Source organism: Mercenaria mercenaria, chromosome 7 (assembly GCF_021730395.1).
Source record: "Mercenaria mercenaria strain notata chromosome 7, MADL_Memer_1, whole genome shotgun sequence".
NCBI lineage: Eukaryota > Metazoa > Mollusca > Bivalvia > Venerida > Veneridae > Mercenaria > Mercenaria mercenaria.
Genome location: NC_069367.1, coordinates 4055001 through 4175348, shown reverse-complemented (window position 1 = coordinate 4175348; position 120348 = coordinate 4055001). Strand labels below are relative to the sequence as shown.

Below are 120348 nucleotides of genomic sequence, written 5' to 3'. Positions count from 1 at the left end.
ATTCGTAGTAAATAACTGCGCTATTATTTTGTATTCAAAGAATGTCCAACTATTTCTTACTAGGCATGAGTACTTGTAAGTTTGTGATCAAGTCATCGGCAGCCTCAAAGGTGGTAATAGAGTATGCTAGATATTCCGGTCTGCAGCGATAATGACGTCAGAGGTGGTAAATTATTCCTCATTGAACTACATTGTACAGCGGTTAGATACGAAATAGATGTGGGACAGTCTACTCCTGCTTAAATTCAACACGGTTATATAGAGAAGGTGATTTTGATAAACCAACTTCCGAAAAGCATGCCAATATATCACATGAACCTATAAAGGGTGGTTATCATCAACAATGGATTTTAAAAAAAACAAATTTCCAGAATATTTAAACTTTTGGTAAATATTTCATAAACACAGTTCTAAGAAAAATTAAACACAGTGTGTATGTTGACAACACACGTGGCACCCACATTGTAAACAAAAATTTTGAACCTATAATGCGGGATAATCACTCCATCTGCCACAATACAGCTAAAATGAAGCTGACACAGGGGCGACAATCACTTGATGAACACTGATCACTTCATGAGGCATTGATCGGCACTTCGTGTGCAATACTGCAATGTGTATAATCATGAGAATATAATTTTACATGTTTTACATGTACAAGAAACATGGCAGGTATATGAATATATTTTGTCCTACTTTCTTGCGAAATAAAGGGCAAAATCAAGGGGTATAATGAATTTTAATTTATTAGGTTAGCGGCTTAATCACATTTTACCAGACATCTCTCTTTTTTTTCTTTGCTTTTTTAGAGGTAACGGCTCTAGGCTTGAAGACCAGTGACATAGCTTATTTCCTTAAGCGATCTGACTCAAGTAACTATTATAGTCAGGCAGTTGCAAAATTATACATCCCTACCATTTGCGATTCGAACTTCTTCCATAGTTTTGAAGTTATTTCGATCAAACTTCATAGGAATGATTTACTGTAAGTATAGATGCGAATGACTTATTCTCTGAGGTGGACGAGAGTTTGGACACCCATGCCTCTATATCCATTAAATTTACGGACACTACTCTATCCTTCCCTTTTGTACTGTTGGTGTTGTTGAACTTTAAAATACTTAACGAAACAAACAACAAAATCTCGATGGGATGGATCTTTCTCTTTCATCAAACGAGGATAAAGGTTATATGTAAACACAAACCGTAGGAATAAGGAAATGTGGTACTATATGATAAAAGAAATGTGGTATTTTAGAGTATACAAAGTTAGGGTGTGACGATTTGATAAAAGACATTGTGTCTGACATCATTCGTCCTCTACCTCTGATAATTCATGTGGGGAAGTTGGCAGTTACTTGCGGAGAACAGGTTTGTAATGGTACAGAATCCAGGAACACTGGTTAGGTTAACTGCCCGCCGTTACATGACGGGAATACTGTTAAAAAAGCGGCGTTAAACCCAAAACAAAGAAAAAAAGAAAACACAAAACAAAAAAAAATACAAAGTTATGGAACTTATGTCGGAAGGACGCAGCACATTGTCATTAAAAGTTGTGAAAGAATATTAACATTCAGAATAAGAAGAAAATTAATGGTAAAGCATACTTTATCAATAATTAATTTTATGGTAAATGTAAAACGGTATAACTGAAGTAATATTTTGCATTCTGATCGACAAGGCATTTAATAAGTATATGAGATATCATGATAATCAGTTCTTCGATCTTTGTTTGTGAAATCAGTGAGTGAGTGAGTTGGGTTTTACGGCGAATCGACACAAAACGGTCATATATCGCCGAGTTGAACTACGGTATTTGTTGTTAGTTGTATGCAAACGGTATTGGCATGAGTATGTCAATTTGTAGTTTTAACGTCAAGGGTTTAGGAAACATATCAAAAAATGAAAAAAGAAAATGAGTTTCCAGCGCTGCAAAACAATGGCATATACACACTTAAACTGAAATGAATATCCCATATTGCAACTGGACATACCTTTCTGTTATTTACTATGTGCCGTCGACGTCAGAACGCATGGACATTCCGCCAGGGACCGGAAATTTGTTAATAAAATGTTATTTTGGAAAATTGTAACAATATCATTTTAGCGAGAATACATAAGTTTGTTACTAGTTATGTAAAGTATATAAGGAGAAAGCTGCAGTCAGCCTTCACTAGAAATATCCCTGCTTCCCTGTATACATTTTTGGTCACTTTAGCAACAGATAAATTTGACTTAATTGTGGCGCTTAGTGAAAAATATCCCCTCCTATTCTCACGTGGTGCATTCAGTTTTTTGGTGGCTGCTGCCACCAGTGTTAAAAAGAATACTCTGTTTGAGAAATCTTGTCAGTTCTTAAGACCATCCTAACAACACAACCAAAAATAGTTCCAGGCTTTCCAGGGAAATAATTATCTACACAACGTGCAGAATATGCAATGCTACAATATATGCCTTATTACCATTTTTAATGTAAATTCGGCAACTAAAATCAATACAAACTGAAGCCAACGTTTTAATTAAAACAACCACGTGTATGAATACAAATATGCAAATTTATGATCACGTGAATAAACATTGACCTTATGTCACCTGAACTGAGCGATGACATTGATTAGCTATTGCATAGTACTGCCCTAGAGGTCACGTAGCTTATAACGTAGAAAAGGTAGAAATCTAGCCGGGAATCCAGACTGACAATTCAAACATGTTTCCTAACCGCATTGTCACATGTATAACTTTCGAAATATAAGACTGTATTTGATAAAGAACGATGACTTCTAATAGCAATATCTACAGATTATATACATCGGCTAAAAATAGAAACGGAATTTCAACGGAAAAGTTTCCGAACATTTCCGGTCCATAGACAATACCAGTTTGTACCTACTAGAGCTTTTCCAGCAAGTTGTAACAATTTTCAAATTTGTCAGAATAAACTTAAATGTTCGTCAATCATAGCTATCAAATTATAAGATATTATATTAAAGCAACCCTAATGATCTAAGAATGTTACCGAATTTTTGACAGTATTGTCTCGTTGTCGTTTGAAACACTCAAAAATATGACCACATGTTAATTAGGCTATTTATAGAAAATCGATAATCAGCAGTGATACGGATTTTCTCAGGCGTTGCTACTGCCAATTAACACTAATTAGCGCTCTAATTTAGTAAGATGATTTATGAACAGAACAGAACAGAACAGAACAGGACAGTAATTTATTGATATAACTTGAATATGTACAGTTCATCGTTATATTAAAAACAAAATATAATTAAACATGCTTTGCAATACGAGAGTGAACAAAACAAAAGAATATTCAGATAAAATTCATTCAATATTTTTTGCAATGTGACCTGCCATGAGAATCAAAGACATGTATGTTTTCTAAATAATATTCCCTCACGGATAATCTTCCTTCAGCAAATGTACAACATAAGATACTATATTAATGCATAGATACACATGTATTCGGTACAATTTCGTCTAACAAAACACGAATTATCAACGGGCGCAGCGATGATATTAATACTCGCCTTTTTGAAACGACAATATGTCAGACTGTATCAAGCCATCGGATAACAGATTTGACCAACTTAAAAATTGAATTGTTTTAAGACAGATTCTGCTCACTTCAGTCGCACCAACAGTAAACCAACATAGTGCATTTGTGACCAGCTTGGACCTGCGGATCCGCACAGTCTGGTCAGAATCCATGCTGTTCGCTAACGGTTTCTCTAGTTGCAATAGGCTTTGAAAGCGAACAGCATGGATCCTGACCAGACTGCACGGATGCACAGGCTGGCCTGGACACATGCTGGTCGCAAACGCACTATGTTGGATTTCTCATGGTGCGGCTCAAAATATCTGGATTGATACAAATATGTATAAAAATTAAAACGGTTTCGTTTCGCCAGTTACATAATTTATTTTTCGATTTTTTTCACGGTCTGACTAAAGTTGTAAGTTTGTCTAACTTAAATGTCCAACATTTTTGCGAAGCCTGCTGTTATGTCTAGCGGGCTTTTGAGTACGGTATAACAGATGGAGTAATAATTAATGCGCCTCTTAAATACACTGGCTGCAGAACTGAAATTCTGAGGGGCATTTGTGGTGCATGTTTTGTGCTGTTTTCTTCCACAAAATATTTCATGAAAACCAAAGTTATTTGATAAGGACTAAATCAGTGTGTATATAATTAATGACAGGCACTGTCCGAAGGCTTTAGAAAGAAATCTTAAAAGCTGAAGTTCTTCTGGTTGATATTAAGAATTCCTCAAAGGTCACTTTCTTTGTAATATTTTACACATTGATTAGCAGCCACCATCAGCGCTTTGAGCGCTTTGATTTATAATAGAATTCTGCTTATGTTGGTGCTGGGGCCGTGAGAACAGTTGTACATTTCACCACCTCTAAAGAACAGAATCAGTCAACCGAGTCTTCTGTAATGTTGCTTGGTGGCGTTCTATGCTTCCAAAGGATCTTTTGGTAATATACAGATCTTTACGTTTTTATCTCTAAACAGATAAAACAAGCAGAATTTTGATGCAGGGCATCAAGTCGCCAGAGAACAGTCGGATAATATTTTGAAGATTGAATTGAAAACAGTCTAATACAGCAATAACTGCTTTAGCGGTGCATTGCATGGCGTTGAAATACTGAAAAACGTCGCATCCTCGATGAAAGGTATGAAGAAATCATATTAGTGAACCATCTTACGGCGTATATTTTTCACATTTCCAAACAATAAACGCAAAAGATTTCTTGTAACCGAAACGTTTCGACAAATTATACTAGTATTATATATCTTCTAATGAAAGGCCCATAGTTTGACAATAAAGTAAATAAAATTACGGAATTTAATTATATGCATATATACACAATAGACAGTCACATAATTTGCCCTTGGACTGTGCTACTTCCCCTGTCTTACACACAACAGACAGTAACAGAATTTGCCCTTGGACTATGTTACTTCCCCTATCTTACACACAATAGAATGTCACATAATTTGCACTTGAACTGTGCTACTTCCCTTGTCTTACATGCGCTCATATTGATCTTTCTTCTTTTGTCTGCAGTAGTATATTCTTGCATAAAAATATTCACTAGATCCGCCCATGTATTATCGGGAGAAAAATCGTATGCATACAAGGCATTTCACGTGCTGTTAATACAAAGTTTTTATTTTTGAAATGCTTTGCCAGGGACGTATGTATGTATTTCTGCACAGACTAATGTTTGGCAACTGCGTCTTGTTTCTTCCATAATAATCTCTTTTTGTAGCATTAAAGATACAATGTAATCCGTAGTATGTTTTGCTGCATCAGTTTCCAACCCCAAACGTGCCGCCCCAACAATGTACGCACTCGCTTCTCTTAGAGTTTACTCCGTTTACAATGCGTTCGGTCTCGGTCACAAAAATTCCCGTGGGCTTCTGCAGACGTTAATACACAGAAAAAAAACGTGTATTATCCCTACATTCTAAATATACGCAGCGTGACGTAGACACAGGTAAAGACTCGGCCAATTTGTTTACGGCTGAATAGGATAGGGATAAGTGCTTTATACATTTTTCCTATTTTCCTAAAAACCTATCTTTTGAAATAATAAAAAATCTTATGCAATTTTCAGCTCCTAATTCTTTTATGTCACAGCGTTCATTAACTGCCTTATTTTTCTTTTATTTACAATAATATTTTTCATTGTCACACTTTCATAACTTCTTCTGCAAGCTGAAGAATCCTAAGGTGTATCAAATATAGTCGCCGGTTTCTACTGGCGACAAATACAGCTTATTTTGACGCAATAAAACCATTATAGTCACTAAATATAAACATCTCACACATTATCAATTTTTGACAAAACCGTTTTGTATTCCCATCTTACAGGAACTGTGTCACAGAAATGTTGGTATGTATTCAAATTAAATTTATTATCCTTCAAATGCAGTTAGTGGTGGGGTGGGTTCATCCCACGGTATACAAAAATATGAAAAAAAGCATTTCTTCAAAATATATATGATGGTTCCTCAGTAAAGGATTAGTGGCCAAAAGGTAGTAAATCTTTCTCGGTATAGAGGATTAGCCAATGCTTAGCTAATCGGTTTCGGTTTATATGTTTGGAATCAGATTAACCTTAAATGAATTTGTTTGTTTGTTGGTTTAACGTTGTTTTTCAACAGTATTTCAGTTATGTAACGGCGGACAAGCAGTCTAACCAATGTTCCTGGATCCTGTGCCAGTACAAATCTGTTCTCCGCAAGTAACTGCCAACTTCCCAACACCAGTCAGACGTGGAGGACAAATGATTTCCGACACACTTTCTTTTATCAAATCAACAGGGAGAAAATTGCCCAAGAATCGATCTCACGACCTCGCGAACCATAGATCTGCGCTTTCATTATTGAGCTAAGCGGGCGGGCTAGTTTTGAGTGAAAGAAATATATTAAATGGCGTTCTTTAAAAAGGAGTTATGAAATAGTAGGTATATATTTGATAGAATTAGAATGCCATAATATGCATAATATACCTGTTTGATTGGGCCAGTTTGGCCATTTACAGACAGTTCTTCATATACGTGTAATTTGGCCGGATGGTGCAAGACGGTGAAAAACAAGAACCGAATCCTAATCTTTACTTTAACTTGATTTTTTTCTCTTAGATAGTTGTGTCTAATGCAATAAGCATTTTTGTTTGAAGGCTGGCAATATTACAAAAGTTAATAGTGTCTGTATTGAGCATATCATTATAGTATCAGAGGAAAGGTGCACACTCCGCGTGATATTTGACATACCCGACATTTTGAACAACACTGGATGGTTCGATGGTCGTCAAGAGTGGCCTGGGATGGGGGTGGGGGAAGAAGAATGGGGATGAGGACGACAACCTCTGAATTTCTTATCATATTATCTTTGTATTGGTAAATCGTCAACAACATTTGATATGACGATGCTTTAGCCCAATTCAATCTATTTTTTTTCCCACCACAACTTGTTTCTTAATTCCGTCAGATGTTTATTTTGATACCTGATGTGGTCAGTTTGAAGAATCCGTCGTAACATGTCGCGTTTTTAAATGGTGCCTTCGGGAGAAAGTTGATTATATTTATTTAACAGCTTAGAAACTATGTATCTTTATTATTGTAAAAAAATAGGAAATGGCTTCCTTCCCCCAATACTTACTCATAGAAGAAATCCTCAGGTGACCTACTAATAGAATTCAAATGTGGCCACTTTTGTCTATATGTAGATTGTGGATACTTGTAATAATTTCGGGAGGCATTTAGCGATCTCTTAAAGCATCTTTATTTGACACTTAGACTAGATGAATGTTTTTGAACGAACTTCAACTTTTATTTGCTGTTACAGACCTTTTTACAGAGAGCTTGTTTTTAGCAACGGGGAAAAACTATTCGTGCATGTTCATTCTACGAAGGGCAAAAAGACATGACTGCACAATATAAATTACGTTTGAGTTATATAGTATTTCAGTCTATTCGATCAATAATGAGATTGTTTTGTAGTAAATATCCACCGAAAGACGAAGGAAAATACATGTAGGTCTTTGCAAACCCACAGCTTTTACTTATGCGCATTATCATTGATGATTTTGGATTAAAAAAAAACTTTTTTTTTCAACAATTTTGATCTCAAACAAACTTCATAAGATTCTATCCCAATTGTATATGGAAACATAATTAAACGTTCAAGAGTCCATAATAGAAGAGTGACGCTTAAAGCCGGTGCTTGGACTGAGGACTTGAGAGGTGTTGCACACATTTCATTTACCTGACTTCGACTGACTCGGATCGAGTTTGGTGTTGTTATTATTATGTTTGGTTGTATTCTAAGTTTCCGGAGGATCTTCTTATATAATTCGTGGTTAGAAATGATAACTACCTGTCTATTTTCAAACAAAACGCATGTTTGATGTAAGGTCTTAAACAGTTGCACGTTGCACATTGTTATTTCCTTTGTTTTTGTTTTGTTTGTTTTTTTGTTTCTGACGAAATAGATGAAAAACTCCAGGATAGGTGCTACAGACAATCCACAACAGACAAAACTGCTTTTAATTTAGAAAATGTAAGTTTTGTTTATACAATGGCCATATTCCGATTACACAATTGACGCATATTTTGACCGAATTACTGCCTTTATGCTTTATGTCTTACGTTCAAAGTATACCAAATATTGCCTAACGACTTAAATATAGATCTACAACATGTATAAGAAAATGTATGATTTATTTACTACTACAACACAGACGCACATTTCTGGCCGAATCATTACGTTCAATGTATGCCGAATATTGCCTGACGAAATTACGTTATCACATAGAAATTGCTGAGTGTCTAAGCGGGACTATTAACATCGTACTTTCCTGAATTTTGAGTTTGCTTGTCCTGAAAAAAAGCTATGAATAACGACTCTTATAAAGGGGTAAATGACAATCATTACGAAACAGGCAAAACTAAATGCCTTCATTTGCCAGGCACTTCTCATCTTTAACGTTTTTTGTTATTTGTTGTTTTTTTTATCGGTGAAACTTATCGTTTTTTACGTCAGTTTCATTCTTGGCCGATACTTATCAATCTGGAAGCGATACCATTTCAAGTAGATATAGATCTAAATCACTCAGCACTGAACACTTGTTGGAATATCAGCTGCGACCGGGAATCGAACCCAGACCGCTGGCGTTGTAGTTCACCCTGCGCCCACTGTGCCTCCCTACTAAAATCAGCATCTGTTAGTATCTTTCTAAAGCAACACAGTCAGAAAAGCACGCTGCTCCGTGAACCAAATCACGTGATGTCCTGTGCTCCAATTCATCAATAACCTGTGAGTCAGATTGACGTAATATATTCGCATTAACATTTTAAGATTATTGTACTGAATTTGCACGATAAACAACAGTGACAATAAGTGATTTTGTCAAATGAAAATAGAGATAAGACATGTTTCAATTTATGTCCAGATAGATCTATAAGAATCTTGAATTAACTATGATTTATTTGATTTAAAGTTGTGCTTAAGAAATAATAAATCTGTTCTATATTTTATCAGTTAATAAAATATGGGCAGGAGTTTGGATGCGTAATAATTAAATCACGAGTGCGTAGCACGAGTGATTTAATTATTCGCATCCAAACGACTGCCCATGTTTTATTAATTGATAAAATTATTGGAACATATTTATTATTTCGATTCTAACAACGCAAATAATTCGCATTTTACAGTACTACATTTTCAGCGTAATACGTCATTCGGGTCATATGCCGTTACAATTTACCCCCTATGGTTAGAAAGTGTTGCATAGCCGATGAAACGTATAGATATTTGTTTCTTTTTTATCAGAATTTTGAGAAGTATTCATAAATTAGTAATCTAACAGCTCTCAAACTAATTATGAACAGAATCATCAAGTTAGGCGAGTTGACCCTGTGTTACGAGTGACTAGCTTAACTTTTATATGACGTCACATAATTATGACGTCATACTTTATGTCATACATTTATGACGTCACCGCTGAATCATAATTAAGCTAATTGAATCCGCTCGTAGAGATCAGAACGTGTTTTACGGGCCTACACATAAGTCAGTATGACTTTTTATTATATTTATGTTTTTGAAATGCTGTTTTCAAACGTTTTGCCCTGAAATAATTCGTATGTAATGGAACTGAAGTTGAATCTCTTATGTTACAATCATAGGGGGGTGAAATGTAACAGCCAACCATATTTTATCGTAAATTCATGTATAGGCGATTTCGCTATATATTTATATAGCAATTGCTGCGGATCGTGTTAGAATTAAAAATAATAAGTTCTTATCGTTTTGAAATACAAATAATACATTTTTTTACTGTAAATACAGACTGTTACGGTGGCATAGAGGGGACATAGGAAATATTTCATTTATCACGTGCGCAAGTGTTAGCTAACACGAGCGAACGTGTTAATTAGCACGTGCGCACGTGATAACTATCACGTTCGCACGTGGTAGCTAACACGTACGCACGTGGTAGCTAACACGTGCGCACTTGATAAATAAATATTTCCTATGCGAATGTGATAGCTATCACGTGCGAACGTGATAGTTATCACGTGCGCACGTGTTAATTAACACGTTCGCACGTGTGCTAACACGTGATAAATAAAATATTCCCTATGTCCCCTCTATGCCACCGTAGACTGTAAACATGTCATGTTGCATAGAATCAAAGGCTTGAAGTACATCCAATAAAGTTCATAGTGAGCAACCTACTTTTTGTTACCGATCAGAGCGAGTTATTTTTCAAAAAATGTGGTTTCTTATTCGTTAAGACCAATGTGACTGTAGCAATAATTTTCGAAGAGCAGCTCTACACACTGAAGAGCGTCGACTGCATACGCATGCGTACCAATGACCGCCCCTTCATCGTATTTCAAAGGAAGCCGACACACTTTTGTTAGTCAAAGATAGGTGGAGAATCCGACACGACTGACTCTGCAATTCTATCGTCAAACGTAGATTTCACACTATGTCAGATAGAGTCCATGAGGAGAATTCCTCGAGGAAAAGAAAACTAGGTCGGTCACTCCGCTACGCTCCGTTTCCCTCTCTATCAGTTTCTTTTTCACGAAGAATTCTCTTCATAAACTCTATATATAATATGGTGCCACATATCAACGACGTCTTGTTAAATATTGTACGTTCTATATATAGAAACCTTATCAATCTCAGTTGACAAGAGACACTTATCACTTATCATTTCGTGAAATTGACTTGTTAATTTGACTTTGTAAATTGGCAAAAATGACTGTAAAATCGCGGATTATCGTATTCACCGCTGTCGTCTGCCTGACATACGCAGCTGCTCAAAATGATGACTTACTGGCTGCGCTAACTGAGAAAATAGAAACTTTAGAGAAACAAGCGCGAGACGATCGACATACGTTTCAGACCCAATTAGCAAAACAAGCAGCTAGGATTTCCCAGCTTGAACTGCAGCTTTCGGCATATCAAAAGAACTTCGACGAGGAACAAGTGCCCGTGGAAAGAAAGGAACCTAAGCAATCAACACAGAATGGTAAATAATACTTTTATAAACACATGGTGGAAATTATGTCAGCACTTGATAAGATATTTTAACTGTACTGTACATGTAAGGACAAAAAGAGAGAATTCACATAGAAAAACAGTTCAGATCTCAAATATCTTCTTAACAATAATATAGTTGATACTATCATTATCAGGAACCATGAAACAGTAAACATTCGTTATTCGTTATTCTAACACTATCTGCAGCAATTGCTTAAGAAATAATAAATCTGTTCCTATATTTTATCAGTTAATAAAATATGGGCAGGAGTTTGGATGCGTAATAATTAAATCACGAGTGCGTAGCACGAGTGATGTAATTATTCGCCTCCAAACGACTGCCCATGTTTTATTTACTGATAAAATTATTGGAACATATTTATTATTTCGATTCTAACAACGCAAATAATTCGCATTTTACAATACTACATTTTCAGCGTAATACGTCATTCGGATCATATGCTGTTACAATTTACCCCCTATGGTTAGAAAGTGTTGCCTAGCCAATGGAACATATATATATTTGTTTCTTTTTAATCAGAATTTTGAGAAGTATTCATAAATTAGTAATCTAACAGCTCGCAAACTAATTATGAACAGAATCATCAAATTAGGCGAGTTGACCCTGCGTTAAGAGTGAAGAGCTTAACTTTTATATGACGTCACATCATTATGACGTCCTACTTTATGTCATACATTTATGACGTCACCGCTGAATCATAATTAAGCTAATTGAATTCGCTCGTAGAGATCAGAACGTGTTTTACGGAACTACACATAAGTCTGTATGACTTTTTATTATATTTATGTTTTTGAAATGCTGTTTGCAACCGTTTGGCCCTGAAATAATTCGTACATAATGAAACTGAAGTAGAATCTCTCATGTTACAATCATAGGGGGGTGAAATGTAACAGCCAACCATATTTTATCGTAGATTCATGTATAGGCGATTGCGCTATATGTTTATATAGCAAATGCTGCGGATCGTGTTAGAATATATATACACATAGCGAAATAGCCTATACATGAATCTACGATAAAATATGGCTGGCTGTTACATTCCCCTCCCCCCCCCCCCCCCCCCCCCCCCCCCCGCCCCTATGATTGTGGCATATGAGATTCTACTTCAGTTCCATTACATACAAATTATTTCAGGGCCAAACGGTTGAAAACAGCATTTCAAAAACATAAATATGATAAAATGTCATACTGACTTATGTGTAGGACCGTAAAACGCGTTTCGATCTCTATGAGCGAATTCAGTTAGCTTAATTAAGATTCAACGGTGACGTCATAAATGTATGACATAAAGTATGACGTCATAATGATGTGACGTCATATAAAGTTAAGCTCGTAACTTGTAACACAGGGTCAACTCGCCTAATTTGATGACTCTCTTCATAATTAGTTTGCGAGCTGTTAGATTATTAAATCATAAATACTTCCGAAAATTCTGATAAAAAGAAACAAATATCTATACGTTCTATGCAACACTTTCTAACCATAGGGAGTAAATTGTAACAGCATATGACTCGAATGACGTATTACGCTGAAAATGTAGTACTGTAAAATGCGAATTATTTGCGTTGTTAGAATCGAAATAATAAATCTGTTCCGATAATTTTATCAATTAATAAAACATGGGCAGTCGTTTGATTGCGAATGATTTAATTATTACGCATCCAAACTCCTGCCCATATTTTATTAACTGATAAAATATAGGAACAGATTTATTATTTCTTAATTCTTGCATATAAGTTTTTGTTTGTTTTGGGTTTAACGCCGTTTTTCAACAGTATTTCAGTCATGTAACGGCGCGCAGTTAACCTAACTAGTGTTCCTGGATTCTGTACCAGTACAAACCTGTTCTCCGCAAGTAACTGCCAACTTCCCCACATGAATCAGAGGTGGAGGACTAATGATTTCAGACACAATGTCGTTTATCAAATAGTCACGGAGAACATACGCCCCGCCCGAGGATCGAACTCGCCACCCTGAGATCCGTAGATCAACGCTCTTGCCTACTGAGCTAAGCGGGCGGACTTCTTGCATATAAGTGTCATCAACATAAATACTGATACAACTTTTAAAGTAAACTATTTTCTATGATTTGTGAAAAGTTTGTGACAACTATGCGGGTATGAAAATTTGTGTTTAAATCAAATACAAGAAAAAAATGACGGGTAGAAGACAATATAGATACCGTGAGAAGCTTTTATTTTTGTTCAACGATTTCTTTTATTTCTGTGATTAAATTTATTTGATCTTCAGATTCAATAATATCAATAGCTTTTTCTAAGATAAAACAACGATTGAGCCGCACCATGAGAAAATTGACATAGTGGCTTTGCGACCAGCATGGATCCAGACCAGCCTGTGCATCCGTTAAGTCTGGTCAGGATCCACGCTGTTCGCTTTCTTAGCCTATTGCAGTTAGAGGAATCGTTAGCGAACACCATGGATCCTGACCAGACTGTGCGGAAGTTGCGCAGATTGGTCTGGATCCATGATGGTCGCAAAACCACTATGTTGTTTTGTTTTCTCATGGCGCGACTCAGTTTTCAAATGCAGAAACTGTGGTATTAACCTGTAAATATTTCTTGTAGAAACAACAAATTACCTCCAGGAGAGCGGTGGTCTAGTGGTTAAAGCATGGGCGTTTAAAATCGGTGGTCTTGAGTTCGAGCCCACTATGTCACGACCATACCTTCTCATATGACTCCAGTACCTTTTTATAGGAAACAGACATGAGAGTGATTGAAATAAACATCAAGTTTTAACACAGTTAGGCTAAAATGAATTGGTATAAAGTGACCCTTTTATATCATTACAGGTCAATTGAAAAGTTCACTTTCACATAAAGGTATCAGGCGTCAAATTGGTGGAGGTTATGGGGTCGCCTTCACCGCCTACATGTCCAAGCACGCTTCCGGGTTAGGACATCAAGATACCATCCCTTTCGACAGTCTCATTCTGAACGAAGGTCAAGGTTTCAATACCAACAGTCACACATTCACCTGTCCTGTGTCAGGAGTTTACACATTCCAAACCGCTTTGTTATCCCAGCTGCGGACTATCGCTATAACCGAAATAGTGAAAGAGGGGGTTTCGCTAGTCCAGGCTCATGCAGAGCCCGGATCCACAGATGGATATGACCAAGGCTTCAACTCAGTAGTCACCACTTGCAATAAGGGTGAAAATGTCTGGGTTCGAAACTATAAACATTTTGGAACTGCTGTTTACAGTGCCCGATACACAACATTCACTGGTTTCCTTCTGTGGGAAGTTGAAAATGTTAACTCGGGTATAGTTGGTTAAATATTAATAGTGTACAGGCAGCTGTAATACAAGAAAATAAAGCATGATAAAATATATTACTGCACGCTTACTTATATTTATATGTCCTATAAGCTGTTACGCCGAGTGAAATACGAGGTGCTAACTTTTCGTCCACACTGTATCCGTACCAGCCTAAATATCTCGAAAAATTATAATGAACGGTTAAAATGTACGCTAAAATGTATACTTATGCAATAATTAGTTTGTAAGTGTTCGAACACAAAATACTGCATTTTATCTTCCTTCAAATATCCGTTCATAATCTAAGTTTAAATTTGATAAATAGACGGTCGAAGACATTTTAATGTTTCATGTACCTAAATTTCTGCAATGAGTTTTTCCGTGAATAACCCCGCATTTAGCGAGGATTTGATTGAAAAAATCACGGTTCTATTAGCATATAAAGGGACATAATTAAATGTGCAAATAAATAGAGTTAGTTAAATAAACAGTTATCTACACAGACTGCTTATTTAATAAATTGAGACATGGTATCTCAATGTGAAAAGGAAGAACTGGAACCAATGTCCATCATCACTTTTACTGCCGCTAGCTTCACTAGCACCGGACCAGAAAGGAAACTAAAACATTGTTCATATAATACCGTACACCTATGTATACCATAAGGTTCTTACAGAATACCTAGTGGCAGAGTATGACACGTACAGTGGCATTTTCTTTCTGGTCTGGTACCAGTGGCTAGCATATAGTACAAAAGTATGTAGCTTTTTTTTCTTTAAAAACAATCTGATGTGTAAATGACCATAATGCTACCGTGTGCCAGACAGGTCATTCGTCGCTGGAACAGTTTAGAACGAAAACGTTACCGGCGAGACGCACAACGCCGAACGTGGGAAGAAGGTACGGGAGGGGACCAGACCTCCGCTCGTGTTAGTGGAATCAGAGTCTCTCGTGTTAATGGAATCAGAGTCTCTCGTGTTAGTGGAATCAGAGTCTCTCGTGTTAGTGGAATCAGAGTCTCTCGTGTTAGTGGAATCAGAGTCTCTCGTGTTAGTGGAATCAGAGTCTCTCGTGTTAATGGAATCAGAGTCTCTCGTGTTAGTGGAATCAGAGTCTCTCGTGTTAATGGAATCAGAGAGTCTCCCCTAGGAAAAGTGTAAAATATAGGTATGAAATGGCGGCCTCTGGTGCATTTATGGTCAAAAGTTTTAGGTACGGGAGGGAATACTCCCCTCATTATAGCTGGGTCAAAGGGGTCTTCCCCTGGAAGATTTTGAAATATAGATATGAAAACGTGGCCTCTGGTGCACATTTATGGTCAAAAGTTTGAGGTACAGTGGGGAATACTCCAATCATTATAGTTGGGTCAGGGGGTCTCCCCTAGGAAAAACTTGAAATATAGGTATGAAGTGGTGGCCTCTGGTGCATGCTTTGCCTTTTTATTCCATTTTTGAGGTATGTGAGGGGTACCGCTATCAGTTTAGGGGTGTTAGGGGGATCTCCCCGTAGATAATTTTGAAATATAGGTATAAAATGTTGGCCTCTTGTCCTTTTTGGGGTCTGAATTTTGAGAAAATATTAAAAATCTGTTCCTTTCCCAAAATAGTTGGGTTCAACTTTGGGGTGTACAGGTCCCTCCTCAGCCAACTGGGGGTAAGGAGGGGGAGGGTGGAAGGGATACGGGTCTGGGTCCGGCCCTGGATCATTTTAGGCATAACATGTTTTTCTCAAAAATCCATAAGAAGTGAGTACTCTGATAATAACTCATTGACATAAGGGTTTTTGCGAGATATCTTAAAAATAAGTAAGCAAACATATTTTTACAGAAGATTGTAAACCGTTGCAACGCTTTTGAAATAATGCATAAAATTTACATTGTTCTTGCATTCTTACCAATATCTAACTTTTTTTCACCCACTGTATCATTTTTTAAGTGTCACATATACATTCTATGCCTATTTGGTGGAAATGAACATATTATAGGCTGTAAAAATGTATGACTTGTGTATATGTAAACTATAAACTTAATATTCATATTGTAAGGAAGGCAAAATGTTAACCTACTCTCACATATCAACCTTATCAAGTGAAGCCTTTGTACATGTACAACGTGTTATGATTAAATGACACAACTAGTGCTTTCGTTAAGTCCTACGTTTGGTGTAATTTAAATAAAATGTCTTCGGAGCTGTGGATAATTTCTCTTGTCGCTAGCGTTTGCATGTTACAAGCCACCGCGGCAAATATCTCTCTCGGTACTTTACAGGACGTTTTGAGTGAATTAAAGAATCTTAGGACTTCTAATGAACTTCGTGATCAGAAAATAGAAGATTTAGAGCGTCAGGTTTTGGAAGATCGACGTCAATATGAACACCAATTTGCGAGACAAGCTGGCAGAATCGCCGAGCTCGAGCTCCAACTATCTGAAACTCAAAGGGCAGATAATCCAGATCAGTCACCGAAAAAAAGTGAAGAGCAAAATACAGCATATGGTAAGCCTTAAAATATTTTTCTGTTCGCAAACTTTAGAAGATATAGAACAAATTGAGAAATTATAATATTTCAGTAAGAACTATTTCTTAGATAATTACCATACACGATAGAAATTACAAATTCCCTATATTTATTTTTTTCTCAGCAACAATTGGAATTAAATCCTGTCCTTAGTTTCGTCATTCAGTTTTCATATCAGCCTATATTTTATATACAAGCTGTTGCAGCTTAATGGTTAAGGCGCCTTTGCTGCCATCGAATGGTCGACAGTTCGAGTCCTGTCACAGGCGGGTCTTGTTTGAGGTTTCCAGCTAGGTAAATATTGACTACTGATTCGTGAATTATCGCCTGCTTGATTACTGGTAAAAAAACAGGAATAAGGAATCAATACTGAGGATATCTCACGCGCAAACCATTTTTCGTTCTTTCAGTGGAGAATAATTATTTTATATCAGAAAAGTACTTTCATATACGTAAAAGGATTTTAAGGGGACGCATACTTTGAAATTAGAAAAAAGTGGGTGGGGTATTATAAAATTTACCTGCAAAAAAGTACAAGGTTTTGGTAAATGAAATGAATACTGTTTCAACTGTTATAAGTACACAAAGGATTGCTCACTAAAATAAAAATGAGAAAAACTGAAACAAGAAAGTTATTGTTGAATTACATAAGACTTCTTGTGTACATTCAAAGTCAAATATTAAGACTTTTTGGTGCGAAAATAATAGTGCTTCACTTTGTCCAAACATTTATCAATGTCCTACAGATTCTAATTTAAAGAAAGAATGTGAAATGAGTTCACTGTCTTGCTTTTCATTTCGCATATGTGAGCTAAAACACATTATTTAGTTTGTTTACAAAGTAGTGCATAAGAAAAGATACGGTGGTCAAGGAATGCCACATTCCAAAACTAAAAGAGTATATTCCCCTTAATACATAAAACATTTATCGTTACAGAAGTCTAGTGGCTTACAATAAAGGCCTAGAAATGTTGCCATTATTGATTTTTAACTTGGTATTCATGAACTACAATGCACTTAAATATCAAAACACATTCAACAAACTTTTGAAAATATACTGTCTTAAAAATTCCTAAAATAAGGTATGAAATTTGGTTGAGAGGTCCAATCAATGTGTGTAAGTGCAAAAGCAACATTCTAATCTTGTTCACACAAGTTACTAATACACAGCAGGAATGTCAATGATCAAAACTGAACAAATATACAGTTATCCTCACTTTAATGTCATTTATAATTTGTCCTTGAATTCTCCACCATACTTTTCATAACTCTGTTTGCACGAGTTGCACGAGAATGCTGTCATTCACGTAAAAAAAACGGGGTCAAATAAGTTGTAAATGCAATATCATCTAAACGTAATTAATGGATTATGCAGTTCAAGATAAACTTTATCTCATAACGTAACGAACATGTATAATGTTGTAACAACAACTTTACTTACACTGATTTAAGTAGCAGTCGGTTTATAAGTGACTTTATTGATTCATTTTGTGTTTTGTTATTGTTGTCAAAAAGTATAACGGAAGTGCCTCACAACTGAAGCGGAAACCAGTTTGATGCGCAAAGTAGTCCACTGTAAGTAATATTTTTTGACAAATGTCCACAGAAATGAATAATTTTGTAATATTAAAGACGAATATCTGAATAGGATTCATTATTTGATAAGAAATTATAATCATCGACACGTTTTTTTTAAAAATCGTACACGTGCTGACACCTAAGTTGTCTCCCGTTGTTTATTAGAGTTACCTTTCGTCCGGCGCAGTAATACATTTGCAGTGAATCGCCGAGAAGTCGTGGGAAAATTAAAAACCATGTAAACAAACTAAAATTAACCACCTTTTCAAGATGAATTTCAAGTGATCGACATTATGCATTTAACCCGCCTGACCTGTGTAGCATCTTAGATATCTGTTCTAAGGTATTCATTGTGTAGAATGTCATGTTATGCCCTTGCAATGCTAATCCCACTCTGATTTTTTTGTTTACATTTTTTATCAATGAGAAATATGGCGTCCATCCCGAGATGAACTGATGTGGCGTTAAATTTTTACATGTTTAAGCAAACCTGGTGTGTTAGAAAGAAAATCTCATCCCTTCAACATTATTTGGCACACTGTTATTGTAAAAAACCTGTTTTTTCCTTATACAAAAGCTTAATATTTTGTGTTGAATGTACTTTCACAAAGACCTCTGTTTTCCTATTACATTCATAGTACCACATCCTTATCCACAAAATACTGAATATTACAGGTGTCCATCAGTATTATATCAGTTTAGGAATATGTTTTTTATTTTCCCACCATCGATTTCTTGAATATGCACCCCTTCCGCATTGCTGTATGAACTGTGAATGTAGCAATATGCGTCCCCTTAAGTATGCGCATTATTCCGTGTCATTTCAGGTTTGGGAGTTCCGTCAGAGAAGCGGATAAGACAAATCGGATTTAGTCCTGGTGTTGCGTTTACGGCTTATATTTCGAAGAATGTCTCAAACCTTGGACACGAGTTCATCATTCCATTCGATAGTGTCATCCTCAACGCAGGTAAAGCTTTCAGCACCAATACACATCAGTTTACATGCCCTGTGACTGGCGTGTACACATTTCAGACAGCCTTGTTATCGCAGTCTGAAGGTCTTTCAATAACTGAAATCGTTAAAGAGGGGAACCAACTTGTCCAAGCTCATGCAGAGTCTAGAACCACTGGTCCCCGAACGTATGACCAAGGATTCAACTCTGTGGTATCGAAATGCAACAAGGGCGAACGTGTTTGGGTGCGAAACTTCCAACATTTCGGCTCCGGTGTTTACAGCGAGAGATATACTACATTCACCGGCTACCTGCTCTGGGAAGCTGAAGACGCATATCTCCTTGGTTAGCCACATTTCACACGTGTAAAGCTGTACCTGTGAAGTTGTACTGAAATAAAGTATATTTCAATGTTCCACTGATTTAGGCCTACCCATTTCAACAGTTATACACAGTGTTTTTTTTTTATGTTTAAAGACAATGCTCATTTTTTATCTAAAAAAAGATGAAAACACAACTAGAAAATATTCATTAAAACACGAATATCACAGGAACAGAGTTATGCCTCCATTTCGAGAAAACGGACAGAGAAACTATATGGCTTCCTTACATGAAGAATATAACACCTCGAGTGAGACTCGAGCCAAAATCCGTGAGGGAAAAGTTGAACTTAGTCAGCGGCCTTAATCACTCGGCCTTGGAGCCCCCTCCCCATAACCCCCAATCGAGCTGACTTGTTCTCATTTGTTGTCAAACTTTGCAGATAAGAAACGTTCAGGTTCCCTTCTATCCTTGACCTTGAATTCTTGTGATTCGGGCCAACTCGCACTCTAGGTAGGGTTGAAAACGATAATCAAGTAGCCATTCTATATCTGGAGCTTTCAAAGAACATATTTAAGAAGAATAATGGTATCAACTGTAGAGAAACACACGATAGAAGGGACAGATATACTTTAAAACGAAGCAGAGTTATCGAATATTTGGTCCACTGGTCCCTGGACGTATGATCATACAAACGGACCTTTTAATGGGTATTTCTTTTTTATAAAGTACCAAACAAGCGACACCGTTAGGCCTAAAAAAAATACTTTGTTTCCGGTAACATGCTGAAAAAAATTAGGGTAGGTAGGTCGGATTTTTTTTTTTTTTGGGAATTTTTTTTTATTAAGGGGGACTTTTCGGAAATTATTTTTTGTCAAAAAATGATTACAAATAAGGGGGATATGCCTTTAGAGCATCAGTAAGTTGATTTCTAACATCACTGGCTATGTTTAAAGCATAAAAAGTGCATCATCCGGTAACATGCTGAAAAAAATTAGGGTAGGTAGGTCGGATTTTTTTTTTTTTTTGGAAATTTTTTTTATTAAGGGGGACTTTTCGGAAATTATTTTTTTGTCAAAAAATGATTACAAATAAGGGGGTTATGCCTTTAGAGCATCAGTAAGTTGATTTCTAACATCACTGGCTATGTTTAAAGCATAAAAAGTGCAGTTTTGCATCTTTTTGTTAAAAAGTTGAAAAAAATATTCTCCAAGGCCATAAAAACATTTAGGGTCGGGCCAAAAATTTAGGGTAGGTCGGGATACCGGAAACAAACAATTTTTTTACGCCTTACCTACTGTCCTCAGTACCTAACAAATGTTCGGCTATCGAAAAATTCTTAAAGTTTACTTATTTCGGGCCAGTGTTTCGAAACAAGAGCTGTCTGTTGACAGTGCGCTCGACTATTCGAAGAACTGATGAAAGTATGGGGTCAAAAAATATTAACAGAGATTTTCCGACAAAAGAAAAAAAATAGATTATGACAAACAATGTACCTGTATTTATGGAACTGGATGACTCTTGCACTTAATGGCAGTGTGACAATGATGGTAAGCAAGTCTTCCAGTTTCCAGTCTAAGTGTTCAAAGTTTCAAAGCCACATGTCAAATAGTTTCGACAAAACACTGACTAGTACGAAAACTGAACCAATTTCCAAGTGTAAAAAGGGTCATAATTCAGCCAAAATACTCGACAGAGTTATGCTGTCTTCCCAACTGATAGAGAACATGATCAAAATGTGGGCTGGTACGAAAACCTTAACAAAAGTGTGGCGCCAACGCCTTGGTAGGAAAGCTCTTATTCTTCGAAAAGTCGGTCTAATAATGTTTCTTTAAAGTCTCTCACATCAATGCTACACCGTTAAAAAGACTAGAGAAACCCTCATCAACTTCAAATTTTTCGGGTACTTTTCCGGTTACCTCCGTGATATGATCATGTAATACCAGATGGGTGGAAACAGATGACTGACATTTAAAGAAGGAAAGTTCCGTAAAATAGACAACTGCTCTTGTTTTCAGTATTTAATTGCTCAAAATCATTACAACAACTACAACAAATATAAACAAACAACTATACTGGTTGGGAACCACTTTCCGGACACATTTTCATATTTCGGCTCCATTATTCCCTAAAAAAAATATTTGACATAAATGAAGCCCACACTGCACAAACTTCAGCTCCTTCCACATCCGATGTTGTAATCAGCATCGTGTTGTGACGAAAAATATAGGTTCCATTGGGCCTCAAATGGGGTCACTAAAATAAGTTATTTTCCCCGTCAGGTAAACCAGTATCCGGACAAATATTTTGACGGTGTTTTGTTGTTAATTTGATATCGAAATAAGTAATTAAACTATTTCTACACATTTCTTTATCATTCATCTCTTCAAATTTCACATGAAACATAACCCGACGTTCAATAGCAGCTACGAAAGCAAACCGAGGTTGACTATAAGAAACTCGAATTTCGTCTTATACGAATTCTTGATAATTCCAATAGATATAGAATAAAATTAGTGCAAAAATCGACATCCCTGCATCTTACGTAACTTTTAGCGTGAAATTAAAAGTAGAACATGTTATCAGCAGACAATCATTATGTAGTTCGATTATTTCTTCCCCACTTGATACCTCGGCATGTGTAAACTACTGCGCATGCGCAATGCTATCTTCATGCCCCGTTAAGACGGAAAGTTGTTTTGTGGCCTCTAAAGTGTTAACATCAAAAACCAAAACATTATACAGCCTTATAAAATAGTGTTTTTTTGTAGACATGAAGAACAAACATCTAAATGATCTAGATGAAACAAATACATGAATAACAACGAAACAAAGTGGATATTACATGTGTCCGGAAACTGGTCCTGTCCGGAAAATGGTTCCCAACCAGTATATAAGAATTAAAACAATTATGCAACTTCACAACCATTGGGTGTAAATAAATACTGATTAATGATAAATATAATTTAGGCCTGAAAATTGTAGGTGAGGATGAACTCAGAGAGTATGGATTTTTTATATTCTTCATTTTAATAAGCAGATTCGAGTGGTTCAAAGAACAAAAATCATAAGTATTAACGCATTAATTAAGAACCATGCCAATAATAACAACTGTGTGTAAAAAAAATATCAGCCGCACTATGAAAACATCAGAGTGTGTTTGCGACCAGCATGGATCCAGACCAGCCTGCACGTCCGTGCAGTCTGATCATGTCAGGATCCATGCTGTTTGCTAAAGATTTCTCTCACTGCAATAGGTTTTGAAAGCAAACAGCATAGATCCACGGATGCGCAGGCTGGTCTGGACCCATGATGGTCACAAAGACACTATGGTTTTCTCATGGTACTGCTCAAATGTAAAATGTCTTATGTTATAACTGTCTTAAATAAACATAAAATATATATACATGTGTTAAAAAAAATTTCTATTACATATTCCTAGTTGCCTTAATTACACATTTCTTGTAAAATAGAACAGATGACTACAAATGTACTTACAAAAAAGAATGGCAAAACAAATATGCTCCCATAATGGCAAGGCGATGGTAACTTTGTATGTAGATATCTTAAATACAATAACTGTCTCATAATACCTTGTAATCTGTAAGTCATTACTAGTCATTTGACGAGGCAAATAAATGGGGTCACCTTTTAGTAGGGCCCGAAAAAAAAACAGAAAAAAAACAGTAACTGTCTCATGACAGAAAGCTCGACCTTTCAAAAGACTGTCAGTAAGAAAAATTGTCAGTAGGATGGATTTTCTACCTTAGAATATATTTAGGTACATTGTATAGCTGTGACCTTGGTCAACTGCACCCAACAATTATCTTAAGTTTCAAACAAGTAGCTGCATTAGTTTTGAAGATTAATTTCAATGCAAAACTTTAAAAGGCGTAACAGTTGAAAAGGGGGCAAAACTTTTCCAAAATACAATATAACTTTATAGGACATTCACTTTTCACCATGTTTTATCTACCTCAATAATTTGTATAAAGTTTCAATTCAATGGCTGCACTGACTTCGGAAAGAGCCATTTTGCATTTATATTTTCTACTTCAAAGAAGGGGGACAACTTTGTTAAAATTCATGTCAACAGTTCTGAGGCTAAAAACAGTAACCTTGTGTTATTACATGAAAGACAATTGTGAAGTTTTAATGTAGTATCTAAAATGGACAAAATATGGCATTGTACTTTTTGAAAAACTAAAACCAAAATTTCGAAGTTAAAAAGGGGAATAATTCCGGAAATATCGCAGGGAGAGTTGTGCATCTTGTCAATCTAATGAACATGGTCGATATGTGCAAGAACAACAAGTTCAAATTGGATACCTTAAGTAATAAGGAGCTATTGGACTTTATAAAACTTAAAACAAATATTTTAGGTTAAAAAGGGGCATAACTCTAGAAATATTGCAGGTACAGTTACACAGCATGTCACAACAATAAACACTGCCACCGTGAGTAAGTACAGCAAGTTTCAAATGAATATCTTAAGAAAGATAGTGAACTTTCTATAAAACTTTTACCAAGCAGACACAGGTATCAGGTCAAGTGCAATGGCCCTCTTTATTCTTTGAATAATGGAGCTTAACCCTTAACATGCTGGACACGATTGATTCTGCCTTTGCAACCAGTGTAGATCATGATCACCCTACATATCCCTGCAGTCTGAGCACGATCTGCACTGTTCGCTATTCAGTCAGCTTCTTTTTGGAAGGCACCTCTTTAACAGTTAATGGTACTGTCCAAAATGAAAGATGGACAAGTTCATTATAGAAATTTAGCAGGGTAAGGTTTAAAATGAATTTATGCTGACCCTCTGAAACACGAAGCATCTACAAAGAAAAATACAATGTGCAAAAAATAGTTTCAGTTATTGTTATAATTAGTCCATTTTTCTAATTTAAGAAATCTTTCTTTATATGAGCTGCACCTTGAGAAAACTAACAGTAACTAGTAGCCTTGCGACCAGCATGGATCCAGACCAGCCTGCACAGTCTAGTCAGGACCAATGCTGTTCGCTTTCAAAGCCTTTTCCAATTCAAAAAGCTGTTAGTGAACAGCATGGATCCTCAGACCAGATTGCGCAGGCTGTTCTGGATCGATGCTTGTCGCAAGCCACTATGTTGGTTTTCTCATGGCGCATCTCATATAGATATATACATTGAAAGACAACCACAACTTATTTCTACTTAACTTACATAACCTAATTAACAATGTAATGAGTATTCTGATATTATCATCTAACAGCTACTGGATAAAATAACAAAAAATTCTTAAGTAACAAAATTAAAAAAAAAAACCACTAATGCTCATCAATATTCAGATCTTATGCTCAGCTAATTTTTGTCACTTCATTGCCTGACTACAATAACGTATTCATTAAAAGAAATATACAACAGTCTCACAGAAACTGGTTTTTCTATAAGTATGCATTCATACGACTATTTCAGTCATAAGTCTGGTTATATATTTAATAAGAATGAAGTCTTACACTGATAAGACTATTCCAGTCTTAAGTCAGGTTAATATATTTGATACAGATGAGATCTCTCATCACACAAATATCCAATCATTTAACTTATAAGACACATTAACCATAAATACTTAGTTGTTCAAATACAATTCTCTATATCTGAGTCTACATCTACCTGCCGGAAAATTCTAATTTTAGAAATACATTCAAAAACATACATATGGCCCTATCCTAAGCTCAAGAGGAATTCAAGACTTTCTAAATTTGCTGTTCTCAAGGGGACGTGAAATTGTTTCACTTTCTTCACAGTTACCAGTTCTTTTGAATGAATGGTTATTTTTTGCAGAAATAGTGAAATTTAATAACTTCTGATAACAAATCTCATTTCAAAAAAGTGACATTTCAACACAGTATATTAATATAGACGTAAATACATATTCTAGCAAAGCCTTGCACACCCAACAACTGCTATCCACCATTCATGTTTGACTAATGAAGTAAAGGTATATCAAGAATACTTTTAAACTGCTATAAAAAAGTAGATAACCTTTTACTGCTAGTACTATATGTTCTACGATTGGTGCTAGCTTCATGTCACTATCTCCTTCTACATTAACAAGACTTTAATACTAATGAACATATGGCAAAATAAATAAATATAACATAAAATGAAATGATAATTGACGAAGATGTAGCTAAATGTTCTTGAGAAGAAGTTGTTTAATGGTATTTCGACTTTTTAGCTCCAGCAGCTCTGTAAAGGGAGTCTTGGATATGGTCAAATGTATGTTTTTGAATGTATTTCTAAAATTTTCCGGAAGGTAGATGTTGACTCAGATGTAGAGGATTGTACTTGAACAACTGTGTATTTATGGTTAATGTGTCTTATTAGTTAATGATCGGATATTTGTATCTCGAGAGGAAGTTGTTTAATGGTATTTTGAACTTTTAGATCTAGCAGCTCTTAAAAGGGAACTAGCGCCCCCATTTGAACAAATATGGACGAGGACCTTACAATAAAGCTAAGACCAACTTTACTGAATATCCATCCATGAAAAGTAATTGTTTAAAGGTATTTCTATTTTCAGCTCTAAGAGCCCTTGAAAGGGCATTATCCCTCTTTAAAAAGTTGGGACAGGACTTTATGATAATGCTACAGACCAAGTTTGATAAAGATCCATTAAGCAATTCATGAAACGAAGTTGTTTAAAGGCATTTCTAGTTTTAGGCCAAGCATTCCCATAAAAGCAATTTGGTAGAGAACCAAATGATAATTATTCAGACAAAGTTTGATGTAGATCTTTGAAGCAATTCATGAGGAGTCCTTTAAAGGTATTTCTATTGTACCTCAAGTGACCCTTTTTAGGGGCCAATCTGAAAAATTTGAGAGAGTACCTTACAATAATGCTACAAGCTAAGTTTGATAAAGATCCATCTAGTGGTTCACGAGAAATAGTCGTTATAGTTTTTTTCCATTATCAACTGAAGCAGCCCCTAAAAGGGGCCAAGTTGAACCACTTGAACAAGCTTGAAGGCTGTTCATGCCAGGATGATATAAACCAAGTAATTCTGCCAAGTAGTTTCAGAGGAAAAATGTTTAAGTTTAAGTGTTATGTCAGGACACATAACGATTGACGCTAGACCATCCACCTATACTAATAGTTAACCCTGAACTAAGTTCAGATGAGATAAAATGACACAAATAAGTAAATATACAATGCTGACATATGATATATTGTATTAACTGAAATCTTAACAAAAAATAAGTAGCTGCATTCAATAAACGCTTGATGCCCCCCGGTGGTATCCTTGTCGATACAAAGCAATCTAAGTCCAAAACGAGGTCAAATTCAAGGTCAAGGTCAAACTGAGGTCAGGTGATGTCTGAAGATGAGGAATGGTAACAGGTTACATCTGCATTAGTATCAAGTCATTCTAGTTAGGGGTATTGATGCTAGACGAAACGGTCCCATTTGGTTAACCTTGTACGGAAGAACGGACAGACAAACGAACGGACGGACGAACAGGACAATTACTATATGCCTCCCGCATCAGTAGATGCTGGGGGCATAAAAACACTGGCATAATAAAAATATTTTTTAACATATAGGTAAAACTATTGTATTGCACAGACGTTTAGATGGCATTAATATGGCAATTAATAAACTGATTTTTTACTTTGGTATAAAAATTACTATGTGCAACATATACTAAAACATGGTATATTTTAAAATACATGTATGTGAGATGTGTCGAGTCAAAAAGGACCATTTTATATCTCTGAGACATGTCAAGTAAAACAGGACCATTTTATATATTGATGTTTCTGAATTTTTATTGATTATAGTTTTATATCTTTTGAAAGGTCCAGCCATTCATCTTATGTGACATCTCTGCCTTCAACAAATGAGCCACGCCATGAGAAAACCAACATAGTGGTTTTCGACCAGCATGGATCTAGACCAGCCTGCGCATCTGTGCAGTCTGGTCAGGATCTATGCTGTTTGCTTTCAAATGCGCGGATGCACAGGCTGGTCTGGATCCATGCTGGTCGCAAAGCCACTATGTTGGTTTTCTCATGGCGCGGCTCAAATTTACATCCAAAATCCTGTATAGGCATCAGAAAGGAAGGAAATTATTAACTGTTATTTAACCAGCTAGCAGCCGTATCAGCTGATCACACATGAACCATTCAATGGCCTTCATACATTCAACCTTCCATAGCTAAAGCTGGCACCTTAACCATTACGCCATAAATTGCAAGTCTGAGCGGATGATTGTTCTCAAATTATCAGAGTTCCAGCATAAAAAGTCTTCACAGTCTGAGGTATAAATTTCCAAAATTAAAGTTCACCAGCGAGGTCCCTAAATACTTTCCATGACTATTATAAATTTCATCAGATGTCCCTTTTGAACTCGACAATTAACATTTTAAATGAAGTAAAAATTAGACAAAATATTTTTAAAAAATGCACTTGCAAAAGTGAATGCATACCATGTTTCATTTGAATAGGATGAAAATAATTGTAGAAGATGTGTACTAGTACAAAAGAAAGGGAGACAGACAGAATGGCAGACAAAAAAACACCATATGTCTCCTGTGTTTTCAACACTTTGGAGAGGGTGGGGTGGCGGGGTCAAAAATAGTTTGAACTACAGCATAACTACGAATGAACACCATAACACAAGAATTGTATCTATAAATACATAACAATACTAACAGAAGATTATTTTTGGTAATTTAACACAAAATTTCTATATTTATTACTAAAATGTTTACACAACTCCTCAAAGGGCTTTCATCTAAATGAAAAGTACTGGGTATATATTGTTATGTATAGAGTTCAATGCTTACAGCTGCATACCTCCAGATTTAAGATTAATTTTATGAAATGAGCCGCACCATGAGACAACCATCGTAGTGCATTTGCACCCAGCATGGATCCAGACCAGCCTGCGCATACATCTGTCTGGATCCATACTGTATACTTTTGAACCCTATTGCGATTAGATAAACCATTATTTATTAGTATGGATCCTGACTAGATTTTGCGGACGCGCGGGCTTGTCTGGATCCATGCTGGTCACAAATGCACTATGTTGGTTTTCACATGGTGTGGCCCATTTATTCAGAAATACTTTCTGTAGTTGGTATTATTGCAATAGAAAGACTAAAAAAATCTTTTGTAAATTTTCATCAAGAAACATGACACTTAAAATATTCTTTGCAAAATCAATAAATTACAGTAAAAGAATAACATGTACAGAGTTTGTGGTCAGAAGTTAACACTCAGATGTCTGACAATCACAGAGTAATATTCAAGTTACAAAATTCACTACAACATTTCTAACAGAAATTATATTTTTTCATGTACACCATACAGAGTCTTCTACAGTAAAATCATTAAAATTTGTGGACATGAAATTTTGTGCTTTTGGCAAGAAACCATTATTTCATGGAAATATAAATTTATAGATTTTACCTTTTTCCCCTTTTGGAGATATGGGGATTCAATATGTCCAATGAGTTTTGACCAATCACGAAAACCAAGAAATTTAGTCTCCCATGAATGTAAATGATTCCATTGTATTTCCTGCAAATTTTGAGAGTCTGTATTTCATGTTCATATTCTAAAAAATGTAAAAAATGTAAAATTACTGAAATACTTTTTTGGGGCAATTTCCATCATTGTTTAAACAAAATGAACAGTGTGCTTCAAAAGTGCTCGTGTTGTTAAACCATGAAATTCCCATGCAAATACTCTTAAATCCTTTAATTTCATGGGCATGAAATTTCGTGGTTTCAGCAAAATTTGCCGTTTTGCGGTGCATCAATTCATGCATTTCAAATTTTAGAGATACAATAATTGGAAATTTTGTTTAGATCATTGGGACAAACTTTCGAGGACTGACGCAACTTACCACAAAATCCACGAAAATTAATCGACCACAATATCAATGATTGCACACTATGGCATTTAATAATTTTACCCCTTTTTATAAGGAAAGCGTGTAATATTACCACCTAAGGATTTCAGAAATTGCTAATCAAAATCTACATGTTGCATTTGTTTCAGTTCAAACATACATACCGTAAACGCCGCAATGACTCTGATCAGTTATTACATTTTCTTACATATTCGCGCAATATATGTTAAAGTATAAAAAAAACCTTTACCATCAAAAATCCTTATAAACAACAATTAAACTCTATACAACTTTGTTTATAGAAAAAGTCAATAGATTTGTCAAGAACAGCCAACTCCTACTACTTTGATTAATTCTGACCAAACTTTCTAGAGTGCTCTCCCCTTACAGTAAGTAAGAGGACAAACTTTTAGATGCTGCTCTAGGCTATTTTCCTTCAAACAACCATACTTTTCCTTGCACAACATTTCCTAAATATATAAATACAACAAATCAAGGCCTACTATTAGACCTACCTCTTTCTTAACAAGGCTTTTTTCTTTAATTTCTCTTTAAATATAAGACAGCTTGATATTGATATTATATGAACTGCGCCATGAGAAAACCAAAAATTCTAAGCAAAAAAGGTGCATAACTTTGTCAAATTTCAAAGCAGAGTTACATAGATTGTTTCTCCTGGTGTAGACTTTGATCATAGTAAATAACCATTTAAAGCTTCAAGTCAAAAGCTTTGATAGTAATCGAGATATTTGACTTCATCATAAACTTTCAACAAAAAATTCTAAGTTAAAAAGGGGCACAAATTTGTCAAAATTCAATTTTGAGTTATGGGGACTGTTTCTCTTGATGTAGACTACGATAGAAAATAATATTTTAAGTTTCAAGTCAACAACTCTGATAGTAACAATGATATTTGACTTAATCAAAAACTTTAACCAACTGCGATGCCAACACCAAGCTGACGCAGACGATTGGGCGATTGCAACAGCTCTACATTTTCTTCCAAAAGTCAAGCTAAAAATAGATTTTTTGGCCATAAAATTTGGCATTCTTAAGGTATCAGCCCCATAATAAACGACACAATTTGTCTAAAAGCACTGAAACAGATCAGGTGGATAAAAACCACAATTTGCCTAAAAACCCTGTAACAGATCAGATGGATAAAAACCGCAATTTGTCTAAAAACCCTGTAACAGATCAGATGGATAAAAACCGCAATTTGTCTAAAAACCCTGTAACAGATCAGATGGATAAAAACCGCAATTTGCCTAAAAACCCTGTAACAGATCAGATGGATAAAAACCGCAATTTGTCTAAAAAGCCTGTAACAGATATTAACTAAGGTGGATAAAAACAACAATTTGCCAAAAAAAAACCTGTAACAGGTAAGGTGGATAAAAACCACAATTTGCCTAAAAACCCTGTAACAGATCAGATGGATAAAAACCGCAATTTGTCTAAAAACCCTGTAACAGATCAGATGGATAAAAACTGTCTGATGACAGCGCACTCGACTATTCGAAGAATTGATTGAAGAATGGGGTCAAAATATTTCCACGGATATTCAGACTAAAGAAATAAATAGATTAGACAAACAATGTTCCTGTATTACTTTGATTTCGATAAGTTTTGCACTAAATGACAATATATGAGGCAATTTCAAAGTCCAAAAAGGACAATAATTCAGCCAAAATAGACGACAGAGTTATTTCCTACAGATAGAGACTATTATACTAAACAAGTGATAAAAGTTTCAAAGCCATATGTCAAACACTTTATAAAAATATGAACTGGTACGAAAAACTTAACAAAGATTTCTAAGTCAAAAGGGGCTATAATTCAGCCAAAATCCTTGATGGAGTTATGTACTCTTGCCTATAACTGGACATGGTGATGGTAAACAGGTGTTGAAAGTTTCAAAGCTTTGTCTGAAAAGACTTTGTCAAAATATGAACTGGTACGAAATATTAACCAAGATTTCTAAGTCAAAAGGGGCCATAATTCAGCCAAAATCCCTGATGGAGTTATGTACTCTTGCCTATAACTGGCCATGGTGATGGTAAACAAGTGTTGAAAGTTTCAAAGCTTTATCTTAAAAGACTTTGTCAAAATATGAACTGGTACGAAAAACTTAACCATGAATTCTAAGTCAAAAGGGGCCATAATTCAGCCAAAATCATTGAATGAGTTATGTGCTCTTGCCTATAACTGGCCATGATGATGGTAAACAAGTGTTGAAAGTTTCAAAGCTTTATCTTAAAAGACTTTGTCAAAATATGAACTGGTACGAAAAACTTAACCATGATTTCTAAGTCAAAAGGGGCCATAATTCAGCCAAAATCCCTGATGGAGTTATGTACTCTTGCCTATAACTGGCCATGATGATGGTAAACAAGTGTTGAAAGTTTCAAAGCTTTATCTTAAAAGACTTTGTCAAAATATGAACTGGTACGAAAAACTTAACCATGATTTCTAAGTCAAAAGGGGCCATAATTCAGCCAAAATCATTGATGGAGTTATGTGCTCTTGCCTATAACTGGCCATGATGATGGTAAACAAGTGTTGAAAGTTTCAAAGCTTTATCTCAAAAGACTTTGTTAAAATGTGGACTGGTACGAAAAACTTAACCAAGGTGTGACGCCGACGCCGACGCGGACACTGACGCCGACGCTGACGCCGTGGTGAGTAGGACAGCTCTACTTATTCTTCGAATAGTCGAGCTAAAAACCGCAATTTGCCTAAAAACCCTGTAACAGATCAGATGGATAAAAACTGCAATTTGTCTAAAAAGCCTGTAACAGATATTAACTAAGGTGGATAAAAACAACAATTTGCCAAAAAACCCTGTAACAGGTAAGGTGGATAAAAACCGCAATTTGTCTAAAACGCCTGTAACAGATTAGGTGGATAAAAACTACAATTTGCCTAAAACCTTGTAACAGATAAAGTGGATAAAAGCCCCATTTTGCATAAATGCCTTAAAACCCTGCAACAGATTAGGTCGATAAAAGCCCCATTTTGACTAAAAACCTTGTTACAAAATAAAGTGAATTTATGCCAAAATTTGCCTAGTAAAAACCCTGTTACAGATTACATGTAAGTGGATTAAAGCCACAGTTTGCATAAAAATCCTGTTACAGATAAAGTAAGTCCAACTGTAGGAGAATAACACAATCTGACTATTAATATTGGTCCTATTTTACAAGCAAATAGCGTTTTATTAATTGGTCCCAGAATTTTTTAAACATGTCATTTAATCTGTAATTTTCATTATGTAAAGTCTTTTCTTAACTTTTTATAAAAATTTTTTTTTTTTTAAGTTTTGTCATGTAAAGTCTCATATCAAACTGAAATGTGAATGAGACATTTCAGTAAAAAATATTTCAAAAATGACAAATGCCAGTTTATATATAGATCACTTCAGCATTGCAGAAATATACAAATTCAAGTATTAGCCAAGTCATTCCATATCGGATATAGAACAACCCACCATTTTTCTGATTGTCTGGCATTCTTTAATCTCGGATTCTTTTCAAACTTAAAACATTGTCACAACCTTTTTACATGTTCAAAATACAACTTTCAAATTTCTCTTTTTTTTTAAAAGAAAATTAAAATATAAACTCTGTATAAATATATGAGAAATTACTTTTGTCTGTGTCTTTTTTTAAGCTGACAATAGACATATAGTAAAACATAGTCTGCTCAAAGACGCACGAGGATAAATAAAATGCTCAAGAATATTTGGGATCTTGAACAATGTACAGGATGTGGCCGGGGACCAACATTCATTGCTTACATCAGCCCTTGTGCATGTGCCAATCAATGCTTGAGCAAATGATGTTTTACTGTACATATAGAATGGTGAAATTATCAACTTGAAATTAGATATGAATTCTTTCTGCTTTAGATTCAACTAAAACACGTACATCAGTGTAATTAGATATGAATTGTTTCTGCTTCTGATTCATATGAAACTTGTGCATCGGTGAAGAGTCTGTAGGACTTGTGACGCCCCCGCAGGTATCCTTTCTTTGACGCCCAACAAATAATTGCAACTGTCCCGCAGATACCTAGAAATGCTATACTGGTAGGTATGATGATAACTATGGCTGTCCTCGTACCAGCTGTCTCACCAGTCTCTATTGCACCAAGCCCTGTCACATACACAAAACCGGAAATGTAAGACTTGTGTGTGTGTGTGTTCGGGTTTAACGTCTTTTTCAACAATTTTTCAGTCATATAAACGACGGTGTCTACTTGTAGCAGTGAGCACAATGCCCAACTTTATAGTGCTGCCTCACTGGAATATCACGCCGTAGACACGTGACATGATACCCCACCCAGTCACATTATACTGACACCGGGCTGACCAGTCCTAGCACTATCCCCTTAATGCTGAGCGCCAAGCGAGGAAGCTGCTAGTACCATTTTTTTACGTCTTTGGTATGACGCGGCCGGGAATCGAACCCACGACCTCCCGCACTCGGGAGATGTAAGACAGCAATGTAAAGAAGTTAATGGTTATATGACATATTTGTTTTGCAATACATTGGAATTTGCATCAGTTCCCTCCAATTATTAGGAATTAGCATTAACTGCCAGCAATACACTGCAATAAGCATCAAGCCTCTGTAACATATAACAATTAGCATCAACATACATTGGAATTTGCATCAATTTGAATAAGCTTCAAATTTGCAGTGCAATCAATGCTAGAAAATACAGCCAATCCATCAGGAAAATCATCCTTGGAAAAGGATAGCAGTGGTTTTTGCTAACAAGTGGTATTAAAACAAAGGTAAACTTATTTATGGTTTAACAGGAAGAGAAAATACTGGCCTTTAAATGCAGGTTTTATAGAAAAAGCCATTATTTGGAGGTGGTCTTTAGAAAAGGTCTGACTGTAGAATAAAGATATCAGCATCAGACCCACTTGCAAAAACACAGCAAACATTTAACTGTGGAAATAGTCTGTTGAGACTTATCACTACACAGGTATATGACAAATTAACAAAATGCAGACATACCTTTATTCATGTGGAACCATGAAAATGAAGAATTGATGGGTTTGGTGAAATTTCCTGTGAAGTATGGTTGGTCAGTCCTTGGAAAAGACCCTGTAACCTCCAATGGCTCCTGTAGAGGAAACCTCACACCTGGCGTGTAGATCTTTGACAATGTAAATACTATCACATGACCATCAGCTGATGTACCTTTAATACACAGAAAATTGTCACAACTGAACAAGAGCTGTCGTAGGACAGCAACACTCGACTATTCAACAGCCTTGTCAATTAAATGAATACAAAAGTCGAAAAAGGGGAATAATTTTGTAACAAGAGGGCCATGAAGGCCCTGTAATGCTCACCTGACCTATTGACCTAAACATCATCATGATTAACATTCTGACCAAGTTTTATTAAGATATGGTCATAAATGTGGTCTCTAAAGTGTAAACTAGCTTTTCTTTTAATTTGACCTAGTTTTTGACCTGACATGATCCAGATTCAAACTGGACCATGAGATCATCAAGACTACCATTCTGACCAAGCTTCATGAAGATACAGTCACAAATGTGGCCTCAACAGTGTTAACAAGCTTTTCCTTTGATTTGACCTAGTGACCTAGTTTTTGACCCCCCTGACCTAGATTTGAACTTGACCTAAAGATCATCAAGATTAACATTCTGACCAAGTTACATTAAGATATGGTCATAAATGTGGCCTCTACAGTGTAAACTAGCTTTTCCTTTGATTTGGCCTGGTGACCTAGTTTTTGATCCTACATGACCCAGATTCAAATTGGATCTTGAGATCATCAAGATTACCATTCTGGCCAAGTTTCATGAAGATACAGTCATAAATGTGGCCTCTACAGTGTTAACAAGCTTTACCTTTGATTTGACCTGGTGACCTAGTTTTTGATCTGAGATGATCCAGGTTCCAATCTAACCTAAAGATCATCAAGATTAACATTCTGACTAAGTTTCATGGAGATACAGTCATAAATGTGGCCTCTAGTGTGTTAACAAGCTTTTCCTTTGATTTGACCCGGTGACCTAGTTTTTCACCCAGATGACCCAATATCGAACTCGTCCAAGATTTTATTGAGGGTTACATTTTGACCAAGTCTCATTAAGATTGGGCCAAAAATGTGACCTCTAGAGTGTTAACAAGCTTTTCCTTTGATTTGACCTGGTGACCTAGTTTTTGACCCCAGATGACCCAATATCGAACTTGTCCAAGAATTTATTGAGGGTTACATTTTGACCAAGTTTCATTAAGATTGGGCCAAAAATGTGACCTCTAGAGTGTTAACAAGCTTTTCCTTTGATTTGACTTGGTGACCTAGTTTTTGACCCCAGATGACCCAATACTGAACTCGTCCAAGATTTGACTGAGGGTAACATTCTGACCAAGTTTCATTAAGATTGGCTCAAATTTGTGACCTCTAGTGTTAACAGTCAAATTGTTGACGACGACGACGGACACAGGGCGATCACAAAAGCTCACCTTTGAGCACTTCGTGCTCAGGTGATCTAAAAATGGGAAACAGGTTTATGGAACCTGCACAGCTCATGACAGTGGACAAGTGTGTGAAGTTTCAATCCATTCCCATTAGTGGATACTGAGATACCAGCTTACATACAAAAACTTAACCAAAACCTGCTAAGTCGAAAAAGGGGCATAATTTTGAAAAAAATCAAAGTAGAGACATGGGACCTGCTGCACAGTGCATGTCAGATCATGACAGTGAACAAGTGTGTGAAACCACAGACAACAATCCATTCTCCTAAGTGGGTACTGATATAACAGCTTACATACAAAACCTTAACCAAAAATTTCTTAAGTCGAAAAAGGGGCATAATTTTGTAAAACAAAATAGAGTTATGGAACCTGTGCAATCTAAGTCAGTTTATCACAGTGAACATGTGTGAAGTTTCAATCCATTCCCATAAGTGGTTACTGAGATACCAGCTTACATACAAAAACTTAACCAAATCGGGACGCCGACGCATAGGTGAGTCCAACAGCTCTACTATTTTCTGAATAGTCGAGCTAAGAAATGGAAGATGTGGAAATTTCATGACAATGATTTTTTTTCAAACATTTTGTATTTTAAGAACACTGACCTTGACCTGATAGTGGCCTTGACTTTACTGGTTATTAAGCAAAACTGTCTGTAAGACCACGACTTTTCTCAGTGCTCGACTCTGAATTAGAACTCTGCCAGAAAAAACTTAATAAAACTAACTCAAAAATTCTAAATCAAAAAGGGGCATAACTTTGTGAAAATTTGCAAAAATAGTTATTTTTCTCATACCTAACATTTGGGACAGAACATTTCTTGAAAATATTGTTTCTGTTCATATAGTTTAAGACAGCATGGTAAATACCTAAAGTACTATACAGCCAACACTTAATGCAATACTTAACAAAATTTGAATGTTTATATATATACCATTGAACTCTAGAACAGCTCCATCAGCATCGTAGAAATTAGTAACCAAGGTCCTCGGATCACTCGGATGCTTGTATCGTATAACAAAATCAAACAAGTATCTCACACCATTGAACGTATATTGACCCTCAAAATGATGTGTGTGAATAAAAGTGTCCATCCATCTAGTGTCAAAGGTCACGGGCATAAACTGGGTTGTTACATCAGACCCTGTGTTTGTCTTATTTTTCTTATCCTGCTTTGTATCAGAGGTTGTTGTATCTACTTGTGATGGAGTCTCACCACTTTTATTGCCTGTGTCATTTGAATTTGATTGTGGAATTTTGTTGTCTGTGGTTTCAGATTTGCTTTCCGTTATGTCTTTGTGCAGATTTGGATTTTGTGTAGTGTCTATGGCTTCCTTTTGTGTAGAGGCTTTACTGGAATTCTGTTGGACAGATGGATTTTGTGTGACAGTATCAGGGTCATTCTTGCTTGGTTCTGTAGCAGTGCTGGCTTCTTCTTGACTGTCAGGTTTGGTTGACTGTGTAGTAGAATCGTCAGGTGAATGTTTAGGTTCAGATATGTTTGACTTCACTGTCGGAGTAGGTTCTGACGTGACTTCCTTGCCATCACTGCTCTCTGTGGGCAATGGTAGTGCTTGTTCAGCAAGAATTACTCCTATATCATAAAAATGCAAAAACATTAAAGTTAAAGGCATATTTAACCCTAATTCCATATTTGAGCAATGTCATGAGAAAACCAAAATAGTAAGTTTTCAACCAGCATGGATCCAGACAAGACCAGACTGCGCATCTGCGCAGTCTTGTCAGGATCCATCACGCAGTCTGGTCAGAATCCATGCTTTTAGTTAACGGTTTCTCTAATTGCAATAGGCTTTAAAAGCAAACAGCATGGATCCTGACCAGACTGCGGATATGCAGGCTGGTCTGGATCCATGCTGGTCAGAAAGCCATTATGTTGGTTTTCTCATGGCACGACTCATTTAAGAATATGTATAATTACAGTAGTACACACTAACATTTGTTTAGCTTCACACAATATTTATAAACGTGTGCTACCACTAAAAGACTGGAAGTTTTTTTAACAACTGCCTCTTACTGCATGACATTTAATCAAGAATGAAGCTCTACAATTAATTTATATATTGAGCTGTGTCCTGCGAAAACCAGCCTTTTGGCGATTGCGACCAGAATGGATCCAGATCAGTGTGCACATCTGTGTAGTCTGATCAGAACCTATACTGTTCTCTGAACTTCTTATATAACCTATACTGACTTCATAGCGAACAATATGGATACTGATCAGACTGCATGGATGTTCATGCTGATCTGGATCCATACTGGTCGCAATCACCATGAGGCTGCTTTTCGCTTGAGTTAACACGGTTCAATTAATTAGTAATGTTAATTTAAAATATATCTGATTACGATTTTCTACATCTGAAATAAATATCTATTAGCATTGGATATCTTTTAATAAGTTTCATTATCTGCAAAAAAAACAACAAAAAACAAAGACATATATCTATATATAATACAGACAAATCTTATATATATATTTATATAATACTAGAAAACTTGATGCCTTTTCTTGCATATCATATTTGTGGCAGGTGAGTTTCACTTTAAGTTTTGTGAAAACAAAATAGCCAAGTAGAAAATGTAGTATAACTTTACATAGGGCATTAAATGAAGAAAATCTGAAAATCTTAGGTTATGGCTCCATACAAAAAATGACACTAAGTTTGGATGAGAACCCAAAACCTTGTCTTATACGTGAGTAAATTATTTTGTCTGTTTTGGGTTTAACGCCGTTCTTAAACAGTATTTATGTTATGTAACGACGGGCAGTTAACCTAACCTGTGTTCCTGGATTCTGTACCAGTATAAATCTGTTCTCCGCAAGTAACTGTCAACTTCTCAACAAGAATCAGAAGTGGAGGACAAATTATTTCAGACACAATGTCTTTTATCAAATCGTCACGGAGAACATACACCATGCCCAGGGCTCGAACTCCCAACCCAGAGATCTGTAGCTCTGCGTTCTTCCTATTGAGCTAAGTGGGCATGCTAGATGAGCAGTCAGGGGTGTAACTGTTTCAAGTTATCACAGTTTATAACCAATTTGAGTTATTGCTTATACTTCCATTTATAACTTGTTTCAGTTATCATAAAATATTACAAAGCCCTCCTGTGCCAATTCCTTATTTTGAATGAGACTAATGCAATTATTTCCTGAATCCTTGACCTTTCATCTTTCCAGCTATGCAGTAAAAAATTTTTAGGCAAGGCTGATAAAGTTTTACACAAAAGTTATAGCTATAAAACTCTTAACATCCCATTATTCTTATCACGTCATGATCAGAATAGAAGAGAATTTGATTAACCACCGTTTGCCACTAATTTCACTTTAAAGGTCACTTTGTGAGAACAGCAAAAGACTTTTATTGAATAACTTGCCTGAGTTAACATTATTTTAAAAGTAATACAGGTTATAAAATGCTTGAAAAAGTAACTAAAAATAGGTTACATAACTTAAAAACAGTTACACCCCTGACTGATGAGATAAGGTAGATAGGAAGATTACCACTGCTGACGAATAAGATCAGTATAATAACAGCTCCATCAAATTGGTAACTCAGCGCCATTGTCCAGAGTGTATACTTTATCTACATATTGGTCCCTGTCCCTGGCTAGTCATATGTACAACACATATGCTGAAAAAAAAAGTTACAAATATATCAAATAGAATTAAAAAATTGAACTATGAGAATTCAAACTGTTTTGATATACTTTAAAGGCAATGGTGACTGGTCACCAGATTTGGACTAAAAATAATCCTTTTTTTTAAAACTGAAGTTTGGTCCAACTATGAATATTAGAACATGAGTTTTTGCTCCTAATCTATCTTAACCCTTATCATGCTGGACAAGGTTGCTCACTGCAACCAGTGCAGATCATGATCAGCCTACACATCTGTGCAGTCTGATCAAGATCTGCACTGTTCGTCATTCAATCTGTATTATTTTTTGATAAGCACTCCTTTTAACAGATAATGGTACCATCCAAACTGAAAGATGGACAAGTTCATTATAGAAATTTAGCAGGGTAAGGGTTAACAAGAGCGCTGCAATGTGGTGCAATATACACCAGAAGGTATGACCACTGACCCTTAAGTGTGATCCTAACCATGTAGTTTGTCATTCAGAACATGCTCTCTGCACATCATGCTGAACTTAATTTGGTGAACATCCAAGTCAAGTTTCTTTGAAATCCTTTTACAGTGTTTAAGGAGTTCAAGTAAGGGTGTAACAATATATCGAAATTCATTGTATCACAATACATTAGTCTGGTGATAGCGTATCGTATCATAGGCCTCTTTCACGATGCAGAAACGATACAGTGAAAAGTAACTATCATTGAATGAAAACGAAAACTTTCATAAAAGATATTAACCTTTAGCCTGCTGGCAGCAAGTGATTCTGCCTTTGTGACCAGTGCAGACCAAAATTAGCCTGCACATCCGGGCAGGCTGATCATGGTCTGCACTGTTAGCTATTCAGTCAGTAAAATTTCAATAAACACCCCTTCGAATGATAAATGGTACTGTCCAAATTGAATGATGGACCAGTCCATTTTAGAAATTTAGCAGGGTAAGGCTTAACTAAACAAATGTACCATTTATAACAGTTTCTTTAATGCAAAATTTCAACTACTTTCCATGTATAGGAACACTGATTTTTTTATATGCCTACTTATGGTACTCAATGTGTATCACAACACATACTGTATCGTTGCATCTGTATCCCGATATGTATTGTATCGTGAGACTAGCGTATTGTTACACCCTTAGGTTCAAGTTACAGAGTGATGACATTTGACCCCTAAGTGTGACCTTGACCTTGTAGCTAGCCATTCAGAACATGCCCTATGCACATCGTGTTGAACTTGATGTGATGAACTTTTGTGTCAAGTTTTTTCGAAATCCTTCAAGGGGTTCAAGAGTTACAGAGTGATGACATTTGACCCTGAGTGTGACCTTGACCTTGAAGTGAGACATCCAGAACATGCGTTCTGCATGTCGTCTCGTATGGTGAACCTTTGTGCCAAGTTTCTTTACAATCCTTCAAGCAGTTCAAGAGTTACAGAGCAGACAAGAAACACACTTATTTAAGTATGACTACTGACCCCAAAGTGTGACCTAGAACTTGAAGCCAGCCATCTAGAACTTGTGCTCTGCATGTTGTCTTGATGTGGCAAACATTTGTGTCAAGTTTCTTTGAAATCCTTTAAGGGTGTCAATAGTTACAGAGCGGATATGAAACACACTCATATGACCTTTGAGCCCTAAGTGTGACCTTGACCTTGAAGCGAGCCACTAGAACATCCGCTCTGCATGCCATCCCGATTTAGTGAACATTTGTGTAAAGTTCCTTTGAAATGCTTCAAGGGGTTCAACAGTTAAAGAGCAGACAAAAAAATTACTAACGAACGGACGGGCACTGGGGGTATAATATAGTATCATATGTCATTTCGGGCATATAAAATTGCAGAGTTGTGGCAGCAATAAAAATTTTCCTTTGGTCTTGACCAATATACCACAGAGGAATACATACTTAACAAACATTAAATATAAAGCTTTATAATCAAGGCAGCTTATCTCATGTACCTCATCACAAACCCTTTTTCAATTCTGAATAGAAAAATTGTGTAAACACAAACAGCAAACTCTTACGTGTTTTCATAACATACAATGTATAATCTATCAGTAACTAAGTTCCAAAGCCTTCTTAAGAAATATAACATTCAATAATCTCAGAGCTCCAGATAAGCTTTTGGTACAATTGGGTATTTACCCATCACTTTTTGTCTGAACGGGTGGGCTCAGATCAGGGTAGGACAGCATGTTGCACTTGTGTCAAAAAATAAAGTCTAATGTATTGTTAAAATTTTTACTGGGTTTAATTGTATGGACTTCCGGCGACTTTTCCTCCAAACGGCGTTAAGATACCATGATGTATAAAGAATTGGGCCCATTTTCATTACACCTAGGTGTAAGAGTCTACGGACTATACATCATTAACAAAAACAAATTGATAACGAAGAAAATTTTATTGTCTAAGAACTGTAAACTGCTCAAAAGTTTGGAACATGATAATACAAAACTAATAAAACGAATCTTGTTGACAAATATTGACTAATGTAAAAAGATTGACAGGTGGAAGTTGTCCTCTTGTTTCTATGAAACTGAACAGAATCTTGCAAATACAGGTACAAGTTGCATAACATAGCTGACATGAAGAAACATACAAAGACACATGTATTTTGAATCATGGAACAAAATACACACAGCCTTTTCCTGTCAAAGAGTACTGTATACTCATAATAGAAGCTGTTATTTAAACAGTCAAAAGTCTACGGACTCTACATATATCATACAGTTATTATATTCACATACTGCAGTGAGTAATATCAATTGAATTCAACTGAAATGCAATTTTAGCATGGATAATGATCATATTTTATAAAAAGGTGCCTTCTAGTACTAAAATATTAAACAGCCTTTGGGAAAGGTTTACAAAGTGTTTTATGTTTCATTAACGTTGTGTCTATATGGGTGTACAAAAATTATCAAATGCAGCAATAACTGGGGTACCATGATGTTTTTTGCACAATAGAACAGAAAACTGTCAACTGACACACAAGAAAAAACTATTGTAGTATTTTATACAGTTATTTGAACCAAATACATGTGAAACTAACTTGGTATACGGACTATACATAAATGGAACAAAATCATTATAATAAAGTTAATCTATCTTAACGGCAATCTGTGAACATTTAAGCAATGTTCAGTTTGAACAATGATTGAAATATGCAAATATATTTACAATATCTCATTTATGTACCCAATTTTTTCATGTTTCTTCAGTACAATAGCCGAAGACAAAACTTTGTAAATGAACTGTAAAAAAAATATCATTTTCACATATGTTTTAACGTCAAAACTGGGAAAAAACTGGAAAGAACTGGAAAAACTGACTTAGAAACTAGTTTTCTTTAACAGGTAACAGGTAACATTATACAATTATTGACTTTTTCATAGGTTGATATCGGGATTTATCAACCCGAAAAGAGTTATATTCACCGAGCCGAGGGTTGATAAATCTTGATATCAACCTATGTAAAAGTCAATAATTGTTTTATTACATGAATAAATGTATAGTCAGTCTTGTTATTACAATTGTATCTTTAATAAAGAAATAAGGAATACATTTAGACCAAATCAGGTTGATATTAGTTTTCCAAGCACCTACTTTGATCTATTTTTATCATCGTACTATCTATAACCCAAGGTAAGTTGATATGATATGTACTCATTACTTTTCGAACCGTTTTCAGCCAATCAGAGAAACAATAGAATACAGTCATGTAATAAACAGCAAAAACTGTAACACCTAACAGCACAAGTGGAAGTCTATGAACTATACACGTTAGAAAAGAAACTTCAAACATGTCACGTTTATCAAAATAAGCACTTAATCCGCTTCACAGAGCATTATAACTGTCAATGTCTCCCCCTTACAATATCCTCAGTTTCCAAATGAGAATAAAACTCTCCTATTTGTACTTTTTTTTGCTAACAACCGGTTGTCCAAGTTTATGAGTAATTGATGACAGGAGTTCCCAAGACACATCTGCTTTGTCCGGCCAGAAATACGAAATAATTTTCCTGGACTATATATATCGACTTTCAAATATAATACGTCATATGCGGAACGTGCATCAATCTTAGTTGATTACACAGACTAATAATACCTATTCAACACTTTAATCAATTTTATCATTAGACATGGATTGGGTCAAGGACATAACAAGAATACTTCTTAGTAATAAGGTGTACCATTCTTATGATCACATGGATATAAGGATGGATAGATTGCTTGTTGACTCAGAAGATGTTTTTTGGCTGGCAAACAGCAGCCGTTTTGATCTGAAACAAATGCAAGTAACCAATGACACACAGAAAAAATTTTTGGGAACAGAAGGCAGATTGGATGATCGTCACAATTACTACAAACACTTTTGTCTTATCATCTATGATATTCAAAGTGATTGCACGGTTAAACTGGTAGCCTCCTTCAATAAGGATCTAGCTAGGTTCTTACACAAAATGAATAAATGGTGTACAAAAATCTCCATAATCAATTTTTCATGGAAGATATTAACTTCGAAGAAGACATGTGAACAGTTTTGCTTAGGGGTTTTCTTCGGATTCGGGCTGGATAGGCAAGGAGCGTTGCGCGCGCGTAAAGGCCTTAACTTGCCATTAATTCTTCGCAAGGGAATTTATCTGGTGGTGTTTCCGGGGAATTCGTCGGGCTACTATTGTACATGTCGGGATGTGTTGATACATAATATTTGGAAGTGATTATAATTTTATGTTTGATTAATCAAAATTAACCAAACTGTTTTTAAACAGTTGGACACGGCAGGTTGTGTTTGCATTTTCATATGGAATATTTGAATGGCACTTTTCTGCATGTCAGTTCATTCATTTCATTATTACAACTTGATGTTGCATGACTCATGGGTACAGTGGTGAAGAGCACATACTTTATGTGTCAAGCCGTCCAATACATATACAGAAATGTCAGTTTTGTGTCTAGTTCTCATTTTGGTAGAATTTCCTGCAAAGAAACGCCATAATTCATTGTTTAAACTGCAAAATAAAGTTTCCTGTAGAGTCCGTAGACTTTTAAAGTATCAATTATTACACTGGTTCCTTTATTTAAATACTGAAAACTACCTTGCTAGTTAAACTTGTGTTGATTATGTGTGCTATAACAAGTACAAAATTAAGATATTTGGGGAAAACACTAACATTTTATTGATTTATGAAATGAATTATTTGTAAATAATAGCCTGAAGACTGGCAAATTGCTTAATAGTTTGATATCTTATTTAATCAATCAAGTTCATACATTAAAAACATAATATATTATTGGAAATCCAACATTTTCAATAAAAAAAGCAATCTTAAATGCGTTATTTTAGAAATTATTAGCTCTTAAATGTTAGGTCTACGGACTCTACGGTCTACGGACAAATTTTGAGAGGCCATTATTTTTTCTGGACTGCATGCACTTGAAATATATTTCTGCTGCTCTTCATTTCCATCACTCTGCACTAGAAAACAACAATCTAATTGGACAGTATTGAAAACTGTAGTAATTGTTCCTTGTGAAAACTTGGTCTACGGACTATACAAAAAAATAAGCATTTTTCAGCTGTATGATGTTTGAGTGACCCAATGTTTGAACGATGCCAGTGTAATATTTGCATAAGCAGACACCTGAATTTTCATTTACAGCTCAAAATACATTGCCTTTGCTTATGTTTGATAGCAATTACACTGCCCAATTCAAACTGGTCAAAATAAAGCTTTTGGTAACGATGGTGTACCTTTACAAATTTCTTAATATCTTCTTCATTTTATGAGGGATTTGAAATCGGTAAAAAATGTTATATTCTATGATGTTTCTTTTATTGGGAAATAGCAAAATTGAATCAGTTGCTTCACTCAATTTTAAAATAATTACTTTCCATAAACAGAAAAATTCAAGTGCAACATGAAAATGCCTACAAAGTGCTACTTTTTAGGAACATAATGTCATTCTGTGATCATACTTTTCGGCAGAACCATACCTTATCATATATGCAGTGAAAGCTTAAAGACTCACCATTATGAAACTTTTAAAATACTGCATATTTGACATATCATATTTTCTATCTGATCTGGTAACAAAGCAATGGTAGTGATTCCTACCCTGATCTGAGCCCACCCGTGAACTGGGTATTGAAAATCTGAATTGGGTTTAAAATAATATCATTACCCAGCCTTTTCTGAAGTTATTGGGTATTTGCTAAAACCTATTGGGTATTTAACCAATCTTGCACAAACAATTGAGTATTTTTTGCTTACAGTATACATGGTGTATATCATTTACCAGGACTGACTAACTGCATAAAAGTACATTAATAGCACCCTCAATGTTTAATATAAAAATGTATTTAAAATTGTAATGAAATGTGATTAATTAAAACAGTACTGTCTTTTTAAATATCTACATCGTCACAAAGAGATACTGTGAAATCATTTTTATTAGCGTAGAACGAATTTTCGCGTATTTCGCGCTAGAACTGACGCGCGAATTTAAGACCGCGCTATTTATTATTTTTTATTCATTTTTTCATTTATAAATTGAAAATGTGCGAATAAAGCCCGTGCGAAACAGCCCTTTTTCACGTTTGCGCGAAATTTCATGCCAGCGAATTTAAATGATTTCACAGTAACTGTCATTTTTTCATTTTTGAACAGCAAAATATCCCACTAATTTGTTTGTGCTGCAACAATGTTTTTCCTGACCTCTTTTGCATTTTATCGGCATAAAGAAAATTGTTTAGAAAGTGTCCAAATAACACCAATCAGCCGCTTGAATGGTCCTGTGATTTTTCCGATAAACTGCAACCTCTTTTGCAGTAACGTATAACCAGTCAGTTGTCTAGCGTTAAAGTCTCGATCCCATTCTGGTTATAAGGAAAATGCGATACGCAAGCGGTTTTCTACGTATTGGGTATTAGGAATTTTAATTGCGTTTTAGTACGCACACTGTATGAATTCAATTGAGTTTTCTGCAATTTTAATTGCGTAAATACGCAGTTTATCTGGAGCTCTGATAATCTTCTGATAATTTTATATTTTCTCCTTTTGGCATTCATTTTCAAAGGGAGACAACTTTTTCTCGACGGATACTTAAAATATTAGGAAAAGGTTGTCTCCCTTTGAAAATGAATGCCATTTGTACTTAAAATATTCGGAAAAAGTTGTCTCCCTTTGATAATGAATGCTATTTGTAAAGAAATAAAGATAAACAATTGCTGAAAACAGTGTTCCACCTTGTTATGCGAAATTTCACCAATCGCACGCTATTGCAAATGCATCAAAATGAACATGTGTAACAGTTCTTTGAAAATGCTGAGTTTTTAAAAGGCGTTTGACAGTCTGGAAGTGGGGCCCCTTTAGGCAGTCCTTTTCCGGAATTCAACTTTTATATAAGTATACTGACACTTGTTTCGTAAAGTAATATACATGTTTCACATGCTTAGCCTATCTAATTTTCATGTTAAACAACTCTTTCTTTCTATGATTTGGTGTCGTTTGATTTTTGTTTCTCAAAGTGTAATTGTAAGCCTTAATGAAATTTTTATGTACTTTCAAACTGTACCAGTATCTTTTCAAAAAAATTCACGGGCTATTCGTACGGCTCTCACTTATGAATAGTGAAATAGCCAGCAGGAGGTTATTCGTACGACAGTTTTGTACAAATGTATTACAATACATTGTACTGAAGTCAATCAACTGATATATTTTCAATCAATTTCAGAAACGACATGTAATCACATTTTGTCATCGTGTTACAAATAAAATGTAAGGTCTGAATTTATGCAAACATGTCAAGCTCATGTGTGACAAACGTCAAGTATGAAACTAAATTAAACGGCAATAAATATATTAAGTGTGGTAAGAGATTTGTACTGTTGTGAATAATTCGCACGTACATGTATATACACAAAACATAGATCTATAATTCTCTAACTGGTTTAGTTGAAAATACCTGGTCAGTATTTTTTCAGTGTTTCAATATTAATAACGCATGTCATTACTGAACAAATTTCAGTTAAATATTAACAATGATTAAAGTATTTAACACCTACGATAAATTCCTTGTATTAAAATTGTTTGTTTATGATGTAACAAATGGAAGTAATAAAATGCATTATAATTTATAGTAGCGGAAATAGGGGCGCGTATCGGTCAAAATGATCATTACGATATTTGTATCAGGGATTACCCGGACGCGTGTTTTCTGCGTCCCTGACTCATATTTTGGGCCAAGGACTCACATTTGTGAACTGGCGTGCGTCCGCTGGACCCGCTTTTTCGCCGATCCAATTTTCAGTACTTTGGTTCATTTCAGTATTTAAGCTTCTTTTCGGTAGTTACTGTCATCTGCGCTTGCACATTTCAAGCGTCTAGCTGACACACAATTATGGCTACCAGGGACTACCTTAGCCTGGAAATTTAGGGAGAAGTGACTTCTCCCTCCTGGGGAAACAGGGAGAAGTTTTGAAATTTTGGGAGAAGTTCGGCAAAGTGAGACAGGACATTGCTTACATGCATTAAATAACAATAATAATGTTTATTCAGTTCCATTTGTAGTATTATCTTGCTATGACTTAAATAAAAATTGTGCAATGTTTCAACAATACAGTACATATTTGTACTGTTTTACTGCAAAATGTTTAACAACTTGACACAACAAATCTTTCCTCATATAATCAGTACTTAATATTTCTTGGATTATCTTTTTTCCTTCCTAGAGCAGCTTTTTCAGGTATGTGAGCATTCTGAGTTTAAATTTTTTTATGTTCCTTCAATTTGACAAACTACAGAGTTTAAAAACCTCTCAATCTTACAATGAAATGTTATTTGTATTGATCAGTAGATAAAATACTTAAAAATCAGGGGCAATATTTTTTAAAACTACATATTTTGACATAAAAAATCTGAAAATTGGTTAAATGTATTACCTCCCTTTAACACATTTCAGAATTAACTAAAAGAGTTGTCTGCTATTTTTATCAAACAACAAATTTAATAGTTTGTCAGGGGCCATATATTTAACTTATATCTGTTTTAATGAAAGAGAAATGCAGATTAAAATGAATAGTAAGCAGATTCCAATTGAAAAATAAACGGGAGTAACGGGTAGTCTACACTGTGATGGCAATAAAAATTTCGAAACGATTTTTATCTAAAAACAAGAATAACTGGGTAAGACAAGTACCGAGGGCGTTCGGTTGACCCGAGGTTCCGTGTCTTGACCCGCGAAAATCAAGAAAAACTCGTAGTTGACCCGCACAAAAAAAGTGCACCGTGCGTCGGCTCGATTCGCGAAATGCGTCTCGAGTTCGAAGTTCTGCATTGTGAATCAAAATCTCGGTGAATTTCAATTGTTCGCCGCCACACAGTAGGCGGAGCGTCGTATGTTAATTAGCTACTGACAGATGTCAATCACTCCACGCGCCGACTGACACGTAATTAGGTTTGTAATTCGGAAGTTAATTATCGCCGTTTTACGAAGTTTTCGGGCTCTCTGATCTCAGATGTCGGTCAGCTTTAATTATAACTCTTTCATTCTTTAATTATCGTTTACTGCAATCACATTAAATGCAAACAATTAGCAGCTTATCATGCGGCGTCAATCTGAAATCGAGTGATCATCTTTTGTTGTCATGGACACGTTTCGCCGCGCGTGCCTCCCGGTGACATCCTGTGTATTGCGTATTGTGTTTACAGACTTTACATAACCGAGATGTATAATATCGGCGCACTTTATTGCCGATTATGTTTTACTTTCATCCAATTTTAGGGCGACTTGAACTTCGCTTTTCTGGGCGGGAAGGGCGAAGTGAAATATTTTAAAGCGAAGTTTTCGCTCAACTTCGCCTAAAACGCAGTCCCTGGGCTACCGCTTCTTTCTTTATTTTTTGGAAATAAATTTTCCACAGACGTAAATATTAAGGCAGGGAACGATCCAAATAATATTAGCCTAGGCAGTCTGATAGAGTTGAAACTAATACCAAGAGAAACTTGAAAGAAAGAAAGTTTTTACACGAGTGAGTCACTCAGTGGACAGATAATTTTGTATGGCTTTGCTACTGAAATAACGTTATGTACTGCAGATTGAACAAAATTGCTGCTGCAGACAGACCACAGTCATAGTATCATAAGTTTTATCAAAACACTCAATTACAAAATCTAGTAAATGGCTACTACAGCTTGGAAAAATTAGCAGAAATGTATCATAAAAAAATTAAAAAGGTAATTATCAGGTTTACCAGTAGGATGAATAAAAATGAATACAGGTCAACTTATAAATATAATATTGTATCATTTAGGTTAATAGATATTTGCTATACAATTCATGAAAATCTAATTAAATATAATTGGGGACCCCCCAAAAGTCACCCAGGACTCCCATATTGACAAGTGTGGGAGTCAGGGGACCCCCATCCAGAAAAGCCAAGGGAAATCCCTGTTTGTATAGATACAAAATGATCAATATTCGATATATCATACGATATGTTCTAAAGGAATAATAATAGAGCAGAACACCATATAGTAGGGCAATATATGAACTTTATTACTAGTATTGATTAATAACTGTTAAGGTTGGTCTATTCTGCAAACAAAATCGCATGACTTGGATGCATTGTTTTAGGAAAATCATGCAGTCTAATGCATTTGCATCCACCTTTCTGAGACAGTGTATAGATCTCCAGAGGTGGAGAAAACTCGCTCTGCAGTCTGCACCTCCAATAGTTTTTTTTCGAAGTCTGAGACTCTGACCAGACTTTACTTTTTGGTGGCAGCTTGCTAATGATAGAGATAAATTTACAATGTATTCTTAATTTGTTTAGTACACTTAGAATTTGCAGACCAAAAATCAATACCAGTACGCACCCCTAAGCTGAAATCATTTTCAGTTTTTGTCTTATCTGGATTTCCTTACCAGGTAAATTTTATTTACCATCGCTTTGTGAAACAATTAACATGATTAACGTAAACTCTATAGAAAAGTATAAAGAAATTGGGTGAAATTATATCAGTCAAATGAACTCAGTACAATGTGTAACACAAAACAGCCGTAGGAATAACCTCCTGCGGGCTTTTCACTCTTTGTATGGGAGAGACGTACGAATAGCCTGCGAGGCTATTCTTTCTGGACCATACGAATAGCCACTTCCTTACATAATAATCAGATTCTAGAGGTACCCACTACCCAAAGAGGCATACTTCAGTACAACAGTACATATAAAAGGAAATAAGTTATGCTTATACTCAAATATATGTAATACTAGATGTATATAATTCATAACCAATATGTCAAAATTATGGCTTCTTGTTTTTTCAGAAAAATCTTGTCGCGAAAACTGAAAATTTAAAGAATTACGTAATCAATGCAACGCTGTCCTAGACCAAATTGTTCATATGATTAGATTACGTAACGTGTGTAAAAGATTATTAATTCAGCATTACCATGAACTCATTTTTTGTTGTAAATTAGTTTTAAAAATAATTCATCGATTTTTATCACCCGGTGCTACGTGTAAAATATATCTTATGACTATAGAGGTCATACTCCGCTATGGGAGGGTCTTTTCACCCCAAGACACCCAAAACACCCAAAGACACCCCAAGACACCTAAAAATAGTAATTATCCTATTGTTTAGTATCAAAATGTCAAAATAATAACATATTTTAATGTTTTAGGTGATAGTTTTCTTTTTTTCTGAATCACAAAAAAGGTAACTTTAGAAAAAAAAATAATTCAAGGGGAATAATCCAAAAAGCTTAACTATGATAAAGTCTAAAGGAGATCCAGTTATTTCCCTTTCATTCAGAAGTTATTTGTGTTTTTAAAATATGTTTGTAAATTTGAGTAAAAAATAAAAATGTTTTACTGTAAGGGTGTCCGGGATCTGCAGAATGACTATATCCAAGGGAAATAAATAAATATGTAATTAACATAGTAATGTTGGCTTTACCTCCCTTTCACATTAATAACAAGTTCATTTCAGCTGATGTTCTTAGATGTATTTCCTTGAAAAAATCTACTCTAAGGTTATCTTAACTGTTACAGTCTGTATTAGCATGTCTTTAAGATATATATTTTTAATAAATGATACAAATAAATTAATATTCTAGGTGTCTTTTGGTGTTTTGGGGCGTCTTTGGGTGTCTTGGGGTGAAAAGACCTTCCGCTCCGCTATTGATTTTATCAACACGCTACAAAGTAAGTTAAGTAACCGTGTATGACTCCCTAAAACGTTCGTTTATCCATGAGGTGACCTTTTCCATATCAAACAGTATTCCAAAAAGTCCACTTTTTATTTGGACATGACAGATCTCTTTTTTTTGTTCTTTGCTATTTCCATTCAAAGGCATCACCAGCTGATGCTAATACTCTACAGTCGGATTTAGACAAGCTGGGAAGAAGATAGATGTCATTGCTCCAGAGACAAGTTAGCAATCTGGAAATCCAAATGGAAAGTGTAATGTTATCTCTGTTAATCGTAAAAGTAAACCGATTATTCACCAGTAGGTTCTAGGTGGTAATATATTGGACCATCTGTTGAATAGGCAAGCACAGTATGGGATCCATATTTGATCAAAGATATTAACAGATTTGAAAGGGTCCAAAAGCGTGCTGCAAGATATACGTAACAAATAGGCATGGCAACAGATCTCGATCTAGTGTTGGTGACATGTTAGAACATCTACAGTGGCGTTCACTGCAGGATCGCAGACGTGACGCGAGGCTAACACTCCTATATAAAATAGACAGAGAATTAATTAGTCTTCGTTAGCAATAAAGATTCACGCCTCATGAAAACCCAATTATCAACACGGGCATGAGATGTCATTCAGCATTCCATCATGCAGAACGACTATATAGATAAGATAAGGTTTATTTAAAGTCGGCAAGATATCAAGCAAGTACAACATAAGCTCATGTGCGCTTTTGAACCGACTACAGAATAGTTATATATAGTGTATATTAAAACAATTGTATAAAAGCTGCAATTATAATGTGGATATTAATGTTAGGAGTTAAATAGCATTTAGCACATAATACAAATAAAATATCTAAAACATCTAAAACTATGATATATTTGCCTATCTAGGATGTCACTTAACATGGAAGAGAATAAATCACAGACAGATTTAATAAAAGACTCTTATATAAAAGTATTACAGTAAGTGTAACTGTTATTGTTGTCTAGCATGAAGACCCATGAGTGATTTTGTAAAAGACTGGCAGATATCATAGCTTGCAACACAGAAAGTACAGGAGCAAACAAAATATATAAGCAGGTGTAATAAAAGCAAAAAAAACAAACCAGGCAGAATGGCCATTGACTGCAACTGAAATAATGAAAAAAATTATACATTTGAAAAAACACAAGCACATATACAGCTCGATTATAATTATTGAAAACATTATAAACTGAGTAGTAGGCAAAGCAGAATTACAGTACTCATAGTTAATACAAACACAAAAAGTAGATACAAAATCATAATTATATGAATATAATATTGACACTACTAAGCTTAATAGCAACAGGCTTAAAACTAACATAAGCGGGGAAAAACAACATGCAAGACAGACAAAAATGAACAACAAGAAATAATAAGCTAAAATACATACACAACTGAACTCTAAGTAGGCGCCACCAATGCTGTAGGAGCTCACTAACCTGTTTACAAGCGATACACTTACAGTCCCTGCCACTCCATATAGATATGAGGCTTCTGAATTGGTTGAAGCTGAAACAGGTCCTAAAAGGAGTCATTCTTCCCACGCACTATCTGACAGTGGAATCAGCTACCACACGACTAGAACTCAAAAATTAGCTAGCGTCTAAGATGAGAAAAGAAAGAAATAACACTAAATAAATATACTTGACAATGTTACCTCACAACCAAATCTGATTTTGGAGCTTTTAATATAAGCTTTTAGCTTACTCCTCATTCCTATTCATTCATCTATGATTGTATTATACATATTTGGAAAATATATATTGGTTAAACCAACCAAATCTGATTAACTACGTTGCTTTAGTTATTTTTCATCTATGTAGATAAACAAAAAGAAGACTACTGTCCCACAGGTGACCGTCCAGTCTTGGTGCCCATATGGATGCCCGCCCTCCCCCACTCCCCCCTAAAAAAAGAGTTAAAAAGCCACTGTTTTAATCCTAAAACGAAAAAAAATGTTTTCCTATATACTCTTAGATGGAAAAGTTGCTTATGTTGCCGTAACGCTATGGAGATTTACTAGGACACACTGTGGAACAACCAAAATTAACCAGAATTAAAACGATGGTTTTCACTCTTTTTTGATGGGGCGGCACCCATATGGGCACCAAGACTGGACGGGAACCTGCGCACTGTCCCCATATATATATATATGTGTATTGTATTTTAAATATTGTATAACACCTTTGTCTGTCCGAATATTTTTGAAGTTGTAATACACTCCCACAGTCTGAGGAATCTTTTAAATCATGTTGTTACTATTATATATCCTGATTGCAAATAAAAGTAATTGTTGTTGTTGTTGTTGTTGTTGGAATCAGCTTTTCCGTAATCGGTCGGAAATTCTTCGGGATCACGTGATTTTAAAATTGTTTCAAACGAATATCCGTTTAAAGACGCGCGACAAAATAACTGTATTTCCATGATGGTAATTATACACGACTTGCACGAAAAATATGAAATGTACAACATTTATGTTTAAAATTGACAGTGACATATATTAGGCCAAGACAATGTGTTTAATGTCTAAAATCTTATTAAATTAATGTAGCCATATGTACATAAATCAGTGTATTTAGGTAAATTTCAATCACATTTTGTTTCGGCAGTGTAAGACAGTTATTCATTTATATTCTTAAAACTATACTGAAAAGAGATTAACTGAAAAAGTTTGCAGACGAAGTTGTAAAAACACTTTTATTCGGGAAGGGCCTGAATTGTCCTCCCGCAAACTTGTAGTATAGCTGTTTATTACCTGTATTATAAGAATGATTTTCATGAAGGTTTTGTGAGTTACAAAATTGTTGAATTCCATGTGCTAAGTTTGTAAAAATCACGTTATCGTTTGGGCATATAATATATTTTGCATCTATTTATAAATTATAGCCTCGTTTCGGAGGATTCTTCGGAACAAAATCCGAAGATGCTCGACGGGTTCGTAAGCAGTCGGAAAACATACTTTCGGTTTGACATAGGCAACATTTTTTGTTTATTTGTTAGTTATTCTTGAACATATTCATGACTATTTGGTCAGATCTGATGAAGTGGGCCATATTTTCAGTAAATAGGACGTCTCAGCTACAAACTCTGGTTTTCATATAATACTCGTTCGGGTTTTAGTAATGGACTTTTAAAACGGGGCGGAGACAGGAGCTTGATTAAGGTGATGTCACTTTTTGAATTTCCGGTGAATAACAAAAAACCAAAGAATATTCAGTTCTTTCCAAAAACTGTTATATTATGATTTAACCAAATAGTTTCCATTGTCTACCAGAAAGGAACAATTCTTATATCTTAATATTGAGATTTGATACCTTTATAACAGACAGTAAACTAAAACAATAGACATTCATATGTGACGTCGGTGAGCTCAACAAAGCAATTTCAAGCACAAATATTAATGTGGAATGTAAAGTAAGTTACACACTACAATATCCGTCCAAGATACTTTCAAAAACAATGCATTTGCAGAACAGAGAGATAAAAGTAATTTTGACAGCTCGTGAAAACTAATGACAAATTTTGACAGGTATATGATGACTCATGACCTAATTATTTTTTTTCTGTTATTTCTAACTTCCAGTTTGATTTTCATAAAATGGGTATTCGTTATTGTAGCTTACAACTCATACATTAAAACAATAAAAGAATATATTGTTACCTCACTGACGTTTTGTCTATCCATCTCTCGTACGAATTCCTATTGTTTCAGTCATTTGTCAGTAATTAGAGCAACTCACAGTGTTGCAGTCATACAAAACACATCCCTTATTTTCACATAGATATTGAGGATTTATCTAATGAGCACATGTATTGGAAACACAATTTCAATACCGACTGTGTATTGTAATAATACTAAACTATCTCAGCCGTGACATCTCCTTAAATGTTGATTGAATGCTACAACGGATTCAAGACCATTTGTTTCCAATCAGTTATGGCAGATTATCTCAATGATGTAAGCACGAATTGAAGAATGTTTCATTAAAGGCACTAATCTCCAGGTTGTGCAACAACAAGAAAGAAAATTTTTAGATATCAGAAAATTACTGTCATACTTCTTCAGAAGGCTTTGAAACTTTCTTTCAGATTATATGCTACCGAAACACGTATGAATAAGTTACGTTTTATAATTTTTCCATCGTTTGTAACAGGTTACTGGAGAAAAAATGCCTTAGTAAAAAAGCTTCACATAAATGTTTACGACCGGTTAGTAGGTACATGTACCTCCATTGTGTATTGGTTAAGACCGCAGGAAAAAAATCTTATTGCAGAGACATCACGGGATTGATTTCCTGCTTTTGCATGTTTCCATGATTGGGTATTTTCAAGACAGTTTAGAAACAAGAACTCATGTCCTAATGTTCATCGTATGACCAAACTTCAATATCAGAGACAGCAGGTTTGTAGCAAAAATCTGGAGGTCAAAGCCTTTAAGGATCTTCGACTCAAACCATTTTCAGTGCACATTATTATATTGAAGAACTATACTTTATTTTTATTCGCTAAAATTGCAAAAGGGTCGCGTCTTTCTTTTGATTTTTTCTCTTTTTTCTTTCTTTTTCTTTCTTTTTATGCCATTTCTTGCATTATTTCAAGGGCGGGCACTTGAGTAGAACAACCGACGTTTCGTGCGCCAGCTAGATGGCTTCATCATTTGAAGAATTAAACGCCCTGAATGAGGATTGAACCCACATCGATGAAAGACAAGACAAGAGATTCGAAGTCATCGATCATAACCGCATCGCAACAGAGACCCCGCAGATAAAATGGTTTTAAGCATTCTGTTTAATATCGTTTTATAAAACGCTACGCATACCTAAATAATATATGGACTATTGGGTGTTAAAAGGCTATAAAATATTTTATTTCCAATAAATAAGAGGTAAATCTGTTCGACATCCTTCATAGATAGAGGCTCTTATTTTATTTACTAATGCTCAAATTTGATATTTTAAAATGTGATTTTGTCTTTGAGATTGATCACGAATTTCTTCAAATGCTTATGCAATGAACCTTTTCTAGGTTTTGGGGGTAGATATTGGATGCCCCTAATGCAGATGTCAATTATTTTTTAAAAATGATTTTTGGTGGGCAATACAAAATTACACCACAGACGCATTCACTGTATTTGTTTCGAAGCAACATGTTAGAAACAACAACAGCATTTTGATATGTTTATTTGTTGTCATACAGATGCAGTTGTATACAAAATAGTACACTTTTCAAGTTCCGGCTATTGTTCAATTATATTTGGGTGCAATAGAATCAATATTATAACGCTTAATATTTATTATGTTAGGTCATGTATATTGTGTGCATTCGTACAGATATCAAAGTGCATCAAATAATGAACAACGCATACTCTTTTAATTTAAAAATAGATCACTAATGCATCGATTCAGGTTCGGGTGGATATGGGATTGGAGTTGAGGGCATTACTGTACAATTCTTAAATCGAGAGAAGAAATACACAACTCTTTTCATGCTACATGTATTTTGAAAACGTCAGTAATATAGAATATATTTATCACAACAAAGTCTGAGAATTAGCATTCACTAAACAAATACTTACTAAAACAAAAGAAAATAAGAGTATATAAGAAAAGAGAAACTGATACTACAATAATAAAAACAAATCATACAAACAATCTAGAACATGTAAAATGCATTCAGTGATAGTACTTCTGAAAAAGATTTTGCAGGAAATTAATAATACCTTAACAAAAAACACGTAAGATTGTCATTATCAATAAAATCTGTAAAAAGATCCATTTAAAGCAAAAAAACAATGCAACCAAGAAGAATAATAGCAGACTCGGTTTGATTGAATCTGGTTATGAAATATGCAACACCTTTTACGCCCAAAGAGCCAGCTGAAGCGGAACTCTTATTAATAACACATAATTATGTTGAATGGACTCCATGATCCCAAACGAACCAGAAAATATAACAATACTGAATCCACGTACGGGGAGACATTTTCAGCCGCCACACTCACTTAAAGACTGCTCTTGTGATAGTTAATAAACAATGATATCGTTTATTAAAATAAACAATAAGTCTTTTACTAAGTAATTATCAAATAAGATATTTTGTGTTTTGGCATGTATTTACATACTGGAATAAAATACCAAAGTAAATATAACACACACTGATACATATATATAAAAAAAACAAGCAAGCGGGACAAAAAATTTACAGGTACATACTTACCAATTACAAATAAAAATAATAAGGGAACGACCGCTAAATGATTATATAATGCAAAGCCAGGTATGAAAGTTATTTTCAAAGCTGATAATTTGAAAGTATTTAATACTGTAGACTTCTACAGTTGTCGTATAATGTGCAATATCTCATTATAGGGTATATTAATTGGACACAACACCTGCTGATACAAAGCAAAGATTAAGTGTTTGCTGATGAAAATGAAAAAGTACTGATGGTTATGGTAGAGTTAAAAGTCAAATACTGTACACTTCTACAGGTGAAGCATAAAGTATCATAGTTCGTATAAGTCTATATGGATTAAATTTTCAGGAAAAATCTGTACATAGTAGTTGAAACATTTTCTTAAATAATAACACTTAGACGTGACTGGCGCTGGAACAAAATAGCGTCCAGATCATAACTTAGGAATGAGATATTGAGTTGTATCTTAATGTTCCTAGTGCGTTTTAAATTCTTGTTGATTTAAGATGTTTAATTCTTTTTCGAAGTTCATGCGAATTGAATGAAAAATTTGATCGACAAATCTATGGTTTATTTTAATATTCATTTGCAGATTATAATCTGTATTTCATATATATTTCCTTTCCGTTTGTTAACACTTTTTTTAAATTGCAAATATTGCATTGTATTTAATCCCCGTCATGTAGATCATCTAGTAGGTCATTTAAGAATTGTTCTCCTTGATCACAAGCGGGCGTCATTAGAACGGCGTCATGTTATAACAAAGCGGCTTTATTTAACTTTTTAACCCTTTTCTTCAAATTATTAAGCAAAATGAACCCTTTAAATTTCAACGGAACAAACGTAGAAAAGAGGCGAACACACATATATATATATATATATATATATATATATATATGCATGCTTCTGATATTTTCTTATAAATATATATCAGACCAAAGTGTAAAAACAGTATAAAGTTAGTGTGGTATACTTTTGCACATTTACTGAGAATGGAAATGTTTCAACTTCACGACATAACGTAGGTTCCGTGCATGTCTGTAACAATACTAGCGACAGCCAGTGCAATGAAGGTCACTACATATCCTTGTAGGATCATCAAGTGAAGCACAAGCTCCTTTAGCACATTCATGGTCGTATAAACGTTCTCCGACACACCTGACGTATCGCTGACAGATGAACGGATGTAGTTCATACTCTCTATTATCTTCAGCGAGACAAACATCTGCAGAGAAAATAACAAAATGAATAACAATATAGTAATGCATATATCAAAAACAAATCTATTTTTTTAAAAATCGGCAAAGAATAATAAACTCATTGACAAATAAGTAATGTAGATATCAAATACAAATATAAATTCTAAACATTTTCCATTAGAAAAGTGATTATAACAATAAGCAATGCTAAAAAGTTATGAGATAAGTTTCGTAAACTCCTTTAAAATTTGATTGTTGGATTTACTTTCAAGACCAGAAGAATGCTTTATAGACAGTGTTCCCAGAAACCACCAAATGGAGGTTTTCACCTCCAAAATGATACTTTGCATCCCCAGTTTTGGAGGAGTTATATATCTCTTAGTGAGGGGGTGCAAAAGTGCATGAACTCAGTCACGGGTGGTAAACGCGCAATCCAATTCCCACTGGGAATACGCTAAAAATGGGTTGCGCGACTTCCGGTGCTGGTGTTGCGCATCAATATATACAAAATCGAGGTAAGTGGGTTTTTGTAAATAATGACACATTTACGAGTGTTTTCGAAAAAAGCAAAATGCTATTCGACATAAAAATGAATAAAGATCATATGTGTGAAATACCAACTTATTAATTTAAGAATCAGCTCTGTTATCACGAAAACTCTGCTGGCTCGAGCTGTCAAAAAAGCATGGAATCATACATTTGAATGAAATGTTGCTTTTGGAGGAAAGATTGGCAAAAAAATAATCGGGGATGGGGTTGCGCCCCGGGAATGGAGTTGCTCGTATACATTATATACATTATGAGTATACGAGCAACTCCATTCCCGGTGCGCAACCTCATTCCCGATGGTTTTTTTGTCAATCATGTTCCCGTAAGCAGGATTTGAAGCAAATAATTTTGGTATTTGTTATTTCAAAACAATTGAGTTATCATAAAAAGCATCAGATGTCCTCAGATTTGGCATATGAGGTCAGAAACCAGAAAATTCCATTTTTGTTGATTTCATACTTTTTTCACCCTTCTTTTCGCAAATAAGTTTTCGTAATAATAGAGCCGAATCATAAATTAGAAACCAGATATTTTACACATATGATGTATTATCACATTTGTGTCGAATAGCATTTTGCTTTTTTCGAGAAAATTTATTCTTGTTTCATACTAAGCAAAAACATAACTTCACATACCTCAATTTCGACTTTTCTTACACGCAACACCAGCACCGGACGTTGCGCAACCCATTTTAAGCGTATTCCCGGCGAGAATTGGATTGTGCGTTTACCACCCGTGTCAGTTTTCACTCCCAAATTTAAATGTCTGATGGAACACTGATAGAATTTATTAGTGTGACACGGAAAGACGTTTACTGGCAATCGAAATAATCTTATCACACATGTGACGTTGGAATGAAATACAGCCGCTACATATACATGTATTTGATAACACAACAATTTAATAAAACTTTGACGTTGACGTCGTTTCAAGTATAGGAGAGAGACGTTGGCCAAATTAACTTGGTCTTCAATGGGTAAAGTAAAAGGGAAAAGATGACGTTTCAGCAGGAATGGTATACATTTGATAAAAAGAATATTACATTTGTGTCTTTCCATATTGAAATTATTACACTCTTTAAATAAAATTGACAAAATGCTTGACATAGCCTCGATCTTTTATTTATTTTTTCAAATCGTTTAATATATTTAATGTAAAACAACACACTCATGTAATATCCTCTGTCCCTTTCTTTTATGATATTCAATAAAACGTTTCCTAATGTGTTGCGTAAAAAGTCATTTATAGAATAGAATAACGTGATTGTTGTTACAATTTGGATTTTTGAATCTAAATAATTAAAGCTTATTAATTTTTCTAAATAATTGTCAGAAGTACAGAAAGTAATACAAATTTCAGGAACGCAGCTGTTCATACAATACTCCAAATACACAGAAATACAGGAATAGGTAAAAATACAGGAGTAGGTAAATGTATGCGTTTGTGTACACAACAAAAATTAAAGCCCATAATTTTAAAGGCCTTTGCAAAAGAAAACATGCAATAAGTAATATCAAATCGCCGATTTGTGTTCGAGCTGGTTCTACCCAGAAGCCCCCTCCCCCAACCCCCTTGATGAAATAAAGCACGGAAGGGGACATGTGGTCTTCCTCCACCATCAAGGCCGGGAATTTGCCATATGAACTATATTTGTGTTGGTGCGACGTTAAAACAATTTGTAATACGTATGGTAAAATTGCGTATGTATATCAAGCCATTATATGTGACAGCATATACATATATATTATAAGCGTTTATTATTCTACTAAACAATCGAGTTCACACAATATATAATAACGACTCAGTCGAGTTCAAATTATATTGACCACTTGGTTAACTTGTCATATTTTTTAATCAGATAAGTCTCAAAAGGTACCTACTTTTTAACAACTTTATTTCCCTCTCACTGCTGCTTGCGATTACTTTATCGTCTTTATCAAGAATAGCGCATCTAATTAACGAGCCGTTGTGTTCTTTACTAAACACTGCCTGCCTTAGATAGAAAGATGCATTTTGCCTGCAGCCTCCACGTTCTCTTATTGATGTTTCGTATTCTTCAAAAGAGTTTAAGACGTTTGATCTTATTTGAACCTCTAGTCGTCTACCATTTTCGGGATAGCCTAACTCGGCAGTACAGTTGAGCTGATCTTCCCATTCCGCTTTCTGGTCTTCCACAAGCGTCGTTGGTAGGCGTAGTTCCGGTTTAGTTGCTATCGCTGTAAAATAAGCATACACATTTACACCTCGATATGATACGAAAAATTATTCATTATATTTATAATTTTGATCTGTCTACTTCCCAAACTACCCGCCCGCTTAGCTCAGTAGGGATAGCGTTGGTCTACAGATCGCGGGGCCGCGAGTTCGATCCTCGGGCGGGGCGTATGTTCTCCGTGACGATATGATGTAAAACATTGTGTCTGAAATCATTCGTCCTCCACCTCTGATAATTCATGTGGGGAAGTTGGCAGTTACTTGCGGAGAACAGGTTTGTACTGGTACAGAATCTAGGAGCACTGGTAAGGTAAACTGCCTGCCGTTACATGACTGAAATACTGTAAAACGGCGTTAAACACAAAACAAGCAAACAAAACTTCTCAAACTGCATGATAGTAGTAGTATGGCACAGACTATGATAAAAATATTTTCAACTGCATCAACATACAGATAAAAAAGGTGGTCATTAGGGAAGATTCCTCACATTTTACTTGGAATTCCATAGAAGTTTTGAGAGTTTTAATGCCAACAGCTACGCATACATAAGGGCCTTCGTGTTCACAGGCTACATTCTGCAATGTCACCGTCATGGTAAACATAGTACCATCGTTAGAATAATTGCCATGTGCTGAAAACCTTGATGCTTTACAAATTCCGACACTAGCGCTACTGACCGCACATATTTCACTGTCAAATTTACTGATAACAATATCTGTCATGTTCATTGTTGAAGTAAGAACACACTGTATAACCTTGCTGCTTCCAACAATTGCCGTCTTGCTTCCATCAGAGAAATATAATACTGAAACATTTGAGAAAAAAAATATGCATTCAATAAAACATAAAAGGTAGACAGAGTATTTTTTCCAAGTTATTTGATTAGTGATAAAAGTAATATGTTATTAACAATATCTTAACTTTTTGTCTGAATACTTCACATTTATACTTGATTAGTGATAAAAGTAATATATGTTTTTAAAAATATCTGAACTTTTTGTCTGAATACTTCACATTTATACAAGAGAACAATTTGTGGCTTTTTGTCACTAAATTCTATATAGCAGGATACACAATGCTGATTACAGGTACGTTGGTACTGAATTTGAAAAGACGTAAATTATAGCTAAGAAAGACGGAATACGTACTTGGATCTGCCACATTAACAGTTTCAACATTTGACCGTTTTGATCCGTTATCATAGCTTGTTTCACATTGGTACAAAAAGCCATCCATGTCATCTGTAACTGTAAATGTATATGTAATAGTCTGAACATTTGCACACGTGTTATTGTCGAAAATTACTTCTGAATCCAACAAGCGTGTTGGCAGTTCGGTCGAATTTTCTTTCATATTCATATTTTGTGTAGGCATACCGACATTTCCGGTGCATTTAATAACCGCTTCCTGTCCACGGTAAAACTTGTCTTGCTCTGTTGAAATTACTGGCATTGAAGGCGTCGCTGAAAAAAATTTAAATAAACTAGAAGCATAGTAATATGTCTTTATGTACATAATGTAAAACAATTACTTGAATAATAAAGTTTTAAATGCAAATCTTAAGTAACTTCGGGACCATTCTCGTTCTTCATTGTAACAGTTATCAGTTGGATTATTTTTTTTTTTAATTTAGTATGAAGCACTTACAATAAAAGCAACACAGGCGTTTGCGTTTGTGTATTATCAGGTTTTTTGTTTTTCAAAAATGCATAAAATAACACAAACTAAATGTTAAACAAACTTTGAAATTCTAGTTTCGCAGAATCTGTCACCCAACTGTCTCCAATTTTCACTGCACACATGTATTCAATTTCACCACCTTGACCACAAGCATCGCTGCACGTAATGTTCTCGAAATGTAAGGTTAGTTTAGCCCAAGACGCAGTAGAATCATTTTCTGACAGAACAATATGTTTTTCTATTGTGAAATTCGATTCACTCCGGTTATTTGTAAAGAGGCAATAGTGACGACCTCCGTGTTACTACAGTTTTTACGGATCTCTATGCTACTCCAACCACGAATATGGTTGAATTCGCAAGTCATGTTGGCCGTACTGCCTATGTTAAATGTAGGCGATGATGTCGATACTTTCACTGGAAGTATTAAAGTGAATAAATAAGTTATTCTCTGAAAAAGAAATATGTAAGAAAAAATTCTAGCTAACAGTACCAAAAAGAAAACTAAGTATCTATCATTACGAAATAAAACAACAAATGCGTAATGCTTATACCCAATAAAACTGTTTGATTTAAAAGGTGTCTAAACATAAATTGTACTCTCTAGTTTCAGTTTTATTTGGAAAATAGGTACACATGGCGCCTTAGACAAATTTAACAAATTTATAGACATCAAACCTTATACTCAAATTTAAAATGACCATTCTGTAATAGATAATATTTATACAATTTATTGTTTATCAACTATACATATGCAAAATGAATGTTTCAATAATACCTGTTTGGTTTCTCCAAACTACCTGTTTCCTGTTTTCACTTAGCCTGATCTCCAGTGATTATACACTTAATTTCTACCAATAAAGGGTTTTGACCATTATTTTACTAAAGTTAGGTACATTGTGATATATACAAGCTACTACCTCCATTGAGTTTAGAAGAATATATATTAAAGAATACTTAAAAATTATCGGGAAAGTGAAATTTATTTTTCTTTTGTTTTACTTATCTTAGCATTATGGCCTACCAGTTGTCGTCTTTACATTCAAAATACTGCTTTTCTTCTGCATCTTTCCATTATCTTCATCCATCAAACATTGCAACTCAGCTCCGTTCATATCATTTGTAATCAAAATTGTTGAGTTAATAGTTTCATGGGTTTGACAGTCTTCAGTTTGTGACGATTCAATGACAAATGGCACATTTTCCACCGTATTCTCGCTCTATAAGTTTCAGAAAATGTAATGTGATAAGTAAACAAAGAATATTGGGAAAAACGCCATTTACAATAATTTCGATATTTAGAAGCACCATTGTCTGATAAACAAACACATTGAAAACGTCAAAACACAACAAACAATATCAAACAAGCACGGAATATGGACAGTGCTCAGAAGAATACACCGATACATAAGATAGAAAAAAGGCCGTCCAACACGACAAAAGTAAAAATGCTGCAGGCTCGATCCAGTTCAGTCTTTTCATGAGCTGTAGCGGAAATGCAAGTTACCGTCCACGCCCTCTAGCTGGTTCACAACCTAAAATAATTATTAAGTGTGTTGTATTGGTTCTTGCATGTGTTACAGTAAATGTGATATCGCGTTTATTGAATTCTTAGATCCTGCTTTCAAAGGATCTTAATTCTTACGGATTTAATCTACCATTTTATCAAACTGCAGTGCGTTTGGATAAATGTTTTGTTCAACCGATAAGTATATAGATCTGGATTGATATTAAATGCTTTTTATTGCAAAGTGAGATAATTTTTATATTTCAAAATTTGAAAAATAATGACGCATTTCGATGTGAGATATATTTTACATTCACGAAAACATATTTTATGCTTACAAGCATTGAAATACACATTTTGTAATATGTATTAGCCTGACATTTCGTTCAGTTAGAAAGATACAAATGACATAGAGTTCCATTTCATTTTATAGATTACATATAACTTAATAGAGTTCTCGCCAAATAATGTTATTTTAATCGAGCTGACACTATAAAAAACGCGACCTCAATTTTCTTGTTTCATGCTAACAATTACAAATGGATGCCCAATTTACGAGTAGACAATTCTATATCATTAACGATGTACGATATATATATAGAGTTATATCTTACTTATAAAACAGAATATTTTATCAATTAGGTTTAAATAAAGTCGTAGAATATGTAGAGCAAATCACCAAAGTAACATGACATTTTATTAAAGCATATATGAAGTCTTCCTGATTGGTAATAGATATAGTTTTGATAGAATCACTTTCATGACAATATAAGCAAAATCAGCAAAACGTGGTGTTCCACTTGTACCCAAAGATTGACAAGAGTAAACTACAGTGCCAAAAATTGACAACAATATTGCCGATATGAAAGCACAGAGCGTTTCAGATTTCACCACAGACGGATAGTAATTTTGTTGACAAATGACTTGTGAAATAGCTTTAATATCAATATATTAAAGGCACTCAAAGAGTTAAACTTACTAGTGTGCGATAATGTCGACAGGGAACAAGATATTCTTTGATCATACGCTGGATCGTAAATAACATTCATGTGTTTAACAGCACAATTGACATTCATTGTTCGCATTATATCGTGTATCATAAAAGAAGTCCCTTTTTAAATCATGAATTTAACTTCCTATGAGACTTTAAACTTGCTTTACACTTAATTTCGTTTTTCTATAATCAAAAACGATATGGGTCATTTATGGTTTTGTTAATAACATAATGTATTACAATTGATATTTTCAAGTAGGAAGTTTGAAATATAACAATTTAGCTGATATTCATCAACAACTGTAAATGATTAAAAGGTCCAAACAAGCTTTTAGGTGTAAAAAATAGTTTTTGTTTTTCTTTCGGTATCCCGACCTACCCTAAATTTTTGGCCCGACCCTAAATGTGTTTATGGCCTTGGAGGATATTTTTTAAAAACTTCACTTTTTATGCTTTAAACATGGTCAATGATGTTAGATTGTTTTGTTTTCGTTTGGGTTTAAAGCCGTTTTTCAACAGTACTTCAGTACCGTACAAACCTGTTCTCCGCAAGTAACTGCCATCTTCCTCACATGAATCAGAGGTGGAGGACTAATGATTTCAGACACGATGTCGTTTATTAAATAGACACGGAAAACATACGCCCAGCCCGAGAATCGAACACACGACCCGCGATCCGCAGACCAACGCTCTACCTACCGAGCTAAGCAGGCGGACTCAGTGATGTTTGAAATCAACTTACTGATGCACTAAAGGCATAATCCCCTTATTTTTATTCATTTCTTTACATAAAAATAATTTCCGAAAAGTCTCACTGAAATTGTTTAGGCCATAGACCAATTCCTTTACGATGAATCACATATCCAGATATTCATTTTGTATAAATGCACGATCTCCAAAGAATCGCAATAATTATACATAATAAAATAGAAACTTAGAAACTTATTTTATACATTTCTTATATATTGCAGGTCAGATAACAAATCAAAATATTAGAACGAACAATAGTTACTTGTAAGCTAAATCAGGATTTTAAACCAAACGACATTGTTTACACAGCGTATAGTATCAAATGAAAAAATCATATAAACAAGATATCTACTGCATAATTGCTCTTCACCCTTACCTTGTATATGCTGATGAACATCTCCCTTAACTTAGTCCCATTTTCATCTTGCCCAATACTCCCAATGCATTTGACTTCAATTTCGTCACCCTGGACCGCAGATGTCGGGGCTATTATACCGATCATTTCTGAGCTCGTATCTGAGAAGAAACAAAACGATCAAATATGGCGTTATAAAACATGCAAGTATTTAATTTTCTATTCAATTTTTGCATATTTTATAGCACATTTTAAAGTAAGATGCACTGTTTCAAATATCCATTTTTACCTTCAGCCAAAACAATTCCATACAGATACAGGTACGGCAAACGAAAGATGTGTGCCGATGTTTTCCGACATTGAAAAATTGGTACTAGCTAAATTACAATAATATAGATTATTATCTAAATGTCACTGTATCATTTGAGGCCTCCTGGTTCATATGGTAATGTTTGCTTTAACCGAGCTAATTTCCAATCATTTAATTTTGGTAGTTCCACTTATTCAAAGGGGTGTTCACTTAAAATGTATAGACTAAATAGCGAAACGTTCAGACCATGATCAGCCTGCATGGATGTGCTGGCTGATCTTGGTCTGCACTGTTCGCAAAGGCTGAATCACTTGCCGCCAACAGGCTACTAAAGGTTAAAGAAAACTAGTGTCTAGACAATGTTCCTGAAATTTTTGTCAGAAAAGGTATGACATAGTGACCATTTTGGACCAGTCATGTCGATAAATCACTTATATACTTATCATAACGAGAAGTATAGTCACACAAATAAATACATAAGAAAAGGAAATGAATCTGTAAGACGGTCCTTTGGAAGTTAAGAATGCAACTAAGCAAAATAAAGGCAAACTCGGTTTGATTGAGTCTATTCATGACAACTCCTAGCACCGGCCTAAGTGGAATTCTATTACATTGATGTTACAATTGACAAAAGGACCTGAAAACATAACATAAATATAATATCTGAAGACTTGTTACGGCCGCATCACGACAATTAAAGATTGATGCTGTGCTGGAATACAACCAAGCAAGAAGATATCAGACCCGGTCTGACTGAGTCTGTTCACGAGATGTAATGGAAAGTGCTACACCCCTTACATCTCCTAGCACCGGCTTAACTGGAGAATTATTACATAGATATTGACTGGACGCACCAGAAAATATCTCAAGTTAGAATCCAAGTACGAAGAGTCCTTTTCACGGGCGCCACATAACATTTAGAGATTGCTGTTGCGATTGTTAATGAAGGAAAGCCTTCGGAAGTATCAAAAGCAGACACGATGTGCTTCACAAGCTTTTTATATATTCGACACATTTCTGGTCAAGATTAATTTATCTATAAGCAAGACAGGATATTTAGTCAAGAATAAACTCAAGTTTTAAAGGGGTTTTCTCTGTACTTATCCTCAAATAAATAATTACATCATTGAAACACAGTGAAACCTAAGTTTGCAGATAATGCGTATGACTTACCAATCGCTTTCAAATGCTTTCTCGAACTCTTTATTCCTTTGGGTGACGAAACGCTTCCAACAAGAACGCTACAGATGTACACACCAGTATCGCCACACTGTACTTGGTCGATAGTTAACTTTACACTAACACCATCTGGCAAAGTGATAACATTCTTTCGGAAACGTGTAACATGCAGTTTGTCTGATGTAGTATTACCATTAAAACTAGTCACAGTCAGTAATGGATTTGGGATCGAGTTATTTGCCAAGTCTGTTCGTGCTAATATAACAGTCTCCCATTTAGGCGATTGGATCAGAGTGCAGGTAATGGAGAACGATTTGCCCGAAATAAGAACTGAACTGTTATTTGTCTTTAATGCTAATACACCTGTAAGAATAAAAACGTAAGGTCAAACATTGGTTTAATATTACAAACACCTTTACATCATCGTTTCAATATATCTTCTGTTGCATATTTTCAAACAAACTTCTCTCTCTAAAATAGATTCAGGTTGCCATTAACACTATATCCTCGTCTTTTCTCTGTGCTCACGTTTACCTACACAATCTAATATATTTTCATAAATATATACTACTCTCATCTTAACACGCTGGTTCGCGCGCTTTTAAATGCTTTTTATGCATCAGATATGGGGCCTCCGTGGCCGAGTGATTAAGATTCAAATCACCTGCCCCTTACAGATGTGGGTTCGAGCCTCGTTCGGGGCGTAAAAAATTTCTTCATATGAAAGAGCCATCCAGATGGCTTACGACGGAAGGTTGTTGGTTCTACCAAGGTGCCTTTTGCGATGAAATAATCCGCATAGGGACACCTAGGGTCTTCATTCACCATGAAAAGCTGATGAAGAGTCAGAGTCAGTCATTTATGCAAAGGATATTATAGACATACGATCTGTTGGCCGATATTTATTTGATGGTACTTAATTCAAGGTTAATCTACCTGGAATTTCACATATCGGATTTCCTATCCATGTATTGTTATTACAGTTTATGTAAGTCTCACTCTCGTTTGCAAAGACAAATCCGTCCTCACATTGTACATCTATTGACATATTGACATGACTAAAGTCTTCCTTGACCAAAACATTCTTAGACAAATGATACTGCCCGCATGGATGTAGAAAACATGTTGATTCTGTATCACTGTCCCATGTTCCATTAGATAGACATGTGAAGTACGTCGTTGAATTTACCATGAACCCAGAATTGCATCGCAACTTGGCCGTCGAACCAAATGTCTGTTCCTTTCCGCTTAAAAATCCATTCGCAATGGTAGGGAATGGTCCACAACCAGTTTGTCGGCAAGGTTTCACTGGAGTCCACTCGTCATCCTTACATGTAAGTTTCTGATTTGCATCTTCTCCATAGCATTGTTTACAATAAACAGTAGCTTCAGTCCGATCTGACGTCTGGGTAAAGTTAACGTTTCCATTTTCCACTGAAGGTAGCGTATCGCAAGTGGACCGATCTGAAATAATATTACTTGTCTTCATGAAAACTTCTTTTCGATCTTTAAATCAAGAAATTTTATTAAAAAACTTTTAGTTTAATGAAAATAAAATGAAAACATCGTGAAATAATAGCGATGTTTTAACTGCCAACGGTTCATTATATTAGCATTTAGCCTAATGGAGGCAAGTGAATTAGCATTTGCTACTAGTGCAGACCAAGATCAGCCGCGCAAGCTGACTATATGGTCTGCACTGTTCGCTATTCAGACTGTAAATCTTCAGTGAACACGCCTTTTAATAACAGGTGGTACGGCAAAAATTGAATGAAGGACCGATCCATTTAAGAAATTTAACAGAGTAAGGAAAACAAGTGACTGCTATATAAAGTCATATATTGTTCATTTAATGTTATTGATGAAGAGAGGATATTTATGAATTAGGTACTGAAGCATTTTAGCAATATAAATTCATATGAAAGAAACAAAACTGGCAGAAAAGTTTTAAGTGATTTTATGGTGATTTTTCTATAAGCCTCGCATGAAATACAGATTTAACCCAAAACTTCGTGCTTCTCAATGAAAGACGACATTATAACGTGACAGTCACTATAATCATTATATGGGATATCTGTGCCAAGCCTTTATTAAAATTCCTTTATTATGTACAGAGTTATAGAGCGGATAAGTATGGGAGGGTCGAGTTATAAACTAGTAGGAACTCATATATTGAACATGTATATGTATCATGATGTATAAAAGATAAAAAAGAACATTACCTCTGACCATATTGCGTATGATGAAAAATGCTATAAGTCCTAGAACAGCAAGCACAACAAAGATGGTGACCGCTTGGATTATTCTTAAATTTCTTGGCGATTTTCTGTTTTCTTTTTTCATTCCCTCTGCAGGTGTTATGTGGGAATCATTAATAACCGCGTATGATATCTTTGTTTCTGATGAACTTCTTAGTATTTGTTCAGGCCTATCCACATTAAGGTCATGAAATTCCAAATTGTTCTTAGTTTCCTGTGGCCATATGTTCTTATTTTGATTATTAACATTTTGACCTGCAACATTAGTCGCATCCCTTGGCAGTTTATCAGGTTCCCTTGCAAAAGAATAAGCTGAATTATCATGTACGTCATTGCTTCCAAAGTAAGAATCTTTCTTCTGTTTTCCGACCTGCAATCCTGGCACATCAGCGCTATTGTTAAGTCTTTTTAGAGGAAAATCCATGATATCCTTATAGTATAAATGTATCGACTGAATTATTCATTTTAGTCTACGTGCACTTACTGAATGCGCTAAGGTAGATTTTATTGGTTAACAAAGCTGTAAAGAGACTATGCGCCAAGTTTTTACGTTGTGTCATTTTTCTGTTAGGTTTAACGTCACAGATATAAAATGGTAGATCATATGACAGCTCTCCAGCTATTCATGGTAGAAGAAGACATCAGGTGCCTGTCCAGGCGTGGGATTGTACCTGGGTATAAAAATCAACCATCCGTAGGACAAAACTGATTCCTTCTCTTCCTCATGATTAATTGAAAAAATAACATTAAAAGAAACCATATGATTTATTAAACAAAAATACAAAGTACGTATTCGATAATGCATGTCTTTATTTGGTGCATATTAAACTATATTTTACTTACAGTTAAAATGTATAACAACCTATGCATGTTTGAATAAATAAACAGATAAAAGCTCGATCATAAAGCGTACAACCAGAAGGGCGTAAATGAACTAACCATCACCAATGTTTACTGAATTTAAACATTATTCCCTGTCAGATGGAACAGTGTTAACAATGGTTAATTGGTTTAGCCATCTGTCACTTCACATATAAGTCATTTGCACACGTTAGGGCAGAGCAATCTTATTTGAAGACATATCATTCTGTGAAACTTTCCCCTCAAGTAGAGAATATTGTGTAAAATGCAGTTAAACATTTTTGGCATTGGGAGCCATCCCTCCCTCTGAACCTTGATAACGAATATCATTACGGGTATCAAACTGTATTCTATGTAGTGGCATAAATACACATAAGTAGAGGAAATATCATCAGTTTTGAGCCCTCTTTAAGAGTTCTTTAACTTTTTAATTATCTTTAATCATTATCAAGAATCTAAAAAGCAAATAAGCAAACAGATCTTAACATTTCATCAATAAATTTTGCTCCTGCAACACATTTTTATCGTCAATTAAACTTGCCAGATATAGACGACCTGTAGTGCCGGTAGAGCGAGGTGTCTGTTGTGCATGCGATAGTGGTCAGCCCGAGAATGAAAGACACTTTTTTTCAGAATGTGTTCCATACAATGACATTCGAGAGAAATAGCTTGGGCCTTTTGGCCATAACATGACAATTGATGAACATTTTTGTAACGTTTTATCTAACATAGACTATAAAATGATAGCCAATTATATCATGGAAGCGTATGAAAAAAAAAGAAACGCTCTTTTGACAAAAACTGACTATGAAATTTCTACGCAATGTTCCTACCAGGAAATTAATTGCTGATAAAATAATAGATATACCGTATTTCATTTCGGTACTACTACATCTGCTGCGTGAAATGTTTGTTGTTTACATACCAAGACATTAACTACCGTTATTTGCTTCATTCTTTAAATTTTTAGTTATGTTAATCTCTAAGATTCCTCTTTTTACAGTTACATTGATTAAGACAATCGTATATTTATATTGATATTTGTAATCTTGTGTGTACTGTAAAGTATAGTAAGTCATTTGTTTCTACAGTGCAAGATAGATATTATTCTATGTTTATAAAACTATATGAAGTTGTGAAAACACATTAATTCATTGTCTATCTGTCCTTTTGTAGAACAGCTGTATTATACCAGTATTATCAAAATGATTTGCACGAAGTCCAAGTTGGAGGAAAAAGTAGGTCACTATGTTGTGGTGGGTCTTTAAACTGCTGATAATTTATCATATGAGAGGTGAATGACTAAAGTCAAAAACGTCAAAAACAAGAAAGTATAAACCTACAACCGTAGTATACTTCAAAGCATATTCACTTTGTAATAACATTTCAGCAACATGCAAACTGTAGTAGTCTCCCCTAACAATGAAGGGACCTTTGCCATAGCCTGATTGTGTAGCAGTTAAAGGGCAGATAATCCAGATTACTTCTACCATCGCAAACTTTTTATTACGATTTTGATCAATCGTTTATTACATAATTTGATATTAGATTTTACTGTTGAATTTGCTCAGTAATTAACTTTTACCCTGCTTTCTAGAATGAACTGGTCCATTATTCAATGTAAGCAATACCATTTATTATTCGAAAGGGTGTTTACTGACCGAAGAGCGAACAGTGCAGACCATGTTCTTAGAATGAACTGGTCGCAAAGGCAGAATCACTTGCTGGTAGCAAACTAAAGGTAAAAAAGGTTAAATGCTAACGCGGTTGATAAAATGAAAACATAAAATTGAAATAATAAAATAATATTTCAATGTTCTTTCATCGATCATGTGATTTACATTGATGTAAATCTAGGGGAGATAAGTGCTGTTTGGAGATAGGCAAATTGTATGTTTTATTATCTCCCTTAATTAGCACTGGTGAAAACATATAGTGACATTAGACACTTTTTCTTTTAGATATTGCATTCGTTTCCTACTTCGTAAAAAACGAAACATATTTCGAAAATACGATTGATTAAAAGTTTTAAGTCACTTTTATTCTATAAAAAATAAATCGTTTTGACGTGTTGAAGTTGTTATTTTCGAAATAATATTTTGTTTTTACGAGAAATAAAATGCATGTTATATCCTAAAACAAATGTGCTGAATGCCACTTCATGGGTTCAGTAGTAACTAAATATTGTACTGTTATCACCTGAATATCAAAGCTGCTGTTAGGATAAAATTTTCAATACGTTCATTAACACCAAAAATTGCTTAGAATGTGACACAAAAAGTAAATGAGAAAGCGTAAAATATTGGTAAAAAAACTCAAGAAGACGGTTGTTTAACATCATACCAAAACTATTGCAAAGTTATACACCTTTCTGCGCAATAATATGGCTAATTCATTAGCATTTCTGGCAAAAATTATCTTTCAACAACTTCGAACCACAGGTCAGTTTTATAACATCAAACTTTTCGAGAGAGAAACAGTTAGCCTTAAAATAGAAAATCACACTGGTTATTCGGGTACCTACTCGTGTGAGCGATACCGCCCTCGTGTGATTTATGTAAATGTTGGTGAACAGGAAATTCACACCTTTAACAGGTTATTATACCGTATTTAACTGAAGATTTGAAAAGTTTTAGTATTGAATGTGTAAGATCATACCTTAACTATATCCGTGTCAAATATCTGTCTAATATAATCTGAATAACTGTGAAAAAAATACGTTTTTTGCTGCAAAAATGAAGATATTTTAAGGCGATGGAATATATTTTCACGATTGGTGGTATTATTTCGGATTATATGAGGATATTTTTGTTTGGAAAATGAAAAGCAGTTAGCCGTTACTTTCATTTCACAAAAACTGGAATCACAGTAAAATTAGATCGATTTTTTCGAAGACAATGTGTAGAAAAAAAGATACCTCTGACGATGTACCATGGTACTATCCTCGTTGTTTCTGTCAATCGAGCGGATACCGTCCTCGTTATTGAAATGAGCATTACATTGAGGCAGACCCATTTTCTAATTTAGCGATAACATGCAATGACCAGCCAAGATAAAGATAAAACTTTGGTCTTTTATGCCCTCCAGCTACTGAAAGCAGCCTATCCGGAGAAAAACTTCTCACATCGCTTCAAATTCGCTATCAACTTAGTATCAAGATCCATCTACATAGACACATTCTTATGTGTATTTTCAATTGAATATTGAATATATTACCGCAAACTTCCGTACATTCTGTCTTGTTATTTAAGTTGTTACGGGGTATAAAATGTTCATAGCAAAAACAAAATTAAATTTGTTCAGAAATTCTATGATTTTTGTCAAATATTTTATTGCGATCGACCCATGTTTCTAAGCTTAGTTTTGAGGAATAAAGCCAGTAATTCGGTCGAAAAGTAGTCGAAAGAAGCCAGTAGTAAACAGATCCTTATTTCTCCATGTTTTGTTTTTCGAAAATTCGTATGGCACAAGTGCTTTAATCACACATTTTACTGACTGCAAGAATACATCATGCTTGCATGAAATGAGATGGTTATGTTTATAGGTCTACACTCCACACTGCAAGTTTTGCGGATCGAAACCGAAAGTAGGGGTTTATTGTGCGTACATGAGCATATTTAGGGTAGCAGACCACAACTGACTGGCAATTTACTAGGAACTATTACACTCCCTCTTTATTTTCATCGGTACTTTAAGTTATGATAGAACTTTCATGAAAAATAGGTGTTGGAAAAAGGGATGTTATATTAACAGGCGCGTAGCCAGGGCATTCTTCATAGTACGCAGAAGTAATGCGTAGTGGTCTTGATATCCTCACCATGATTTTTTTTTATCTGAGAACCGCAAATGGTGCATTTTGGCGTGTATTTGAAGCTAAACACTGCATGAAAACCTTATTCGTTCTAAATTTACTATTTATCTATTTTACTAGGTATGCGTGTAATATTGCACGTGCAATTTGTGGTTTATTGATCCATGTTATATGTGTGCAGTATTCAAAACAGATGGTTGGTGGTAACACACCTTCAAAACATCATTATGATTGAATAACAAGAGATGTTTGTATAAGTATATATTCGAGAGTTGTTAAAAGGAATTTTGCCATAACTCCAAACTGAATACTAGTCAACAAAGACATGCTAAGTTTCATGATATTGTTACAAAATATACCAAATAAGAAACTGATGCCATTTCGTGCTTTGTCATTTTGATCTCGCGCTTCGGGTATCGCCTTCCCATGACAGAGAAGCGTGAAAGACGAAGCGTGAGATCACAACGGCGAAGTGCGAAACTGTGAAAATTTCAGGCGTTAACATTAGCATTGGACAGATTTCGTACCAACAATATTGAATCATAAAACAAGTATTTAAACGTAGCGGGATTGTTGATATAATATTATCTAAACGACATCTAAAACCAAGTATTACACTGAAATCTTGTTTTGATGATTTTTAAAAATGTTGTTTAAGGTCTTTCGAAATATTATACATATAATTTAGTTACGTAATACGCATTGAAAATATTAAATCACCAATTATTTAAAAAGAGCATAATTATCTCACTGTGAATTGGTTGTCAAATACTGTAATATCGTATGACTTGTCCCGGTGTCAATAGCGGTAAGATTTTACTAGGTGTAATGAATGGATTTCTATTGAATTTTATTTTCTATGGAATAATAGTTGATAATTTTATACACTGGAGTACAATTATAACATATATCTATGATATCAAAGGCTGAGCGTGAAGCTATTATATCTTATTTTTTTAATTTATATACCGTTACAATAGTTTCGCGCTCAGCTCAAGATAAAGTAAATATTATGCGAGACAAATTACGTCTGCAGTGTTACACAAAAAGTCATATTCAAATGCTTTTATCCTTAAAAATGTTTTTATTTCCGATTTCTCAACCAACATTTTATTAATTGTTAACACTATTATAATTTTGTTATAGAACTTTCCTCCTAAACAGCGTATGATTGTAATATTTCACATGGTCAGGATTATTACAAAATAAGCAATCAGATAGTAGGATTATGAGATAAATTGCAAAACTGCACCTAAACTGTTATAAAACTACAAAGAGAATTGGTGAATTTCAATGCACGTTAAATCAACTAATCATATAAATCAGTTTGCTATACAAATAATGTTTGTAAGAAACAGGTTCGCTTTATATTTATTACAAACTCAGGTTATAACGAAAACGCACTTGCTTGTCCCGATGAGTTCGCTAAAACCGGAGTTTACTGTACTTCAAACATAATATGAAGTAAGCAATGATAGTGTATGAAGCCATCTCCGTTGCATGACACTAGCCAATTAATTGTGTATGGTTGCCAGATTTTCACTACGCAGCTGCGTATTTGCGTAAAGGTAGCTACGCGCTTGATTAAGATAGGTAAAGAGGACATGACATTTAGTAGGTTTGCAGGTTTGTCGAACAATTCAAGCATTGAGAAATTTGCTTATCATCAAAATGTTGAAAATCAGAGCTAAAAGGATGGGAAATGAAAAAAAGAAAAAAAAAAAGAAAAGAAAACGACGGGAAATTTTGGTGAACTGGGTCCACCCTATGCTTGCTCTGGGTAACCTTTTATACATCATTTCAAAGTTATTACAGCTCGTCTGATACTTAAACTTTAACAAAATATCATCTTACCTGTCTTATCGTCTGTTGCTAATTCTGTATTGCAAATAGTGATTATGAATCTAAGGGGAGTGAGTTAAAGTATAAACAAACCAATTTGCTCTTATATTGTGCCTTTGTATTGTGCCTTTGTAGATTACAAGAAAGCGTTTGAATCTGTCGATCGTATGTGTTTATGGAATGAATTGCTGCAGCATAACATTGGTGACTAAGTCTAAATATGCAATATATGATAAAGCCAAATCTTGTGTAAAGAGTAGCCAAGGTCTATCAAATTTCTTCATTATAGCTCAACTGGTGTACGACAAGGTGAAAATTTATCACCGATCTTATTTTCTGTTTTCTTGAAAGATTTAGTCTCACGTATGCCTAATTTTTTTTCAGTACTAGTGGAATTATCAAACAATGTAAAGGACCTGCTAAATGATGATATTTCAGAAATGTTTTCAAATTATTTTTTACTTTATGCAGACGATACAGTGCTATTTGCAGAATCTGAAAATGATTTACAAACTCCATTAAATGTTATGTCAGAATATTGTTATATTTGGAAACTTACAGTTTATTCCAATAAAACTAAGGTTGTTATTTTTTCACGTGTAAAAATGCAAAATAAGCATACCTTTTATTATAATAATGCGGCAGTTGAAGTAGTAGATGACTTCAGTTATCTAGGAATTTAATTTAACAACAATGGTTACTTCAGTAAAACTAAAATGTATTTGGTTGACCAAGCTAGAAAAAATATGTATGCTCTGTTGAAAAAAATGTAGGAAGTTGCAGCTTAGTATTGATTTACAATTACGTTTATTTAAGTCTGTGGTTCAACCAATATGGATCAGAGGTATGGGATTGTGGTGATGTTAGCATTGTTAAAAGTTTTCAGCTTAATTTTTTTTTTTAAATGGTACTGAAGGGTAAAAATTCAACACCTAATGTCATGGTTTTTTTTGGCGAGCTTGGTATATTACCAATAGATGTTATAATTAGAAAAAGAATATTGAACTACTGGTGTACAATTATTAATGGTAAACAAAAAAAAAGATAAACTTATACTTTACAGGTTCATGTAGAGACTCCATCAGAAAATGTAAATTATTGTTCTTGGATTTCATATGTAAAAGAACTTTTAGAGCAACTTGGATTTGCTGAATACTGGTTGAATCAATCAGTATTTTCACCAGTGTATTTCCGCAATATTGTACAACAGAGGTTGAAGGCCAGTTTATTCAATCTTGGAATGAAAAAAAACTTTGCAAAAAAAAATGTTTGTGTTACAGAATATTTATAACAACCTTTGAGTTTGAAAATTATTTTAAAGTTTTACCAACAAATCTCGCAATATCCATGTGTTATTTCCGATGTAGGAACAATTTGTTACAAGTTGAAAGAGTGATATTTTTTAATATTGAGCTCAATAACAGGACTTGTTATCTGTGTGATAATACATCTTTAGGGGATGAATTTCATTACATTATAGAATGTCCGTACTTAAATTTAGATAGAGTAAAATATATACCAAATGACTTTCAACAGTCAAATGTAATGTCATTTCAACGTTTATTTCATAGTAATGATTCTTTTTAAGTTAGCATTGTTTGTACAGAAAATACTTCAAATTTTTTTGGGAGGAATAGGTTTTTGTCAATAGCAGTTATCTGCTGGCCAGTTAAAACACTGTTTTCAAACCTGGTTAATTCTAAATGTACACCGTCTTTTATCTTTTAGCTTACAAAATATTTGTATCAGATCTATTATGACCGTTAAACTACTGTTTTATTTTATGTAGGCCCTTTAAGTGTTTGTTTTGTTAAATTTGTTGTTATTATAATACTAATGCCCGTATGGGTCCAGTTATAAATAAAATCTTGAAATCTTGAATCTCACAGATTTCCTCCCTTGACGTACATTTAACGTTTACAGCCGCTGTGATGAGTGTGTGAACAAACAATAGAAAGAGATTGGATCTGATAACCAGACTTCCCTATCTGCTTCTTTTTCTTCAGTTAGTCACCTGTAAGACACTTATACAGTAGTGTAGATTGTATGCACTTGTAAATAAGTCGCATAATTAGCACGAACTTAATGGAGGGTGCACCTATAATTACAAGATACGATAAAAGGCAGATTTAGGAAGCCGCAGCCTCTCCCTATACGAATACATGCCCAGAGAGAGGGTCCGATTTCCCTTTCAGGAAGAAAAAGAAGGTCAGTCTTAACATAAGCACTTTTGCACGGTGAGACGACAAGTTTGGTCGCTTTCATAATGAGACAGAAGAAAAACTCCAAGTAGGCAAGATGATAGAATGTGTAGAATAGAGGGTGGGTGTGAGGGAAGATTTGATATTGGTGAAATACTGCTAACTCACTTCTTTACATTTTTAAAGTTAACATTCTAATCAGATAGATCTACTAAAGGTCGGGTTTCACATTTCCAGTTCTTATTTCCAGATCCTCAAAGCGATTACCTTTAATTGCGTTCATTTAAGTATACCGTATTGCGGAAGTAAACGCTGCGGGGAGTTTTATAAATGTTCATTGACATAACGAGGACGGTACCCATGTACAAACGGGTAGGTATCATTGTTTATTTTCATCCATCGTCAGAGGTACCATCAAAAACAGCGACAGGATGCATATAATTGAAATTTTATCAACAAAAATAACTTGTAGGTACACGATCCATTCGTTTTGTAGTTGAGTATGCATAGTTTTACCAAGGAGAGTGCCAAATTCAGTAATCTCAACTTCGACCAAAGAAAAATACGTCTTAAAACGTCAAATTACATGAATTTCGTTACATTTCTTCAAATTTTGTAGTCATATCAATATTATTGAGGACTGATATTTTCAACAGTGCGAATTAATGCATTTCCTCGGACGATTATGTCTTTAAAATGTTCAACAAGCTTAAATATGTGTCATACGTTGGTATTGTTTTTATATACCCCATACAACATACATGTATATAAATCACACGAGGGTGGTATCGCTCACTCGAGTAGGTACCCGAATAACCAGTGTGAAATGAGTCTCTTGAAAAGTTCTTAGACCAAATCATAAAGGCATAAGAGTGTAAAGTTGTATTTTATATATATTATTATAAGCTGTTAACACTGAAGCATCGATTTGTATAAAACATTCCACCGCCTAAATATTAAACCATTAATATCATTGCTGTTAACTGTAACAATGCTATCGCCACTTAAATGTCTTAATCATTTTTCTCTTTCTGATAGATTCTGTAGACAGAAGAACCTTTAGACACGCTATTTGCATCATGACTCTTCTTACGACATGGCGATCCATTTTGATCTAGAAAGCCAGATCTCTCTCTCTCTCTCTCTCTCTCTCTCTCTCACTGAAATATTGCGGCAATTTCTTTTTATTTACAATTATTTAAGACGGGTTTGTTCGGACGGGCTTTTTAATCATTAAATCTTGTTAATTTGTGTTCGCTAATTAAATATTATATATTTGAATTTCTGTCAAACTTTCTTTCTTCCTTGTTGAGTTCAATACCACATTATTATAGGTCCAGTCTTTTCTGTTCTTCAGATCTCAATGATTTTACGGAAATCAGTAATTGCCGACCCGTTTATTAGTCGTCTGCTCGCGAAATTGTTCGTTGTATGTTAGTCACAAACAAATTTCCTAATTTACAGTATCTAAATTATTATGTATTAGACAAGAATAAGAATACATGATAACTGAAGCATTTGAAGACGTTACGCATGTGTTTACGATACTTACTTGTTCAATCGTTTGAATAGACATATCATATTACGGTAGTACAGTCCAACCAAATATATGAATATCCTTTCTTACACTATAGTTAGAATTGAGGGAAATGTAATATTTGAATGTTGAATACTTTTGACATTGCATTATGTGTTTTGTTTTTAATTTGATGGAGTAGTTAAATAAAACACAGAACAATTAGATATAACGGCATAAAATGTAGAAAATCTTTTCATACAGAATTAATTAAATAGGATGGATTTAAGATCAACTTTGGAGAAGGATTCAATTGAATTAAATCAGAAAAATTTGTTCAGTGACTCCAAAAATGTTATACATGAACATCCGAAAATTGATAACATTCAGTGGAGTATAGCGAACGAGCATTTACGCGCATCTGGTAATACGGAACATTATACAACTATTAAAGACACGCTAAATGAAGATATCAGGCCTAGGGACTCTACTGAAATTGGCGACAGGACACTTGATATAAGCCAAAGGGCTGGGTATCCGTATGTGACTTTCAATGGGAGTGAAGGATTTCCTACCCGCACGAATGATGCTACAACTGAATTATATTCATACGCAACCAGAGATGATCATCTTATCCTACACTGGCATGAAAGAGAAGACGAAAACAGATTAGGCCACTCATATCTATCTCTAAATGCAAACGGCCATAGTGATCAGCAGATATCAGAAGATCACAGTGGAGGTAGCAATTATTTTAAATATAATGGAGTTCAGTACCATAACAACAGAACAAATCTTAGATTAAAAGATCGGTCTCCTTTTCAAGAGCCGGGTACCAGTCAAACTTCGAGTCTGTATGACAATCAAAAAGATACCTACCTGGTTCCTCGTCTGGAGAAGGCAAAACATACGAACTTGACTGATATAGATTGGCAGAATAACCACCCTGTATCTGATGGTCAGAATGGCTACAACCAATCTGATAACTCTCAACTTGGCACAAGTACCTATGTTGATAAAGATATTAGGGTATGCATTCAAATTGATATAATTTTATATATGTAAGGGACTTGTAATGTTTGCAAAGCAAATTTTTATGTAGAATGTTACTGCAATATCCATTATGATAAATTGTGATAGATCAAGATCATTATTTTCAATCAAACACTGAAATGAAATCAATGATAAATTACTGTTTGGCTGGCTTCCCGCTCACTTTCCATCACGTTTTATGCGGAAAGAAATTATTAAGTAGATTGACAAACCTTTATCACCCCCAATTAAGCTTAAATGGATATAATTAACTCACTGAAAATTCCTAGTGTTTCTTTTCACCACCGTCGCAAACTAAAATAGTATACTTAATATATGAATAACAATTGTAAAATGATCCTTTTCTTTTTAATTCAGATTCCTGAATGTAGGAATTTGGCTACGGTTATACCGAAAGCAAGAAAGTACAGTAAAAGGAAAATCATCATAATGATTGTAGTAATTCTGCTACTGCTGGTTGCTATTGCTTCTGTGGTTGCTGTACTTTTGATCACCAAACGAACAGGTATAATTACATTCTGTTTGTCACCTAGAGCACACAATGCCTTAAATGATGGCTGTGACTAAATACAGAGTTGGTGCGCCCGTGATATATTACAGACTCCGGTATATACCGGATTAACTAAATTTGAACAAAAATACCTTAAATGTATATATTTTGTAACCATGGTGATTCTAACCCTAACCTTTAGTCAATATATTATGCACATTATACACTAAATGCATGCGGACATGCAAAAAAATGAGTATTTTTGCCGTGCGTTCCATTTGATAATAATTCCGCGCATGCGCCGAATGGCTGCACCAACTCTGCAATGAGAAACATTCTTAAATGATAAGAGCGGTGGTCTTGTCGATATGGTGTCGGCCGCTCAATCCAGGGCTCGCGAGTTCGAGCCTCACTGGGGTCACAAACATGACTTTCATATGACACCAGTACTGGTTTTTCCAGGAAGAGGACTCGAGAGTGGTTCCAATAAGCTTGAAGCTTTAATCACAATCGAGCTAAAACAAATCAGTATCTGGTTTGGTCTTAACCACATCAATGAGATATCTCTATAGTTTGTTGTTTTGCTTTTTTTTCTTTTGTTGTTGTTGTCTTGTTTTAACTGACCTAAATAATGCATTTTGCACTGTTTCATAAGATTTCTGGTTAAACACGTTTAAATTTGATTAGTCATATTTTCGGAAATTCGCTGTGTAAGTGCATAAATATGTGTAAAATCTTAGTGCTATGAAGATTTTTCCAAGAGAAAAGATGTTTTCCCCAGTAAAAGCTTTTTTTGTGACTATCTAATAATTCTTGGTTAAAAAATAACCAGAGGTAGGGATTTCGGCATTTGCCGTTTTATAACGTATTCTCTGTATAAGATTTCGTCAGTCCCCGACTGTTATGAAAAAAAAACAAAAGTAAGTTAATTTTCTGACTGAAGGATGCCGGAATAGGAAATCATGATACGTAATCACACGGAATTTTTTATTACTGAAAGATGCCGAAATAGGAAATGATCATATGTAGTCGCACGGATATTGCCGATACTTGTCACGGCCAACGGACTAAACCCTATTTATTTTGTCAATTTATCAAAACTATTTGAACCAGTATTGCTCACTGCTCGACATATTTGTCAGTAGAGACATTACTAATTGATATGAGACATTTGCATCTAATTATCAAGTCAAAAGACTTATTTTGTTGATGACTTAAAGATTTGTCTCTTTTTTTCAGAAGACCACGACGTTTGTAGTGACCGGGATGAATGTCAATCAAAATGTTTAAAATACCCAGATGTTTCTAATGGTCATGTCAGTTCTACTGAAGAAGTTTATTCTTCATCAATGGTTAATATATCTTGCAATAAAGGTTTTAGAATAGATGGAAATGACACAGCTATATGTTTGGACAGCGGGACTTGGAGCCATGTTGCTACATGTGAACCAGTTGATTGTGGTAAATACCTACCACCGGATCATGTGCTCATATTAGAATCTGGACAAGAGACAAAATTCAACACTTCATTAAGTCTAACATGCGACACTGGATTCCAACTTGCTGAGCATAGCAACAGTTTTGTTTGGTGTAATGGAGACGGACATTGGAGCGGAAATCCTAAATGCGAAAATCTAGGTAGATTTGCATAATATAAATTGAAAATCTAGGTAGATGTGCATAACATAAATTGAAAATCCAGGTCGATGTGCATGATATAAATTGAAAATCTACTTATATGTACGTAATACAAATATGAAAATCTAGGTAGATATAGAGGTGCATAATACAAGTACAAAAATCTAGGTAGATGTAGAGATGCACAATACAAATACGAAAATCTAGGTAGATGTGCACGATACAAAGCACATTATCCAAAATATGAAAATCTCGGTGTATGATCCAAATTTTAAAAATCAAAATACTAAATGAATTTTGAAAAATAAAGTTTTAACATCTTAACACAAAATGTATATAGTTTTGCCAAAAACCTTTAAATACAGTAAACGTGAAAAAAATGTAGCCACTGTGGCAATGCAACGTTTAAAGTAAAAGATGAAAATATTTTCTTGATAAAACTAACATCCCGATCAAAAACAAGAAAATCGTGATACTTAATCTCAGATATGTGATATGAGTAAACAACACATGTAGTATTGTTGTTGTCGTTTTGGTTTTTTTTTTTTTTTTTGTAAAAATAAAACCAGCTACCTTCAAGTTTAACGGTCATACAGTTTTGATTCTTACATTGATAAACTTTAAAATTGTTTTTCTTTGGAACAAGAAGGCGCATAGCAAATTATTTTTTATTTTCATCTACACATATATATGCATACTTTTCAGTTGATTTATTTATAAATCCAAGCGTCTTTCTGATCGGTGAAACATCCCAACTTACTTGTGAATTTCGAAAAGCTGAATGGAGGAAAGTTGTGTTTAGAAGAGCTAGTTGGAATAAAGGTTCAGTTACAATAGCAACAATAGAAAATAACATAGTTTCATACAATCGGACTACATCTAATGACAAAATCAAGATCAAAGACAGTTTTACTCATGATTCGGGTAAAGTTACCATAACATTTGAAACTGTCCAGTGTTCCGATGCGTTTGAAATACCTGGAGATATCAACTTCACATGTGAGGTTCACATGAAGGATAATTTGCATGTGTTTCATGCCGAAAGATTTATTAGAATACAAGGTAGGATTTTTAACTGTTCCCGTTTTATATGCGTTTTGTACAAACATTCCAAATATTTGCTTATCAAGTTAAATGCCGTTCACCTACACTAGACAATGTTACGTAATTAATATCATGTTTATTAAAGCTTAAACAGTACTTCGTTCAAAATGCACACTTAAATATTTATGTAAAGGTCATAAACAGTAGACAATTTTTTCTTGATAAGTTGCATATTTTCGTAAAGGTCATACACCTACAGCACACAATGTTTCGTAATAAATTACACATTTATGTAAAGGTCATATACTCGCAATAGACTAGGTTCCGTTATAAGATACCTAAAATAGTAGCAATGTTTACTAAATATATTCACGATTACTAGCCAGTCATGATCTTTAGTTTTAATACAATTCAACTGGTGGGTTACTGGATCCATTGGTACTGATACTAGTGTTTTCCAGGTAAGCCTGGTGCTCCAATATTAACTATATCTCCGCACGTTGTCGAAGGAGAAGACACAACAAGATCTCTGTTCGTATGTGAAATGCTTTTTGCGAAACCGAATGGTAAAGTGATCATTGAAAGTGACTATGGCGGTACATATACAACATTGTTATCGTCTGTGAATGGTGAATACGAAACTGATGCGGCTTGGATTGAAGACATAAAGACCGCTCTGAAAAACTGTTGGTACAGGATGGTAGTTATTTTTGGCTTGAAAAGAGTTTCAATGAAATGGCATCGGAAACACATTAGATGCATTACAAAGCCTTCTAATTCTAGTTCATTTGATCAGATAGATATCCCACCTGACAACGGCGTTGTTAAAGTTCTACCAGGTATGATTTTTTATACAGTAGTATTATCTAATTAGCATTTTCATAGTATTCTTGTAATTATTTACGATAAAGTTCACAGTCATCTAAATAGTAATATTTTTAATCATCTTTAATTAGATACATAATCATTTAAATAGTATTTTCGCAATTATCTATAATGATGTACACAACAATCTAAATAGTATTTTTAAAACATCTTTAATTAAGTACACAGTCATCCAAGTAGTATTCTCGTAATTATTTACGATAATGTACAAAACCATCTAAATAGTATTTTTAAATCGCCTATAGTTAAGTACTCATTCATCTAAATAGTATTTTCGTTATCATTTATCATAAAGCATACATTCAGACTTCCGCTTTAAACATAATTATGCGAATATCTCAAGTAGACCAGACAAGAATTTCTTTATTTTATTTTACTTTGTTCAATTGTAGAAAGAATCTGCCAGGGTCAAGATCTTGTCTTATACCCTTATAACTGTGGTTTGTATGTTGAATGCGATAAAGATGACAGTTATGATTCTGTATTGGACGTGTTTGCATGTGGAAACGACCATTGTTACCATGTTAACACCGGAGGATGCAGCCAATGTTCTCTTGGAATCGGTTGTTCGGTTACAGGTAGATATCGTTGGTTGCTTTGTATATTTACTAGAAAATATTTCTCTAGCATTATTAATACATATTATTTATTACTGTATAATCCTAAAAAAATACCTATAACTGATATTGCAGTAAGAGCCTTGTTTTGATTTCAGTTTCACACATGTCGTAATTAATTGATAGAAAGGCGGCATGTACAGACACATGCATTTTATATTTCAGACATATACTTCAGAGACGGGGGCTCAAGCGAAATAGGGTCAGCATTAACTATCGTGTGTATTGTTGAAGATTTTAAAAACCTTACGGATATAAAAATTACAAGAGGAAATGGAGAGATGGTTTCGTCAATAAGCACAGGTGACAATATAAAGGGCATTAGCACTGTTCCAGAGATGAGTCACCGTAACAGTACCGGCGGCATGCTTTCAGTACACATAAGCTACCTTTTGTGTGATGATGAAGCTACATACCGCTGTTTTCCAGAAGGAGGTGGAAAATATTCGGATGATGTTATTGATCTCAATATGAATTGTTAATCGTAAAACCTGAACCATTCTAGTCTACTGTTCATTCCGTTTGTAATTTCTCGAATGTCATGTTTTAGACTGTTTGCACGAATTGATAGCTAAGAGCACCAGTTGACTAAATATGTTGTTTTCCTCTTCTCCATGTAAAAATAGAAATATTTGATATTTAAAAATGACCTTCTAAAATATCTGAAGCAAATTTGACAACACTTGTATTGACAGTTTATCATTGATTAGGAGATTTACCAAATCATAATCCATATGAAAAGTCTCCATAGCTAAAATATTTAATAGGGTATAGTGTAAAGTTAGTCCGCTTTCAACAATTTGAAGGAGTATTTGCTGAACTTTCTTTTGTCTTTTGTACATTCAATATGTAAGGCTTGCCAAGAGTCTAAAACTCCTAACTTGATTAAAAGCTTATCAAAACCATACTAAAATTGACCTGAAAGAAGTAATTAAAGATTTTGCATTGTAAACAAACACATCAGTGTACCATCAATATTTTCCACTCATGAATGCACTCAGTTCAGGTGATAATTGTTGATATAATTGTAAATGAGAGGCCCCATTGAATTTTTTTTACAATTTGTTTTGTACATTAATGTGAATATAACATGGCATAACATAAGTTACCCGCTTAGGCCAAAATAAAAAAAAATATATGCATGGCAGGTAACCAGAGTGACCCTATTTTTTGACGCCGACCCTTAGACTTTTTATCGATTTTAGTGGTTATGAATTAGCCTGGGACGAAAAATATCGAGTACGAACTGAAACGTGAAACGCTTAGAATAAAGCGTTTATCGATAGAAAATCCGATATTTAGTAATACACGAAGACAATACACCAAAACAATACGCTAAAGTGTCAATATCGCATTACATTGGGGCATAATCTAAAATTTCGCCGAGAGCTTCTAGAGTAATTCTTCCGCCTACTTCTATGAAAGCAAATGAAATGAAATATTAGCTGTTCGCTTCGTCTAAAGCTCCGCCCATTTTCTTGATGCGTTTGGCGCTTCGTCTAAAGCTCCTCCCATTTTCTTGATGCTAAAAACTCAAGATGAATTTGCAAGTTATGTTTTACATCAAGCGAGATAAAGTTACAAGGAATTTTTAAAAATAAGCCGATTAGCGAACACGGAGCACGTACTGAGTTTGTGCAGGACAGCCCTGTCAGATGGCAGATACAGATGGCGCAACGACAACGTTTTGTCATCCATAGCAGAGCACTTGGACCAGGCAAGGCGTGTACAGAAAACGTTTTAATAAATGCCCATCATTCATTTCCTTCGTCAGAGCTGGACAAAAGGGTAGAGGAGTCAAGAGTGCTAATGTGATCCTAGGCACTGCCAGTGACTGGAAATTGGTCGCAGACCATGAAAAAATGCAGCTCAGTTCCCACAACAGATCATTGTAACCAACCTTAGACCAGACGGGGTACTATGATCAGCTCCAATAAAGCAATTCGTCATGGTGGAACGGACAATACCATGGGAAGAAGGGATTGAAGAGAGCTTTGAAAGAAAGCTTACAAAGTATCAGGCCCTCACAGAAAGCTGTATTAAGAGAGGTTTGGTCTTACATTGTTCACAGCACTAAACAAAACACCTTATAGTTTGTTTAACGTAATGGACCTGTAACGAAAATCGTAAAATTACATATTCTCCATTTGAGCCGCGCCATGAGAAAGCCAACATAGTGGCTTTGCGACCAGTACGGATCCAGGTATAGTCAGGATCCATGCTGATCACTAACGGTTTCTCTTATTGCAATAGGTTTTGAAAGCGAACAGCATTGATCCTGACCAAACTGCGCAGGCTGGTCTGGATCCATGCGGGTCGCAAAGCCACTATGTTGGTTTTCTCATGGCGCGGTTCATATGCTTTTCCAGCTAATTTTTATAGAAAGCAATGATCGTGTGAAGCTACAGTTGCGTCAAAAGAATGTTGAATTGCTTGCATATATATACACGGAAATTGCAGAGTGTCATTACCGATCTTACAACCTTAAAATGTTGCAGTTACATTCGACGACAGTAACTTATTTGCAGCAAAGCACTCTTGAACAGTCAAAGAAATGCTTCAAAATGAGAAAAGCATAAGAAACACTTTCAAAATGATTAATAAAGTGATTAATACAACAGCACTCTACCTATGAGGACTACCTAAGGTTTTTATGTGTTTTCACATTTTTTGGATAGACATGTTATATTGTAATAGATCAAAGTGTAAACCATGTTGTCACCATTGTGAATAAAGAATAACTGTAGTTAGAAAGCAAAAACTTAATTATCTTAAGTAACGTTTTTTAATGTCGTAAAAATTCTTTTAATGGCATTTATTCATTATTTTAATTGATTTTGATGCACTACTAAACTTTCTAGCAGGGCCTCAGCACAACTATTATTGTCAGTGTAAGCCATGAGAAAAGTGTGCATGTCATAAATTGAATACACAGCGATTTAAACTAATGCAGGTCACGTTTTGTCTGCTGATCAGTTGTTGGGAAAAAGACTTGTTAAATATTTTTGTATTCACTGGGCCAATTCGTTTCATTCAAACCGGGACATGCCGGTCACGTGAGAGGCAAGAAAATAATTTTCGCCGGTTTAATAATAAACGGACGCTTTGGGGTACGCCGGCTACGTTAGCTGCAAATAAAAAAAATAAAGTTTATTAGGATTTTCTATTGAGGCCATGTCAAAAAAGTTAGCAAAATATTTCTTGTAGTATGTTTCTACCTTTACTGTTATTAACCCATTTTTTTAGATGTTTAACCGATTTTATATCGCGAATATATATGATTTGCCGGTTTGCCTTTCTCGCTAGACCGGCGCTAAACGGCGTTCGCCGCAAATGTGAAACGAATTAGCCCACTTCAGCCAAATGTTTTATGTTAGCTTCAGTGATTGTGTCCATCCAAAGTTGTTGCCCTTAAGTTTTTTGTACCATCCCTAAATTACATCATTCAGATATTTGAATACTTTAGTAGACTCAGTGATCAGTACAGTGTCTTAACCCAACGGGAGACATTTTGGACGGTCAAACGACACTTGAAATAAGGATAATATTCCAACAGGGAAACCCACATTTAAAGAATGCTGCGGTAAATACACAGAAGTGTATTATTTTTTATTACTGTAAACATGTACACAGTTGCTTGACACATGCACACATGTGCGCATTAACACAAAAGAATGCTGGCTGAAGCTGATGATAGAGGTCGAGGAGGGAGAGGGTGATGCGGGCGTGAGGGGTATTGCAAACATCATTCATTCTCGTAATCCAAGTCTGTTATCGGACTGTTTGCAGTGTGTTCTATGTTTATAGATTTGATTCATTTCAGCAATATAGCTAGTTGTGAGTGTTACTTTCAGGTGTCTTTTCTTCTGTATAACTCCATTATTTGGAATATAAAAACTTTGAATTTCCGCTTCTTTCGTTTTTTCGTTTGTTTTTTTTTCTTATTTTTTCTTGACAGTGAAATATTACTTAGCGACCATCTGTATTAAGCCACCATTTGCCTTAAGCAGTCATTCAGCTGACTTTCTGAATTGACCTTTTCTTTTTATTTCCAACTGTCGTAAGCAGCAACCTGACTTAAGCAGTGACACTATTTCAAGTCTTTGATTGAATGCTTACAAATGTGATACAGGTATCAGCGCACTGCATACGTGACACCTTTCGTGGTATGTGTGTCAATTTATTGATATTGGACACATTTTACATTGCTGTCATAAATTAGTGGCAGATATCCAAGTGTAAATGACTGAACAATATATAAGGAAGTGTTATTTGATATTAATATTTTATTATGCACCGCCAGAGAAAATTAATCTAGCTTGGAGGGCATGAGAAAGTCGCAGTATAATAGAATGTAGAATAATAATTTCTTTATTATGTACTCCATACATACATTTCAATTCTATCTCACAGATCTTAGCTCTATTATTCTCTGATATTATCTTGTTTTATTTGAAATAAAACTTTATATGAATATAATCTGCAACGAAAATTGAAATCATTATTACTTGTTTAAATCATAACTTTATGCAGATTTGTTCATTGAAAATGTCAACAACATGCTATTTTGTAACTGATATGCTTTATAATTATGTACAAAAAGCAGCAAACAAAATCGACTAAACTTTGTACCAACGACAACAAAGTGTATATTAAGCATACTTTAGCAAACATTTAGATATATATCTTCAGGAAAACTTTTAAAATCACTGACTTAAAGCGTAATAAATGGTTTACCGATGATAAGAATAAACTGGATCTTTTTTTTCTTTTGAATAGGGTGTTCCACAATGATGGCTGTAAATTGTCGTGTATCATATCTTTGTACTCAAAGTATCATTTGTCATTCAACGTATTAACCCTTACCCTGCTAAATTTCTAAAATGGACTGGTCCATCATTCAATTTCTGCAGTACCACTTATTACTCAAAGGGATGTTCACTGAAAACCTTCTGACTGAACAGCGAACAGTATAGGGCATGATCAGACTGCACGGATGAGCGGTGGTCTAGTGGGTAAGGTGTCGGCCGCTCAATCCAGGGGTCGTGGGTTCGAGCCCCACTGGGGTCACGACCATGACTTCTCATATGACACCAGTACTGGTTTTTCCAGGAAGCAGACTCGAGAGTGGTTACAATAAGCTTGAAGCTTACATCACAATCGAGCTAAAATAAATTAGTATAAACTAAACTAAACACAATAAGTTGGAGAATAATGTTTTATTTTTTTTATTCGCTAAAATTGTAAAACGGGTTCGTGTCTTTATTTTATCCTCCTTTTTTTCTCTTTTTTTTTTTCTTTTTTCTTTACCTTGACATCGAACTGACACAATTATTTGTCATATAGTGACTTTGCAGTTTTGATGATGGAGGAAGATCCCAGTGACCATTTTGTGCATTATTTCAAGGGAGTGCACCTGGGTTGAACCACTGACCTTCAGGACTTTCTCACATAAAGAATTAAACTCCCTGATACTTATGGACTTTGGAATCAAGTAATTATTGAATGTTAATAGGCTATGAAGAGACTTTATTTCCAGTAAACAAGAAACAATACTTCAATATCCTTCATAGATAGAGGCTCTTTTGTTATTTGCTAAAGCTAAAATTTTATATTTTAACTCCCTGGGGCCGAAATGCGACTATAGGCGTTATATTTTCTACCCCTGTAGCGTCGATATGCGACTATACGCGCGTTATCAGGACTCCCCAGGACGGCGATTGACGAGTATATTCGCGGCACCGAGATCATGATGATTGCGATAAGTACTTGTTGATTTTTGATAATCTTGACAAAAGCAAAATTTCTTTGCATACTGGCTATTATTTCTTTGATGTAATAATTACTAGTTGTGCTAATAATTAGTTCCCTTGTTAAAATAAATGTCTGTAACTATGCGGTAATGTAAATGAAATAAAAAGACGATCTCCGCTGTGTTTCGTTCATACTGTATTTCAAAAGAGTAAAATAATGTCGTCGGCCAGAAATCGTTCTTAAAATGATGAAAATATTTATTTATTATCATGCTGATTCTGAAATATCAGTTCCGTCGGATGATGATTCCGGCGATGCGATTCCATTATCAGATAAATGAATGGTCGGAAAATGTTAAGTTTTAGAAGGCTGAAATATTGGTACACTTACATTACATACGATACAAATGGATAAAAAAATAACACAACAAAGCATGTTTCATAAAATACAAAAAAGTATATGTAAATAAACGCATGTTTGTAACTTTAATAATTATTCAAAGATGGATGTAAATATTACAACTTAACTGTCTCAGCGCGTGACACACAACATTTGTGTACATGTTTAGAAATAGATTATACATCAAAATAAACCACTGACATTAACACAAAAACGGGTGTAAATTTATGTAATGCTGATGTAAATATTCAGTGTTAATGATGCATTTCTATTTATGGGAATTTAATGTTCAAATATCTATTAAACGCAGTAGGTGTGTTAAAATTATGAATATTTCGAAGTGAAAATTTCAATGTATATTTCAGTTTACACCCAAGTTAATCATGATTTCAGTTTACACCCAAGTTAATCCCTGCATGATTTCAACTGACTGTATGCGAGTGTGATTATGATAAGGTTAGATAATGTTCTTCGACGTCAGGTGGTAATTCTTATCCCGCCGCAGCAGGTATGTTACGATATCGGCCTCAGGGAGTTAAGATGTGGTTTTGTCTTTACGACTAATCACGAAGTTCTTTAAATGCTTTGACAATGGATGAACCTTTCCTATGTATTTGGGTAGATACTGGTTGTCCCTAAAGCAGATGTCAATGATTTGTTTAAAGATGGCTTTTTGATAGGCAATACAAAATTACACCACAGACGCATTCACTGTTTGTTTTTTTTTGTTTTTTTTTCTAGCATTTGTTGAATACATGTTAGAAACTGCAATAGCATTTTGTTATGTTTATTACACGTCATGCAGATGCAGCTGTATACAAAACAGTACACTTTTCAAGTTCCCGCTATTGCCAATTATATTCGGGTACAATTGAATGAACCAATAACCAACGCATTGTATCGTTTTCTGTGCTTTGGTACAGATATAAGGAACAAAGTGCATCAAATGATCAAATAATGTACAACGCATAGTGTTTTAATTCCAAAAATTAGATTTACCAATGCCTCCATTCACGTTGGGGAGAAGACGGGATTGCAGCTGACGGCATTATTCAAATTGAGAGAAGAAATACATATGTTACATAGCTATTTTCTTTTTATTTTAACAACTACAGTAATACAGAACATATTTATCACAATAAAGTCTGAGAATGAGCATTCACTAAAAAACTACTTACTAAAATTTAAGAAAATAAGAGTACATAAGAACAGTAAAACTACTATGTTCATAACCGAAATGGATAATACAGAAATAAAAAGAAATCACGCAAACAATATAGAATATGTAAAGTTTGTTATTCAAAATGCATTCACCGATAGTACTTTTGAAAAAAAAATAAAGGAAATTAATAATATCTTACCAAAAACACAAAATTTGTCATTGTTAAACCCATGTAAAATAAACAATATAACTTTTACTAAGTAATTATCATAAAGGATATTTTGTGTTTTGACATGTATGTACAAAGTGGAATAAAAATACCAAAGTAAATGTAACACACACTGATACATATGAAAAAAAAACAAACAGGCGGGACAAAACTTTAACACGTACATACTAATCGATTACAAATAAAACAATTTAAGGGAACGAACGTTTATATGATTATATATTGCAAAGCTAGGTGTGAAGGTTATTTCCAATGCTAATAATTTAATGGTTTTAAATACTGTAGACTTCTACAGTTGTCGTATAATGTGCAACATCTTATTTAAAGGTATATTTATTTGACAAAACATCTGTTGATACAAAGCAAAGATAAGTGTTTGCTGATAAAATGAAAAATGACTGGCGGAAATGATAGAATTAGAAGAAGCTAAATACTGTATAATTCTACAGGAGAAGCATACGGTAAAATATCTCGTATAACGCTATATGGATTCTATTTCCGACGAAATTATTGTCACTTCGCGACATAAAGTAGGTTTTGTGCATGTCTGTAACATTACTAAGGGCATCCAGTACAATCACTGTCACCACATATCCATTGAGAATTAAGCGTAGAACAGGATCCTCCAGCACATTCTCGGTCGTATAAACGTTCTCCAACACACCAAACGTATCGCTGACAGCTGAACGGATGAAGGTCAAACTCCCTATTATCTTCAGCGAGACAAACATCTGCAAAAGAATAACAAATTAAATGACAAAAGCATTAATGCATATAACAAAAAAAATCTAAATTCTAAACATTTTCCATTAGACAAGTGATTATAACAAATAAGCAATGCTAAAACGTTATGAGATATATTATTTAAATTCCTTAATTGTTGTGTTTTCTATCGAAACCAGGGGCCGTATTCATAAAGCATCTTAAGCATAAGTTTTGAATGAAGTTGAAGATTTTACTTAAGTTTGTAGTGATTTCAGCTTAAATCTAAGTAAAACACTTAAGTCCTATTCATAAAACAGCTTAAACTTAAGATACGTAAGAATTAAATGACTTAAGTCAGAAAACAAAATAGCGTCGTGAGTACGATTAAAGTGTTGTTTTTCAGATAAAAGCACGTTAAACATAATTGTGCATGTTGTATCTATCTGATATTAATGTTGTTTTTTAATGTTTTCGTCCACAATGAAAGCCAAGAATTACTTATTAAGTTGTTTTATGAATAACAAATATACTTAAGTAAAATACTAGTAATACTTAAGTAAATAAAGTAAATAATCAATTTTTTATACTTATACTTAAGATGCTTTATGAATACGGCCCCGGAAGAAGGTTAGTGTAGCACGTATAGACGTTTGCTGACAATCAAGAAAAGCAATTTTATAACATGCTTGACGTCGTGGGAATGCAATAAAGCAGTTACATGAATTAGATATTACACTAGTGTAATAAAACTTTTACGTTGGCGTCGTTTGAAGTACAGGAGACGTTGGTCATATTTTCGTGGTCTAAAATGGGTAAAGACAGTAGAAATTTTGATGTTTCAACAGGAAAATCTTACATGCGATAAAAAGAATATTACATTTGTGTGTTTCCACACTGAAATTATCATAACCGTTGAATGAAATTGATAATGAGCTCGACAGAGCCTTGATTTTTATTATTTTATTCAAGACGTTCAATAAATGTAATAGAAAAAGGTACTCAGCTGTAAATTTATGATACTCAATAAAGTGTTTGCTGATGTGTTGCGTAAAAGGTCTTAAAAAGAATAAAATATTGTGATGGCTGTTAATATTTTGATCTTTGAATTAAGATAGTTAAAACGTATTGATTTTAAAAACAAAAATGGACAAACATCCAGCAGAAAAAACACGTCTAAATAACGCAGCTGTCCATACAACACTCAGAGAGATAGTGAAATGGGTAAATATATGCATTTACACAACAAACATTAAAGCCCATAATGTAAAGACGCTGTCAAAAAATATGCATACACACCATGTTGAGAATTAACAAATTCAGTTTGTAATATCCCATTATCGATTTGTGTTCGAGCTTCGATCAGGGCGTTGAATTCTGATAGGAAGCCATCCAGCTTGCTTACAAAAGGTGGTTGTACCCAGATGCACCACCTTTCCCCCCCCCCACCCACCCACCCACCCACACACACACTTGATGAAATAATGCACGGAGGGGCAATCGGGTTTTTACTCCACTATCAAAGCTGGGAAGTCACCATATGAAATATAATAGTAGTATAGTCCCGCCGATTTCGGAGAGTCCCTCCGAGGCTCTGAGGCTATCACGTGACACCATGACGTCATCAATGACCGCGCACGAACAATGGGGCGGTATTCTATGACCGCGCACGAACAATAGGAGCCACGATGCGGTGGTGGTGGTGGTTGCAGCGGTTGAATTTTGATGACGTCATTTCCGGTCCGAGTATGGATTTTCGTAATGTTTACCTCTCGACCTTTCCAAAAATGTCAAAAAACCCTGAATGTCAAATTTGACCCTAAATCACCGTTCTAGAAGGATAAAACAATGAAATATTAACATAGGTTGACAATAAAAGAAATGACGTTATATAATACCCTCTATTGTCTAAAAATAGATAAACCAGGTAGTAACGGAATGTTGGGTGCGGCAGTGACGTCATGGTAATTTCCTATTGACTCACCTAGTCTCTATTGTTAGTTTGGAATGTTGGGTGCGGTTCCCCATTGACCCGTCGGCCATCTTGTTGCGCGATTGTGACGTCGTGGGTTTTTCCGCGTAATATGATAACCTCGCCTCCGAGGCTCCTATTGTACGTGCGCGGTCATAAGATACCGCCCCATTGTTCGTGCGCGGTCATTGATGACGTCATGGTGTCACGTGATAGCCTCGGAGCCTCGGAGGCACTCTCCGAAATCGGCGGGACTATACTACTTATAACTGTGTCGGTGCGACGTTAAACCAAACACTTTGTCATAGATAGTATAGAAAAGTAAATTGTTTGTGTAAATAGTGTGTGTAAATTAAGCAGTCATGACTGACAAAAACATTAAATATTATGTTTCATTTATTTTTTTTTAATTAACATTAAACACTTTACTTTCTATCTTATCTGCGTTTATCGTTCTACTTAACGGCCACGTTCACGCAATATAAAATTACAGGTTCTAATTATATCGTTCACTTGGTCACATTTTTAATCAGATAAGTCTAAATAGGTACCTACTTTTCAAGAGCTTTAATTCTTTTTCAGTGCTGCTTGCGATTACTTCATTGTCGTTATTAAGAATAACACATCTAATCGTCGAGCCGTTGTGTTCTTTTCTAAACACTGCCTGTCTTAGATATATCGAGGCATTTCGCCGACAGTCCCCACCTTCACCTTCTTTTATTAGTGTTTTGTATACAGTAAACGAGTCTGAGCTGTTTAATTTTATTTGAACCTCCAGCCGTCTTCTTTTTTCGGGATAGCCTAACTCGGCAGTACAGTTAAGCTGATCCTCCCACTCCGCTTTCTGGTCTTCTACAAGCGTTGTTGGCAGGCGTAGTTCCGGTACCGTTGCTACTGCTGTAACGTAATCATTCATCTTTACACTCTATATGATGCAAACTATTTCACATTTAAAGTGTATCTGGCGACACATATTATGTTCTTAATATAGATAACCGTCTTCCTAAGAACTAAAATATGTTACTATTTCAAATTCCATGATGATAAGGGGAATGGTTGAGACTATAGTTAAATATTTTCAATTGCATCAACTTAAAAGCAAAAAAAAAAAGAAAATGTTTGTTATTAGGTCAGATGTCTTACATTTGACTAGGAATTCCATTGAAGTTTTGAGAGTTTCAGTGCCGACAGCTCTGCATGTATAAGTGTCGTAGTCGTCACATGATACCTTCTGCAATGTCATTGTCATCGTAAATATAGTACCATTTAGAGAAAAATTTCCATATGCTGAAAACTCAATGGATGCACAAGACCCAACGCCAGTGCCATTGACTTTACAGATTTCGCTGTTTAGTTTACTGATAACCATATCTGTCATGTTCATTGTTGAGGTAAGGACACACTGTATATCCTTGCTGCTTCCGACAAATGCCGTCTTGCTTTCATCAGAGAAATATAATACTGAAACATTTGAGAAAAATACGCATTCAATAAAACAAACAAGGTAGATAGAGTATTCGTTCCCAGTTACTTGGTAAGGGACGACATTTATATTACTAATCAACAACATCAAAATTCTTGTTTGAATAATTTGCATTCAGGCAAGAAACAAATCTTGCTGTTTGTTACCAAATTCAATAGAGAAGGTAAATACAAAGATGATTACAATTACGTTGATATTGATTATGGAAAAGACGTGAATTACTAGTATAACCAAGAGAGGCGGAATACGTACTCGGATCCGTCACATTAACTGTTTCCACATTAGATCTTCTTGATCTGTTCTCATAGCTTGTTTCACAGTGGTATAAAAAGCCATCTTTGTCATCGATAACTGCAAATGTGTAAGTAATAGTCTGAACATTTGCACACGTGTCCTTGTCGAGATTTATTTCTGAATCCAACAAGCGTGCTGGCAACTCGACTGAATTTTCTTTCATAGTCATATTTCGTGTCGGTATACCCACATTTCCGGTGCATTTTATAACCGCTTCTTGTCCAAGGTAAAACTTATCTTGCTCTGTCGAAAGTACTGGCGTTGAAGGCTTCCCTGAAAAAAAATAAAATAAACAAGAATCAAAGTAATATGTCTTTTTATATGTATGTTTGTTTGGGGTTAACGCCATTTATTCAAAAGTATTTTAGTCATGTTACGACGGAGATTTAACCTTAAGTGTTCCTGGGTTCTGTACCAGTACATATCTGTTCTCTGCAAGTAACTGCCAAGTTTCCTATTTGAATCAAAGATGAATGACGAATGATCACAGACACAATATCTATTATCAAACCGTCAAGGAGAACATGCGCCGAGCCCGGACGTCCGAAGTCGGGATCCCTTTTGAGCTACGCGTGTTGGCTATACGGTTGTTTACACATAATGTAAACAGTAACTGGTGAATGAAATTTTAAGGCATTTATAAAGTAACTTCGTGACTATTCCATTTCAGGTTCTTTATTGTAACACATTTGAATTTGGTTATTATTTTAATTAAGTGTTAGGAAGTATGATAAAAGCAAATTTGGAGTATGCATGTGTGTATAATCCAAGGAGATATATTTTTCGAGAAAGTGTTGAATGATACAAACTAAATGTAAAACAAACTTTGAAATTCTAGTTTCATAGATCCTGTCACCCAACTGTCTTCAATTTTCACTGCACACATGTATTCAATGTCACCACCATGACCACAAGCATCTCTGCACGTAACGTTCTCGAAATGTAAGACTAGTTTTGCCGAGGACTCAGTAAAATCATTTTCCGACAGAATCATATGTTTTTCCATTGTGAAATCAGATGCACTCTGGTTATTTCGTGAAGAGCCAATAATGACCTCCGTGTTACTACAGTTTTTTCGGATCTCTATGCTACTCCAGCCACGAATATGGTTGAGTTCGCAAGTCATGTTGACCTCACTGCCTATGTTAACTGCAGGCGATGATGTCGATATTCTCACTAGAAGCATTAACAAGAATAATAAAATACTTCTCTGAGAAAGTTTACGTGAGGAAAAACTGCTACCTAACTGTACCAAAAAGAAAATAAAGTATATATCATTACGAAACTTTGAAAATAGAAGAAAAGGAAAAATATCTAATTTCTAATGTCTATATCTAATACATCGTTTTGAAGTAGACCTGTTATAAATTAGGATTTGTTAAATTATAGTTTCTATGTAGTTTAACACTTTGTACCAAATAAAAATTATTTGTACAGTCCAGTTTCAGTTTTCATTTCGGAAATAGTCATACATCGCTCTTTAGACAATTTAACAATTTTACAGACATTAAAACTATGCTCAAACTTGAAATGACCATCCTACCATAGATGATATAAAATTTAGCATTTCAAATGCAAGATGAATCTTTCAATAATACCTCCAAACTGCCTGTCTCCTGTTTTTCACATACCCTGCTCTCCAATGAATATATTCTGAATAATGATTTTACCTAAGTTGGGTACATTGTTGTATTTAACCAGATACCACGTACATTGAGTTTCGAAGAATACATATTAAGGAATACTTAAAACTTGTCATAAAATGAAGGAAAATGATATTCACTTTTCTAGTTTCACTTATCTGAGCATTATGACCTACCAGTTGTCGTCGTAACATTCAACAGAACACTTCTCTTCTGCCTATTTCCGTTGTAATCAATCATCACACATTGGAGCTCAGCTCTGTTCATATCATTTGTAATCAAAATTGTTGCGTTAATAGTTTCATGTGTTTGACAGTCTTCAGTTTCTGATGATTCAATGACAAATGATACATTTTCCACCGTATTCTCGTCCTATAAGTTTCAGAAAATCAGAAAATAAAGTATTATGGGTAACAACAAAAAAAAATAATGAGAAAACGCCATTTCAATGATTTCAACCTTTTCAAACAAATCACAATACCCATTGTCCGATAAACAAACAAATTGCAAGCGCAAAACCCAAAAGAACAACAGACACAATCAAACTAGCACGGAACATGGAAAGTGCTGCTAAAGTTTACACCAATCCATAGGATTAAAAAGAAAATGGAAAGTTCACAGGTCGCCTATCACGACAAAAATGAAAATGCAGCAGGCTCGGTTCGGTTGAGCCAATTCATGATCGGTAGTGGAAATGCAAGCTACCATCAACGCCCTCTAGCCCTAGATTGAGCAAAACTCAACATTTGGATATGTTACAAACACAATAAGATAAACAAAAGCAACAATTGAGAAATATCTGTTTAAAATGGAAACAATTCCTGGATGTAGGACCTCGGAATTGTCTGAAGCAAATAGCAGTTGCAGGTAAAAATTAATTAACATGAGTTCATCCTCAAAATATTATATCGTTTGTTGTCTTGATTTCTCTTTATATCGGTTTCGGTAAATTTAATGAATTCTTAGGTTCTGCTTTCAATGGATCTTAATTCTTAAGATTTTATCTCCCACTTTATCAAACTGTAGTTATTTGGAACGAATAAATGTTCAGGAAGATCTAGAAGGATATTGAATACATTTCTTCAAGAGGTGAGATACATTCCACAGTCACAAAAAAGCAGTTTATTTTCTGCTATAGTAAATTGAAGTTCATATTTTGAAACACATTGTAACCTCGGTACTGGAAACAAACGCGTGGAAAAGAAAACGGCGTGAGACTTTTTGTTAAATAAATTTTTGTTAGATAAATTCAGATGACATTCATTTTACAAGATATAGCATAAAGATATATACTTCGTTTAGTAACCGTAAGTTAATCGAGCTGAAACTCTAAAAACTACACGCAACTTTAATGTTTATCTTGTTTAATACTGTACAAGTAATTAATGCATTTTGACTGACGGTTTGTTACATCGGTACATTTGTAGCGTTTATATCACACTGAAACTGTGTATTTAATCAGTTAGTTTTAAATAAAGTCGTAGAATCTTTTAACACTTAAAATTACAGTAAATATTCTTTGATCATACACTTGATCATAAATAACATTCTTATATTCAACAGCACAAATGATGTCTTTTGTTAGTGTTATATCGTGTTTCACAAAACATGATCCCTTCTTTACACCATATAGAATTTCACTTCGAATGAGACTTCTCGTTCTTTAACATCGTTTTCTATAATCAGTTTTCATAATGACACAATATATTGATAACGATTTTCATCCGACTGAGCTACCCAGTCACTTACACATTTTCTCCCTATTTAAAAGTCCTATACCGTAACATACGCCACCGCTTTAAGCTTCGTCCCTGAATTTCTAATTAGACAGATAATAAGGTAAACATGATCTCCTGGTATATTCAGTCCCTGTCCCATGCTGTGGGCCAAATGTCACAGGGAAAATCAGATCCGGACTCAAACCTGGGGCCTCGGATGCCGTTCCGATGCTCTACCGAATGAGCTACTCAGCCGCCTACACATTTTATCACCGTTTTAATATTAAAATCCTATACCGTGACACTAGCAATTCTATGACGATGAGTCACATATCCAGATATTCATTTTTATATGAATGCACGATACATTATTATACAAAACAATAAAATAAAATAAAAATTATCTTGTATGTTCTATGAAACTTTAAACTAAGATAGAACGCAATCATACATTAACAAACCAGAATTAAAATATTAAAAGAAACTACGTAATATATAGAACTAACAATTAAATCAGAAGGTAAACAAAACGAAGTGTGTCAAAATAATTCAGCATCGGAAACTTAATCTGCGCCTTTGTTTACAAAGCGTATTGTATCACTTGTTAAAACCATAGAAACAAGCTCGTTATTGCATCTCAGTTCTAGGACTTACCTTGTATATTCTGAGGAACATTTCCCCTAACTTTGTCCCATTTTCATCTTGCCCAATACTACCAATGCATTTGACTTCAATTTTGTCGCCCTGGACAACAGATGTCTGGGCTATTATTTCGCTAAGTTTTGAGCTCGCATCTGAGAAGTAATACAATCAATAATGTTTTAATAACATATGCAAGTATACCAGTGTTTTAAATCATTCTCATATCTTAATGTAAGACTCACTATTTCAGATACTCCTTTTTACCCTCCCTCAGCCAGAACAATATGGACACTGATTCCGGTACGGAAACGAACAAGTGTGTGCCGATGGTTTCTGACATTAGAAATTTTGTTATTTTCTTCTATAGCAATACTATAGATTATGATTTAGATATCACTGTAATAATTTAGTTCTCCCGCTGCATATGATAATGTTTGCTTTAAATCTTACCTTGCTAAAATTCTAGAATAAACTGTCCATCATTCAATTTTGGCAGTACCACTTATTATACACAGGGATTTTCACTTAGAATTTATTGACTGAATAGAGGACAGTGCAGACCATGATTAGCCTGCATGGACGTGCCAGCTGATCTTTGTCTGCACTGTTCGCAAAGGCTAAAGAAAACTTGTGTCTAGATATTGTCCCTGAATAGTTTGTCGGAGAAGGTATGACGCAGTGACCATTGTGGGCCAGCTTTGACAATAAATCTCTTAAATCCAATCATATCAAGACAGTATAGTAACACAAATGCATACATAAGAAATAATATGTAAAAGACGGCCCTTCAGAAGTTGAGAAAATGCAAACAAGGAAAATAAAACCAGACTCGCTTTGACTAAGTCTGATCATGAGAAGTAATGGAAAGTGCAACACCCTCTTACGCCTCCAGCAACGGCTTAAGTGCAATGCCATTAATTTGATATTAAAATGGACCAAAGGGTTTGAAAATACACAAACACAGAATCGAAATACTTGAAGAATTTCTACGGCCTCAACAGGACAATCAAAGATTGCTATTATTCTAGAACACAGCCAAGCAATGAGATATCAGATCCGGTTCGACTGAGTCTGTCCATGAGAAGTTACTGTAATAGAAAGTGTAACACACCTTTCCCGTCTATCTATTACATAGTTATTAATAGACGGACCAGATACTATATCAAATTAGAATCCAAGTACGTAGAGGCCTTTTTACGGTCGCCAGATTGTTGTTGTGATAATATAAAAAGTAGTCTTAATTTGTTTCATAAGCGTTTTCATATTGGGTATATTTCTTTTCAAGATTTTATCTATTGGCGAGACGAAGAAAATATAGATCAGTCATGGTTTTTGAACAGCTTTCTCCTAGACTTATCTTCAAATAACTAATTACATCATTAAAACAGCTTGCAGATAATGAATATGACTTACCAATCGCTTTAAAATGCTTTCTCGAACTCTTTATTCCTTTGGGTGACGTAATGTTTCCCGCAAGAACGCTACAGATGTATATACCAGTGTCATTACACTGTACTTTGTCGACAGTTAATATTACACTTACGCCATCAGCCAAAGGCGTTACATTCTTTCGGAAATATGTAACATGTAGTTTGTCCGTTGTACTATTCCCATTAATATTAGTCACAGTCAGTAACGGATTTGTGATCGAGCTATTTTCAAAGTCTATTCGTTCAAACATAACAGTCTCCCACTTAGGCGATTGTGTCAGAGTGCAGTTAATAGAGAACGATTTGCCCGAAATAAGAACTGAAGAGTTCTTTGTCTCTAATGCTAGTTTACCTGTAAGAATAAAAACATAAGTTGGTTTAATCTTACAACATCTTTACATCATTGTTTCAATAAATCTTTCGTTTCATTGAAGTAGCAGTTTATTATCGTTTTATCATTTTATCACTACTCGTGAAACACGAGTTGACTTTAATACAAATTTTTATCTTTAAATCTATTCAAGCTGATATTACCACTATATCCATGACATAATCTACGCTTCGCTTCTTTGTGCTCACGTTTACCTCCACACAATCAAATATATGTTTAAACATGTTTACTGCTATGATAATTTTAATTTTACAACGCTGGTTTACCATCTTTTAAATGCTTTTTATGCATCAGATATTGGGCCTCCGTTGCCGAGTGATTAAGGTCGCTGACTTCAAATCACCTGCGTAAGATTCTTCAGGTAAAGAAGCAATTCAAATGTCTTAGGGAAGGTTGATGGTTCTACTGAAATAATCCCCGAAGGGGCACCTAGGGTCTTAATCCACCATGAAAACCTGGTAAGAGTATTATAAGCATATATGTTGACCTATTTTTGTTTGATGGTATTTAATTCAACGGTTTAATCTACCTGGAATTTCACATCTTGGATTTTCTATCCATGTATTGTTATCACAGTATATGTAAGTCTCACTCTCGTTTGCAAAGTCAAATCCATCTTCACATTGTACATCTATTGACATATTGACATGGCTAAAGTCTTCCTTAACTACAACATGCTTAGACAAATGATACTGCCCGCATGGATGTGGAAAACATGTTGGTTCTGTATTACTATCCCAAGTTCCATTAGACAAACATGTGAAGTAGGTCGTTGAATTTACCATGAAACCAGAATTACATCGCAACTTTGCCGTCGAACCGAATGTCTGTTCCTTTCCACTTAAAAATCCATTCGCAATGGTAGGGAATGGTCCACAACCAGTTCGTCGACAATGTTTCACTGGAGTCCACTTGTCATCTTTACATGTAAGTGTCTGATTTTCATCTTCTCCATAGCCTTGTTTACAATAAACAGTAGCTTCAGTCTGACCTGAAGTCTGGGTTATGTTAACGTTTCCATTTTCCACTGAAGGTAGCGTATCGCAAGAGGATCGATCTGAAATTATGCTAATTGTCTCCATGTAAAATTCTTTTTGATCATTAAAGCACTAAATTTTTATTGAAAGATAGAATTTTAAGATAAATCGAAATAAAAAGAAGAATTCGAGAAATAACAGTGATATGTTTATTGCAAATGATTCATTATATTAACCTTTATCCTACTGGAGGCAAGTGATGTTGCCTTTGCGACCAGTGCAGGCCAAGATCAGCCAGTACATCCACGTAGGGTGACTATGGTCGGCACTGTCCGCTATTCAGTCAATAGGTCTTCAATGATCACCCTCTAAAGTGTTATTGCTAAAATTGAATGAGGGACCAATGCATTTTAGAAAAGCATGGTAAGGAAATCAAAGTCACTGTTTGCATGAGCTACCTTACTGGCTTTCCGATATACAGTCGTGTATTACTTATTTAATTTTAGAGATGAAAAGAGGATTTTTATTAATTAAGTACTGTAGTACTTAAGCAATGTGAATTTATATAAAACTTATAATTTATACAAAACTGGCAGAAAGGGTTTAGCTAACTGCATGATACTAGTTTTACAATAAGCCTTGAATGAAAAACAGATGTTACCCAAGAATTTGTACTTCTCAATGCAAGACGACATTATAATGTGACCAGACATGGTGTAATCGTAATCAGTAATCGTAATCGATTGTAATCAAATACATTCATTTTGTCAAATAATCGGCTGTAATCAGTAATCGAAGTCCATTTCGATTCGATTACAGACCTAAAATTTGGTGTAATCAGCGATTACATTTTCGATTACTTTCGATTACATTGATTGTTTTCATTCTGACATGTTCATTGATATAACTTAATAAATGTTATACTGGACTTCCTATCCGCGAGGAGTAATGTATCGGACGTCAAGCGGCAATTTGGCGTCATAATTGACGTCATAATGCTCTCTTGTCGGTCCGCGCTTCAACCGTTGTTTATCGCAGAATATACAGAGCTTGATTTTCTTCTTTGTTTAACTGGAAATCAAATCGAGCCATGTTAGAAATGTGATTTATATAACTAGCACTGTCTCTTGTAACCCTAAATTAAAAATGGTTTTGTATTAATTTTAGTATAGTCATTTCATGTTTTTACCATTGTATAAAAAGATGGGAGTATAATAAACTATGAGTTGAGAGGAGTTGAGAGAAATTCTCAGTCACTTTTTTGTTAAACCAATGTTAAGAGTTTGGTAGTGCATAAATCAATTTCTGAATATGGAGAAAGTTCTGAAATGTTACCATGTAGTCGAAAAATCATTGCAATATTCCAGAGCAGTTTCCTTCTGAAGGAACAGTGAAACTAAAACTTCATAAGAGATTTTTGGTAGTACTGGCTACATGTACATCTGCCCTTGTGGACAGATCTGGAAAAAAGTTTCGGCCAGGGAGGTGTAGATCGGATGACTCAACCTTTCAAAAACTAATGAGTATAAAGTGTATCTCGAACAAATAAAATAATGGACTGCAACATTCTTGATTAAGTGCACAACTTGGCTACTCTATACAAGTAAAAGCACAATGTGCATGATAACATTTATGCTGTATTTCGCATATATAATTGTACTACATTGCAATTTACATGTATACTGTTATGATTATGAGTTTCACAGTTGAATAAATTCGAGTAATCGAATGTAATCATTTTGTAATCATGATTGCTTTACTCAAAGTAATCGAAAGTAATCGATTACAGACCCAAATGAAAGTAATTGATTAATAATCGATTACACCAAATATGTCCATGTTATCAATCGATAATCGGTTATACATGTCAGTAATCGATCACCATGTCTGAATGTGACTGTAGTTATTATATGGAATATTCGTACTAAGGCTTTATAAAAATGTACTGAGTAATAGACTGGTAAAGTATTTGAGATTCAAGTTATAAACTAGTAGGGTACTCAAAAATGAAACATGTATATACACCATGATGTATAAAAGATAAAAAGAACATTACCTCCGACCATATTGCGTATGATGAAAAATGCTATAAGTCCCAGAACCGCAAGCACAACAAAGATGGCGACCGCTTGAATTATTCTACAATTTCTTGGCGATTTTCTGTTTTCCTTTTTCCTTTCCTCTGCGCGTGTTATGTGGACATCATTAATAACTGCGTATGATATCTTTGTTTCTGATGAGCTTCTTAGTATTTGTTCAGGCATATCCACATTAAGGTCATTAAATTCCAAATTGTTCTTAGTTTTCTGTGGCCATATATTCTTATTTTGATCATTAACATTTTGACCTGCAGAATTAGTCGCATTCTTTGGCAGTTTATCAGGGTCCCTTGCAAAAGAATAATCTGAGTTATCATTGTGTCCAATGTCAAGATCTTTCTCCTGTTTCCTGAATCCCGATCCTGGCACATCAGTTCTATTATTAAGTTTTTTTGGAGGAAAATCCATGATATCCTTATTGAATGAAGACATCAACTGGAATATTCATTTAAGTCTACATGCACTTCCTTATTGCACAAGGAGATATTTCATTGGTTAGCAAAGCTTTGAAAAGATTATGCGCAAATAATAACTTTGTGTCTTTTTTCTGTTGGGTTTAATGTCACACCTATACAATGGTAGATTATTTGACAGTCCATTCATGATAGAAGACACCTGATACCACTCCTGACATGATTTACGCATAAGAATGAACATAAGTAGAAACAACGACACTCCGTAGAGTCAAATAAATGGCTGGCTTCCGTTCCTCTATTTGATTGAAAATCTGATAACAGCTATGTAGAAAAGTGTAAATGATACATATATACTTCAGTCGAAGTAAGTTTAAACGAAATTGTATGATTTATTAAACTAAAATACAAAGCATGCATTCAATAATGCATGTCGTTATATGGTGTATATGAAATTGCATTCGCTAAGGCGTTTGAATCTTTCTCTTATAGTTATCAAATTGTGCTACAACCTATGCTTGAAAAACCATTTGAATAAATAAACAAATAGAATCAGGTTCATACCGCTTATAACTGCAGACAATATGTACAAAAGGGCGTAAATGACCTAACCATCATCGAGGTTTACAGATAGTGGTAACACTAACCCTTTACAAAAAAGCGTTAAACTGAATTTAAACGTTATTCCCTGTCTGAATAAATAGTTTCACAAATTTTGTTGCAAAATTAGTTACATTCTTGTAAATGTCAAGAGGTTAAGCCGTCTTTCACTTCATGTATGATTCTTTTGTACATATCAGGACAGAAGAAATATATCTGATGACAGATCAAAATTATGTGAACTTTCACCTCAAGCACAGAATAATTATGTAAAATTCAGTTAAACATTTTTGGTATTGCCATCCTTTCCTCTAAACCTTATTAACAGATATCATCACGGATCACAAACTTAATTCTCTTTAGTGATATACACATGTGTCTATCATCAGTTTTAAGCCATCATAAAGTGTTCTTTAAATTTGGAATTTTTTAAATCATGGTCATGAATCTTAATCCAAATACCTTCATACTTTTTTAAAAAAGATAGACTCTATCACATGTAGATCTTAAATGATAAATAATAGCGAACTAGTAGAGCAGGCCCATAGTGCTTTACGGTAAAGCAAGTATTCTTTCACACTTGTTGATGGATTTGAGAAGTTTTGTTCGGAAGTCCTTAAAAAGCGCACCGTAGAGAACAGGTGCAAACAGGAAATACTTCTTTCCGCAGTGAACACAGAACTTCGTTCAATTACTAAAAATTATTAATCACTCAACCGTTATGCAAGAAAGATTTCCAGTTATTTGAAAAAAAATATATTATTTACATTTAAAAGATCAAGCACCGGCCAGAAAATGGGGAAAAAATGTTATCAATAAGCAGAAAGCCACGGGAAAGCGGTAATGACGTCACCGTGACACCGGCTTCCCATAAATTTTGCAAAATATGATATTCACAGTTACAGGTATGGTGACATGAAGTGGCCTAAGTGGTCAATGATAAATAAGTTAAAGTCAAAATACACGAAGGTATAAACTTCTTACCGTAGTATACTTCAAAGTGTGTTGATTTTGTAACGACATATCAGCTATATGCAAACTGCAGTGGTCTCCCCTTCTGGTGAAGAGATCTCTGCCATAGCTTGGCACCCGACGTTTACCTGTAGGCCTAGTTATAGTATAGGAACTAGCGTGGGAGCCATTTAGTCTAGTCACGTGATTGTGGACATGTTTTTAATTTCGGAAATGAACTGGTCCATCACTCAATTCAAGCAATACCATTTATTATTTGAAGGGGTGTTCACTGAAAATTTACTAATCGAAAAGCAGAACAGTGCAGACCATGTTTTTAGAATGAACTTGTCTCAAAGGCAGAATCACTGGCCGATTGAAAGCTTAAGGTAAAATGGATTAAATGCTAACGTGGTTGATAAAATGAAACAATAAAATCAAAAATTAGAAAATTTCTTTCATCGATCATGTGATTTGCATTGTGATGTAAATCTAGGGGAGATAAGCGCTGTTGAGAGATAGCAAATTGCATGCAATATAATCTCCCTTAATAAGCACACAGGTGAAAACATACGATGACATCAGACACTTTTCTTTTAGATATTACATTCGTTTACTACTTCGTTAAAATGAAATTATTTCGAAATTACGAATTATTAAAAACGAATTTGAAAGTGGAATATTCCAATGCCGAAATATTTCTTACTTAGACCAATATAAATATAATTGCTGTTTACTGTCACCAGGCTATCGACACTGAAACATCTTAATATATTTTCTCTTCCTAACAGATTCTGTAGAAAGAAGAACCTTTCGACCAGCTCTTCGTATCATGAATGTGCTTACGATACGACGCTCCGTTTAGGTCAAAAACGCCATGTATCTGTCGTTCTTTAAGCTAGAGGAACTCTCTCTAAAATTGCGCCGACTGAGAAGGATCCCGTGCATTAACGTAAATCGAAAAGGGCAGTTTTAAGGAATTCTGATGAAAATAACGACATTGAGTGTATTTACAGGTATGATGGGATCAAGTACTTAACATCTAAGTTACTAGAAACTTGCTATATTCAAGAAAAAAATGATATTAAAGTTCCATAAACATCGCACGGTGTTTATCTGAGCCGTTGCCCCGTCTACATTCCATTTTCGCTTGGACTTACGTGAAGTGATAAAACAATGCAACAATAAAAAAGCAAAGTCTTTCCATGGTTTATATATTTTTATGCATAAACATGTGTTCAGGACGAACATTTCGATTACCGTTTTTCAGATTTATCTTTTTATGTAAATGATCGCAAACTGCCGACCTTTTTCTTGAACGTCGTCTGCCTGCGAAAACGGGTTAACTCTGTCGGTTTTGTTTCTGCTTAATCTGTGGGTAAAGGCTGTCACGCATTAATAAATTTCGCACATTTAAGCTATCAGCAGAACTTTTGACGCAGAAATAAACTTTGATATTTTGCTTAATATAAGACTCGTTATCATTGTTTCACGTGTTTTTTGTCTGCTGTCAAGTTATTCACACCGTATCGATTGTGGTTGATTGCTAATCTATTATCCACGAATTGTCCAAGAATTAATGATTATACATTTTGGACGTGTAATCTTCGCAAGTGTATATCACAAAACACTCAAGGTTTATGAAACTTAAAAAAGTAACTAATGTGTGTTGTAACTGTTGTAACTGAATGGACTGTGAACAGACTATGTACTAGATTTTGAATTTGTATATATTTGTTAATAAATCGTAAATTTTCCTACCAGCAGTATTACATTTCATGAAAATGTTTTTCAAAATGAATTACCGGTACTAGAACTACAGTATTTATTTCTAACTCTGATTTTTTATCATGAACGGTAATGAAAAGAAATCTGATTTAAACATCAATCAACTGCACCAACTTCGCTGTCCTACATTCTGACTTAGATAATGCCACAATTTTGCAAAAGCCGTACAACCGCAAAAGAAAATGTTTCGTGATGAATTGCACATTTCTGTAAAGTTTCATACACATACAAAAGGCGTTATTTCGTGCTAAGATGCCGTAGACATTAGCATAGTTAATTACCGGTCAAGAATGATCTTTACGTTAAATACTTAGGGAATGATTTTTCGGAGTTCATGCGAAATGAACGACAGAATAGGATCGGGAAATCCATGAATCATGCTTGCATCCTTTTACCTGACCTCTGAAAAAAGATAAATATATATAACTCATCATTATATTTCTTCTCATTTGTAAACAGGTTTTTATTATGAATTGAACATATTTCATTGTATTTCTAATTTTAGTCAGCTTATTATTACTTGACAGGATAACTATGACGTCATCTTAGCTGTCGTATCTTTTGCACGAATGTCACGATTTTCAACAGAACTAATTTGGAGGATGTAAATATAACTCGAAATGTTAGGATATTTGTTCAATGTCATCATAACTGGTGTTTTCCAGGTAAGCCCGAGTCTCCGATATTAACGGTGTCTTCGCATTTTGTCAAAGGAGAAGACACAACAAGACCACTGTACGTATGCCAGATGCTTTTTGCAGAATCGAATGGTCAAGGTTTTTCTTTTTTTACTTTGTACATCGAATTCCTTAAGGTTATATTGCATTAATTCGGTCAAAAATATGCTTCCGTGGTGTAGTCGAAAGAAGTCCCTAATAAATAGATCCTGATTTTTCCATTTTTCGCGCATTTGCGCGTAAATCGGGGGCCAAATGGGTATTAATTTACTCGTGGAATAAATTTTACATAAAAAGGACACTTTTATGCTAATATTCGCATGTTTTCGATTTGTTTACTTGAAAACGAAAGTAGGGTGTTTATTCTGCGGACCGCTTTCTGAAATGCGGCAATATGAAGGTGCCTGACTTCAGTTGACTTGCATTTCACCGCATACTATTCAACAACCCTTTTTCTTTTCGTTTTCTTGAAGCAAATGTATGGATATCTTGTGAAAAATATGTCTACGACGGAGTGAAAATCTAGAAACTGTAACAAATTTGTTCTGAAGTAGCCGAATTTCATATGAAACAAAGAACAATTTCTTTTATTGATATATAGCCTTAAAAGACGCGTTTACTTGTAGACACTCATAAACAATGTACCTGATGAAAATCTAACCTTTTAAAAGATATGTTGATAACATGAGGCAATATACACAATTTATGAATATATTTAACAAGCGAATTGAAACAAATGCAAGATACTCTCGTAATACCATACGTTTTGGAATCATGACAATCTGTATGACTTTGTATAATACCAAACTGACAGACAGCACAATATAATTGTGCCAAGTCACCAAGTGTCTAGCGAAACAGTCAGAAAATGTTAGGTGGAGACGAAAATTGTCGCACAAAATATCATGTGGGCATATACACGTATTTGTTTAAATATACTATTTTATAAGAAAAGCATGTGCAGATCCAGGAATTTTGGTTAGTAGGACATCAACCCATTTCAGGAAGGCGGGGGATCACACCGAGTTTCAAGACCGATTTCTTTGTAAAATGTAAGAATCAGGAGGGTGGGGAGTGGGGGGGGGGTGACCCACAATGCCCCTCTGCCAGGCTCTGGGTCCGTGCATGTAAAGTATGGAGTTATCCCATACGGCTAACAGGAAACTTCTCGTATCATTATATCATAGATCTGAAATTGTCTGAAACTTCAGAAGAATTTTCCGTCTTACTAAAAAAAATTGTGTTTATAATTAAAACGCAATTGTCGTATTAAGTGTCCGACAGAAACGGATTGTTTTGTTGTTGTTTTTTTTTTTTTTTTTTTTTTTTTTTGTTTTTTTTGTTGTTTTTTTGTTTTTTTTTTGTTTTTTTTTGGAGTGAAAATAAAATGTTCCACCAAATGATAATCGCGCGTTATTATTAATTTTTCAAGTAAAATGACTGCCATGCCATGTGCCTCCATCCAGATTTCAGTCTTTGATGTCGGCTATGTGGACAGAGTAGTTGTAAAATGACTGAAGTTTTGACTTTCGTGATATTACATCTTCGGACGTTCAAACCTTCACTTCATACGACAGAAATGCCCATCTAGTATAATTGATACCGCCTGGGGACACAAATATACCGTAGAAGTTAAAGTTTGAACAAAATCTCAAAGTTTCTCAAAATCAGTTGATAATTTCATACTTCCAGGTTCAATTCAATGTATTTAGTTAGAATCATTAGCCATACAAAACTTCATTATTTTTATACTTATTGATAGTGTTTCGCATCAAATTTAGTCTAATTATACATATGGATAATCGAATAACTTAAGCAGAAATCCTGAAACTAAGCTTTTTATTTCACATAGTAATTCAAGAAATCTTAGGCTTACTTGACATTACATGGAAAACTTTAGTAGCAACGTCTGATATAAATAAAATACACGCATATCGGTGAAGTTTTGCCCCGAATATATATGAGAGACGTTGAAAGGGAAGGCGAAGGTTGAAATCTCAAACTTTCTAATATCTTTGAATCAACAACGTACGAGTTCTATCGCATAGATGCTCGGCCTCAGTCCTCTTAACTAAAGTTGCAACGCTATATGATTGCCTTGACTCCTTGGTCCTCAGCGCCTTATGCTATTATGTGTAACATTCAACTACCATTCCGGTATATCCCCGATGCCTTGGCTCTATTTCGCCAATAACACTGCCCCGTCTATAAGCTGGAACTCTCCTACTATCTCAGTAGACTTTCAAACACTTTCAAACACTGGGTCTCTGTCTAAGCTTTCCGATGCTCAACCTATATTTGCTATCATCAGCTAGCATTCAACTCCTATGCGCTGGTCCTATAGCTCGTAACCTTCTTGAAATTCTGCAACTCTTCTTTAGTCTATGAACTTCGAAAGTCTTCATTTTGATTATCTATCCGCCCTGTACTAACAGTGTACGAGGGATGTTCGAAATGAATTGCTTATTTCTATCTGGAGACTTCAAATTTCAAGTTAGCCCAAAAGGGCTCATTTCATGCCCTCGAGGTACTCCCCGTGGCTAGAAATGCAAAGTTTCAGCCGATGTATCCACTTCTTGAAGGCGTCACGGTACGCTGATTTGGGCACAGTAATAAGGCACTGATGAATGGCAGATCCAAGTGCCTGTCGGGACTGGTATTTCCGCCCAGCAAGGAATGATTTCAATTTCGGAAACAAAAAGAAATCACATGGGGCAAGGTCTGGGGAATACGGGGGTGAGGCAAAACAGTTACTTTTTCTTTCTTCAAAAACGCCGTCACTACTGCGGAGGTATGAGCGGGGGCATTGTCATGTAGAAGACGGACATGTTTAAAACCAGTGGCAGAGCGTCGTTTCTGATAATACTTTTTCAGTTTCTTCAGTACTACGTCTTTGTAGTACTTTCCGGTGATGCTTTTGCCCTTTTTCACCGGCACTTTTATTGCGACTCCTTCACCAGAGAAGAAGATTGCATACAAAACCTTCTTTGCACTCAAAGAACGTTTGGCAATTATTGGGCGTTTGCTGTGTTTAGTGGCCCAGATCTTATTGCTAACCTTTCTGACGGAATCAAAATAATGGACCCAGGTTTCATCACCTGTGACGACATTGGCAAACTGCTTTTTGTCATATTTTGGAAACATTTGAAGCAGCTTTTTAGCCACTTTAACCCGTTGCCTCTTTTGCTCATCAGTCAACAGATGTGGCACCCATCTAGCAGAAATCTTTCTGACTTTCACATGCTTTTTCAAAATAAGGTGAACCGTTGATAGTGATATGCCTACCTTTCGTGCAATATCACGAACTGTAAATCTGGCATCTCCTTCAATGATTTCCTTTATTTTGGAATCGATTTCTTTACGAGATGCAGATTTTGGCCTACCTGATTTCGGTGCATTTTTGATGGACTCTACACCAGACTCAAATTTCTTTTTCCACCGCCGAACTGTGTCATAAGACACACAAGAAGGTCCATAAGCAGTAGAAAGTTCAGTCATCAGCTGCTTCAAAGAACAACCAAGTTTTGAGCGAGCTTTGATGTAAGCCCGTATTTCATCTTTCTTGTCGACGCTTCTACCAACCATTTATACTACAGTGGTCAATGATTGCGTGTATTCAAATAGCAAATTTTATGTCTTACACTTAGTCTAACATGTACATTTATACACCGTTGTGTAGGTATTGAATAACCCTATACAGGTAGGTATTGGTTTTTATCGTGCCCCACGTGGATATCGAGCTAGAGGACAATAAGCAATTCATATCGAACACTCCTCGTATATGCAATAAGTTCCTCATCAAGGTAATGGGATAAATTATAAGTTGAACCACCATTGTATCTTCATCAATTGCTGGATACCGAATGATCTCTCTGTCATCCATCTACCTATCTATAATTTAGCAGACGTGAGCTTTGAGTGGTGCTATTTATTGAACTTATTTCTGATTGGTCCTAAATTCTACATAGTATTTTACAAGGAGTACTTACTCTAACAAATAGTTGGTTCCCTTTAACTATTGTTTATAATATAGAGCGCATTCGGCATACAAACCCGTGTAACTCTGACTAGATCACCCGAGTTCACCTGAGTGACACGAGTAACAATTGTAGTCCGAACGCTTTATCGGGTAACTGAAAATGATGGAGAACGTTACCCATGGTTACCTATATGCTAACAGTTCAAAAGCTTCCGAGCTGTAACAATAATAAAGAATGGTTGCTACTTTTGACACATAATGAGGACAGACAGTCTGGTATCGTTGTTAGAGATGAACTGGTACGACTTCTGTCAGAGTGAAAAATTAGACTGGATTATTATCAATCGACTTTTCAGATTCTTGGATCAAGTAATACTTGGAAAAATGTTCAGCCCATAATGTTTAATAGACAAGAAAATTCTATTTTTTGTTAATTTATACTTTAAACTATTTCTGAAGCAAGAGCTACAACTTATATTAACCCTCTTATGTCTGCACATGACTCTACTACCCCGAACCATTTCAAATTAAAAGAGTGTTTGGTATAATTATTTCTTTTCTTTCATTGTTGTGACTGAAATTCATTTAAGGAAACAGTGGAGACCCTGATCACATGATCTGTTTTGCGGTGTTCAATCTGCACTGTTTGCCAAGACCCATTTATAGGACACTCGGCATAAAAATCACTCTGGACGGTAACCATTGCCACGCAGGTGTGAGTGAATCCATTTTCCACATTTGAGCTGAATGCCAGGGACAGTTGCTGATACATTTACCATTTTCAACTATTTTTGTATATCCTGACAGGTGATCGAATCCACAACCTTCCATTGAAGAAATATGTTACGAAAATGAATAAGCTCAACTCTGCTGTCTCTATTCCCCCATGCTAATGTATTTCTTTTCTCTTTTTTTTTGAATGAAAATGTCTTTGTTTAAAATGACATAACCGAATTCACCATGCTCACAAATAGCACATAACAAACAGTATGCTTTTTTCAAACTTTGTACGCAATACAGCCATGAAATGTGCTAAATGCTAGTTTGACTTTTAAAAGACCAAGTACCAATTCTGGTGTTGTTCAGTTGGGTTCATCACCATTTCAAACAATCATATTGCCATATATGACTGACAGTCACTAATGGTAACAAATGTTCACTATCCCTGGCAAGCTTAGCAACGTAAGTGGCTTACCAGTACGCTTTCATAAGGAACTGACAACTATACATTCGTATGAACTGAGGTAGATTGCAAATGGCCATGAAAGGAATTTCTTCGCTAACCGGATCAAACCCGTGACCTTTAGACTGGCAGTACAGTGCATCAACTACTGAGCTAACTAGAGAACAGTACCATATGAGTATGAAAGAAGGTTTGTCGGCAAGTAGGGAGGTTGAATTTTTTACTTATAACTTCAACATCAATGTGTGGCTTATTTTGTGGATTATTTGTCATTATCGCTAATTATGTGTCTTACGCCTACATGTTTTTCTCAAAGTTGTCCCTTGTGAACCTAGAAAGAAAACTTAAAAGCTTTAAGAATCAGATCGAGAACCCTCGAAATATGCTTGACATGGATGTTGCTGTAAGAAGCAGATTTCTCAACCTCTGTCCTATTCAGCAGTATTACAGATGGGGGCATGGATGCCAAAAGAGCATTTCAAAATTACTCTGCATTTAGAAGAAAGTAAAAGGTTTTAAAATAACAATGACAGCACGCTCCACTATTGGAAGGCAATTGTCTATATGAATGACTTTCGGTTCTAGAATTGAAATAATGATTCAAGGATTATTTGACTTGATTCTATGATCTCGCTTTAAAACCCTGAATAGATATAAGAAGTTTTCAACCCAGTAACGCCCTTAGTTTTGACAAGAGCATCTTAATGGTAAAATTTTAATCGTCATTTTCTTACTGCAAAAAAGGGACATAACTTTGCCAAAATTAAAGTAAGTGTTATGGAACTTGATGCTTTTACCTTGCTTTACAACCCTGAAAACATGTGAGAAATGTTAACCCAATGCCCCCATTAGTTTTGGAGATAGTAACTTGCATGCAAACACTACAATATCTATGCACAAGAAAGAGGGCATAACTTGTCCAAAATTAAGGTTATGGGAATTGATGCTTTGACCTTTCTTTACATCACTAGAGACATGTATGGAAGATTCAATCCAATATCTGCATTAGTTTCCGAGATAGTATATAACTTGCATGCAAAAATTTAACCAGCTTTTTCTAAGTTTAAACAGTGGAGCATAACTTGGCCAAAGTAAGAGTTATGGAAGTTGATGCCATGTCCTTTACAACATGGAAAACATGTGTGAAATTTCAACCCAGTATCTGCATTAGTTTAAAAAATAACTTGCATCAAAACTTTAACCCCAAAAAGGGGTCTGACTCAAGTAAGAGTTATGAGGCTTGTGATGTGTTGATATGACCTTATTCTACAGATCCGAAGGAATGTGTGAAGTTTTAACCAAACATCTGCATTAGTTTGGATATACTAACTTGCATGTAAAACTTAAAACTGCATTTTCTAAGTCCAAAAGGGGCATAATTTTGTCAAAATACATGTAAGAGTAATGGGACTTGATCATCTGTGGTTAGTTAATGACCTTAAAAAGTAAAAATAGGTTTCAAAGCAATATGTCTATAAATGAGACCAATAATCTACATTAGATTCGATCAAGAGTTATCTAATTTGATTATTTTGGTAGGTCTGATGAGTGGAAAAAGTTGTTTGAAGTTTCAAATTCAATATCATCTGTGGTTATTGAGATAACGCCTTGATAGTAATTGCACTCAAAAGTTTACAAGTCTACCAATGACGCCATGTTTAAAGTGTTAATGCATTGGGATACGATCACCCGCCTTTCCCAGCTTCAGGAGGTGGGTAGAATTCGGGTGACACAACTACTATCGCCCGGGTTACACGAGTTATACTCGAGTAATACCCAGGGTGACTCGGGTTAGCTCGAGTATGTATGCCGAACGCGCCCATAATCAGTGTAATTAACACAAATCGTCCATAAATGACCCACAGCCTATTATTTACAACAATAGCTGTGCTTATGAGTAATGTTATCAATATATCAAATATATAAATGAGCCGTGCCATGAGAAAACCAACATAGTGGGTTTGCGACCAGCATGGATCCCGACCAGCATGCGCATCCGCGCAGTCTGGTCAGGATCCATGCTGTTCGCTAACAGTTTCTCTAATTGCAATAGACTTTGAAAGCGAACAGCATGGATCCTGACCAGACTGCGTGGATGCGCAGGCTGGTCTGGATCCATGCTGGTCGCAAACCCACTATGTTGGTTTTCTCATGGTGTGGCTCAAATCATTCTGGCGGTTACATCGAATTTTAGCTGAACTTTGAACTATACTTGGTAAAGATTTTTGTGTGGACTTATAACAGATTTATTTTAGAAATAATATTCCGTTGTTTATACTATATCTGATTTATATGATAACTTTTTAAATAATTGGCCAAACAATTTCATATGAAAACAACACTGTAGGCTTTTTATGTATGCAAATTTTAATCAAAGTTTTTGTTATAACATATTTAACATATAGTACAATATTGTTTATACATCAATGACAAATATCAGTTCATTATATATAGTGACCAAGGGCTGTATACGGCAATAGAAAGAATCAGGTGTCTTCGAGCTGGGGACTTTGTATCGCATGGCAATACTTCATTCACTGGTTTATTATAAAGTACACAATTACCTAAGCAGTATTCTCGTAATCGTTTTTAATAAAACGCACAACCATCTAAATAGTATTCTTAATCATCTTTTAGTAACTACACA

At 35.0% G+C, this 120348-nt stretch overlaps 7 protein-coding genes and 1 long non-coding RNA gene across 8 annotated transcripts; 3 read left to right on the top strand and 5 right to left on the bottom strand.

The window, feature by feature from the left end:
* Nucleotides 1–10713: 10713 nt before the first annotated feature.
* On the top strand, nt 10714–14455 carry LOC123555684 (caprin-2-like). The gene is made up of 2 exons (XM_045346275.2): nt 10714–11071; nt 13917–14455. The coding sequence occupies exons 1-2, from the start codon at nt 10798–10800 to the stop codon at nt 14399–14401; spliced, it is 759 nt and encodes a 252-aa protein (XP_045202210.2). The 5' UTR covers nt 10714–10797; the 3' UTR covers nt 14402–14455.
* Nucleotides 14456–16478: 2023 nt separating this feature from the next.
* On the top strand, nt 16479–19844 carry LOC123555685 (uncharacterized). The gene is made up of 2 exons (XM_045346276.2): nt 16479–16875; nt 19303–19844. The coding sequence occupies exons 1-2, from the start codon at nt 16560–16562 to the stop codon at nt 19776–19778; spliced, it is 792 nt and encodes a 263-aa protein (XP_045202211.2). The 5' UTR covers nt 16479–16559; the 3' UTR covers nt 19779–19844.
* A 1911-nt stretch (nt 19845–21755) lies between these two features.
* On the bottom strand, nt 21756–23351 carry LOC128558400 (uncharacterized). The gene is made up of 2 exons (XR_008371576.1): nt 22637–23351; nt 21756–21819 (listed from the first exon to the last, which is right to left on the bottom strand). It is a non-coding gene; the product is annotated as an uncharacterized LOC128558400 (long non-coding RNA).
* Nucleotides 23352–26946: 3595 nt separating this feature from the next.
* LOC123555686 (uncharacterized) lies at nt 26947–51361 on the bottom strand. Its single transcript, XM_045346277.2, has 5 exons — nt 51287–51361; nt 39707–39836; nt 37118–37777; nt 34684–34869; nt 26947–33810 (listed from the first exon to the last, which is right to left on the bottom strand). Exons 2-5 carry the CDS (start codon nt 39765–39767, stop codon nt 33593–33595), a joined length of 1125 nt encoding a protein of 374 aa, XP_045202212.2. The 5' UTR covers nt 39768–39836; nt 51287–51361; the 3' UTR covers nt 26947–33592.
* Nucleotides 51362–59145: 7784 nt separating this feature from the next.
* Nucleotides 59146–64089, bottom strand: LOC128558399 (uncharacterized). The gene is made up of 5 exons (XM_053547398.1): nt 63969–64089; nt 63376–63690; nt 62715–63032; nt 61894–62229; nt 59146–59490 (listed from the first exon to the last, which is right to left on the bottom strand). The coding sequence occupies exons 1-5, from the start codon at nt 64027–64029 to the stop codon at nt 59315–59317; spliced, it is 1206 nt and encodes a 401-aa protein (XP_053403373.1). The 5' UTR covers nt 64030–64089; the 3' UTR covers nt 59146–59314.
* A 56-nt stretch (nt 64090–64145) lies between these two features.
* Nucleotides 64146–71950, bottom strand: LOC128558398 (uncharacterized). The gene is made up of 6 exons (XM_053547397.1): nt 71222–71950; nt 69936–70463; nt 68994–69362; nt 67532–67671; nt 64929–65124; nt 64146–64321 (listed from the first exon to the last, which is right to left on the bottom strand). Exons 1-6 carry the CDS (start codon nt 71679–71681, stop codon nt 64146–64148), a joined length of 1869 nt encoding a protein of 622 aa, XP_053403372.1. The 5' UTR covers nt 71682–71950.
* A 9634-nt stretch (nt 71951–81584) lies between these two features.
* LOC123555111 (uncharacterized) lies at nt 81585–91944 on the top strand. Its single transcript, XM_053547396.1, has 7 exons — nt 81585–82517; nt 82899–83046; nt 84271–84669; nt 85375–85731; nt 86175–86552; nt 86991–87176; nt 87381–91944. Exons 1-7 carry the CDS (start codon nt 81768–81770, stop codon nt 87695–87697), a joined length of 2535 nt encoding a protein of 844 aa, XP_053403371.1. The 5' UTR covers nt 81585–81767; the 3' UTR covers nt 87698–91944.
* Nucleotides 91945–93940: 1996 nt separating this feature from the next.
* On the bottom strand, nt 93941–108610 carry LOC123555112 (uncharacterized). The gene is made up of 10 exons (XM_045345706.2): nt 108068–108610; nt 105564–106091; nt 104627–104995; nt 103226–103365; nt 101030–101225; nt 100036–100386; nt 99169–99483; nt 98577–98894; nt 97989–98330; nt 93941–95490 (listed from the first exon to the last, which is right to left on the bottom strand). The coding sequence occupies exons 1-10, from the start codon at nt 108540–108542 to the stop codon at nt 95318–95320; spliced, it is 3207 nt and encodes a 1068-aa protein (XP_045201641.2). The 5' UTR covers nt 108543–108610; the 3' UTR covers nt 93941–95317.
* Between the last annotated feature and the right edge of the window lie 11738 nt (nt 108611–120348).

Bases quoted from the DNA above. Each gene is read 5' to 3' on its own strand.
- LOC128558399 (XM_053547398.1), bottom strand. From the start codon at position 64,029: ATGTGTGCAGTGAAAATTGGAGACAGTTGGGTGACAGATTCTGCGAAA. The intron at 63,033-63,375 runs GTACGTATTCCG...CAAATGTTTCAG, and splicing joins TGTTAATGTGGCAGATCCAA to TATTATATTTCTCTGATGGA. The intron at 59,491-61,893 runs GTAGGTACCTTT...TTTTCTCTGCAG, and splicing joins GGAAATAAAGTTGTTAAAAA to ATGTTTGTCTCGCTGAAGAT.
- LOC123555112 (XM_045345706.2), bottom strand. From the start codon at position 108,542: ATGTCTTCATTCAATAAGGATATCATGGATTTTCCTCCAAAAAAACTT. The intron at 99,484-100,035 runs GTTTGTTTTACA...ATTTTTTTTCAG, and splicing joins TATGAAACTAGAATTTCAAA to GGAAGCCTTCAACGCCAGTA. The intron at 98,331-98,576 runs GTAAGACATCTG...ATTACGTTACAG, and splicing joins AATGGAATTCCTAGTCAAAT to CAGTAGCAACGGTACCGGAA.
- LOC123555111 (XM_053547396.1), top strand. From the start codon at position 81,768: ATGGATTTAAGATCAACTTTGGAGAAGGATTCAATTGAATTAAATCAG. The intron at 82,518-82,898 runs GTATGCATTCAA...TTTTTAATTCAG, and splicing joins ATGTTGATAAAGATATTAGG to ATTCCTGAATGTAGGAATTT. The intron at 85,732-86,174 runs GTAGGATTTTTA...AGTGTTTTCCAG, and splicing joins AAGATTTATTAGAATACAAG to GTAAGCCTGGTGCTCCAATA.
- LOC123555685 (XM_045346276.2), top strand. From the start codon at position 16,560: ATGTCTTCGGAGCTGTGGATAATTTCTCTTGTCGCTAGCGTTTGCATG. The intron at 16,876-19,302 runs GTAAGCCTTAAA...GTGTCATTTCAG, and splicing joins AGAGCAAAATACAGCATATG to GTTTGGGAGTTCCGTCAGAG.
- LOC128558398 (XM_053547397.1), bottom strand. From the start codon at position 71,681: ATGGATTTTCCTCTAAAAAGACTTAACAATAGCGCTGATGTGCCAGGA. The intron at 70,464-71,221 runs GTAATGTTCTTT...ATATTATTTCAG, and splicing joins CATACGCAATATGGTCAGAG to ATCGGTCCACTTGCGATACG. The intron at 67,672-68,993 runs GTAAGTCATACG...GTTTCTTCTCAG, and splicing joins AAAGCATTTGAAAGCGATTG to ATACGAGCTCAGAAATGATC.
- LOC123555684 (XM_045346275.2), top strand. From the start codon at position 10,798: ATGACTGTAAAATCGCGGATTATCGTATTCACCGCTGTCGTCTGCCTG. The intron at 11,072-13,916 runs GTAAATAATACT...ATATCATTACAG, and splicing joins TAAGCAATCAACACAGAATG to GTCAATTGAAAAGTTCACTT.
- LOC123555686 (XM_045346277.2), bottom strand. From the start codon at position 39,767: ATGGCGCTGAGTTACCAATTTGATGGAGCTGTTATTATACTGATCTTA. The intron at 37,778-39,706 runs GTAATCTTCCTA...TTTATGATATAG, and splicing joins GATCTTATTCGTCAGCAGTG to GAGTAATTCTTGCTGAACAA. The intron at 34,870-37,117 runs GTATATATATAA...TGTGTATTAAAG, and splicing joins AGCTGTTCTAGAGTTCAATG to GTACATCAGCTGATGGTCAT.